At 44.5% G+C, this 144,179-nt stretch overlaps 2 protein-coding genes across 34 annotated transcripts in view; both read left to right on the top strand.

Moving 5' to 3' along the window:
- The first annotated feature begins 12,931 nt into the window (after positions 1 to 12,931).
- On the top strand, positions 12,932 to 79,020 carry XG (Xg glycoprotein (Xg blood group)). 13 transcript variants are annotated; one of them, XM_001086077.5, is made up of 11 exons: positions 12,932 to 13,606; positions 34,189 to 34,230; positions 37,859 to 37,882; positions 45,980 to 46,042; positions 53,520 to 53,582; positions 58,315 to 58,377; positions 61,117 to 61,167; positions 69,980 to 70,024; positions 71,456 to 71,491; positions 74,604 to 74,720; positions 77,601 to 79,020. In XM_001086077.5, exons 1-11 carry the CDS (start codon positions 13,546 to 13,548, stop codon positions 77,615 to 77,617), a joined length of 582 nt encoding a protein of 193 aa, XP_001086077.1. In that variant the 5' UTR covers positions 12,932 to 13,545; the 3' UTR covers positions 77,618 to 79,020. The 13 variants fall into 13 exon arrangements, with proteins under 13 accessions (XP_001086077.1, XP_077844304.1, XP_028698213.1 ...); XM_077988178.1 differs by lacking the exon at positions 77,601 to 79,020 and adding an exon at positions 74,889 to 77,261 and having other exon boundaries at positions 12,933 to 13,606; XM_028842380.2 differs by having other exon boundaries at positions 12,935 to 13,606; positions 53,520 to 53,585.
- Positions 79,021 to 96,303: 17,283 nt separating this feature from the next.
- Positions 96,304 to 144,179, top strand: part of GYG2 (glycogenin 2) — a 53,796-nt gene continuing 5,920 nt past the window's right edge. Inside the window, exons 1-12 of one of the 21 annotated variants that reach the window (XR_013412689.1) lie at positions 96,304 to 96,612; positions 97,698 to 97,836; positions 111,414 to 111,506; positions 111,630 to 111,771; positions 120,819 to 120,993; positions 121,832 to 121,994; positions 123,603 to 123,729; positions 127,043 to 127,265; positions 128,706 to 128,906; positions 142,761 to 142,865; positions 143,450 to 143,526; positions 144,142 to 144,179. The exon at positions 144,142 to 144,179 is cut by the window's right edge and continues 70 nt beyond it. Coding sequence is in view for 18 of the 21 variants with exons in the window: in XM_077988192.1 (XP_077844318.1) it covers positions 96,325 to 96,612; positions 97,698 to 97,836; positions 111,414 to 111,506; positions 111,630 to 111,771; positions 120,819 to 120,993; positions 121,832 to 121,994; positions 123,603 to 123,729; positions 127,043 to 127,265; positions 128,706 to 128,906; positions 142,761 to 142,865; positions 144,142 to 144,179 (1,694 nt within the window). In the remaining 3 variants the exon portion in view is untranslated. The other 20 variants (XR_013412688.1, XR_003726041.2, XM_077988192.1 and 17 more) reach the window with 20 other exon arrangements.

Raw genomic sequence — 144,179 nt, forward strand, 5'->3', positions numbered from 1 at the left:
CCTGCATCCAGATACTCCCTGCATTTTGGTACCCCCACTGAGTTCACATACTCCCTGCATCCAGTTGTTCCCCTGAATCCAGATACTCTATGAATCTAGGTACTTACTGCATCCAGATACTCCTCACATCCAGGTACTCTCCTCCATTGAGATACTCCCTATATCTGGATACTCCCTGCATCCAGATGTTCCCTTTCATCCAAATACTGTCTTCCATCCAGATACTCCCTTTCATCCAATTACTCCCTTCCATCTAGATACTCTCCTTCATCCAAATACTCCCATCCACTCTTCTCTATCCACATACTCCCTTCCAGATACTCTCCTTCATCCAGATACTCCCTTGTATCCAGATACTCCCTGCATCCAGATGCCCCCTGCATCCAGATACTCCATCCAGGTACTCCCTTCCATTCAGTTACTCTCCTGTACCCACATACTCCCTTCCTTCTAGATACTCTCCTCCATCCAGATACTCCCTTTCATCTAGATACTTTCTTCCATCCAGTTACTCTCTTCTATTCATGTATGCTTTTCCTTCCACACACCCCCTTCCAGATATTTTCCTCCATCTGGATACTCCCTTCTATCCAGATACTCCCTCCCATCCAGTTACTCTCCTCCGTCCAGATACTCCCTTGTATCCAGGAACTCCGTGCATCCAGATGTTCCATGCATCCAGATATTCTCTGTATCCAGCTACCCCCTGTATCCAGGTACCCTCTGAGTCCAGATACTCCCTGCTTCCAGATACTTCCCTGCATCCAGGTACTTCCTGCATCCTGATACTCACCTGCACCTAGATACTTCCCCGTGTTCTCTTGAGTTTCATATGGGTTGAATATCACAAATTTACGAACAGTCTGTCCAGTGTTTACACAGTGTGGAACTACTTCGATGTGAAAGCTGGGTTTAATGTGGGGGTAACATAGCCTTGTGGCTGAGAAAACCTTCGTACCCTTTCTAACAAGTTGGGATTAACCGAAAGCCTCTTCTCTTCTCTACAATACATGACAACTTTTCCACATTAAGAATTGTTTCCCCATTAAGGCTTTCAAAATACATGTCTCTATGAAAGCTTGGAGAGGGCTCCACTTGCATTTTGTGCTAATCTCATAGAGATCTAAAGTCCTGATATTCGGAATGGGATTGACTTCATAAACTTTCCTCCACCGGAAAATGAGGATATCATCAGTATGTCCTCTGTCGCACAGGCAGGCTAACGTGAAGTTGTTAAAATAGTCATGCAGAGAAAGGCAATTGCAAGGGAATGTTCATTTTGCCACTGATGATGGTGTTAAAAACTGCTGCACGTCACAAAAGCTAGGTTTCCCATGAATCTGTCTACGCAAAGGTATGGTGTTACCATACCCGTGTCAAAAATCGTCTGATTTGGGGGAAGAGGTTGGATGAAGGAGTCAGTCATAAATGCTGGGTCTTTCCCATTTCTAAGCTCAGAAACTCTGCCTTCAATTTCAGTTCTGGTTGGGGGTCATCCAAGCAGTCTCCCTGCTGTTGAGGATTCAGCACCTTTTCACCTCCCATCATTCTCAGGATATTGATGGGCACAGCCAGCTGGCTTTTTCTGGCATTGGAGTTATTTCTTCTGATTTTGATACTAGTGGTAACTTGGAGTGTGTGAAATCGGGTGAATACAGTGGCAGGAACCCCTTGGTTATTTATCTTACCCTTTCATTGCTTCCTTGAGCAAATACCTATAGGATGCCACCTGTGGTGCAGGTGTGTGGAGATGACCTTCTAGATTCTCCAGGATGTATTGACACATCACAAATGCCTCATCCTGTCCACCCTTGAGGGGGCCGACCACGGATGTGAATGTTTAATTTTTTAAGGATACTGTCAGTCCATTCCCCATAGAAGTTTCGCAAGTGCCTGGGACTTGAATGATGTCTCAGATCTGTTTCCTAAGAGCCCTACAAACTCTCTGATTATTGCCAATCTCTTAGTTGAAAAATGATATCAAATGGACTATCTTCATAAAATCATCTGCGTTCCATTTCTGGAAAACATTTAAATTGCCCTTTGTTTTTATACAGGTGTTGGGTCCTTTTCTTATTGATCTATAGGGGACTGTTTACATATGAAACGTAGTGCCCTTAGTGAAGTAGGTGGTACATATTATTTTTCACTTAATCCTTAGTCTGGTGAATCTTCAAGGGCTGAAAGCTGGATTAACGAGCATGCCTGGCCGCTTTGCAGAGTGACCATCACTTGTTATAAAGTTAGAGGGTGGTGTTTCTAGTCTTCCCCAATGAATCATCAAGAATTGTCTTCGAAGTCAGATTCTTCACACCAACTAACTTTAGAATAATAAAAAGAAAAAATACATTAAATCTGTTGTCATTCTATGAATAACATTGACATTTTTGTAAGTATTATAATCATACTATCCACAGAAATGGCTCATTAAACAAGAAGCAGAATAATAAGAATAGTAAAAAAAAAAAAAAAAAAAAAAAAAAAAAAAAAAGGTTTTTTTTTTTTTTTAAGATATGTCAAATTAGGGCTTATTTACAAATAAATCTATACTTCCAAGAAATGTGTCAACAAGACTTATTTTTTTGTGGAGGGTGGATGTCCATCTTTGTAGATGATTCATTTTAATTTCTCATGGACATAAAAATAAACATGATTTTATTGAGAGTGGGTTATTTGAAAACTAAAGTTTAAATTATATGGCTTGTTGGATCATTAAATACCTGGGTAAAACAACTCTTTGTTTCATTATTTTGGAACTTCTATGTAAAGAAAGTCCAATGATTTTGGGAATGATGATTAAAAAGTTATTTAAGGGCTAGACATGGCAGCTCACATCTGTAATCCCAGCACTTTTGGAGGCCTTGGCAGGCAGATCACTTGAGGTCAGGAGTTTGAGACCAGCCTGGCCAACATGGTGAAATCCCGACTCTACTAAAAATAGAAAAATTAGCCAGGTGTGGTGATGCACACCTGTAGTCCCAGCTACTTGGGAGGCTGAGGCAGGAGAATCACTTGAACCCAGGAGGCGGAGGTTGCAGTGAGCCAAGATCGCCCCACTGTACTCCAGCCTGGGTGAAAGAGCAAGACTCTGTCTCAAAAAAAAAAAAAAAAAGAAATGATATTTAAGGACTAATAGAACATAGAATAAAATACTTTATAAATTTTTGAAATAATAGTGTTTGGAATAGTATGGTAGTTGTTGGTATGAGAGCCAATCTCTAACTTCTTAAGGAGAGAGGCTTTTCTGTGATTTATTCTGCAACTGTTTACTGAGCTTCAGTACATGCTGGGCAGTGTCAGTAAACAAAAAGACCCTTGAGACATTCATTCTTTTTAACAAGGCAGAAGATCCATTGCAACCTGGGCCATCATGTATTCAACCAAACCACTTAAGCTGTGGTCAAGTCTTCAGTGTCGGGAAAATGTGGTCCATCTTGTACATCTTAGGAAGTACATGATTGTGAACTCATGTAAGTGAATTTGTTGTAATGTCAAAGGTAGCTTTCTTAGGTTAAAAAAAAATGCATGTTTAATTGTTTATGGACACTGTCAAATCACTCCCCCAGACATTGTGCAAATTCACAGGACTCGAAGGATGCTTCAGATCTGTTTCCTAGGAGCCCTGCAAACTTTCTGGTCACTGCCAATCTCTCAGTTGAAAAATGATATCAAATCAACTCTGTTAACATTGCATTTCTCTTACCTTGACTGAGGTTGAGGGTCTGTGTGTTGAGAAGCCATTTCCAGAAACCACTTGAACTGCACTTTGTTCATTTTTATGTGTTATCAGTCCATTTCTTATTGATCTATAGGAACTCTTTACATATGAAAGATAGTGCCCTTAGTGAAGTAGACAGCAAGTATGCCTTTTCACTTTATCCTTAGCCTTTTGAATCTTTAAGTGGCATTTTATTTTTCATTCTAGTATTTACTATTTTTATGTGGTTAAATGAATGGTTTCTGGTCTTCCTGTAATATTTAGAACAGCTTTGCCCATACTCAACATTACTGAAAAAAAAAAAAAAAAAAAGAACACTCATATTCTTCTAAAACTTTTGTGGGAATTTTTTTCTCTGTTACATTAAAATATTTGGGCTCCCAGGGATGCACTTTTTGTATAGGAAAGAGGAAGAGATTCATCTCTATCTAGTATTTCCCCCACCATGGGGTAATCTCATTATTCTCAAACCATTTACTGAATAATCCATGTTTTTCCCACTGATTTGAAATGCAGTTTACATCACGCACTAACTCCCTGTATGTCCCAGGGGTTGGTGGGGAGACTTTCTGTCCTCTCCTGTCTCTCACTGATCACTCTGCAAATGAGGTAATGCCACATGATTTTAATGACGGTAGCTTGAAATGATAGTTTTTCATGTATGACAAGGCTCACTGCCTTTCCCATTCATCTTTTCAGGATGTTCTTGGCCGTCTTTTGCTGTTTAATTTTTCATTTGTATTTTAGGATCAGCTTGCCCATTTTCTAAGAAAAACCCTGTTAATATTTTTATAAGAATTACATTAAATTTAGATTAATTTAGGAATGTTTGTAGTCTAGAGTATAAGAATAAAATACATCTTTCTCTCTCTTTTTCTTTTTTTTTTTTGAAATGGAGTCTCACTCAGTCGCCAGGCTGGAGTGTAGTGGTGTGATCTCAGCTCACTTGCAACCTCCACCTCCCGGGTTCAAGCGATTCTCCTGCCTCAGCCTCCCAAGTAGCTGGACTACAGGTGCAGCACCATGCCCAGCAAATTGGTGTATTTTTAGTAGAAACGGGGTTTCACCATGTTGGCCAGGATGGTCTCAATCTGTTGACCTCATGATCTCCCTGCCTCAACCTCCCAAAGTGCTGGGATTACAGGCATGAGCCACTGTGCCCGGTCCGATACAGCTCTTTTTTTAGTTGACTTCTTTTGTATCTCTTCACAGCGTTTTCACATTTTTATATTGATTTGTACCTTTCATATTTTATATATTTAAACTACCTACTTATGTTAATTCTGTGCCATGCTAACTTCCTTCATTCATGATTCATACGGGCATACATACAGTCATGGATACAACAGGCTTTCATCTATAAAATTATGAAAAAATGTGTCTATTCTCTTAACATTTTGTGGGGATACAACAGATTTTCATATATAAATCATGAAAAAAATGCATCTACGAACACTTTGTGGAGGTACAACAAGTTTTCATACATAAAGTCATGAAAAAATGTATTTATTCTTCTAACGCTTTGTGGGGATACAACAGGTTTTCATATATAAAATTATGAAAAAAATTCTTCTAACAATTTTGTGGGGATACAAAAGGCTCTCATATATAAAATCATGAAAAAGGCCGGGTGCGGTGGCTCACACTTGTAATCCCAGCACTTTGGGAGGCCGAGGTGGGTGGATGAAGAGGTCAGGAGATTGAGACCATCCTGGCCAACATGATGAAACCCCGTCTCTACTAAAAATACAAAAATTAGCTGGGCATGGTGGCATGCACCTGTAATCCCAGCTACTCGGGAGACTGAGGCAGGAGAATCGCTTGAACTCGGGAGGCGGAGGTTGCAGTGAGCCGAGATCGCGCCACTACACTCCAGCCTGGCGACAGAGCAAGAGTCCATCTTAAAAAAAAAAAAATCATGAAAAAAAAATTCTTCTAACACTTTTGTGAAGGTTACAACAGGTTTTCATCTATAAAATAATGAAAAAATGTATCTATTCCTTTCTTAAGAACATTTGTCAGGAATGGGTATGAAATTCAGTCAAGTGCTTTTTTGGGATGCAACATGATGACTGCATGGTTTTCTACTTTGACCTATTAATCTGGTGAATTAAATATAATGACATAAAATCGATCATCCTTCAATCCAATCTTATTTGGTGTTACACTTTAGTTTTGTTATTTTCTTTAGGATTATTGTGTCAACATTCAAAAGTCAAATTCATGTGTGTTATATGTTTGCACGTAATATATTTCAATATTGTACTTTCTTCATACATAGATTTTGGTGGATTTTCTTCTTTCTGTTGTGGAAAATCTGATTGGCTAAAGTTTTCTGGGCATGGGGTGTGTGTGTGTGTGTGTGTGTGTGTGTGTGTGTGTGTGTCTGTGTGTGTTTTAGAGGGGGCAAAGGGTTTTTGTTTCTGTCTAATGGAGAGACATTTGTATTTATTTATTTAGAGATGGAGTCTCACTGTGTCGCCCAGGCTGGAGTGCAGTGGCATGATCTTGGCTCACTGCAACCTCCACCTCCCAAGTTCAAGCGATTCTCCTGCCTCAGCCTCCCAAGTAGCTGGAATTACAGGCATACACCACCATCCCTGGCTAATTTTTGTATATTTAGTAGAGGTGGGGTTTCACCATGTTGATCAGGCAGGTCTTGAACTCCTGACTTCAAGTGATCTGCATGCCTTGGCCTCCCAAAGTGCTGGGATTACAGGCATAAGTCTCTGTACCTGGCCAGGAAATGAATTAAAAAAAAAAAAAAAAAACTGTCTGTATTTCTACTTCTTCATTGGAAAGTCATTCATACTTACTTAAGTTTTCAAATATCACAGTGCAGATTAGAGCAAAGTAATTGTTTATAATCCTTCCACATCCTCCAAGTGTATGGAGAAGCTCGCATTCTTCTTGTTTTGTGCTGTCATTATTTTAGTTGGTTATCTTCGTCAATTTTAGTTTTCTCAAATAATGTTTAAATTATGTGACAAATCATTTCTCAAGTTTTAGTGCATTAATTTCCTCCACCTGCTTTTCTGGGGTTTCATGTGATATCCACTCTCCCCACAGGATGACTTCTTGAGTTGAATGTTCATTCCATGTATTTTCATTCTTTCTTGCTTAATGTTGTAAGCACGTGAGATTCTAACTTTTCATCTGCGTGCTGCAAGCTCTCAGGTTCTTTCATGGAGAGCTTGTATCACGGTCATTTTCTAGTATTTAGCATTTTTGGCTTTTGTTTCCTGTCAACCCAACATTAAAAGTTTTTTTTTTTTTTTTTTGAGACGGAGTCTCGCTCTGTCGCCCAGGCTGGAGTGCAGTGGCGCGATCTCGGCTCACTGCAAGCTCCGCCTCCCGGGTTCACGCCATTCTCCTGCCTCAGCCTCCCGAGTAGCTGGGACTACAGGCGCCCACAACCGCGCCCGGCTAATTTTTTGTATTTTTAGTAGAGACGGGGTTTCACCGTGGTCTCGATCTCCTGACCTTGTGATCCGCCCGCCTCGGCCTCCCAAAGTGCTGGGATTACAGGCGTGAGCCACCGCGCCCGGCCCATTAAAAGTTTTTTAAAATATCTGGGTGATCTTGTTGCTTTGTTTGCTTTCCTGGTTTCATTATCCATTTTCAATGTTACTGCTGTGAATTTGCACAGTCTCCTTGGGGAGTGATTTGGCTGTATATTAGTCAGCGTTCTCTAGAGGTACAGAACTAATGAAATATATATATATACACAAAGGGGAGTTTATTAAGTATTAACTCAGATGATCACAAGGTCCCACAATAGGCCGTCTGCAGGCTGAGGAGCAAGGAGAGCCAGTCCCAGTCCCGAAACTGAAAAGCTTGCAGTCGGATGTTTGGGGGCAGGAAGCATCCAGCACGGGACAGAGATGTAGGCTGGGAGGTTGGGCCAGTGTCTCTTTTCACACTTTTTTGCCTGCTTTATATTCTAGCCTCGATGGCAGCTGACTAGATTATGTCCACCCAGATTAGGGTCGGGGGGGCCTGCCTTTCCCAGCAGACTCAAACATTCATCTCCTTTGCAACGCCCTCACAGACACACCCAGGAGCAATACTTTGTGTCAATCAATCCAATCAGGTTGACAGTCAGTAAGAACCATCACAGGCAGTGTCTACAAACAATGAAACATTTACACACCTTTCTACCTAATTCCTGCCCATTCCTGACAAACGTTCCTAAGAAAGGAATAGATTGATTTTTTCTTGATTTTATATTAGACCTGTTGTATCCATGTCTGTATGTGTGCCAGGGTGACTCACAAAGTCAGGAAGTTAGTGTGACACAGAATAAGAATATGTTTATTCTTTTATTTTTTATTACTTTTTGTTTTTGAGACAGAGTCTCACTCTGTCCCGCAGGCTGGAGTGCAGTGGCCTGATCTCAGCTCACTGCAACCTTCACCTTTCCGGTTCAAGTGATTCTCCTGCCTCAGCCTCCCAAGTAGCTGGGATTACAGGCACACGCCACCACACCCGGCTAATTTTTGTATTTTTAGTAGAAATGTGGTTTCACCATGTTGGCCAGGCTGGTCTCAAACTCCTGACCTCAGGTGATCCATCTGCCTCGGCCTCCTAAAGTGCTGGGATTGCAGGTGTGAGCCATCACGTATGGCCTAGAATATTCTTAGTCTTATTTCCAATTTTACAGCAACAGCATCTCTTCTGTCTTGTTTCTACTTAAAAAAAACAGTTTGCTAAAGCTTTCTTTGTAGTGCAATTGTGAATTTTCAGGAGCATCCCATGAACATTGAAAAGGAGGCGCATTTGCACTTTTTAACGTATCGAGGATGTGAAAATTAAAATCAGCTTTGTAAATTCTGCCGTGTCTGTGAGCTCCCGGCATTTGATCAGTTGAGGCTTCGAGCGGGGAAGTAGAGTGCTTTTCCCCTAACGTGCTCTGATCTGGAGCCTGCGTGTGTTACTGCTGGGCACACAGCCTGCCCCGACCAGCCATCTGGCTGCAGATGAGCTATGTGGCCACGTGGTCCTTGTGGTTACTTTAGTGAAGCAGAGGCGATAAAACTGTGTTTCATAGGACTCGCGCGACACACAGCTTTGATGTTGGCAAACTAGAACCCCGGCGCCAAATCTGCCCACAGTGAGTTTTTGTACAGCTTTCAAGGTAAGAATTTTATTATTATTATTGTCGTTATTGTTGTTTTGAGATGGAGTCCCACTCTGTCACCCAGGCTGGAGTCCAGTGGTGTGATCTTGGCTCACTGCAACCTCCACCCCCTGGGTTCAAGTGATTCTCCTGCCTCAGTCACGAGCAGCTGGAACTATAGGCATGCGCCACCACGCCCGGCTACTTTTTGTATTTTTAGTAGAGACAGGGTTCACCATGTTGGCCAGGGTGGTTTCGAACTCCTGGCCTCAACGATCCGCCTGCCTCTGGCTCTCAAAGTCCTGGAATTACAGACATGAGTCACGGTGCCCAGCCAAGAATGGTTTTTACATGTCTGAATAATTTTTAAAATTCCAAAGAACAATAATATTTTGTAATGCATGAAACTTATGTGACACTCAAATTTTTATGTCCATAAAGTCCACTTGGCACACAGACATTGGTTACATATTGCGGCAGAATCGATATGGTTTGCAAAGATAAATGCCTTTACTATCTGACCTACAGAAAAGCTTATCTACTCTTGCCTTAAGAAGCATGTAAAATACAACACTGTCTGGCACATGGTAGGCATGGTGGAAATCATAGCAATTATTTTGCAATCTGAGAGGATTTCCTGAATTTAACCATTTAACCTAATTCCTCACTACCTTTTCGGAAACATTTTTTTTTTTTTTAATTAAGGTGAAATTCACAAATCATAGAATTAACTGGTTTGTTTTTGTTTTTGTTTTTTGACACGGAGTCTCTGTTGCCCAGGCTGGCGTGATCTTGTCTCATTGCAACCTCTACTTCCCAGGTTCAGGCGATTCTCGTGCCTCAACCTGCCAAGTAGTTGGGATTACAGGCAGTCACCACCACATCTGGCTAATTTTTGTATTTTTAGTAGAAATGGGTTTGATCATGTTGGCCAGGCTGGTCTCTAACTCCTGACTTCAGGTGGTCTACCAGCCTCAGCCTCCGAAAGTGCTGGGATGACAGGAGAATTCACCATTTTAAAGTGAACAATTCAGGGCGCTTGCTGCTTTCACAGTGTTGTGTGGCCACCACTTCTACCTAGTTCCAAGATAATTTCACTGCCCCCAAAAGAAATCCCATTAGCAGCTGTTTTTTATATTGGCTTCCTGGGGACTGTCATAAAAACATGCTTCAAACTGGGGAGGGGGCTTGAAAAACAGACAGTTAAGCTGTCACCGTTCTGGAGCATAGAGGTCTGAAATCAAGGCGCAAACAGGTTGGGTCCCTCCCTCCCTCCCTTCCTTCCTTTCTCTTTCTTCCTTTCCTTTCCTTCCCTTTCCCCTTCCTCTTTCTTTCTTTCTTTCCTTCTTTCCTTCTTTCCTTCCTTCTTTCTTTCTTTCTTTCTTTCTTTCTTTCTTTCTTTCTTTCTTTCTTTTTCTTTCTTTCTTTCTTTTCTTTCTTTCTTTCTTTTTCTCCTTCCTTCCTTCCTTCCTTCCTTCCTTCCTTCCTTCCTTCCTTCCTTCCTTCCTTCCTTCCTTCCTTCCTTCTTTCCTTCTTTCTTCTCTCTCTCTCTTGCTCTCTCTTTCTTTCTGACAGAGTCTCACTCTGTTTCTATTGCCTAGCCTGGAGTGCAGTGGCACAATCTCAGCTCACTGCAACCTCTGCCTCCTGGTTTCAAGCGATTCTCCTGCCTCAGCTTCCCAAGTAGCTGGGATTACAGGCTCACACCACCATGCCTAGCTAATTTTTGTATTTTTAGTAGAAATGGTGTTTCACCATGTTGGCCAGGCTGGTCTCGAACTTCTAGTCTCTACTGATCCGCCCACCTCAGCCTCCCAAAGTGCTGGCATTACAGACCTGAGCCACTGAGCCCAGCCAGCAGGGCTGATTTCTTCTGACGCTGTGAGGTAGAATGGATTCCATGCCCCTCCTGTTGCGTCCAGTGGTTTGCTGCCAATATCCCTTGGCTTATAGGTGCATCACCCCAATCTCCCACTTCATGTTCTCAAGGCCTTCTCCCTGTGTGCATGTCGGTGTCCAGATTTCTCTCTTCTTTTAAAATACCAATCATATTGCATTGGGGCCCATCCTGTTCCAGTATGACCTCATCTTAACTAATGATTAGGTTAGTGCAAAAGTAATTGCGGTTTTCGCCTTTAAAAGTAATGGCGAGGGGCTGGGCACGCTAGCTCCTGCCTGTAATCTCAGCACTTTGAGAGGCCAAGGTGGGTGGATTATGAGGTCAGAAGTTTGAGACCAGCCTGGCCAACATGGTGAAACCTCATCTTTACTAAAGATGCAAAAATTAACAGGCTGTGGTGGTGCATGCCTGTAATTCCAGCTAGTCAGGAGGCTGAGGCAGGAGAATCACTTGAACTCAGGAGGCAGAAGTTGCAGTGAGCAGAGATCGAGCCACTGCACTCCAGCCTGGGTGACAGAGTGAGCCTCTGTCTCAAAAAAACAAACAAAAGTCATGGTGAAAATTGCAATTGCTTTTGCACCAAAGTAATACATCTGCAAAGATCTTATTTCCAAAGAAAGTCACATTCTGAAGTACTGAAGGGTAGGGTTTCAATATATGAAGTTTGGGGGGGGACAAAATGCAACTCATAATATACCCATTCCCATGTCTTTGCAGCCCCTGGCAACCGGCAATGCGCTTTCACTCTCTGCAGATTTGCCTGTTCTGGACATTTCAGAGAAATGGAATCCTACACAATGCGTTCTTCTGTGTCTGTTTTCTGTAACTTAGCATCCGGTTTTTGACTTCCATCCACTTTGTAGCAGGTGTCACAGTGTCAGTCCTCTTTAGGGTCAGGGGACTTTGAAGGAAGTATCTTTCTAAATGCATCAACTGCTTCCTGGACTCTACCATTCAGAGTTTAGAGATTGCACAAGCTAACTGCCTTAGAGCATTTCCCCCATATGCGTACACACACATGCACACACATGCGCACACATACGCACACACACGCACATGTGCACACACACATGCACACACATGCACACGCTCACAGACACACTCTCACATACATGCACACGTGCACCTGCATGCACGTGCACACGCATGCACACACTCACATGCACACATGCACACGCACGCACATACACAAATATGCATACCCACACACATGCACACGCACGTGCACACACACGCACACACAAATGCACATACACACATACCCCTGTTTGCACAGGAACTTAATCCATCCAAGTGGCTTACCTTTATAAAGACGCTGCAGTCCAGGCACGGTGGCTGTAATCCCAGCACTTTGGGAAGCCGAGGCAGGTGGATCACTTGAGGTCAGGAGTTCAAGACCAGCCTGGGCAATGCAGGTGAAACCCTGTCTGTACTAAAAATACAGAACTTAGCCGGGCGTGGTGTCAGGTGCCCGTAATCCCAGCTACTTGGGCGGCTGAGGCAGGAGAATTGCTTGAACCTGAGAGGCGGAGTTTGTAGTGAGCCGAAATCACATCACTGCACTCCAGCCTGGGCAACAGAGTGAGACTCTGTCAAAAAAAAAAAAAAAAAAAAAAAGAAAAGAAAAGAAAGGAAGGAAGGAAGGAAGTAAAGAAAGAAGATATTACATAGAAGACAAATCCCAAACACCAGATCAACAACATGAACAGATGTAGCACTTCCAAGTGCTCACATCTGCAGAGAGAAAAGTCCAAGGTTTATTTCTCCTTTTGGGTCTGTTTGCCATGAATCCTGCTTCTCCAGGAATTCAGAAGCTGCCCTCATAACTAAGACTGACTTTCCCCTTTCTCCTGCAGCTAATCTAGTTACCAGAGGACTTCAAAGCTGTTTGCAAATGCTAACTTTGTAAGTTCTTGCCTACTGCTTCGGGGTAGGTAGAGTGTAAGGGTTAACCTACGAGTTGTATATGGATAAATTAGACACAGTCACAGATCTGCAGGGAAAAATATAATAATAACCATTGTGAAAGCAGGATTAATCATCAAACTGAGCTATCCAGTCATATTTCTTCTCCAGGGAGATTTCAAATAGAAGATGTAAATTTTGGTAGTTAGATAAAATGTCTCAGATTTAAGTGAAAGCCACAAAAGTCACGTGTCATCTGCTTTTCCTGAACAACAGTCTCTGCTGAAATATTAGTTCTGCCACCTACAAGACAACTGAAGGCTGAGGATGATAAATCTGTCTCGGAAGTCGCTGAGTTTGTTAGGTATAAAAGCCAAGACTTCAACTGAGGTCTTTGCACTGACATGTGCGTTAGCCCCACACTGGGTATCGCTGGACGATCACGTACTGCAGGAGGAAGATACAGGCGGCCAGTGTCTTCTCTGCTTTCTGGGTTGGTGACTTTGAACTTGCTACAGCTCCCACGCCCGCAGCGAGCAGAGTTGCCAAGCAAGTGTGCCGGCTTCCAGAAGCCTGAGCTGCCCGTTGGCGCTGGGGAACCACCCCGGTGTCCCCATCCTCTGCGCTGCTGCAGATTGGTGGGGCAGCCCGGGGAGGCTGGCTCCCAGACGTGACTGAGCGTGCCTACACTGGTCCCACAGGTTTTCAGCTGTGGAGTTTGGGATCTGAGCTTGGAGCCCATTTGTTTCTGGCAGTTCGGTTCATATTTTCCACTTGAAGACATCACTTCCCTTCCTTCCAAGCTGGGAGACCAGAAGTCAACAACAGGAGGGTGGAGAGGCCAGATCTCACAATCCGCTTGGCTGGGGAGTCCGCTGAGGTTCTTGCATCCTGAAGCAAACTATGGAGAGCTGGTGGGGACTTCCTTGTCTTGCGTTCCTGTGTTTTCTAATGCACGCCCGAGGTAAGAGGCATTTTGCTTTGAGGGAGATCTGCCTGGGCGTGGATTTTTCTCTTCTTGCTTTAAGAAACTCCTTCCAAAGGAGTTGCTATGAAGTGAATGGGGATAATTTGCCCAATGGGATTAGAAAGGAGACTAAGAGGGATGGGTGGCTGGGAGGGGAGGGAGAGGACGGGCTGCTCCAATTTGGAAACTGGGAATTAGATCCAGAAGGGCAGGATGTTAGCTGATAGAATTTAGATATTCACCATATTTTCCTGTTTTGATCCGTGTGTCCCAAGCGTTTAAAACATGACCTATTTAACTCCATGATTCAAGCATGACTGGGCATGTGGGGAATGTCAATCATTTCTTTCTGATTTTAAAAATTAGTTCTGACCATTTCCATATGGTAAAAATAGAGCTGAAACTACTTCATCCCATGGGGCAGATTATTAGAGATTCATTTGCCAGAAGGGTTGCATTTGTTCAGATTTTTAAGCCTTTTCCTAAACACTGTCATTCATTCTTGCAAATTAAAACCACCTGAATAGTTTTACATCAAAAACTTCAACATGAACTTGCAGGCTGGCTGTCCCAGACTCCAAGATTAGAGTTTTTAGTTCCGTGTGAGGACCTCTTGGAGAAACTCCAATGAATTCATAAAGAATAGGATTTGAACAACAATTGAGTAAGTTTCTTTGGTCATTTTAATGTGGCGATTCCAGAGAAGGGAATACCCAGGCGAATCTTAACAGGGAGAAGTATTTCTGTTAGGAATGAAAACACATCATTCAGATGTTCCTGTGGCAGCACTTCCTGTTTATCCTGTTTAAAGACTTGGATGTCATTAAGATTGGAGTTGGCTGTTTACGGGCAGAGGCAATGCTGGGATGGATAGATCCTGGTGGACATAGTCTGGGATCTGCAGTGAGGATTTTTTATTATTCCGTGCTGTCTTCAGATCTCACCTAGTGAGTGGATGATGCGGCAATGCATTCATTAGTTTCTGTTTACAGGGAGATGTTCAACAGTAAACCCACCTCCCCAGAAAAGTACTTCCAGGAGTTTATATCATTCACAGTAAGAGCCAAAGGTTAAACATATCCCCCTGGGCGAATCAACTTCTACAAAGTGCAGTATACAGACAGTTCCCAACTTACGATGGTTTGACATGATGGTTCAATTTAAGATTTTTCAACTTTACAATGGTGCAAAATTGGTATGCATTCAGTGCAAACTAAAACTGTACTTTGAGTACCCATAAAACTGTTCTTTTTTTTTTTTTTTTTTTTTTTTTTTTTTTTTTTTTTGAGATGTAGTGTTGTTCTGTTGTCCAGGCTGGAGTGCAATGGCACAATCTCAGCTCATTGCAACCTCCACCTCCTGGATTCAAGCAATTCTCCTGCCTCAGCATCTCAAGTAGCTGGGATTATAGGAGCCTGCCCACCACACCCAGCTAATTTTTGTATTTGTAGTAGAGACTAGGTTTCACCATGTTGGCCAGGCTGGTCTCGAACTCCTGACCTCAGGTGATCCACCTGCCTCGGCCTCCCAAAGCGCTGGAATTAAAAGTGTGTGCCACCGTGCCCGGCCCCATACAGCCATTCTGTTTTTCACTTTCAGTGCAATATTCAATAAATTATGTGAGGTGTGCAAAACCTCATTACAAAGTCGACTTTGTGCTAGATGATTTGCCCATCCATTGGCTGATGGAAGTGTTCTGAGCACTTTCAAGGCAGGTAAGGCTAAGCTATGGCGTTTGGTAGGGTAGTTGTATTAAACGCACTTATGACATAAAATGTTTTCTTTTTTTAATGTGTTTTAACTTTTTTTGAGGGAGGGGCCCACTGTGTCACCTAGACTGGAGTGCAGTGGTTCCATCATAGCTCACTGCAGCCTTCACCCCAGGGGTTCAAACAAACCTCCCACCTCAGCCTCCACAGTAGCTGGGACTACAGGCATTTGCCGCCATGCCTGACTAGTTTTTAAAACTTTCTGTAGAAATGGGATCTCACTATGTTGTCCAGGCTGGACTTGAACTTCTAAGCTCAAATGATCCTCCTGCCTTGGCCTCCCCAAATCATGAGATTACAGGCATCAGCCACCACACCGTGTCCTGTGCTAAATTCTTTGAATGACACCAGCACTTCCTATGCACTAGGCATGGATTAACTTAGTTGATTGTCCCTCAGCCCTATGACGGGAGTGTCGTGCCTGATGTCATTTTACAGATGGTGTATTAGTCAGGGTTCTCTAGAGGGACAGAGCTGATGCAATAGAAATAGATATAGAGAGAGGAGTTTATTAAGTATGAACTCACATGATCACAAGGTCCCACAACAGGCCGTCTGCAGGCTGAGGAGCAAGGAGAGCCAGTCCAGATTCCAAAACCGAAGAACTTGGAGTCTGATGTTCCAGCATCCAGCACGGGAGAAAGATGTAGGCCGGAACACTAGGCCAGGGTCTCTTTTCACATTTTTCTGCCTGCTTATGTTCTAGCCACAGTGGCAGCTGATTAGATGGTGCCTGCCCAGATTGAGGGTGGGTCCGCCCCTTCCAGTCCACTGACTCAAATGTTAATCTCCTTTGGCAACATCCTCACAGACCCACCCAGGATCGATACTTTGTATCCTTCAATCCGATCAAGTTGACATTCAGTATTAACCCTCGCAGATATGGGTAAACTGAGGCACTGAGGATTTGGACGGGGGCAGCTGGCAGCAGAATTTGAGCTGTCTTGCAGCTCTCTCTGGGAAGACTCCAATGAGCATCCTGCTCTATCCCAAGCCTTGTCTTCTGAAAATCAGAATCATCCCTTCTCGGAGTGTTACAGGAAAAAGGTCCGGATCCAGAGCCCAAGACAGGGTTCTTGGATCTCACTCAATAAAGAATTCAGGGCAAGTCTGTAAAGTGAAAACAAGTTTATTAGGAAAGTAAAGGAAGAAAGGAATGGCTACTCCACAGACAGAGCAGCCCTGAGATCTGCTGGTTGCCCATTTTTATGGTTATTTCTTGATATGCTAAAGAAGGGGTGGATTATTCCTGCCTCCCCTTTTCAGACCATGCAGAGTTCCTGACATTGCCATGGCATTTGTAACTGTCATGGTGCTGGTGGAAGTGTAACAGTGAGGACAACCAGAGGTCACTCTCGTCACCATCTGGGTTTTGGTAGGTTTTGGCCAGCTTCTTTACTACAACCTGTTTTATCAGCAAGGTCTTTATGACCTGTATCTTGTGCAGACCTTCAATCTCATCCTGTGACTCAGAATGCCTTAATCATCAGGGAATGCAGCCCAGTAGGTCTCAGCCTTCTATTGCCCAGCCCCTTTTCAAGATGGAGTCGCTCTGGTTCCAGTGCCTCTGACACAAGTAGCACCCCATAGGGACGTTACAGGAGGGACTGGAAAGAAAGTGAGGTCTGGATCAGGGCCCTTCTGTGTAAATACGATGATGTGAACTCAACAGCTGGGTATGTCCTGGGTAATTCATTAAATGCACAGATGACCCTGTTACATCCTCAGCCATCACCAGCTGGAAATGGAGCACATTCCCAAGATCCCAGAAACATTCTGCAAGGCTGGTGGGATGATTGCTATGAAGTACTTAAGAAAACAGATTATTGATCAGAATAAATAGCTAATGCATGTGGGGCTTAATGCTTACGTGACGGGTTGATAGGTGCAGCAAACCACCATGGCACATGGTTACCTATGTAACAAACCTGCACATCCTGCATCTGTATCACGGAACTTAAAATTAAATAAAGAAAACAGAGGGCCGGGCGCGGTGGCTCAAGCCTGTAATCCCAGCACTTTGGGAGGCCGAGACGGGCGGATCACGAGGTCAGGAGATCGAGACCATCCTGGCTAACATGGTGAAACCCCGTCTCTACTAAAAAATACAAAAAACTAGCCGGGCGAGGTGGCGGGCGCCTATAGTCCCAGCTACTCGGGAGGCTGAGGCAGGAGAATGGCGTGAACCCGGGAGGCGGAGCTTGCAGTGAGCTGAGATCCGGCCACTGCACTCCAGCCTGGGTGACAGAGCGAGACTCCGTCTCAAAAAAAAAAAAAAAAAAAAAAAAAAAAAAAAAAGAAAACAGAGTATTGTTAATGGTTAATATACTATAAATCATTATTATTATTACTAAATTATCAACACAAAACAAGATAATAATAAGAATATGGTCATATTCCTAACAGAGGTTCACATTTTAGCAGCCCCACATTTCCACTGTATTTAATTAGTATTCGCCATCCAATCCAGAGGGACATGAAGGAACATGAGACACAATCAGGTCTTCTAACAGCTGAGAACCAGAAGTGGAAACATCAAAGGGCAGTGTATGAAATGTCATTTATTGAGGGAAAAAAAGAAAATTATAGGGTTTGATAGAAGAAATAAGCACTAGTGTTAGATAATCAGTAGCGTGACTTTAGTTTACAATAATCTATTGTAGATTTCAAAATAGAAGAGTTGGAATGGTTCTAACATGAAGAAAAGACAAATATTTAAGGTGGATGGATATCCCAAGTACACTGATTTGATCTTTACAAATTATATAAATGTATTAAATTATTATATGTACCCTGAAGCTATGTACATCTGTTATGAATCAATTAAAAATAAATTAAAAGAAAAGAAAAGGATACATGTCCAGGATATACACCAGCTAAGACAGTCTCTTCCAAGTCTATTGTACATTGTTCCCTTATCAGATTTGAAACCTGAGAGTTCCCTGACCCCCCTCACAGGATGTGCGACAGGGATGTGGTTCATCTGTTTGACCACCACACACTGAAACCTCTTATGGGAGGCAGAGCTTGCAGATAGGCAGATACAGCAGCTAGCATGAGTGTTTTTGAGCTCTGGGCTCCATGGCAGCATCTAGGGGTGGGTGCCTGTGACCCCTGAAGCCCCAGTGGGTATGTTACGGTGCTCTTTTAGCTCTGCCATCTGCAGGTGGCTTAAGTGTTAACTATTAAGTGTTAACTAGCTCAGTGCCCTCTTGGTGCCCGGGTTCATTTTTTTTTTTTTTTTTTTGAGACGGAATCTCTCTCTGTCACCCAGGCTGGAGTGCAGTGGCGCGATCTCGACTCACTGCAAGCTCCACCTCCCGGGTTCACGCCATTCTCCTGCCTCAGCCTCCCAAGTAGCTGGGACTACAGGCGCCCGCCACCACGCCCGGCTAGTTTTTTGTATTTTTTTAGTAGAGACGGGGTTTCACCGTGTTAGCCAGGATGGTCTCAATCTCCTGACCTTGTGATCCGCCCATCTCGGCCTCCCAAAGCGCTGAGATTACAGGCTTGAGCCACTGCGCCCGGCCAGTACCCGGGTTCTTGTCCAGCGTCCAGGAAGAATCAGGTCACACGAACAAACTGAAGGATGGTAAATGCAGAAATGTTTATTGCCAGATGGAGGTGACTCTCAGTGGGATGTTTGGGGAGCTGGAAAGGGGATGGAGTGGGAAGATGATCTTCCCCTGGAGTTTGGTTGTCCTGCGGCTGATCTCTTCTCCAGCCATCCCCAGCTGAACACCTCTCAGTGTCCTTCTCTTCTCTCCTTCTCTGCTGTGCTGCTCTTCAGTTCCTCTGCTTTTCTGCTCATCAGTCTGTCTGCACGTGGGGTCTGGGGTTTGGGGTTTGGTGTTTATATGGGTACAGGACAGGGGTGCATGGTGGATCAAAAGGCAACATTTGGGCACAAAAATAGCAATGCCTGTTTCCATTTAGGACGACAGGTTTCCAGGCTTGAGGGTGGGGCCTTTGCTGGGGAACTGCCCTCTTCTATCTAGTATCTTCCTGCCTCCTGTCCGTATCAACATGACTTAAAATGTGTGTGCATTTGTACAGAGCTGTGTTTCTATGTAGAGACTAAAAAAACTTATGAAAAAAACCACTCAGAGCTCTGAACAGTAGCACATCATATTTCTGAGTACTTCCTGTTGAGTAAAGATAAGTCAGGTGTTGTGACAAGTACTTTTCATTACTTGCTGCATTAGGTTGTCACAGGCTGTTTAGTTGACTTCTAAAAACTGGGATATGGGGAAGTTGTGGGCCGGGCACAGTGGCTCATGTTTGTAATCCCAGCAGTTTAGGAGGCCGAGCTGGGTGGATCACTTGAGGTCAGGAGTTTGAGAACAGCCTGGCCAACATGGCAGAATGCTGTTTCTACTAAAAACACAAAAATTAGCCAGGAATGGTGGGGGGGTGTCTGTAATCCCAGCTATTCAGGAGGCTCAGGCAGGAGAATCGCTTGAACCTGGGAGGAAGAGGTTGCAATAAGCTGAGATTGTACCACTGCACTCCAGCTTGGGTGACAGAGTAAGACTCCATCTAAAAAAAAAAAAAAAAAAAAAAAAAAGTTATGATGATTGCCTAAGGTAAGAAGCCATACCATGCCAGGGTACAGAACCCCAAACCACGCCAGCCTCATCCTATGTCTCAGTTATATTTTTCTTGACTTGCTTCCATTCTGGTGCCCCCTCTCTCCCTGCCCCCTCCTTCTCTGCAAGCATCCTTTGATCTAGCAAATTTGTAGCTTGGAAAGGGAACCACAAATGGGTCATTTCCCTGCCATTGTTACCTTGGGCATTGCAGCCATTTAGTGCGGTGATTCTCTGTCTTTGATGTGCAGGTCATCACCTTGAAGGGAGGAGGTATTAAAAGCACCACCCCGGTCCCCACCCACTGAGATCTTTATTCAGTAGGCGTGGGTCGGGCATTTGGGAGCTGGGAGACCTGCATCTTAAGAAGCACCCCAGGTGATGCCCAAGCGGAGCTATGTGCTTCTTTTAAGAGATGATGACTCTGTGTGAAACCATCTGGTTACCTTTGGGTGGAGTCTCATGGATCCCTGCCACAGTGGGGAGGCAGCTCTGTGGTCTCCAATTCAGTCATGTGTCATTCAATCTATGCAGGCCCAAGGTGACACCCCCAGGTACAGATGCTGCCATCCAGCCATTCTCAACCAGTGATCATGTTTATCCACAGGGACACTTGTCAATATCTCCAGGCAGGGATGCTCCTGGCAACTAGTGGGTGGAGCCCAGGGATGCTGCTCAACACCCTGCAGTGCACAGGACGCCCCACAGAAAATAATGATCCAACCTCATATGTCAGTAGGACTGAGGTTGAGGAATCTTGCCTTAGCATGAGAGATACTGTCTGTCTGTCTGCCTATCTATAGATCTATCTATCATCTACCATTATCCATCGACCTATCTGTCTCTACTATATCCACCTATTATCTATCTGTCATTTATTGATTATCTATGTCAATGATTTTTCTACCTGTCGTTTATTATCTATCTCTGTCAATGATTTTTCTGTCATCTATCTATCTATCTATCTATCTATCTATCTATCTATCTATCATCTATCTATCTATCTATCTATCTATCTATCTATCTATCTATCATTATCCATTGATCTATCTGTCTCTATTATATCCACTTATTATCTATCTAATCTATGTGTTGATCTATCTGTCAAAAATTTTCTCATTTATTGATTCTCTATCATCTATCATTCTGCCTACTTATCTAACTATCCAACTCTCATCTCTATTATCTATCTGTCTGTCTATCTACTTCCCTAACCAACTCTCATGTCTATCATCTATCATCTATCTGTCTATCATCTATCTACCTATCTATCTTTCTACCTACTTCTCCAACTATCCAACTCTCATCTCTATTATCTATGTATCTATCTATCTATCTTTCTACCTACTTCTCCAACTATTCAACTCTCATATCTATCTATCTATCTATCTATCTATCTATCTATCTATCTGATATCTATCTATCTATCTATCTATCTACTATCTATCTATCCATCCATCTATCAACCTATTTATCTAGCTGTCCATCATCTATCTATGACATTCTTCTGCTCCCCAGGGATAACTGTGTTCCTCAAGTAACACTTGGCAATGTCTGGAAACAGTTTTGGTAGTTGCACGGGGATGGGTGTTCTGGCGTCTGGTGGGTGGAGACAAGGCATGTTGTTCAACACCTTACAGTGCACAGGACAGCACCCATGACAGAGAGTTCTGCAGCTCCAAGTGTCATTAGTGCTGTAGTGGAGAACCTGCTGTTAGTCATAACTTCTAACCCTGGGAAAGGGGACAGGTTGGAAATGTCATGCTCCTGTACACTATAGGAGGTATAGTTGTCTGGAGGTATAGTTGTCTGGAGGTATAGTTGTCTGGAGGTATAGTTGTCTGGAGGTATAGTTGTCTGGAGGTATAGTTGTCTGGAGGTGTATAGTTGTCTGGAGGTATAGTTGTCTGGAGGTATAGTTGTCTGGAGGTATAGTTGTCTGGAGGTGTATAGTTGTCTGGAGGTGTATAGTTGTCTGGAGGTATAGTTGTCTGGAGGTATAGTTGTCTGGAGGTATAGTTGTCTGGAGGTGTATAGTTGTCTGGAGGTATAGTTGTCTGGAGGTATAGTTGTCTGGAGGTATAGTTGTCTGGAGGTGTATAGTTGTCTGGAGGTATAGTTGTCTGGAGGTATAGTTGTCTGGAGGTATAGTTGTCTGGAGGTGTATAGTTGTCTGGAGGTATAGTTGTCTGGAGGTATAGTTGTCTGGAGGTATAGTTGTCTGGAGGTATAGTTGTCTGGAGGTGTATAGTTGTCTGGAGGTGTAGTTGTCTGGAGGTATAGTTGTCTGGAGGTATAGTTGTCTGGAGGTATAGTTGTCTGGAGGTATAGTTGTCTGGAGGTATAGTTGTCTGGAGGTATAGTTGTCTGGAGGTGTATAGTTGTCTGGAGGTATAGTTGTCTGGAGGTATAGTTGTCTGGAGGTGTATAGTTGTCTGGAGGTGTATAGTTGTCTGGAGGTATAGTTGTCTGGAGGTATAGTTGTCTGGAGGTATAGTTGTCTGGAGGTGTATAGTTGTCTGGAGGTATAGTTGTCTGGAGGTATAGTTGTCTGGAGGTATAGTTGTCTGGAGGTGTATAGTTGTCTGGAGGTATAGTTGTCTGGAGGTGTATAGTTGTCTGGAGGTATAGTTGTCTGGAGGTATAGTTGTCTGGAGGTATAGTTGTTTGGAGGTGTATAGTTGTCTGGAGGTATAGTTGTCTGGAGGTATAGTTGTCTGGAGGTGTATAGTTGTCTGGAGGTATAGTTGTCTGGAGGTATAGTTGTCTGGAGGTATAGTTGTCTGGAGGTATAGTTGTCTGGAGGTATAGTTGTACCGTACAGTATAGGAGGAACGGTATAGTTGTCTGGGGCATTTTTAAATGGATCTGACTGTCAGAATGCACTTGTAGGATCTTTCCCTCATACGGCATAGAGCCGTTGCACATATAACCCAGAAGCTAAGCATTCCATAGTTTCCTCGTTGGAGTAGGAAGGGGCTGTGCAGAACCAGTCTATGGCTATTTGGCACCTGAGTGTGAAGACATCTGGCAAATATTGGAGCACATAGTCCAAGAAATGTCTCCCCTTCCTTGGATAACAACTGACCCTTCCTTTGAGGTCCCCCCATTCCAGTCATTTTCTTCACTCTTATTGGCACACAGGGGATAGAAAAGTGGGGTTCTGCCTCCAGATGGAGCTCTCCCAGACACTGCTAAGCTTCTGGGAATTCCCCCGATGGATCAGGGGCCAGAGGCACTTAAACCTGTCAGCGATGTGTCCAGCCACAGTGCTGAGGCTGGGAAACTCTGCTGTGGCCTGTGAATCCCAGCCTCTGGGAGGCTTCAGATGTTTAAAAACCCAAGAGGAGTCATCACATCCACAAAAATCTTCACATTTTTATGTGGCAAAATTAGATTTTATAAAAGCTTTAAAAACGTTTGCAAATCTATCTGTCTCCCAAAAAACAGCACATGCTGGGATTGGGGTGATTTTTAAAATTTTCTTCTTCTTGATCTTTGTTAATATGTATATGAGTTAAGTTTCTCCAAAGAAATAGAACCAATAAGATATGTTTATATCTAACTCTATATATACCTATATCTCTATCTGCCTTTCATCTGTCTCAAAAGTCTACCTATCTATTTATCATCTCTTTATCTCTCTATTATCTATCTGTTCATCTATCTCCAATATCTATCTTCAATATCTATCTATCTATCTATCTATCTATCTATCTATCTATCTATCTATCATATATCCCATCTACCTATCTATTGACCTATCTATCTAAAATACATTTGTTTTCCTTACTTGGGAGGCTGAGGCAGACAGATCCCTTGAGCTCAGGAGTTCAGGGCTGCAGTGAACTATGATTGCACCACTGCACTGCGGCCAGGGCAACAAAGCTAGACCTTGTCAGAAGAAGGAAGAGGAGGAGGAGGAGGAGAAGGAGAGGAAGGGGAAGAGGAAGAGGAAGAGGAAGAAGAAGAAAGAAGAAGAAGAAGAGGAAGAAGAGGAAGAGGAAAGGAGGAAGGGGAAGGGGAGGAGGAAGAAGAGGAAGACAAAGAGGAACAAGCAGAAGCAGAACAAAAAGAGAAAGAAAGAAGAAAGAAAGAAAAGAAGAGAAAAGAAAACAAAACAAAACAAAACAAAGAAAAAGAAAGAAGTGCATTTCAACCTAAGAACATTTCCTTAAACCCGAATGAATGCCTCCTGAGGTTTTTCTAAAAAATATTTTCTTATTGTATTATAATCACAATAAAACGCAATTATAGCCCCACACAGACCTGCTGATCCAGAATCTGCATGTGGCTGGATTCTGGGCTGATCTGGGCATGGAGGCATGTGTCTGTAATCCCAGCTACTCAGGAGGCTGAGGTGAGAGAATTGCTTGAACCCGGGAGGCAGAGGTGAGCTGAGATTGCGCCATTGCACTGCAGTGAGCCGAGATTGCACCGATGCACTCCAGCCTGGGTAAAGAGCAAGACTGTCTCACAAAAAAAAAAAAAAAAAAAATTAAGGAAGAGTGTTATTCAGGGCATGGGCCAGGCACGTGATGTTGCTGAGATGAAACTGTCTCTCCAGATTGCCAAAGCCTGGTTGTCTCCACTGAACCAGGCTGTCCAATGGCATCCCCATTGTTGTTGACCATGTCCCATGGTTTAACTCTGTTGTGAGCCAAATTGTACCCTCCTCAATTTTACAAATGGAAGTTCTAACCTGTAGGACCTCCAATTGTGACTGTGTTTGGAGATGGGGTCTTTAAAGAGGTGGTTCAGGTGGGGTGCGGTGGCTCAGGCCTGTAATCCCAGCACTTTGGGAGGCTGAGGCAGGCAGATCATGAGGTCAGGAGGTAGAGACCATCCTGGCTAACATGGTGAAACCCCATCTCTACTAAAAATACAAAAAGCACACACACACACACAAAATTAGCTGGGCGTGCCTGTAGTCCCAGTTACTTGGAAGCATGAGGCAGGAGAATTGCTTGAACCTGGGGGGCAGAGGTTGCAGTGAGCCGATATCATGCTACTGCATGCCAGCCTGGGTGACAGAGCTAGACTCTGTCTCAAAAAAAAAAAAAAAAGAAGTGATTCAGGCAAAATGAGGTCACTAGGTTGGGCCCTGATCCAACAGGACTGCAGACCTTATAAAAAGAAGAGATGAGGACACAGACATGCACAGAGGGATGACCCTCTGCCCATGCCTGGGTCTCAGACGTCCAGCCTCCAGGACTCTGGGAGAATCAATGTCTGTGGTTTACAATCCACCCAGTCTATGGTAGTCCATGATAGCAGCCTGCAATGGACTAAGACATCTCATAAGAAGAGCAGATGAGGACACAGACACACACAGAGGGAGGATCACATGGGGACACAGGGAGAAGATGGCATCTACAAGCCCAGGAGAGAGGCCTCAGGAGGAACCAGCCCTGCTCATACCCTGATCTCAGACGTCCAGCTTCCAGGACTGTGGGAGAATCAATGTCTTTTGTGTATCAGCCACCCAGTCTATGGTATTCTGTGATAGCAGCCTGAAATGGACTAAGACACCTCATAAGAAGAGGAGATGAGGACACAGACACACACAGACGGACCACCCTGTGAGGACACAGGGAGAAGATGGCATCTACAGCCCAAGGAGAGAGGCCTCAGGAGGAACCAGCCCCACCCACACCTTGATCTCAGACCTCTGGCCTCCAGCCTCCAGGACTGTGGGAGAATCAATGTCTGTTGCTTATAAGCCACCCAGTCTATGGTATGCTGTGACAGCAGCCTGAAATGGACTAGGATACCTCATAAGAAAAGGAGATGAGGACACGGACATACACAGAGGGACGACCACATGGGGACTCATGGAGAAGATGGCATCTACAAGCCCAGGAGAGAGGCCTCAGGAGGAACCGGCCCTGCCCACACCTTGATCTCAGACTTCCAGCTTCCAGGACTGTGGGGGAATCGAGGTTGTTATTTAAGCTGCCCAGTCTTTGGGATTTTATTGTAGCAACTCTGGGAAGCCATTACCAAGTCTCTGTCCTGCAAAGTGAGATCCATGGATCTGTAGCCTTGACATCCCCCGGGAGCTGATAAGAAACACTGCGCCTTGGGCCCAGCCAGACCTGCTGAAGCATAGTCTGTGTGTCACCCATGTCCTGAGGGATCCGCGTGCACGCCACTCTGGGAAGACTGGTTTACCACACACCGTTGACCAGTGCCCCATTGCATGGTCTGTGGTATTTTCCTCAAGTTTTCCTTGCTCCAAAGATGTCTTGCCTTTTGTGATGAATGATGATTCCTTCCTCTTTGAAACAAAATACTTCAACCTCTGGAGACACTGTCTGTTGTGCTACAGACATACACTGAGGCCTGAATTCTCATTGCCAATGGTTGCTCCAATAGAGCTTCAATCTGCAACTGCATAATACGGTCACTGGGAAGTCAAGAGCGGGGCCAATTGGTTGAGCTTCTGGGGAGAGGCTGGGCTGCTCGGATGCTGAGACCGTGGAGGACTCATGGGTTCTGAGGAGCAGATCATGCACCAGGGTGGCCTGCTCAGCTCCGGCGTCTACAGCCACGGTGAGCTGGAGTGTTAGGGAGTCCCTGGATATTCACGTTGAGGTGTGCAGGAGGAGACTCCAGCTGTGTTTGATTTCCTGCCCTGCTGCAAACAAAAACTTCATAACCAATTAGAAAACAGAATGGATTTCATCTTATCCATGGGGATAAAGTGGAACTCATCCCTTGGCAAACAAGGCCCACTGGGAATAAGATTCCCCATTGGGGCAGCAGCCTTCCTTGTCACTTTCTGTTGTAACCTACAGTCCTAACCTAATCATATTATTTAATGTTTTCCATTCTGTGAATCATGCCGTCCTGGGAGACAGTGAGATGGAGCAAAGACACGCCTCTTCGGGGCCTGCCAGGCACTCTCCCTAGCATGGAAATAAAGGAAAACCTTGAGTTCCTTCAAGGGAAATGTCAAGGGAAATTCCAGGCACCTCACTGGCCTTGAGAAGTACATGGAGCAGCTTAATAAGCAAGAAGGTGATTGTAGTGTAGAACAATAGCCAAGGAAGAAAGGACCTCAAGATGTTTAGTTTCCTGTAAAGACTAAAGATAACATCCTTTTTTGAGAGGAGTCTTGCTCTGTCACCCAGATTGCAGTGCAGTGGTTCAGTCGGCTCACTGCAACCTCTGGCACCTCCTGGGTTCAAACGATTCTCATGCATCAGCCTCCCAAATAGCTGGGACTACAGGTACGCGCCACTACGCCCTAATTTTTGTATTTTTAGTAGAGACAGGGTTTCAGCATATTGGCCAGTCTGGTCTCGAACTCCTGACCTCAGGTAATCTGCCCGCCCCGGCCTCCCAAAGTGCTGGGATTCCCAGTGTGAGCCACCATGCCCAGCCAAGGTAACATCTTACTATATGGCCCTGAGTTGATCTTCAGGAACCCAGACCCCCGCCAAATAAAAAATGCCATCTGCTGGCTCGTAGTCGAGTAAGAGAAACTGAGGCCTGAATTCTTATTGCCAATGTTTGTTCTAAATTCCTTCCCTGGAGCGTCTGGTGGCGGGAGGGGTGTGGAGGGGGGTGCAGGGAGGTGCTGGAGGAAGTCACACCCATGGGCCAAAACTAGCATTCATTTTTGCTGACCCCAAATGTTCACACAAAGCTTTACCTCCTTAACCGATGACAAATCAGAGAAGCTTTGAATCCTCATTAGGCCCCTGCTTCCAGGTACCCCACCTTTTTAGGTCAAAGCAATGTATAGCCTGCATGTATTATGGCTTTGCCTGTAACCTCTGCCTCCTTGCCGTTGAAAACCCTCACCTACTGGCCACCCAGGGGGTTGAGTCTTAAGGCATCAAGGAAGTTGCCTGATGCCCTCTAAATAGCTTGGAATAAATGCCTCACTTCCTTACACTGCAATCCCGATGGCAGTGTTCGGCTTTACTGCACTGGGCTGGTGGACCTGAGTTGAGTTTGTTGGAGGTGTTCGAACCAGGGCAACCCCAGCTTGAGTAGGGGCTGGGTAAAATGAGGCCGAGAGCTGCTGGGCTACATTCCCTGATGGTCAAGGCATTCTAAAGGTACAGGATGAGATGAGAAGTTGGCACAAGATTCAGGTCATAAAGACCTTGCTGATGAAACAGCTTGCTGTAGAGAAGTTGGCCACATTTTACCAAATCCAAGATGGCGACGAGAGTGACCTCTGGTGGTCCTCACTACTGCCTTCCCACCGGCGCCATGACAGTTTACAAATGCCATGGCAGTGTCAGGAAGTTACCTTCTACGGTCTAAAAAGAGGAGCCATGAATACTCTACTCCTTGTTTAGCATATCATCAAGAAATAACCATATAAATGGGCCGCCAGCGGCCCTGGGGCTGCTCTATGGAGTAGCCATTCTTTATTCCCCTACTTTCCTAATAAACTTGCTTTCACTTTATGGACTCACCACACATTCTTTCTTGTGCAAGACCCAAGAACCCTCTGCTGGGGTCTGATTTCAGACCCTTTCCAGTAACAAGTTCAGTCACAAGAGCCATTATCATATGCTTTCTATATATTCACATATATAGTTTTTAATTGCTGAGCTGGAGTCAAAGATAAACCTTAGGATTTGCCTGAAGGAAGTTAAGATTTGTTCTTCTCGGGGTCCCTGTGCCAGGTTTGTAGAACCTCAGAACTTTTCCCTCTGTGGGCTTCCTCAAGCTGAGAAGGGTTCTATGGGTTTAAGACCCACTAAGTGGCTTCGACCGCAGCAGCTGACCCCAGAAAGATTGGTTTAAATGAACCCACACTTCAGAGAAAGCCAGTACAATCCTATGTAAAGAAAGAAAAAACAGGCGGGGGGCAGTGGCTCATGCCTGTAATTACAGCACTTTGGGAGGCCGAGGCAGGTGGACCACTTGAGGCCAGGAGTTCAAGACCATCCTGGCCAATATGGTGAAACCCCGTCTCTACTAAAAATACAAAAATTACCTGGGCGTAGTGGCACGCACCTGTAATCCCAGCTACTCGCGAGACTGAGGCAGGAGAATCGCTCGAACCAGGGAGGTAAGGGTTGTAGTGACCCAAGATTGCGCCATTGCACTGCAGCAGCCTGGGCAACATAGTGAGATTCGATATCAAAAAAAAAAAAAAAAAAAAAAAGGATAGGCGCGGTGGTTTATGCCTGTAATCCCAGCACTTTGGGAGGCCAAGGTGGGCGAATCACGAGGTCAGGAGTTCGAGACCAGCCTGGTCAACATGGTGAAACCCCATCTCTACTAAAAATAAAAAAAAAAATAGCTGAGCATAGTGGGAGGCGCCTGTAATCCCAGTTACTCTGGAGGCTGAGGCAGGAGAATCGCTTGAACCTGTGAGGTGGAGGTTGCAGTGAGCTGAGACTGCGCCATTGTACTCCAGCCTGGGCAACATAGTGAGGTTCTATATAAAAGAAGAAAAAGAAAGAAGGAGAAAGAGAGAAAGAGAGAGGGAGGGAAGGAGGGAGGGAAGGAAGGAAGGAAGGAAGGAAGGAAGGAAGGGAGGGAGGGAGGAAGGAAGGAAGGAAGGGAGGAAAGAAGAGAACAATTGCTTTAAAGAGCTTTGTTTCTCCAGGGCACGCAGATCAAAGGATATTGGATTGAATAGTGAAACAGAAGAGCCTGTCTGAATTTACTAATGTGGTTGCACGTCCTGTGATGACTCTAATTCAATTCCGTGGTGTACAGATTCTGCTGGCAATAGCGGTAATTGGGGTCAGGGATTTAGACAGTCTCTGTGTGTTCCTTTTTATTTTCTGCTCAGAGCCTGCCGGGAGCTGATTTTCTTCTTTAGATTGAGGTAAATAATTCAGTGGGAAGCAGAGGTTTTGCTGTGGGTCGATTGCTCTCCTGTGCTGCGTGGCAGCTGTGCTGGTGGCAGCTAATGTTCAGTGGGCATTGGCCTTGACATTGCATTATTATTATTTGAGCAACGGTACGTTCTTTGCTTGGCAAAATTGCTGTTTGTTATATTGACTTTCTGGGGTCGTGGCCCCTGATGTGTTACTGAAAATCATGGACACAAAGCAGATGGATTAATTGGAGAAAAGACATACAAATGTATTTAACGTGTATACAGGGGAGCATTCAGAATGAAGACCCCAAGTTACAAGGGGAGATTGTCTATTTTTATGCTTTGGTTCAACCAAGTCTGGATAGCTGTGTAGAAATAGGGTTGGACAAAAAGGGCCTGATCCAATGCTGAAGGTCTGAGCAGGGAAACCCAGCCAGGCCTGTGTATCTAGATTCTTCTGGGCCTCTCTCTCTCTCTCTCTCTTTTTTTTTTTTTGAGACGGAGTCTCACTCTGTTGCCAGGCTGGAGTGCAGTGGCGTGAAATCGGCTCACTGCAAGCTCCGCCTCCCGGGTTCACGCCTTTCTCCTGCCTCAGCCTCCCGAGTAGCTGGGACTACAGGCGCCGCCACCTCACCCGGCTAAATTTTTTGTATTTTTAGTAGAGACAGGGTTTCACGGTGTTAGCCAGGATGGTCTGGATCTCCTGACCTTGTGATCCGCCCGCCTCAGCCTCCCAAGTGCTGGGATTACAGGCGTGAGCCACCGCGCCCGGCCTGTGCCACTCTTTATACAGATAGGATAGAGGGACAGTTAGAGTCCTGTTTTTAGGTTTTATGGCTGGCTTTGAGGGAGAGGTGTTCTTGTTTCTGGGACCCGTCTTGGGAAGAGGGATTCTAGTTCCTTCGGTGCCTCAGGGGAGAATGGGACTCAGAGACCGAGGGGCTGGAGAAGTTCCGAGAGAAACGGCTGCTTCTGAGGCTGCTGCTGAGGCCTGCCCTTGGCGGTATTGTTTCCTAAGCCTGAACCACGTGTAGGTCTGAATCAACGTAAGGAATTTGGGTGGGGGGCAGGGGAACTCCAATAAGAAGCATCTTTGACTCTGGCAGAGGTGGAATTTGGGCCCAAGAGGGGTTTGGTGACTGCGGGCTACAGAAGAATGCTTCAAAGCGCTGTGTCACATGGCTGGGGTCCTGAGCACAGCTTTACCGGGGGCTCATGTGTAACGCTCGGCCCTCCCATCCACCAACAGGAGCCACTTAATCGACATCTCCAGGATGCCAGCAACCGAGGACCATTGTCACAGTCCCAGCACAAAATGAGGCTGCTTTCTTCTTGGGGGTTTAGGGATCCCAGAACACAAGGATTTGATTAAAAGCTGCTGAGTTCACTAAGTATAAGCAAAGCAAATCGGAAACAGATCTCCTGTTCCTGCCCCGTCTTATGTTCCCGGTGGAAAATAAACCCCGTGAAAGCAATAGCGTCATGTGCAACCCCGACCTTGGAGACAGTCTACCTGGGACATCTCCCAGCCCAGGGTTCTTACTCCAGGCCCATGAGGACCCCAGCCGTGACTTTGCTGTAACTTCCCTGGAGAGGAGAGAGGACAGGGGGCCCTGCCTGGGAGATAGATTTCCTGCCTGGCGTGCAGGACTGGAGACTGTCTCAGTGCCCAGGCCGCCTGATGCTGGCCAGAGTCCGCCTTGTTTATGTAACGAGGTCTGGGTGTGACCGACAACAGCCTCGTGTGTATGAGTCACGAATGCAGCAACTTCTGGCTGCAGTGCAACCCCTGAAACCAAGCAAAGCCTAAAACCCCCAGGCTCCACTTCCTCTGCGACACTCCCCACCCTCAATTCCTGTCATCCCCCAGGGTCATCCAGAGCATCTCAAAGCTGAAGGAACCTCCGCTGCAACCTGGCCTCCTGCTGCAGGATGAGACGAGCTGTCTGCAGCCCTCCCATGCCGCCTGCCTGTTTTATGCAACAGCATTTCAGAGCGGAGGGACTGGGAGGGGAGAGATAACACTGAGGCCTTTGGTTATTTAGGGCAACAGCAGGGAGTGGCCGGGTACACGGATTGGGAGGAGATTGTTAAGTAGTTGCTGAGGGGATGCCTGGAATTGCTGGGATGGGCCGAGATACAACGCAGTGAAAGATATTGGTCAACGGTGAACACGGATTGGAATGTAAATTCTCAGGGTGTGTGCATAGCCAAGACGCTTAACTCTGGGGTCCTGGACAGGTGTCTTGACTGGAACTGCTGGCAGCCTTGGAGGGGAGACGTCGCACGGATCCAAGAGGCTGAGGCGGCTCCTGTCCCTGAGCCCAGTCTGAGCAGCTTGGACCATGATGACCAAGAGAGCTGGAGGAGGCCAGGTGCAGTGGCTCACGCCTGTAATCCCAGCATTTTGGGAGGCCAAGGCAGGCGGATCACTTGAGGTCAGGAGTTCGAGACCAGTCTGGCCCAACATGGTGAAACCCTGTCTCTACTAAAAATACAAAAGTTAGCTGGGCGTGATGGCATGCACCTGTAATCCCACTTACTTAGGGGGCTGAGGCAAGAGAATCGTTTGAACCCAGGAGGTGGGGGTTGCAGTGGGCTGAGATTGTGCCACTGCACTCCAGCCTAGGCGACAGAGCGAGACTCCATCTAAAAACAAAACAAACAAAAAGAAAACAACAACAAATAGGGAGAATGCTGGAGGGAGCAAAGAAGGGCTGGGTTGTTCTTCAAGGCGAGCCTGCAGTGATCACTGGCAGCAGAGAACATCATCTGAGAGGGACGTGGGGCACCCAGAGTTTGAGAGAAATGGCTGTGTGGGATTTGACCTGCGATGGCACCACCAGCTCCCAGCCTCCAGTCTGGGCCCAGGGGCAGCTGCTGTGTGCGCCCTGGGCTCAGAGTCCCCCTTCCCTCCAAGGTTTGTGACTCTGTCCTGACTTAGGGGCTCCTGTCTGGGGATGCACCTTCTGCTCTGGAGAGGCCCTGATTACCTCCACGAGGAGCCGCAAACCTGCCTGGGTGGCATCTGGCTGGAGCCATGCCACAGGCTGTACGAATCTATGTTGGAGCCCTTGAACCTTCCCACAGAGCAAGCATCACCCAGGCAGACAGATTTTTGGGAGGGAGACAGACATCAGAGTTGGGGAGAGCCAGCACCGAGGGCTCACCTGGTTGCCCCAGGCTTAGTCTCCTCCATGGCTTAGTGTTTGAGTGAGAGGTTGTCCCCCCTGGACAATTCTGCAGGTTCTGACTCTGCTCCTGCCTTGCCCTGAACGTCCCGGAACCTCAGGTTCTTCCTTTGGGAAATATGCATGCTGGTCATACCAACATCCTCGGGTGGGCGGATGAGATGCTTGGGTGCCTGGTATTATTGCAACAGAACTCAATGCATAGTAACTGCTGATTCAATGTGCTCCTGGCTGCATCCTCTACTTCCTGATAAATTCTCTGGTGGTGTTTTCTCTACAAGGTTAGTACTGGCAGGGGGCAAGGGAGGAATAAGAGCAAGGTGTGCATATGTGTCAGCAAGAGGGACTCTTCATTCTCACAAATTCTGCAGTGTGTTTTTAATGATGAGTCACAAAGATGTGAATGTTCTCTTCTCTCTGCTGCAGACACATTCATTAGGTTAACTGCTTTTGGATCAGGTAGGAACCTCAGCTTGTCCACAGAGGTTGCTTCCTGACCCTGTATTTGTCAGCGTAGGCTAGCTGCTGTAACAAACATCCCCCAAAGAATGAAAAGTTTGTGTCTTTTTTGTGTTGCAGCCAGGTGAGGTGGCAAAGGTGTCCTATGCTCCATATAGTCTCTCAGGGATCCAGGATCCTCACATTGTTATGCTTCACCTTCTTCTAGGGCAGCCCCTCTCAACGTAGACTCTGTGTGGGGTGGGGGGCGGGGGGCAGGAAATGCCAGTTCTAAGCTGTGAGTGGTACAGTCCAGAGTCCAGGAGAGAAGTCTATGTGCTTGGAGAGAGGCTTCCTTCAAAGTTTCCTGGCCTTGAGCAGGAATGAAGCTCTGACACAAGTTGCAACGTGAATGCAACTCAAGAGCATCATGCTCAGTGAAAGAAGCAAGGCACAAAATACCACATATTGTAGGATTCTATTTATACGAAATTCACAGAACAGACAATTCATGGAGACAGAAAGTGGATTAGTGGTTGTCAGGGGCTGGGGAGGCGGAAGGGGAAGTGACTGCTGAATGGGGACACAGGTCTTCTTTTGGGTAATGAGTATGTTCTGGGACTAGGTGGAGGTGGTGGTTGCATCTCCCACGTAGCTCATAGTCAGGTTAGTTTTAGTGCTCTGGGTGACCCTAGGCTTGCAGGAGGAGGGGAGCAGCATGAGGTGAGGAACAAGGGGGATTCTGGCTTTTCTATCATGGGGTGACTTATGCCCTGTTTGCTCCCAATAGGTCAAAGAGACTTTGACTTGGCGGACGCCCTTGATGACCCCGGTAAGTGCCGATATTTCAAGGGGAGCCTTCTCTTTTCAGCTTGGATCTAACAGCATCAGCTGTATAGTTACTTTGGGGTTGGATTGGGCCAGTGTTGCGAATTTCTTGGTGTTGAGAGCTCTGTTCTTCGTGGGAGATTACAAATGCCTCGAGACAAACATTTACACACTCTCTAAATGTCTCAGACTCATTTCTTGGTAGGTCTGTGCTTCTAAACCTGTGGTTTAGGAATATGCTAGTATTTTATTATTTTATTTTATTTTATCTTACTTTATTTTACTGAGATGGGAGTCTCGTTCTGTTGCCCAGGCTGGAGTGCAGTGTTGCAATCATAGCTTACCACATAGCCTCAACTTCCCGGCTCAAGTGATCCTCCCACCTCAGCCTCCCAAGTAGCTGGAACAACAGGTGTGTGCCCCCATGCCAAGCTTTTTCTTTTCTTTTCTTTTCTTTTGTAGAGACGGATTCTCACTACGTTGCCGAGGTTGGTCTTGAACCCCTGGGCTCAAGCAATCCTCTCAAAATGCTGGGATTACAGACGTGCACCAGCATTACCGGCCCAGTTTCTGCTTTTCTTACACTTCATTTCATGTCCCTCATTGTCCTACACCCTGGTCCCAATCCATGGCCTCCAATCTCTCCTCCCAGAGCACACTTCATTCTGTTCTCCCATCAGCTTGTCTGGTTACCTTCAATCATGGGGCTGTGAGTTTTTCTTCTCCAGGGTACTGAGGACCTGGAATCTTCCCATTCGGTGTTTTATCAGTTCAAGGTCAGCTGGAATGTTTCTGACTGACCAGAATGCTGAAAATATGCATCCTGGGCCCTGCAGAAAGTCCTGCTCGAGGCAGACAGTCTAATTGAGATTCAAACATTTATTGTGAAAGAAAAATAATCTTTTATGTACACAGAGGAAGACTCCATTGGGCTTTAGCATTGGGAACAACTGGTCGACCAGGGCAGTTACATAATGGTGTTTGCTGGAGGAAGAGAGAATGATAACCAGATCTGATCCTAAAAAGCCGACAACAAGACAATAGGAACTCATCTCTCTCCCAGTTTTCTGCGCACAGTGATGTTTTTGCTAATAATGATCCCTACAAAGCAGATACAAAATTGTTGTCAGTGCAACAGGAAAATGTAATGACCCACCCCAACATGAAGTTGCCATTTCTCCCATCAAGTTAGAAAAGATGAAGATTGAATCTTACCCTGTCAAGGCAGACTGAGGGGTGGGAGTTGGAGGCAGGTGTGTGGTTGCAACCACTTTGGAAGCATTGGGGGATTTTCTCCAAAATTCAGACCGAGTGTGTAGCACCAGCATTTGGTTTGGACAAAGAATGAGGCATAGCTGCAAGAGAACCCTGTGCAATAGTGAAGGACGGGCTGGCTGGTAGGCTCAGATACAGAACAACACATGTTACTGATCTGGAAGATCACTGACATGTGACCCAGGAGTTCCACTCCTAGACAGGTACCCAAGAGAATTGGGAGCAGGGACTCAAACAGATATTTGTGTACCCATGTTTACAGCAGCAATCTTCACAATAAGCCAAAGGTGGAAACAACACAACTGTCCATCAGGAGATGAATGAATGAACGCAATGTGGTCCCTCCATGCAACAGAATATTATTTGGCTGTAAAAAGGAAGAGGGGTTCTGATACATGCTTCACGAGCCTTGAAAATGTGCTCCGTGAAAGAAGCCAGGCACAAAAGGCCACAGGGTGTAGGATCCCATTAATATGAAATATCCAGAACAGGCAAATTCAGAGAGACAGAAAGTGGCTTAGCGATGGTTGGGCTGGAAGAGGGGAGAAAAGGGAGGGACTGCTCGTGGTTATGGGGTCTCCTTTTGGGGGGATGAAACTGTTCTGGAACAGATAGAGGTGGTGATTGTACAGTATTGTGAAAATATGAAACACCATTGAATTGTACACCTTAAAATGTCAAATTTTATGATATGTGAGTTTCATGTTGATTTTTTAAAAATCACAGAAATAAACTTCCTTACCACTCACCTGTTACTACCTTTTCATTGCTCACCTAGAAGACTGCCAGTGCCTGCAAACACATCTTTGAATGCATCATTTTGCTGCCAAGAGCCCCCCATGAATGGGCAGGCATGTGCCTGCTCATCCACAGCCCTTCCATGTGGGAAGGAAGCCCCAGTGCACAGGAACCACAGTCACCTGTATGGCGACTGTGGGGTATTCGCTTTTCACTGTCTATACTGCTTGGGCTTTAAGAAACTCTGTGAGTGTATCACTATTTTAAAAAATCTTTATAATTTTACATTTTAAAAAGAAGATGGAGAAAGGAAGGATGGGAGAGAGGGAGGGAGGGTGGGAGGAGAAAGGAAGGGAAAAGGAAGAGAAGCAAGAAAAGAGAAGGAAACAATGAAAGGAGGGAGGAAAAGAGGGAGGGAGGGAGGAAAAAAGGATGGAAAGAAGGAGGGAAGAAAAGGGAGGAGAGAGGGAACGATGGAGGGAAGGAAGGAAGAAGAAAGGAGATGAGATAGGAAAATAATGAGGGAAGGAAGGAAGGAGGAAGGGAAGAAAGGAAGAAAGGAGCGGGGGAAGGAAAGAAAGACAGATGGGGGAAGAAAGGAAGAAGAAGGAAAAGAAAGAAGGAAGGATGGAGGGAAGGAAGGAGAGAGGGGGAGGGGAGGAAGGAAGAAAGGAGGGTGGGGAAGAAGAAAAGAAGAAGGGGGAAAAGGAGAGAGGGAAGGAAGAAAGGAGAGAAGGAAGGAAGGAGAGGAAGAAGGAAGAAGTGAGGGCAGGAAGGGAGAGGGAGGTGGCAGGAAGGAGAAAAGGTGATGGGAAACCTTCAATTAAAATACAGGACATGCGAAATCGTATGTCCCCTTTGGAGCTTCAGACTCTCCTTTTTGCAGTCGCTGCACCCCCAGTGAATGCCCCCACCACACGTATACCCCTGTGTTCCAGCTTCCTCCTACCAAGGCAATGCGAGGCTGTTATGTGAACCATGCTTTCAAATACACTGTTTCCTCTGTTTGGAAGAAGTCTGGCCATTGCACAGCCCTGAAGCTCCAATTTTCCCAGCCATGGCCGACTCCACCTCCTTTGACTTATCTTCCTCAAACCTCCTCCTGCCTCTGTCTGCCCACCCTCACTGCACACCCAGGTTCACTGAGCAGGGTGGTCACAGGCTGCACCCTGAGCACTCCTGACCTGATAGCCACATCCATGCAATACATATTTGCTGAATGAATAAATGAGTGAATGAAAGAAAGTGAGAAAAGCCATCATTTTAGAAGCTGAAAGTCTTTATCTTTTCTTTTGCCTCCCCCTGCCCCGCTCTCCACCGTCCAGCTCTATGGTGGCTCTACGGGCAGGTAGCTCACTTACTTGTCTTGGATGTTCTCAGCTACTTTGGCCATCCTGTGGGCATCCTCACAGCCTCAAGGGTGGATTGTTTTTGAATGGATTTTAAGGGTGTTTTCTTGCTTTTCTTCTGAATACAACATGGAATTTGTGTCCATATCATTTACTTTGTATTGCTTTGTCACTCCCTTTTCATCTTTCATCAGGGCGTTCATGGCCTTTCTTTGTGCTTCTGATGAATCTTCAATGCATATTGAATTTATTTTCTCTCTTTGTTCACAGAACCCACCAAGAAGCCAAACTCAGGTGAGTGACTCTTTGGCTGGGAAAAACTGAGGCAATGTCCTTGAACTGATGCTTATGGAGGGATGGTTGAGGATGTTTTACAGAACTGTGGGGTGTGTGAAGAAGATGCAAAAACTATACCAGATAGTAGATATTGAAAGCAAAATGTGGTGATTAGGGAAATGCAGATCACAACCACAGTGAAGCACCACTTCATACTCCCTGAGATGGCTAAAATCTAAAATGGAAAATAACAAGTGTTGACAAGGATGTGACAAAACTGCAATGTTTGTACATTGCCGGTGGGAGTCTAAAATGGTACAGCCACTGTGAACAAATTCTTTGGTGGATTCTCAAAAAGTTAAATATAGAATTACTCTGTGAACCAGCAATTCCACTCCAAGGTATGTACTCAAAATAATTGAAAACAAGGGTTCTAAGAAAAATATGTACACAAATGTTCACAGCAGCACTATTCATTATAGCTAAAAGGCAGAAATACTCATATGTTCATCAGTGGAAGGAATGGATAAACAAAATGTGGTCCATCCACACAATGGAATATTATTTAGCCTTGAAGAGGAATGAAGCACTGAAAATTGATACAAAGTGGTTGAGCCTCAAAAACATTTTACAAAGAGAAAGAAGCCAGACACAAATAGTCACATAGTGTATATTTTTATGAAAATGAAATTTCAAGAATAGGCGAATCTCTAGAACCAGAAGCAGTGTCGTGACTGCCAGGGGCTGGCGGGGAAAGGGACAGTGACTGCTTGATAAAATCCAGGTTTCTTTTTGGGGGGACAAAAGTGTTCTGGAAGTACACAGAGGTGATGGCTGCACAACACGGTGAATGTTCTAAATGCCCCTGAATTGTTCATTTTTAAATGGCGAATTATATGTAAATTTTGCTTCAATTTATTTATTTATTTATTTTCAATTAAAAAGGTAACCTTTGGCCAGGGGTGGTGGCTCACACTTGTAATCCCAGTGCTTTGAAAGGCTGACGTGGGCAGATCACCTGAGGTCAGGGGTTCGAGACCAACCTGGCCAACATGGTGAAACCCGGTCTCTACTAAATATAAAAAAATTAGCTGGGCATGATGGCACATGCCTGTAATCCCAGCTACTTGGGAGGCTGAGGCAGGAGAATCACTTGAACCTGGGAGGCGGAGGTTGCAGTGAGCCGAGATCACACCACTGCACTCCAACCTGGGTGACAGAGCAAGATTCCGTCTCAAAAAAAAAAAAAAAAGAAAAAAGAAAAAGAAATAACTCCCAGACTTCTAGCAGACGGCCTTCCTGACATGAGAGATGTCAGGAAGTCAATGGACAGGCATTTATAGGTTGTTCAGGAAATGTTCACTATCAAGCAAGAATAGAAAATGCAGCTAAATTGCTGTTGGAGAGTGATGATAGCGTAAATATTTCCAACAAGGAGCTCTGCAATTCTTGCTGAAAAATCTTCCAAATGATGCTCTGCCTTAAGAAGAAATTCACACCCTGAATAGCACAGCAGGATGCGAACAGCAATGCCAGCCAAAGACATTGGAAACAAGCCGGTAAAACTAAGTGATTGTTAGCTGTTTAACAAAATAATAACTGGTGTTAACAACAAAGTGAAACTTAATTTCTAAAGATTAGGCTACCTTCACAGAGAGGATAAGAAAGGGAAGAAGTGAGTAAAAGTAGTTAGATGTTGCTGGATTTTGACATTTTAAGGTTAAGTGTTCCTGTTAAAAATAGAAATTGAACATATAACTCCTGAACTAGTGGAGGAAAATGAAGAATGAAGAATAAAATTAAATACAAAAAAATGAAGAATAAAATTAAATACCAAAATTAGCCAAGTGTCGTGGTGAGCGCCTGTAGTCCCAGCTACTCAGGAAGCTGAGGTGGGGGGATCACTTGAGTCCTGGAGGTAGAGGTTGCAGTGAGCTGAGATTGCGCCACTGCCCTTCAGCCTGGGTGGCAGAGCCAGGCTTTGTCTCAAAAATAAAAAATAATAATAATAAATTTAAAAACTGAATACTAAATGGAAGTTAGGAAGGAAGGAGTTAAAAAAGAAGAAAAGTAAAATAAAATAGTAGGAATAGCGTATCCTTAGTTTTGTTCGATGTTCAATGATTTAATAAATCTGTAAAAAGACAGAGATTAGATTATGCAATTTAAAATGTTTCATGCTATTTACAAGAGAAGCGTTTGCAACAAAATGCCAAAGGGAAGGTGAAAATAGCTAGGAAAAAAAAATGCGCAAAGCAAATACCAATAGAAAGAAAGCCAAGTTGGGCTAGCAAAATCAGACAAAATAACCCTCGAGGTGCAAACAACTTTGAGGCCCAAATAGAGGTTCTTCACACTAAAAGAATGATTCTTTGAATGATAATGGAATCTTGACCCAGCCTGCACCTCAGGTTAAGTCAAAAGTGGAAATTTAAAGATCTAAGTGTGAGATATTAAAAAGCATTTCCCCAGAAATACCAGGATCTGTAGATGGAAATGTTATTAAGAAATAAGATGTGGAGCTGGGCGTGGTGACTCACACCTGTAATCCCAGCGCTTTGGGAGGCCGAGACTGGCGGATTTCTTGAGCCCAGGAGTTTGAGACTAGCCTGGGCAACATAGTGAGACCCCATCTTTAAAAAAAATTTAAAAAAACATTAGCTGGACATGGTGGCATGCACCTGTGGTCCCAGTTACTCCGGAGGCTGAGGTGGGAGGATCACCTGTGCCCAAGAGAGGTTGAGGCTGCAGTGAGCCATGATCACGCCACTGCACTGCAGCCTGGATGACAGAGCGAGACCCTGTCTCAAAAGAAAAAAAAAAAGAAATGAAAACCGTAGCTCAGAGACAGAGAAACTGAGCAATGCATAGGTTCAGAAGGGTTTGAAACAGACTGACTAAATTGTGTCTTGGCATATGAGACAGGTCGCAGTTATAAAACAATGAGAGAAGAAACCAAATTCCACATAGGCAGGACTAAGACAATTGGCTGTTCTTGTGGATGATATGTGATCAAATCTCAACTTCATGCAAAACTTTTTTTTTTTGGAGACGGAGTCTCGCTCTGTCACCCAGGCTACAGTGCAGTGGTGTGATCTCACCTCCCTGCAAACTTCTCCTCCAGGGTTCAAGTAATTCTTGTGCCTCAACTGGGACTACAGGCATGTGCCACCACGCCTGGCTAATTTTTGCATTTTTAGTAGAGATGCGGTTTCACCAAGTTGGCCAGGCTGGTCTCGAACTCCTGACCTCAGGTGATCTGCCCATCTCGGTCTCCCAAAGTGCTGGGATTACAAGTGTGAACCACAGCGCCCGGCCTCATGTAATACTTAAAAATGAACTACAGGTGGATTACAAACCTGAATGTAAAAGAAAAAAAAAATTTTTTTTTTGAGAAATAGAGGGAAATATCTTATAACCTCAGGTTTAGGAGTTTTTCTTAGATAAAATACAAAAAGCATAACCATGCCTGTAGTCCCAGCTACTCAGGAGGCTGAGGCATAAGAATCACTTGAGCTTGAGAGGCGGAGGTTGCAGTGAGCCGAGATCCTGCCATTGCACTCTAGCTGAGGCTACAGAGTGAGACTCCGTCTCAAAAAAAAAAAAAAAAAAAAAAAGCATAACCTTTAAAAATGGGTTAGACTATGCCTACATTTTAAAAATAATAACCATAATAATAATAATGTTCTGACTTCAGGCTCTAAAAATGTCAAAAGATGAGCTGTCAACTGGAAGAGGCTCCTTCCTGCCCGTATCACCAGGGAAAGTTTAATATGCAAAATGCAGTCATCCTTCAGAATTCATGGGGTATTAGTTTTAAGACCCCTTCTTCCCCGCAGACACCAAAATCCACAGCTGCTGAAGTTCCTGATATAAAATGGTGCAGTATTTGCAGTTCCTGTATATTTTTATTTATTTATTTATTTATTTATTTGGAGACAGAATCTCACTCTGTTGCCCAGGCTGGAGTGCAGTGGCGTGATCTTGGCTCACTGTAACCTCCACCTCCCGGGTTCAAGAGATTCTCCTGACTCAGCCTCCCAAGTAGCTGGGATTACAGGTATGCGCCACCATTCCCAGCGAATTTTTGTATTTTTAGTAGAGACGGGTTTTAACCACGTTGTCCAGGCTGGTTTCGAACTCCTGCCCTCACGTAATCTGTCCACCTTGGCCTCCCAAAGTGCTGAGATTACAGGGGTGAGCCACAGGGTCCAGCCTCTGGTATACTTTAAATTATCTCTAGGTTACTCATAACTCCTGATACGGTGTAAATGCTATGCAAATAGTTGTTATACTATATTATTATTATTATTATTATTTTTGAGACGGAGTCTCGCTCTGTCACCCAGGCTGGAGTGCAGTGGCCGGATCTCAGCTCACTGCAAGCTCTGCCTCCCTGGTTCCCGCCATTCTCCTGCCTCAGCCTCCAGAGTAGCTGGACTACAGGCGCCCACCACCACGCCCAGCTAATTTTTTGTATTTTTTTTTTTAGTAGAGACGGGGTTTCACCGTGTTAGCCAGGATAGTCTCTATCTCCTGACCTCATGATCTGCCCGCCTCGGCCTCCCAAAGTGCTGGGATTACAGGCTTGAGCCACGGCGCCTGGCTATTATTTTTTATTTGTATTACTTTTTATTGGATTGCTATATTTTATTTTTTGAAATATTTTCTTTTTTTTTTTTCTTTTTTTCTTTTTTTTGAGACGGAGTCTTGCTCTGTCGCCCAGGCTGGGTGCAGTGGCGCGATTTCGGCTCACTGCAACCTCCGCCTCCTGGGTTCATGCCATTCCCCTGGCTCAGACTCCCAAGTAACTGGGACTACAGGCGCCCGCCACCACGCCCGGCTAATTTTTTTTTTGTAGTTTTAGTAGAGACAGGTTTTCACCATGTTAGCCAGGATGGTCTGGATCTCCTGACCTCCTGATCCGCCCGCCTCGGCCTCCCAAAGTGCTGGGATTACAGGCGTGAGCCACCGTGCCCGGTCGAAATATTTTCAATACAAGACTAGTTGGATCTATAGATGCAGAAACTCTGGTTACAGAGCACAAACTGTGTATAGATAGCTCCTACCAAAACAGACGGATAGCAAAAAAAAAAAAAAAAAGAAAAAGAAAAAGAAAAGAAAAGAAAAAGAAAATGGAGGAGAGAGACTATAAGGCGACTAAAAGAAGAGGGATATGATCATTGCATTTGCTGAAAAGAAAAATTCAAAGAAGAGGGAATTACACAGTTGACCAGCTGATGTGTGTAAGAAATGCTCAGGGTCACACATAGTCATTGAAAGTCAATTTAAGCCACTGTTTAAATTTAAATCAATTTAAACAATTGGGCTTTTATTTTCTAAAAAAAAAAAAAAAAGTCAATTAGGCTAGGCAAGGTGGCTCACGCATGTAATCTCAGCACTCTGAGAGGCCGAGGTGGGTGGATCACAAGGTCAGGAGTTTGAGACCAGACTGGCCAATATGGTGAAACCGCGTCTCTACCAAAAATACAAAAGTTAGCTGGGTGTGGTGGCAGGGGCTTGTAGTCCCAGCTGCTCAGGAGGCTGAGGCAGGAGAATCGCTTGGACCCAGGAGGCGGAGGTTGCAGTGAGCCGAGATCATGTCATTGCACTCCAGCCTGAGCAACAGAGCAAAACTCCATTTCAAAAAAAAAAAAAGGTCAATTAAAGGTGTGGCAATGGCGATTTGAGACAGCCCAAGAGCTGACCAATCGCTGGTGGGATTATAACCCTGTCAAAGTCCTGAAGAGACCTTCAGGGACATCCGAATATGAGCATATCTCCCTTCTGATTCTGCTTGCGGTGCACACACAGCAACAGCACAACCACGTGGGCATGGGGGAAAGCTGGGAAGCTGGTGGCCCCATTGTTCATAAGAGAAGAAAGAACATGAAATGCTCACCAGTGACATCATTGTGGGACAGGGGCGATGGTGCTGCTGATACGAATGAAGTGGGTCTCTAGCACCAGTAGGAATACCTCTCAAAAATATCACAAGCAGTTTAAAAGACAGGCAGAGGAAAGGTAACCAAAGGAAGACAACACTGATGTCCATTTTAACATGCACCAAAGAAAACTATAGCTTGATTATGAACGCACACACACACGCACTTGTGTAATAAAGTTTTTTTCCTTTTAGAGGTGGGATCTTGCTCTGTTGCGCAGGCTGGAGTACAGTGACATGATCGTGACTCACTGCAGCCTCGAATTCCTTGGCTCAAGTGATCCTCCCACCTCAGCCTCCCAAGTAGCTTGGATGATAAGCATGCATCGTCATACCCAGTTATTGCTTATTTATTTATATTTTTTGTAGAGATAAGTTCTCGCTATGTTGTGCAGGCTGGTCTCAAATTCCTGGCCTCAAGTGATCCTCATGCCTCAGCCTCCCAAAGTGCTGGGATTATAGGCATGAGCCATTATGCCCAGCCTGTAGTAAAAGTGGTTTAAAAAAATCACCTAGAGGCAGGGCGCGGTGGCCCATGCCTGTAATCCTAGCACTTTGGGAGGCTGAGGCGGGAGGATCACGAGGTCAGGAGATCAAGACCATCCTGGCTAACACGGTGAAATCCCGTCACTACTAAAAATACAAAAAAAAAATTAGCCGGGCATGGTGGCAGGCACCTGTAGTCCCAGGCACTCAGGAGGCTGAGGCAGGAGAAAGGCATGAACCCGGGTGACAGAGGTTGCAGTGAGCCAAGATAACGCCACTGCACTCCAGCCTGGGCGACAGAGCGAGACTCCGTCTCAAAAAAAAAAAAAAAAAGAAAAAAGAAAAAAAAAGAAGTATATTGGTTCAGTCTGGAAAGATGGAACAACTTGAAGCAAAGGCAGGAAGACTGGAATCAGGGAGGGGGTTTCCAGGTCACGAACAGGTGAGAGACAAACAGTTGCCTTCGAGTTTCTGATGAGCCTTTCCAAAGGAGGCTATCAGATACGCAGTGGCCTCAGTGAGCAGAGGGGTGACTTTGAATAGAATGGGAGGCAGGTCGGCCCTAAGCAGTTCCCAGCTAGACTTTTCCCTTTAGCTTAGTGACTCGGGGGCCCCAAGATTTATGTTCCTTTCACAGTGTGTGAGTGAAAGCACTTGGAAACTGAGAAGTGGAAATGTGGCAGGCCAGGTCTCACTAACACAGGCCCCCACAACACCTGTTTCAGTATTGACTGACTGGTTAAATATTAAAAGCCAGCGCCCTTATACAAAGGCTGGAAGGTAACAAAAGCCCACCAAGAGTTTTTCCCAGGCCTTCCCTGGGCCTTAAAGGATGACAAAATAATGAAGAAATTCTTAACAGGACCCATTTAGGATTAAACAAGTTTTACTGGGGGTCTGCAGAAACTCCCCAGACCTCCACAAACAAGCTTATTGGGGCTTTGAAGGAACGCCCCAAACCTCCGTGACTTAGCAGGAGACAAGATAAGGGTAATCACCGCAGCACCTGGACCCACTTCGATGAAGTCAATTTACTGAGGCTCCAGAGGAAGGTCCTCAGGACTCACACCTTAGTGATAGATGAGAAGAAGTTAATCACTTATATCTTTAGATAAATGCACACACGTATATCCACATAGCTTGGAAGGTATAGAAGCTCCGGAAAACTGTAATTTTGAGTTAGTCTGGTGATGCTTGCCAGGGCTTCTCCCTGTAACAGGTTGCAGAAATAAAAACTCGCTTCCTGCCCAGCTCACTTGTGTTTCATTATTGGGCCGTGAGAAATAGCAGCCCAGTTTGGTCCGGGAACAGAAGGTTTGGTGTTACCTTCATCACAGGCGCTGGACTGTCAGTAATGTATTCCATGACAATTCTTAGATTTCTTTTTTGTATGGCTTGCTCCGTCATGGCAGACAGCTACACTGGCTTCTTGCCATGGAAACGAACTTCTAGTAACAAAACGGACACCTCTTTTTTTTTTTTTTTTTTTTTAAGTTTCAGGATTCAAGGCTTTCTATCTACAAAGTGATTTTTAAGCAGACAATGGCAATCTATAAACACACCGTGGGCAGCAAATGAGAACAAACTGCAAGGTGGACAGTCACGCTGAGGTGCTTGTTTCCGCAGGCTGCTCCCAAGGGAGGACAATTTTCTCTTCTAACAGTGCAATGTTGTTTTCTCCACAGATATCTACCCAAAGCCGAAACCACCTTCCTACCCACAGCCCGAGAATCCCAACAGCGGTGGAAGTAAGAATCCGCAGGCCTGAAACTCTTCCTCAGTCTGGTTTGATGATGTTTGCCGTTTTATTTACTAGCAGGTTTAGCCTGGTTGCATTTGAAATATGTGTGTAATAGTTCCCTTACTGGGAATGTACTTTCCTTCCTCACTGGGGGGAGCAAGAAAGTCCAATGGACAGAAACAATCTCATTTTCCCTTTGCTTTGACATCTGGAAACCACTAAGATGTACTTGTAACCACCCAATTGGTTCACTTTGTTGGCTGCCTAGACAGAGCTGATTTATCAAGATAGGGGAATTGCAATGGAGAAAGAGTCATTCATGCAGAGCAGGCTCTAAGGGAGACCAGAGTTTTATTACGACTCAATTCAGTCTCCGGAACATCTGGGGAGCAGAGTTGTTAAGGATAAGTTGGCGGCTAGGGGCTTGGGAAGCGGGGAGGGCTGATTGGTCAGGTTGGAGAGGGAACCAAAGGGGGTTGAAGTGAGGTTTTCTTGCTGTTTTCTGTTCCTGGGTGGATGGCAGACCTGGTTGAGCCACATTATGGGGCTGGATGGGACCAGCTGATCCATCCAGTGCGGGGGCTGCAAAAATATCTCAAGCACTGACCTTAGGTTTAACATCACAATAGTGATGTTACCCCCGGGAGAAACTTGGGGAGGTTCAGACTCTCGCAGCCAGAGGCTGCATGAGCCCTAAACTGTAATTTCTAATCTTGTAGCTAATTTGTTAGTCCTGCAAAGGCAGACTGGTTCCCAGGCAAGCAGGGGGCCTTTTTGGGAAAGGGGTATTATCAATTTTGTTTCAGAGTGAAACCATGAACTAAATTCCTTCCAAAGGCTAGTTTGGCCTACACCCAGGAAAGAGCAAGGGCAGCTTAAAGGTTAGAAGCAAGATGGAGCTGGTTAGGTCTGACCTCTTTCACTGTCCTCATTTCCTCAGTCATAATTTTCGCAAAGGCGGTTTTATACTCAAAGAACACTTTGCATTATCATCACAGAAAGCATATCAGGCTGCGAGACAAGTCCTTTTTCTCACTTGTGTTCAGTGCTCCAAATACCTTTGGCTTAACCATTCACAAAACCCCACGTGAGCCGTGCACTTTATGTATTTTAGAGTTGGTTTCTCCGTTTTTTCTAACATTTGGCAGACAGTTTTTTCCACAGATTTATTACACTCACTGAAAAATATGCAATTCAAAAAAAGAAAGAGAGTGAACGAGAGACAGAAGAGTGGGTGGTAGGGAGAGAGAAAGAGAAAGAGAAAAGAAAGGGAAACGAAGAAAGGAAAAGATAGATTCTGGCCATTAAAGTTATCAGCAGTTCAACAACCTTAAAAACCTAAATGTTTGCCAGGCAGAGCAGCGTGAGGCTGGCTAAATCAAGAGGGGTTCTGGAAGCTTCCTGGTAGCTTGTTCTGGCTTTATACTTTCCCAGCTTAACAGCGTGTCCATTCATTGCAGGCACAGCACATTCAGATGGACAGAAATTATCTCCTCTTACAAGGAGTCATTAAAAATAGAGACCAAGACCCAAGGGAGATGATACCCACTTGAAAAACAACACCTCAGGCCGGGCGCGGTGGCTCACGCCTGGATTCCCAGCACTTTGGGAGGCTGAGGAGGGTGGATCACCTGAAGTCAGGAGTTCGAGAACAGCCTTGCCCACATGACAAAACCCTGTCTCTACCAAAAATACAAAAATTAGCTGGGCATGGTAGCATGCGCCTATAATCCCAGCTACTTGGGAGGCTAAGGCACGAGAATCGCTTGAACCCAGGAGAGGGAGGTTACAGTGAGCCAAGACTGCACCACTGCACTCCGGCCTGGGCAACAGAATGAGACTCTGTCTCAGAAACAAAAAATACCACCTCACCCTTAACTGCATTAGCCAGCTATCTTTCTTTTTTCCCCCTTTCATGATGAAAATCCCAAACACCACCCACCTTTTTCTCCCACTATTTCCTCCTAGTCTTTGGAAAACATTGTCCCACAGATCATGGCAATGTTGCAAGGTACTCATGGGAATTCCACAGGGAACGTGTTTCTTGCTGAAACATACTTGGGAAACACCCGGTTAAACAGACTGCTGTGGGCTTCCCTCCCAGAGAATTCATCAGGACTTAAAATGCGCCGCTGGGCATGATGGGCCACGTCTGTAATCCCAGTACTTTGGTAGACTGAGGTTGGTGGATCACCTGAGGTCAGGAGTTCAAAACCAGCCTGGCCAACATGGTGAAACCCCATCTCTACTAAAAATACAAAAATTAGTCGTGGCCTGTAGTTCCAGCAACTCGGGAGGCTGAGGCATGAGAATCACTTGAATCTGGGAAGCAGAGGTTGTAGCAAGCCGAGATGGCGCCACTGCACTCCAGACTGGGTAACTAAGTGAGACTCCGTCTCAAAAAGAAAAAGAAAGAAAGAAAGAAAGAAAAAACTTAAAATGCGAGATCCTTTAAGACGGGCCATCTTCAGAGTGTGAACACTCAGCCCCTCCCACAGCAAAGTGACTCATGAACCCCAACAGGAGGGGAAGAGAGGCTCAGGCTGGGGAGGTGACCCCCCATGACTCAAGCCTCAATCTCCTGATGCTTGCCCGACAAAGAGGAGGCTTTCTTTCCAACTTTGGTTTTTCATGTTGTGCTTAAACCCAGCCATGTTGATGCCTTTAACATGGCAGTCCTGAATTATTAATTAATACTGTGTGGATCCAAAATATCTGAGACAGGTCTCAATCAATTTACAAAGTTTATTTTGCCAAGGTTAAGGACATGCCCGTGACACAGCCTCAGGAGGTCCTGATGACAAGTGCTCAAAGTCATCAGGACACAGTTTGGTTTTACACGTTTTAGGGAGACATGAGATATCAATATGTGTAAGAAGTACATTGGTTTGATCTGGAAATGCGGGACAACTGGAAGCAGGGGCTTCCAGGTCAGAGGAAGATAAGAGACAACTAGTTGCATTCTTCTAAGTCCTTGATGGGCCTTTCACTGAAAACTCAATTTACATGTGAGACGGGGCAAAGGGACAGTTCACTGGGCCTCAATCTGGCCCAGTGAATCTGCATTTTTACACCAACAATAGGGCAGAGGAAGCAATCAGACATGCATGTGTCTCCGGGGAGCAGAGGGATGACTTTCTGTCCCACACCCGGGAAGACGGGCTATCAGTGTACATTGCCAGGCTGAAATTCCTCAGAACTGTTGTAGGGTAAACAAAACAGTTTACTTTCCTCAGATTGTGAGGACAGTATGTAGCTTTTAAAAAACTTAAAAAAAATTTTTTATAGCTATCTTATTTAGAAAGAAAATGGGAGGCAGGTCTGACTTTTTTTTTCCAGCTTGACTTTTCCCTTGGCTTAATGATTTTGGGGTCCCAAGATTTATTTTCCTTTCACAATTGAACATGAGAACATGGAGTATTTGACACAGGAAATGAGCAAATTTAACGTACGCACCAAAGGAAGAGGAAAAATGAAGCTGGTTGGAACTTAATTATGGATACTGTGGTTCATGAGCAGAAATTCCCCTTAACCAGTGTTCTTGCCCAGGCTAGCCCAAATGAGCCCAGGCTAGCCTAGATTCCCCAATGTGTATCTTGAGAAAGAAGAAGAGCCCTAGAAAACAATGTGTAACATCCCTCCAAGATGGGGTGTTCTGGAACAGTCTCTCAGACAACGAAGGCAATTGTTGATGGGCAACATTGGGAAGACCCCAGAGATGGAATGTCCTAGGCCTTTCCAAGTTCTCTTTCTCATTCTCCCTCCATTGACTTGATAGGTGGCTGAGGATTTATAAGTATTTACCACACATCAGCCAGCTTTCTCAGGATGACTCCAGTCATGCTTGGAGCTCAGTGGTCTCTTTCCCTTAGTATTTGATCTAGAGGAACCCAAGATTCTCTCTGTGCCCTTTGAAATGCAGCACATTTTTCTTGGCTTCCATGAGCTCCTGTGGCATTTCTCAGGCCAACTGTTGACTCTGCTTCTCATGTCTGTGCTTGTCCCTTTGAGAGATGTCAGCGTCACTTCACCAATTCTTTTCTCTGACCCCAGCAGCTCCTATCCATGTTTTTTTTTTTTTTTTTTTTTTTTTTTTTCTCAGACAGAGTCTCACTCTATTGCTCAGGCTGGAGTGCAATAGCAGGATGGCACGATCTCGGCTCACTGCAACCTCCGCCTCCTAGGTTCAAGCAATTTTCCTGCCTCAGCCTCCCAAGTAACTGGGATTACAGGTGTGCAACACCACGCCCAGCTAATTTTTGTATTTTTAGTAGAGACGGGGTTTTACCATGTTGGCCAGGCTGGTCTCAAACTCCTGACCTCAGGTGATCTGCCCGCCTTGGCCTCCCAAATTGCTGGGATTCCAGGCGTGAGTCACCACGCTCGGCCCCATGTTGTCTTGAAAGTAACAAGACAGGCACGGATTCTGTCTGAGGCAAGCTGTTATGGGATGGATTATGTCTCCCTGCAAATTCATAGGATGAAGTCCTAACCCCAAGTTTCCTCAGAATGTGACTGCCTTTGGAGATGGGGCCTTTAAGAAGGAGATTAAGGTAAAATGAGGTCACTAAGGTGGGTCCTGATCCAATAGGACTAGTATCCTAATAAGAGGAGATGAGGACATAGACACACACAGAGGAAAGATTATATGAGGACACAGGGAGAAGACGGCGTCTACAAGCCCAGGAGAGAGGCCTCAGGAGGAACCAGCCCAGCCCACACCTTGATCTCAGACGTCCAGCCTCCAGGACTGTGGGAGAATCAATGTCTGTTGTTCATAAGCCGCCCAGTCTATAGTATTCTGTGATAGCAGCCTGAAATGGACTAAGACACCTCATAAGAAGAGGAGATGAGGACGCACACACACAGAGGAAAGATTATATGAGGACACAGGGAGAAGATGGCATCTACAAGCCCAGGAGAAAGGCCTTAGGAGGAACCAGCCTAGCCCACACCTGGATCTCAGACTCCCAGTCTCCAGGACTGTGGGAGAATCAATGTCTGTTGTTTATAAGCCACCCAGTCTATGGTATTCTGTGATAGCAGCCCGAGATGGACTAAGACACCTCCTAAGAAGAGGAGATAAGGACACACACACACACAGGGGGATGACCCTGTGGGGACACAGGGAGAAGACGGTGTCTCCAAGCCCAGGAGAGAGGCCTCAGGAGTACGCCCAGGAATCCATGCAGTTGGAGGTTGTGTGTGTGAACGAGGGGGGGAAGCTCACAGAGGATGGCGTTCTGAGGGAGGACTGACCTCACAGGGAGGCACCCAGAGACTTCCTGAACCAAGCCACCGATATGCAGCTTGTGAGCTCCAGGCAGTGCCTTCCGTGCTCTCTTGTGTCCAGTCCCCACTCCTCTGGCCCCCAAGTTTCCATAATCCCCCACAGTTGTGTCATTTTAGAGACCTCAAAAGAGAGTCTAGGTCGGGTGTGGTAGCTCATGCCTGTAATCCCAGCCCTTTCAGAGGCCGATGTGGGTGGATCACCTGAAGTCAGGATTTCAAGACGAGCCTGGCCAACATGGTGAAACCCTGTCTCTACTAAAAATACAAAAACTAGCTGGGCATGGTGGTGCATACTCGTAATCCCAGCTATTTGAGAGGCTGAGGCCAGAGAATCGCTTGAACCCAGGAGGCGGAGGTTGCAGGGAGCTGAGGTCGCAGGGAGCCGAGGTCACGCAGTTTCACTCCAGCCTGGGCAACAGAGCAAGATTCTGTCTCCAAAAAAAAAAAAAAAAAAAAAAAAGAGAGAGAGTCTAGGCAGGGCATGGTGGTCCATACCTGTAGTCCTAGCTATACTCAGGAGGCTGAGGCAGGAGGATCACTTGAGCCCAGGAGGTGGAGGCTGCAGTGAGCTATGATTGACCACTGCACTCCAGCCTGAGCAGCAGAGCAGCACCCCGTCTCGAGAGAGAGAGAGAGGGAACGAGAGAGAGACTATTCTGAAAAGTGAAAAACTAGTCATTCTCAGCCCAGATTTCCAGTGTTCTGAGATGCCTGTTCTGAAGGACTTTGAGAACAACATCCTTGTCTTTTTTGTGAATTAAAGTAGTTTCACTCTTGAGCCAATGTGGATAAGCACTTGCCAGGTACTGGCAGTGCCAGGTACCAGGAATATAAAATGGGTACAGAAAATAAAGTTTCCAGCCAAGTGACAAAAAGGTGTTGGAGATACAGACTCATGTTGTGCAAAGAGCTTGCACTGATGATTTCATTTCAGCTGCTTGAATAGGATCAAAGGACACTTAAGCTGAGACAGGAGGGATGAGCTAATGCTTTTCCAGGTGACAAATGGATTCTTCCAATATTTAGGGAGTGTGTAAAGTGATGGACAGGAAACAGGAGGGGCCATGACAGAAGGAATGTCACCTGCAAAAGTCCTGGGGCAAAGCTGGGAGTGGGGGCTCATGCCTGTAATCCCAGCACTTTGGGAGTCCGAGGTGGGCAGATCACCTGAGGTCAGAAGTTCAAGACCAGCCTGGCCAACATAGTGAAATTCCATCTCTACTAAAAATACAAAAATTGGCCAGGCGTGGTGGCACACACCTGTAATCCTAGCTACTCGGGAGGCTGAGGCAGGAGAATCATTTGAACCCAGGAGGCAGAGGTTGCAGTAAGCTGAGATCGCGCCAGTGCACTCCAGTCTGGGCGATAAGAGTGAAACTTCGTCTTAAAAAAAAAAAAAAAAAAGGTCCTAGGGCAGAAAACTCATGGTAAACTTCAGGAACATGCAAAAGTCACTGCAAAAAGTTTTAAGAAATTCAAATGTAGCCAGGCTCAGTGTGGCTCATGCCTATGATGATTCCAGCTCTTTGGGAAGGCAAGACAGGACGATGGCTCGAGGCCAGGAGCTTGAGACCAACCTGGGCAACATAGCAAGCCCCTGTCTCTACACAGATTTTAAAAATTAGCCAACTGTGGTGGTGTGCACCTGTCGTCTGAGCTACATGGGCAGCTGAGATGGGAGGATTGTCTGAGCCCAGGAAGCCGAGGCTGCAGGGCGCTGTGATTGTACCACTGCACTCCAGCCTGGGCAACAGACCAAGACCCTGTCTCAAAACAACAACAAAACAAATTCAAATGAAAGGGTGTAACTCAAGCAAGATGGAAATACAATACACTATCAAAAGGTCAGATGTTTTATCCTAATATTGGTGACTGACTTCTGTAAATGGTGCTGGCATTTGTAGTAGCCCTAAACAGGGAAAGGTCACTTTCTGCCCTGTTCATTTCAGAGAGCCCTGGACTTCTTGCGAAAGCACCAGTGGTGTAAGTTTAGGGCACAAAAATAAAAGTTTTTTTTTTTTTAAATTGTAAGCTCTGAGGTGGTATTATGAATATTGTCTACATGATGAATAAGCTCCATAAAAGCAATGGGCAGTTACATCTTTTCTGTATTTTGGCATTCTTATTTATAGATGGTATCTACCTGAAAGATGTCATTATTTTTCTGAAATCATCCTGTTGTTTTTCAACAGATATCTACCCAAGGCCAAAGCCACATCCTCAACCCCAGCCTGGCAATCCTGGCAACAGTGGAGGTAATGAGTATTTTTAAATTTATTTTTTAAATTTATTTTTATTTTATTATTTTGTTTGATTCTATGTTATTTTACCATTTTATTTGATTCTATGTTATTTTACTTTATTTTACTATTTTATTTTATTATTTATTTTGGAGACAGTGTCTCGCTCTGTTGTTGCCCTGGCCAGAGTGAAGTGATGTAATCACAGCCTCGAACTCCTGGGCTCAAGTGATCTTCCTCCCTCAGACTTTCAAGTAGCTAGGACAACAGATGTGCACCATCATGTGTGGCTATTTTTCAAATTTTTTGCAGAGACAGGATCTTGCTGTGTTGTTCAGGCTATTCTTGAACTCCTGGCCTCAAGCAATCCTCTGCCTCAGCCTCTCAAAATGCTGGGATTACAGGCACCAGCTATTGTGGCCCAGCCTGGTAATCAGTATTAAAATCCACTTTAGAAGTGTCTGGGGCCAGGCACAGTGGCTCATGCCTGTAATCCCAGCACTTTGGGAAGCCGAGGTGGGCGGATCACTTGAGGTCAGGAGTTTGACACCAGCCTGAGCAATATGATGAAACCCTGTCTCTACTAAAAATACAAAAATTAACCGGGCGTGGTGGCACATGCCTGTAATCCCAGCTACTCAGGAGGATGAAGCAGGAGAATTGCTTGAACCCGCAAGACACAAGACACTTGTGTCTCCAAGTGTCACTGTGGAGACACAGTGAGACTCCGTCTCAAAAGGAAAAAAAAAAAAAAAAAAAAGAAGTGCTTCACACCTGTAATCTCAGCACTTTGGGAGGCCGAGGTCTCCTCAGGCAGATCACCTGAGGTCAGGAGTTCGAGACCAGCGGCCAACATGGTGAACCCGTTTCTACTAAAAATACAAAATTATCTGGGCAGAGTGATGCGTGCCTGTAATTCCAGCCACTGGGGAGGCTGAGGCAGGAGAATCGCTTTAACCCAGGAGGCGGAGGTTGCTGTGAGCCAAGATTGTGCCAATGCACTACAGCCTAGGTGATAGAGTGAGACTCTGTCTCAAAAAAAAGGGGGGGGGGTGGTTGGATACAAGTATTATTTAATGACTTAAAAATTCTCATCTCCATGGTGAAAGACCAGTCGCTTTTGAAATGCACAGACATTGTTTTGCGAGGAGTTCAGTTCTTCTATATCCACCAGCACCTGGGGATTACATTTAGTTGACAGTAAATAAATGTAAATTTTTTTGATGACATTGACTGAAAAAACCATGCACACTAAGACGTTTCAAGTTATGATGGAGGAAGGCAATTTTTTTCTTGTTTTTTTTTTTTGTTGTTGTTGATGTTGTTGGTGTGTGTTCTACTCACTTATTCTTCCCTCTGCAAGAGTTATCTGTGGCCACTTTGCCTGTGTTCCTACAGCGCTTCCCATCTCCACCTTGGCAATTGTGTCTCGTGAACGTGAGATACTCAGGAAGGAGATGCTGGTCTGTAAAGTTGGAAGAGTCTCAGCGATTCCATTGTTGGGGCAAATGTGTGCAGATCAGGGAAGCTAAGATACACTGGGTGTCCTCTTCTCTCTACCTGCTTTAACCGTTGGGAGTTCCCCTGATTCTGATTGTTTCAGGACGTTGCTTGGATGTTGTCATATTCCTAGGGTTCAAGGCGCTCTTCATGAAATCCAAGGAAACAAGCTTTGGGTATGTCCCAGTGCCATTTCCCTTGGGTCTTGCAACTGAAGAATTGTGTTTCTTCCCTAGAAAAACTAACACACTTTTGCCCACTCACTCACCTCCTGCAAGTCTCCAAAACCACAGCATTTTATCCTAGACTGTGTTCCCTCAGGAGGTGGTTCCTTCCTCTGCATTCCTGTACTCCATACTACTTGATATGTTCTTACATGCAACGCCATGCAATTGTGTTTAGTTGATTCCTTTGAATTCGAATGAGAACTCTACATGGGCATGGATTTTTGCCTTTCATTCACTGCTGCATTCCCCAGTCCGGAAAGCTATGCCTGGCACACAATGAGTCCTGGATGAAGGTCAGTTAAGTCATTAATGCTTGAGTCCCAACAGGCAAACAGCTGGATTCATGAATGAAAGACTTACCTCTACATCCCTTCATCAGGGTGTAGAGCTTCAACTCCATTTCCTGGAAAGCTCTACAATAGCTCTTCCTCCTCAAAAGGCTCTGGTCTTGTGATTCATAGCATTCGTCCACCAAGACATGAATAAAGGATCTTTATGTCAGAGGTTCCCTGTTCAAAGCTGTTTTAGAGACCAGGCGTGGTGGCTCATTCGGGTAATCCCAGCACTTTGGGAGGCCGAAGTGGGAAGACTACTTGAGGTCAGGAGTTCAAAACCAGCCTGGCCAACATGGTGAAACCCCATCTCCATTAAAATACAAAAATGAGCCAGGAGTGGTGGCGGGAACCTGTAACCACAACTCCTTGGGAGCTCGAGGCAGGAGAGTCACTTGAACCCAGGAGACGGAGTTCAGTTGGAGTTGCAGTGAGCCGGGACCATGCCATTGCACTTCAGCCTGGGTGACAGAACGAGACTCCATCTCAAAAACAGTAAAAATAAAAAAGCTGTTTTAGGAAACATCCCATTTTTATTATTTTTTGAGACAGGGACTTGCTTGGTTGCCCAGGCTGAAATGCAGTGTCGGGATCACGGCTCACTGCAGCCTCCACCTCCTGGGCTCAAGCAATCCTCTGACTTCAGCCTCCTGAACAGCTGGGACTACAGGCACACAGCACCCCACCTGGCTGATTTTTTCTTTTTCTTTCTTTTCTTTTCTTTTTTTTTGTGTGTGTAGGGACAGGGTTTCCCTCTGTTGCCCAGGCTGGTCACAAACTCCTGGCCTTAAGTGACCCTCCTGCCTTGACCTCTCAAAGTGCTGGGATTACAGATGTGAGCCACTGAGCCCAGCCTAGGAAACAGCCTTTTAAGTCAGGTGCAATGTCTCCTGAACTCCCCAGAGCCTCTGTGCATGCGACTCACTTCAGCTTCACAGACCTATGCGACTGCAGGATCAGATTAGGGCACTCACTTACCGGCAGTCCCACATTTCTGGAACGTCTGTGCTGAGGGAACGGTCCATGCTACAGCAAAGCAGAACAACCACTCTGCCTTTCGTATTTTATACTTTTTTTCTTTTTTGAAACAGGGTCTCTCTGTGTCACTCAGGCTGGAATGCAGTGGTGTGATCGTAGCTCACTGCAGCCTCCAATTCCTGGACTCAAGTGATACTCCTGGCAGATGGGACTACAGGCGCACACCACCAAGCCCAGATAACTTTTTGTATTTTTTGTAGAGATGGGGGGTCTCACTATGTTGCCCAGGCTGGTCTCCAACTCCTGGCCTCAAGCAGTCCTCCCGCCTCCACCTCCCAAAGTGCTGGGTTGCACCCAGCTTGCATTTCACATGCTTAATAAACCCAATCAGCATGTTTCCCACTCGCAGAGTGGCAATAGTGCACGTTAGCAAGGATTTCTTATAGACCAAGACCAAAGACCTAATTACTTATCTGTTGACCAATCTTGGAGAGGAAAGGCAGAGTCCAAGGCTTAATTCGGGGTCCAGGAACCATAAGAGGAAGGTCTCCTTGGATCTCATTTGAGCCTGAAGTAGTTCAGTCTATGACAGACACCGTCAGAGGGCAGAAGCGCAGGTGAACGCGGCAGTGGGAACTTTGTCAGGGTAGCAAAGGACGTCTTAGGCAAGGAGGCTTGCAAAGCAGCCTTGGGTTATTGAGAAAGCTCTCTCAGGGTGGATTCTCAGGGCTCTGGGATCTTCTCCGTCTTGCAGGTGCCTCTGTTTTTTGGGAGGAAGCAGGTAGATCTCATGTGTCAGGGCAATAAGGAGCAGGAACGAATGGATGAAACAAATCTATTGGGGTGGGTAGTGGCTGTGCCCTGGGGAGCCGAGAGAGAGACAGGGGGATGGTGCTGGTTTCAGACAAGATAGTTGAGCAGAAACTTGAAAGAGAAAAGGAGAGTGGATTGTGGGGACCTGAGGAACTGGAATTCAGCCTGGGAAATCGGTCACTGCTAACGTGAGGGGTGGGGTTAGGAGCGTGCCTATGGTGATGGAGAAGCCTGGGGGAGGTGCCTGGTTGATGGGACGAGAGGAGCCGTCAGCAGAGAAGGAAAAGCCCAGAGTCTCCTTCCAGGCTTGCTTAAGGGCTAGGGAGGGGCAGGATATGAGATGATGTTGGAGGATTCTGAGCAGGGGATGGGCCTAGGTGGGAGGCGGGGCAGAAGGAGAGCTGGACGAGGACATGGTGAGAGGCGATGTTGGCTCATCCAGGAAGGACGGCCAGGAGGGAGCAGAGGGAAAGGGGCGCGCAGAGGTCCCAGAGGCAGGGGCAGCGGAGAACGTCCAGGGAAGGAGGGAAGGGCAGGGGATTTGGAGACGGGGCACCCTGAGAGAGAGAGGGATCCAGGCAGCAGGCAGACACCACAGCCTGAGCTTCACCCCAGCTCAAGGTTGGCTCTGGGAGGGCTTTGAGCGGAAGGTGGGCAAACACCTGCAATAGGAGACCACACTGCAAACGTTCTGGGCCCTGCACACGCCTCCTTGCAGGCCAGGCGGCCAGCCCACAAGGTAATTTAATTCCTGGTGCCTGTGGGCGTCCTGGAAAGAGCCAGTTGGCATCGGAACGCTCTTCTCCAAAACCTGTCCCAGTGCCCCCAACGCGGACCTGGTGTGAAGGGGACCTTTAGAGAGGTCGCGTTAGCAATGCCATGTGCTCTGCCCCACAGGTTACTTCAATGATGTGGACCGTGATGATGGACGCTACCCGCCCAGGCCCAGGCCGCCTGCAGGTAGGTGCCGAGCCTCTCCAGACGGGACACATTGTATTTGCGCAGAGAGGGTGGGATGAGAGGCCTGAGATTGGGGATGAGAGGCCTGAGGTTGGGGCAGAGTTGGTCACAGGTGGACGATAGGCTGGTGCAGGGGATGACAGAGAAGGCCCCATGGCCGCATCAGTGGGGTTTGCGGTCTGGGCATCTGTCCACCTCTCCAGGCTGGTGGGCTGGATGGAAACAAAATGAACTGGTAGAACTGGAGGGTCCACTGAAACACCTGTGGTCATTTCTGTTTTGACTTGTATAGTGTAAGTGTGGCTGTATATGTCCAGACACACCTTTATATAGCTGCATGCTTCTCAATCTTCATTTGTGTGTATATGAAGGTTTATATATCTTTATATTTGTGTGTATGTATACTTTTAAATATATACAAATACATTTACATATGTAGGTATACGGGTTTTTTCATGTGTGTATATACATGCTTTTGTATATATACACTACGTAGATACCTTTCTATGCTTTTATATATGTATATTCCTGACTTTATATATATCCTTATATGTATCTTTACATAGGTACATGTTTTATATGTGTATATATATCTTTATATTTATATGCAGATATATGCTTTTTATATATATTTATGTATTTATATGTATATCTTTTAATATATCTTTTAAAAATGTATCTTCATGTATATCTTTAAAAACATATACATTTTATATATATTTTTATATTTTATGTGTATGTTACATAAATATATATCTTAACATATATAATTACATATATGCCTTTATATATATCTTTATATATGTACATATATACCTTTGTGTGTATGTGCTTTTATTTATGTATGTATATATTTATATATACACTTTTATATATACATATGTGTATCTCTTTATATGTGTGTATAAATACCTTTATATATGTACACATATACCTTTATGTGTATATACTTTTATATATGTTATATATACACACACACTTTATATATACATGTGTATATATGTTTATATAGGTATATGTCTTTATATATGTATATACATATTTTTTTTTTTTTTTGACTCGGAGTCTCGCTCTGTCACCCAGGCTGGAGTCTGGAGTGTAGTGGTGCAATATCGGCTCACTGCAACCTCTGCCTCCTGGGTTCAAGCGACTCTCTGCCTCATCCTCCCGAATGGCTGGGATTACAGGCGCCTGCTAGCACACCCGGCTAACTTTTGTTATTTTTAGTAGAGACGAGGTTTCACCATTTTGGCTAGGCTGGTCCTGAGCTCCTGACCTCGTGATTCAACCGCCTCGGCCTCCCAAAGTGCTGGGATTACAGGCATGAGCCACTGCACCTGGTCTATATGTATATCTTTTAATGTATCTTTATATGTCTTTAATATATCTTTACATACATAAACATTTTATATACATTTTTATGTTTTATGTCTATGTTATATAAATAAATATTTTTATACATATATAATTATATACCTTTATTTATATATATCTCTATATATACATATATACCTTTATGTATATATGCTTTTATATATGTATGTGTACATTTATATGTACACTTTTATGTATGCATATGTATATGTCTTTATGTGTATAAATATCTTCATAAATATATTTATATATCTATATACAACCTTTATATAGGTATAAATATCTTATATAAGTATATATTTTATGTGTCTATATGCATTCTTTGTATATACACACATTTGTAAATGTCTTTCCATATATGTATGCATATGTAGCTTACATATGTTTCTATACTGTTATATATACATGTTATATATACATGTATACCTTTACTGTTACCTTTACTCTATACTGTTATATATACATGTATACCTTTATATATATGCATACTGTTTTATATATGTGTATATAGGTCCCTTCATGTATATGTATATATACATTTAGGGGTGTGTGTATATATACCTTTGTATATGTACATATATCTTTATACACACAGACATATATAAACACTTCTAATATGAAGTTTTCTCTATAATTGGAGGTGAATGTCTACCAAGAATCTTTCATATAGAAATACAAGTACAGACAATAGGAGATGGAGATGCATACAACATTGGGCTGAAGAGTGTGATCTTTGAGGCTTTATTTTCAAGCATGTGAGGTTTCTGGTCTGTTTAGTTTTGCAATTTTATTTTAGAAGACATAAAGGACTTGTCCCACATATTTTGCAAAGCTGGATCTGCATCCTTCGGACAACCAGATTGCATCCAGTCATCTTTTCTGCCGTGTTTACTTGCAATAAATAAAGAGCACTGTCTTAGAATTTATTACAATAACAATCAGGAATACACTAAAATTACTAGTTATTTTTGAAAGGAGAAACTAAGAATATTTGTGATTGAGACCATCTGCTGCAAGGTCCTCCTAATCCGGAGTAGGGGTGGCTGGTCTCTTATCAGTTTCTCGGCAGGAAGCGGGTGCGCCTGCGTGAATTTGGAGTCCCCGGGGTAACTGTTTGTCCTGTGATGGCAAAGTGTTTTTATAGCTACAGCTCAGTGTTGGCATGAGTTTTCCCACGGGGAAGAGGACGCTTTGGTGGGGCCACCCTTCACTCTCCCCTACTGGTCACTCTTTGGAGCTCTCTTGGCAGTGACACGTTCACACGACTTGTTGCCATTCCCAATGAGCTGGACAGACCAACACCTCCAGGAAACGCCACGCTAGGACACCTGAACATCCCTCAACTCTACCTTCTCTGTCTAACAGGAGGTGGCGGCGGTGGCTACTCCAGTTATGACAACTCCGGCAACACACATGGTACCCCCACATCTGGGCACGCGGTGGTGGGTGGAGGGTGGGAGGGGTCGTCTTTCCAGGGCTTCCGGTTGCATTCTGCCCTGGGCCTTCTACCTGGAGTCTTTGGTGAGTGGGGTGCTGTGTGCCGGTGCCTGGTCTTCTGAGAACCTGTCTGTGCTGGACTGTTTTGCTTCTGTTCCCCAGGAGGGTGGGTGCAGCCACACGTACACACACACACACCTTTGTTTAGGTAAAAGTAAACAGAGCAAAGAACTATACAACTAATTAGAGAGAGACAGCATCCAACAAACTGGAAATTCTTTAGGGGCGCAGCTCACTTCAAACAGAATAGAAAACACTTTCAATGGCCGGGCGCGGTGGCTCACGCCTGTAATCCCAGCACTTTGGGAGGCCGAGACGGGAGGATTGCTTGAGCCCAGGAGTTTGAGACCAGCCTGAGCAACATGGCAAAACCCTGTCTCTACAAAAAATACATATATACAAAAAGTAGCCAGGCGTGGTGGCATGTGCCTGCAGTTCCAGCTACTCAGGAGGCGGAGATAGGAGGATCGCTTGAGCCCAGGAGGTCGCGACTTCAGCGAGCAGAGAGAGATAAGATGGCGCCACTGCACTTCAGCTTGCGTGACAGACTGAGATCCTGTCTCAAAAAAAAAAAAAAAAAAAAAAAAAAAGATAACTCTTTTGGTCGGTGATTATGCCCAGAATGAAAGCAGTGTTCTACAGGAGCCATAAACAGCCTCTTGGCTTGGTTGAGTTTTTCTCATGGAGATCAGGGGACCTTGAAACCCTCAGATCCTCTCCGGATTTGGAAAAGGAGGACTGAAGCAAAATGTCATCCCTGAGAAAGAAAACAAGAACAAAACACTCTGGAGGCTGATTTTAAACCGTTGTCTCCATTTTAACATTTTCCCTTTGTTAAGAGTTTTGCACACCTTCAATGAATTGAGTAACCATCTTTTCTTTTCTTTTTTTCTTTTCTTTTCCTTTTTTTTTTTGAGACAGAGTTTTGCTTGTTGCCCAGGCTGGAGTGCAGTGGTATGATCTCTGCTCACTGCAACCTTGGCTTCCTGGGTTCAAGTGATTCTCCTGCCTCAGCCTCCCAAAGTGCTGGGATTACAGGCATAAGCCACTGCGCCTGGCTAATTTTTGTATCTTTAGTAGAGATGGAGTTTCACCATTTTGGTCAGGCTGGTCTTGAACTCCTGACCTCAGGTGATCTGCCCTCTTCAGCCTCCCATAGTGCTGGGATTACAGACGTGAGCCACCGCGCCTGGCCTTGAGTAGCCATTGGTTAAAACTAATATGTGCCAAGAGCTCTGGCAAGGTGGGAAGTACTTTTTTTCTTTTTTTTTTTTTTTTCAGATATGGTCTCATTAGGCTTTGTGAGAGCCAAGGCTCTTGGCTCCCTAAGTTTTCTCTGAATCTCTGACATGAGGCAGCTTAATCAATAGGAGAAAAAGCATACAAATGTATTGAGTGGATATACACGCAATACATTTGGTTCCTTCAGAACCAAGACTCAACCACCAATGGGATGCAAAAGCTTATAGAGCATCTTTTTTAACTTTGATGTTAGGTTCAGGGGTCCTTGTGTAGGGTTGTTATATAGGTAAATTGTTTGTCACAGGGGTTTGGTGTACACATTATGTCATCACCCAGGTAATAAGCATAGGTAGTTTTTCCATCCTCACTCTCCTCCCATCCTCTGCCCTCAAGTAGGCCCTGGTGTCTGGTGTTCCCTTCTTTGTGTCCACGTTGTCAATCGAGAAAAATGACGAGACGAGTCTAAAAGATTTATTTGCCAAAGTTAAGGTTAAGGACGCGCACCCAGGAGACTGGTCTGTGCCCTTCTTCGAAGATGATTTTGAAGGCTCCAAATTTAAAGGGGAAAGGGTGGGAAATTGAGAAGTACATAATTTTCATGGAAGTGGGAGGTAGGGAAAATAGTTATTCATGCTTTTGTCTGGCTCAGTGCATCTGTGTTTTTTACATAAGATGACATAGACAAATGGGGCAGAGGGAAAATGCAGGGAATCTGCATGTTGCATAAGATAATCTGGACAAAATGGGGCAGGGGAGCAATCACATATGATTTGTGTCTGGTGGGCGGGGGTGACTGCACCTGTAAAGATAAGCTATCAATTTGCATTGTCATGGTGAAATCTTCACAGCTCACTAGGAATTTCCTTGTGGGCAAAATATGGGGGAGACGTGTAGCTTTTCATCTTGTAGCCATTTTATTTAGGCACCAAAATGGGGAGGCAGATTTATGTGACCCAATTCCCAGCTTGACTTTTCCCTTTGACTAAGTGAATTCAGGATCACAAAATTTAATTTCCTTTCACAGTGCATACTGTGTGTTTAGCTCCCACTTGTAAATGAGAACACATGGTATTTGGTTTTCTGTTCCTGCATTAGTTTGCTTAGGAGAATGGCCACCAGCTCGATCCGTGTTGCTGCAAAGGACATGATCTTGTTCTTTTTATGGCTGTGTAATGTTCCACAATGTACGTGGGCCACATTTTCCTTATCCAGTCTACCATTGATGGGAACCTAGGTTGATTCCACGTCTTTGCTATTTGAGTTTGCTATTTGCTGTTCTTTGCAGGAAGAATGTGGGCTCAGAGCATGGCCCAAAATAGGTGATGTTGGTAAAGCAGGTTTAACAGGTGGCAAGCCAGGTGATGAGAGGCAGACAGGAAAAGGCCTGGCTGCAAGGGGGTCCTTGTTATGCAGATAAAGGTTCCCAGGTACCAGCACTCAGAGACAACCATGGTAAATGTTTCTTTTCAGACCTGTAAAGGTGTCAGAGTCTCAGTTTCTCTCTCCTACATCCAGGAAAAGCTTAGAAAGGGAGGGCCTGGCTGCAACAGCAAAGATCCTCTACAGACGCCAATTTCCCCACCTCAGTCTGCTGGCCCTGGAGCGGCAATTTCAAAATAAGGCAAAGCGATATATTTTGGAGTAAAATATTTTGATGTCTGTCATCTTCATTACCTCTGAAGCGAGTGTTGTCATCAGATCCGTTCAACAAAATGAAAGCAATGCATGACGCTCGACTGTCCACTTCAAAGGAGCAATAGCTGTGGCCCTATAGGTAGCTCATCCTCAGAACTCACTCCCTGTGACACAGACAAGCTTCAGGGTGGGAGGGGGCTCATGACAAGGTACTCATTACTTGGGGTCAAGAACTGTCCACTTTTGGCTGGGCATGGTGGCCCACGCCTGTAATCCCAGCACTTTAGGAGGCCAAGGTGGGTGGATCACTTGAGTTCAGGAGTTCAAGACCAGCCTGGGCAAAATAGTGAAACCCTGTCTCTCAAAAAAAATACAAAAATTAGCTGGGCATGGAAGTGTGTGCCTGTGGTCCCAGCTACTTGGGAGGTTGAAGTTTGAGGCTGCGGTGAGCCATGATAGCACCACTGCCTTCCAGCCTGGGCCATGGATTGAGACCTTGTCTCAAAAAAAAAAAAAAAAAACCAAAAAGAATTGACCACCTTCAACTCAACGTACTATGAGTTCCTTCCACCATCTTTCTGTAACTACCTAAGGGGTTCCCCTTACCTACTACCTAGATAGACCTGGTTTATTAAGATGGGAATTGCAATAGAGAAAGAGTTTAATTCACACAGAGCTGACTGAACGGGAGCCTGTGAAACGGTTATGCTGTCTGGGGTACATACCCTGGGGTTTGTTGTTGCACGCTGAGAAAGAATTCAGGACACAGACACATGTGGGTGGGTTAAGGAATTGAAAGTGTAATAGAAGAAAGGGGGGGGGGGAGAGAGAGAGAGAGAGAGAGAGAAAGAGAGAGAGAGAGAGAGAGAGAGAGAGAAACATCTGAAAAAGTTGAGAGGTTGTAGACCACAGCAGCTTTTATAGGCAGGCTGGAGGAGGTGGTGTCTGATTTACATAGGGCTCACAGATTGGTTCCATCACGTATGACTTCTACATAGTGTGTGGGGAAGGCTGGTGGCCCCACCCTAATCTTATTATGCAAATAGGCTTTCCAGTTGGTCAGTGCCATCTTGTCTGCTTCTTCTTGTACATGGGGCTGACAAAGAGGAGGGAAGATGAAGCCGCCATCTTGAACGTGTCTAGGCCCTAGTTCCTGCCGGCATTCACCCATGCAAGCTCCTAGCTGGCTTGTCTATGTCTGCGGCTCAACTTTACAGGCTGCTCTTTGTTAGAAAATTATTTGGGGCTGCTTTTCATTAAAAAGAAAAGCCTTACTGAGGACTCCCATACCCTTGCTATGTGCCTAAGTAATTAAGTAATTCCTTCTTAACTCCTATACCAACTGCAGTTTTTGCTTTTTTTTTCTTTAAACAGGGTTTCATTTTGTTACCCAGGCTAGACTGCAGTGGTGAAATCATAGCTCACTACAGCCTCAACCTCCTGGGCTCAAGCAATCCTCCTGCCTCAGCTTCCTGTGTAGCTAGGACCACAGGTGTGTGCCACCACACCTGGCTAATTTTTAAAATTTTTTTGTAGAGATGGGGTCTTACTATGTTGCCCAGGCTGGTCTTCAACTCCTGGCCTCAAGTGCTTCTCCCACCTCAGCCTCCCAAAGAGCTGGGGTTACGGGCATGAGTCACTGCACCTAGCCAAGACTGGAGTTTTATGACTCAAATCAGCTTCTCCCAAAATTTGGACACTGGGATTTTTAAAGTATAATTTGGCCGGCAGGAGACCTGGGAGTGGGGAGTGCTGAGTGGTTGGTTGGAGGTGGAATGACAGAGGATGGACATGGGTTCTTCTAGCTGTCTTCTGTTCCTGTGTGGGACAGCAGAGCTGGCTGAGCCACATCACCAGTCTGGGTGGCGCCGGCTGGTGCATCTCAATGCAGGGTTTAAAAAATATCTCAACTTCAACCTTAGGTTTTACAATAGTGATGCCATCCCTAGGAGCACCTGAAGAGGTTTGGAATCTTGTGGCCTCCGGCTGCATGGCTCCTAACCTATTAATATAATTTCTAATCTTGTGACTACTTTGTTAGTCTTTCAAAGACAGTCTGATCCCCAGGGAAGAAGGGAGTTTGTTTCGGAAAAGGGCTGTTATCTTTGTTTGATTGTTAAGCTGTAAATTCCTCCTATGGTTATCTGAGTCTGAACAAGGGCTGTTTGAAGGCTGCAGGCACGATGCAGTCGGTTAGGTCAGATCTCTTTCACTGTCGTAATTTTCTCACTGTTATAATTTTTGCAAAGGCGGTTTCAACTTTACTGAAAATGTGAGGCAAAGACCAAATTTAATATTTTTACAGAAAGCCACTGGGAGTAGTTTTTTATTATTTTATTATTTATTTATTTAGAGACAGAGTCTCAACTCTATTGCCCAGGCTGGAGTGCAGGGGTGCAGTCATAGCTCACTGCAGCCTCAAACTCCTGGGCTCAAGAGATCCTCCCACCTCAGCCTCCCGAGGAGCTGGGGCTGCAGGCACACACCATCATACCCAGCTAAATTGAAAGAACTTTTTTTAGAGATAGGGTCTCACTGTTGTAACTGCCCAGTGGGTTTACCTTGCCCCCTGCCTAGACAGAGCTGATTTATCAAGACAGAGGAATTGCAATGGAGAAAGAGTAATTCATGCAGAGCCAGCTGTGCCAGAGACCAGAGTTTTATTAGTACTCAAATCAGTCTCCCCAGGCATTCAGGGGCGAGTTGTTAAGGATAAGTTGGCGGCTAGGCGCTTGGGAAGCGGGGAGGGCTGATTGGTCAGGTTGGAGAGGGAGCCATAGGGGGTTGAAGTGAGGTTTTCTTGCTGTTTTCTGTTCCTGGGTGGATGGCAGACCTGGTTGAGCCAGATTACCAGTCTGGGTGGTGTCAGCTCATCCATCCAGTTCAGGGTCTGCAAAATATCTCAAACACTGGGCTTACGTTTTACAGTAGTGATGTTACCCTCAGGAGCAATTTGCAGAGGTTCAGACTCTTGAGCCAGACGCTGCACGACCCCTAAACCATAATTTTTCTTTTCTTTTCTTTTCTTTTCTTCGAGACAGAGTGTTGCTCTGTTGCCCAGGCTTGAGTGCAGTGGCGTGATCTCGGCGCACTGCATCCTCCGTCTCCCTGGTTCAAGCAATTCTCCTGCCTCAGCCTCCCCAGTAGCTGGGACTACAGGCACATGCCACCATGCCCGGCTAATTTTTGTATTTTCACTAGAGACGGGGTTTCACCATATTGTTCAGGCTGGTCTTGAACTCCTGATCTCAGGCGATCCACCCTCCTGGGCCTCCTAAAGTGCTGGGATTATAGGTGTGAGCCACCGCACCCTGCCCTAAACCATAATTTCTAATCTTGTAGCTAATTTGTTAGTCCTACAAAGGCCGACTGGTCCCCAGGCAAGAAGGAGGTGTTTTCAGGGAAAGGCTATGATCAGTTTTGTTTCAGAGTCAAACCATGAACTGAATTCCTTCCCAACGTTAGTTCGGCCTATGCCCGGGAATGAACAAGGACAGCTTAAGGGTTAGAAGCAAGATGGAATCAGTTAGGTCTGGCCTCTTTCACTGTCGTCATTTCCTCAGGTACAATTTTTGCAAAGACGGTTTCACCATGTTGCCCAGGCTGGTCTTGAACTGGGCTCAAGCGATCCTCCTACCTTGGCCTCCCTAAGTGCTGGGATTACAGGCCTGCACCAGCATACCCGGCCCACCTTGGAGTGTGTTATGTAAAGTGAGCTGTCCCCACACCCCTACAGCCTATGAATGAGCCTTTTCACCCCATGCACGATTCTCTAAAAATTCTCTCTACAGAGAGAGAGCTGTTCAGGACGTTTCTTTTGTTCTCTGGCATACTCATCAGTTAGAAAGAAATGATTCAGCAAGTGGCTCTCCGGAGAGCCCTGATCGTTTCCCGTTTTCCTGTGAAGTTAGTCTCAGTAGGTCTGCACTGTGCCATTTTTGGGGGACCATTATCTGGCTCCCGAATGGATCAAAGCTTACTGGTCAGGGTGCTGCTGTATCCCTGGGGCAAAACTGCCGGAAAATAGCAGATAGCCCTGTGGTCCTTGGCAGGGCCAGCTGGGCCAAGCGCATCAAGCGTGCATGAGGCATAGCCCAGTTTTGGGAGCATGACGCTTGTTTTCGAGGATGCCTCTGCTTCCCTTCCTGCCTGGACCCCTGCTCTCCAGCCCCAGCAGAGCGAGGCTGTGAGTCAGTGCTCGGATTAACAGTAGCATGGAGGTGCTGGCTGGGATGCAAGCCGCCGCCATGGGATGAGTTACGCGGCTTCTCGCTGCATCCCTGAAGGAGGCGAAGAGTGTTAGGCCTGTCCTAACTTCATGCAGAGCACTGAGGGGTGGGGGTTGACCTTGGCTGGCCGCGGAGGGAAGCCCAAAGTCTGGCCTCCCTGCGGAGAGTGGGGAGAAAATGTTGCACTTGTGGTTTTTAAATACTAGTGGACAAGTTTCTGTAACACCCAGTGTTTTCGTCTGCTAAGGCTGCCATAGTAAATTCCTACAGTCAGGAGGGCTGAAGCAAAAGGGATTTCTTCTCCCACAGTCCTGGAGACTGGAAGTCTGAGATCAAGGTGTGAGCAGGGCTGGTTCCTCCTGAGGCCTCTCTCCTGGGCTTGTCGACATCATCATCTCCCTGTGTCCTCACAGGGTCGTCCCTCAGTGTGTGTCTGTGTTCCAGTCTCCTCTTCTTATGAGATGTCTTAGTCCATTTCAGGCTGCTACCACAGAATACCATAGACTGGGTGGATTGTAAACAACAGACATTGATTCTCCTGCAGTCCTAGAGGCCGGAGGCCCAAGATCAAGGTGTGGGCAGGGCTGGTTCCTCCTGAGGCCTCTCTCCTTGGCTTGTAGACACCATCTTCTCCTTGTGTCCTCACAGGGTCATCCCTCTGTGTGTGTCTCTGTCCCCATCTCTTCTTATAGGGTCTGTAGTCCTATTGGATTAGAGCCCACCCTAGTGATCTCGTTTTATTTTAATCACCTCTCTAAAGACTTTGTGTTCAAATACAGCCACAGTCTGATGCCCTCGGGATTAGTACTGTGACCTGTGAATTTGGACGGGAATATAGTTCAGCCCATAGAACCCATTATCCACATAAGTCATTTCACTTCAAAATCAGCGCAAAGCATTAGTTTAAAAATCTCAAATCTGTATTTTTAAAAATTGCTCTTAACACGTTAGAAAAATGTAGAAAAACTTTTTTGTTGTTGTTTTTCTGAGACAAAGTCTCACTCTGTAGCCCAGCCTGGAGTGCAGGGACGTGATCATAGCTCATTGCAGCCTCCACCTCCTGGGCTCAAGCATTCTTTTGCCTCAGTCTCCCAAGTAGCTGAGACTACAGGTGCACATCACCACACCCGGCTAATTTTTTTTTTTTCAGTAGAAATGGAGTCTCACTGTGTTTCTCAGGCTCCAACTGAGCTCACGTGGTCTTACCGCCTTGGCCTCCCAAAGTGGTAGGATTACAGGTGTGCGCCACCACACCCAACCTGGAGGAATTTTTTTTTTAATGGGTTATGATTACTATTTGTGGCCTGCATTTTCTTCCTATTCTCTTTTTTTAACCAACATTTGCTGGCATTTTTTTTTACGCCCAAGGAAACACATTTGCCCATCTATGTCAGGCCTCGAGACCCTCAGGGATGTACATCTAATGCACCTTCAGCCACCAGTGTAAACAGTAAACAGGGCCAGACGACACCTGTGCACCTTCCCTGGCCTTGGGAGAGCCACTGGAATCTCTGCAGCCTTTAAGAGCATCTTGCTTCAGGTTTGCTGACCTGCTTGCTTCTGTGAGAGCATGTGGATTTCCTGAGCAATATCTAGCATTTCATGGTCTCTTTTCTACCCTTCAGGAAGACGGGGCTATAGACCCAACTCTCGTTATGGAAATACTTATGGTAAAGGAATTATGTCTTACAGAATATGTGAGGCAAAGCTGTCCATTTGCAAATAACTAACACACTGTCTGTACTGATGGGAAGCTGATGCTTTTATCCAATGCACAACAACTAACTGGCGATTCGGGTCTCTAATTTGCATTTTCCTTGGTCATCCATGCTGGGGGGAGATGTCGTGCATGCCCTGAGGACTTAATTTCTTGAAAGGAACTCTGGCCCACTTACAGGTGGTACTGGGTGCATGTGTGTGCACATGTGTGTGTATGCATGTGTTCACACACAGGTATGCTTGTGTGTATTGTGTGCGCATGCATGTGCACATGTGCATGTGGATTTTGTAATCATGCTCATAAGTGCATGTGGATTTCATGTGCACATGTGCAAGTGTCGGTGTGCACACATGTGGATTGTTTGAGCGCATGCATGTTTGTGTATGTGCACAGATGTGTTGGCATGTGCTTGTGCATTTTGCATGTGTGCATGTTTGTGCTTGGGTTGCATATGCATTGCATGTTTCCCGTGTGTATCCATTCACATGCATACATTTAGGGTGTGCAAGCGCATGTGTGCACGTGGATAGATGCAGGAGTGTGCATCTGGGTGTGCTCGTGTGGTGCATGTGCATACTGCACAAATATATCATGTGTATCTGTGCATGTGGATTGTGCATATACATGCGTGTGTACAGGCATGCACATACACACATGAATGTGTTTGTGCATATTTGTGTGTACATGCACGTGTTTATGCATACATGTGTTAACATGTGCACACATGTGTACATGTGTATGTTTAGGCGAATTGTGCTTTATATGTGCTTTTGTTGCCTGTATGTGTGGTATGTGCATGTGTGTGTATGTGGGGATGTGTAGGATGTGCACGTGTGCTTTGTGTTGCGTTTGTATTTACGTGTTGCACATGTGTGTAAATGCGTGTGTGCATGCACATGTGTATGCGTGCTTTTCTGCCTGTGTGTTGCACGTTTGTTGCATGCTGCATGTGTGTATGCATGTGCACACACATTTGTGCATGTCAGTGTGTGTATGAATGGCACGTGTGTATGAATGGCACGTGTGTATGAATGGCACGTGTGTATGAATGGCGTGTGTCTCCATGGAGTTGTCAGCCTGTGTGTGTTTTGCATGCGCACATATGTAGACTCCCCAATGCCGAAATTAAGGCTGCATCTCCCTCTCCCTGGTATTATCCCCATTCCACTAATGACCATTAGACACGGCATACACATTCACATTCCTCCTCCTTATGCTCCTTATGCTGCTTGGCTGTCCCCCTCCCCCGTCAAGAATGTAAATTCCCTGAAAACAGGGATCTGTGTGCTGTGTTCACAGTCGCATCCTCGACAGTGCCCAGCAATAGAAGGCACTCCGTAAGCTCTGCTGAATAAACACGAACGTCCTTTTCCGCTTACAGGTGGAGATCACCATTCAACGTATGGCAATCCAGAAGGTAACTGATTGACTCACCTTGTCCCAACCTTTAATAAGAGCACACTCTCCTAAATCAGTGCTGGGAGGAGCTGTTTGGGCTTCTGTTTCCCAACCTCACGACTTTCATGGAGCACTCAAACTTTTTTTGTATATAAAGTAGCTTCTGAACAAAAATATCTGACCTTCAGCACAGGACCAATCAGAGTTGAGAGAAAGGAGAGGCAAGCATTGGTTTTCGCTGCAGAAGATGCCCCTTAGCTCTCAGAGTAAGGCTGTGAATGAGTGCTGAGACCATTGCACTTCTCCCAGTACCGCCATTACTCCCCTTTCTTTGACCGGCACTAACTTGAAACCCAAGAAGGACAGAAGAAAGGAAGCTATGAACACTCTGCCCAAAGAAGCCATCAGAGTGCACTGTCAATCCCATCTCAGGTCAAAGGAGGGAGAACTTGAAGCCCAGAAGGCTGACTTTGTGTCCTGTGTTGCTGGGAGAACAGGTTCCCCATTCCCTAAGAGTCATACTCTTGGAGATTTGGGCTGACGCCTGCTTGAGTTTAAGTTGAGAGTAAACGTGCTCAACCCCAAGGCTCTTGTGAGTTTTCAATGATGGGGGAGGAGAAAGTGATTGAAGCTGACCTCTGCCTTTCAGTGAACATGCAGAGTACTAGTATCAATATTTTTGGGGTATGTTGGCATCCTTAGAAAAATTTATTGATTCTCCTTTTTCCCTCTATGGTGTAAAGTGAGGTCCAGAGATGGAAAAGGCAAGGCAAATAAACAAGTAATTGCAGTCAGATCTGATGAATAATTTGCTGGAACATATGGGATCCTGTAGCAAGGCAGAAGGGATACTCCTAGACTGGGTTAGGTGAGGGAGGTAGGGCTTCCTGGAGAGAACAATATCCAAGCCAGTCCCCCAAAATATGGGTGAGAGGTGCCCAGGAGAAGAGTGAGGTGTCAGGGAAGATAGTGTACTAGGTAGAGCTGGATACACACGTGGGGACACCAGAAATTGTGTAGCCAGGGTGTGGAATGCAACAGGAACCAGGGAAGGATGCAATGGTGACCAGGAAAGACCGCCAGGTTAGCAGAGGTGGAGTCTGCACTTCATAGAACCTTCATGGGAAAGAGCCTGCCCCTGTTGATGTGTGGGTGAAGAATGGACCTGAGGGGGCTCACTAAGGCCCAGGGAGACCCCCTTTCAGACCAGTTCAGTACCCCTTGGAAATGATGGCAGGCTGAATTAAAGCCTTGGCAAGGGAGGCAAAGAGAAGCAGTCAGCTTGGATGACCACTTTTTAAGAACAATTGATTGTACTTGATTGATTTGTAAGAGATGGGAGAGAGGAAAAGGTACGTATCAGTCAGCTATGCTGTGTCACAAAAGACCCCAAAACTTAGTGGCTGGAAATAACAAGCATGTATTATGTTCATGATTATGTGAGTCAGCAATTTGGGCTGAAACCATTCTAGTGGTCCTCCTGGTCTCTTCTGAACTCCCTCTCTTGTGTGCAGTCAGCTGTAGGTGTGGCCAGCGCTTTGACCATGTTTCCTGCGTCTTCTTATATATCTGGGGCCTTAGGTGGAATGGCTCATCTCAGCTTCATGTGGGCTGTCACATCCCTCCAGGAAGCCAGGCCAGGCTTCATCACATGGTGACCAGGCAGGGTACCAAGAGCATGAAGAGAAGCGTGCCTGGGCTTACAGCCACCACCTCTTCACTTGTGTGGCATTCTGTTGGCTAAGCCTGGATTCTCAGAATGAAGATGCAGCTCCACCTCTGGATGGGGAACACTGTGAAATCGTGCTGTGGAGTGTGTGCACATAGGGAGGGGAGGAATAGAGAGCCGTCTCTCCCAGGGGGCAGGGGGCAGCGGGCGGCAGCATCAGCCCTGGAGCAGGTTCGTGCGTTCAGTGACAGCACTCTTCCCCCCAACATGGCAGCCTCATTCATGGAGCAGCCTTGTGTCCCTCACCTATGCCATGCCACGTATTGGCCCAGCTGTTCAACCCAGTCTGAAGAAAGGCATGCATGGAAAGGGTGGCTATTTCAAATGGAAATGGTGATGTCTTCCTTTTTCCCTTTGGAAGTGTTGATTTTTGCCACATCAAGCTCCTTCTTCTTGTTCTTTGTGCAGGAGTACCAAAGCTCTGGGGTAATTTGCCATCGAGGCACTGAAGATGCGTATGTGTAGTGTGTGCTTGGGTCTAGAGTTCCAGCATGCCTTTGAAAGCAGGCCTATCTGGCAATTTTTCGTTGAACAATATTTTTGCATGAGTGAGCGTTCTACATCTAAAAAGGCACAAAATAGTTTTGACATGTGCCTGTCATCCCAACTACTCAGGAGGCTGAGGCAGGAGGATCGCTTGAGCCCAGGAGTTCAAGACCAGCTTAGGCAACATAGTGACACCCCATCTCTAAAAAAATAAATCAGGCCAGGCGCGGTGGCTCGCCTCTGTAATCCACACACTTTGGGAGGCCGAGGCAAGTGGATCACCTGAGGTCAGGAGTTCGAGACCAGCCTGGCCAGCATGGTGAAACCCCGTCTCTACTAAAAATATAAAAAGTAGCTGGGCGTGATGGCATGGCCTGTAGTCCCAGCTACTTTGGAGGCTGAGGCAGGAGAATCACTTGAACCCAGGAGGAGGAGGTTGCAGTGAGCCGAGATCACACCACTGTATTCCAGACTGGGCGGCAGAGCAAGATTCCATCTCAAAAATAATAAGAAAAAATATTAATAAAATTAATTAAAAGGCATACACGAATTGACTTCAACAAACAAACAAAAATGCCAAGGGCCTCGTCTGTGCAAATCCTGGCCTTGGATGTCTCCAGTGGTAAAATGTGGTTGACAAGCTTGGCTCTTTGTGAAAACAGAATTACTTCCTAAGGTGTTTTTTTTTTTCGTTTTTGTTTTTTAATTAACTTTCTCTTTTTTTTTTTCTGTGAGTACAAGGATGGGAAGGGATGTGATGGAGAAGTTACTAGATAGGTGCAAAAGTTATTGCAGTTTTTGTCATTACTTTCAATGGCAAAAATGGCAATAACTTTTGGACCAACCTAATATTTAAGCAGTTTTCCTGCAGCCGTGTTTTTCTCAGACGCGCTTTGCTTTTTCTCCACTCCTGCAGGCAATATGGTAGCAAAAATCGTGTCTCCCATCGTATCTGTGGTGGTGGTGACACTGCTGGGAGCAGCAGCCAGTTATTTCAAACTAAACAACGGGAGAAATTGTTTCAGGACCCGTGGTAAGTTTGGCTCTGAACATTATTTTCCTCGTTACTAAGCCTGATTTTTTTAAAAAAATTACTTTCAGATGTCTGTCACTAGCAAGGTTATTTCTGGTTAAGTTCAATATACATAACTTGCCTAATCATGTGATTTTTTAACATTTATTTTTATTTTTTTTGAGACAGAGCTTCACTCTGTTGCCGCGGCTGGAGTGCAGTGGCACGATCTCGGCTCATTGCAACCTCCGCCTCCCGGGTTCAAGAGATTCTCTTGCCTCAACCTCCTGAAGAGCTGGGACTACAGGCGGGCACCACCACGTCTGGCTACTTTTTGTATTTTTAGTAGAGATGGGGTTTCATCATGTTGGCCAGGCTGTTCTTGAACTCCTGACCTCAAGTGATCTGCCCGCCTTGGCCTCCCAAAGTTCTGGGATTACAGGCGTGAGCCACCGCACCTGGCCACCGATTGGGTTTTCCTGGTCAGGTGTAAGCTGTACCTTCCCCTAAACCTGGTTACAATGACACTGGCACATTATCTGCCTGATGTAAAAGAGGGGGAGAAAGAAAGGAAAGAAAAAGAAACAAACAAAAAAAATTACTAAGCTACATTGCAAGACTATAAGCATGGCGGTTGATTTAACTAGCCAAATACAGTTCTGTTCTGTTCTGTATTCAGTGACATTTTCGTCACAGGTGAGTCAGGAAAAATATCTGGGTTGAATGTGAATGTTTTCCACAGAACCCGACCCGCAAAGAAAACTACCGAATCACTAAATTTTAAGCCTCTTGATGGAATTCCAAAGCTGTGCTCAGACCATAGGGGAAAAGAAAGATCTGCTGTGGCTTCTTGGGTTTGAAGAATCACTGGGGATTTGAGAGCAGAGGATGCCCTAAAGAAATCTCTGAAACAACAGTCAGGGATTGTTTTGTAGACAAAAGAGTGACACAGATCTTTAACTGGGGGTCTCTGGAGGTTTGGTTTAAACCTCAGGCCACCCACATCAGAATCTGTCTGAAGTTTGCCCAGGGCCCTCTAAATCATACCTTCTTTGTGTCCCTAAAGGAAACCAGAAAGGGATGCCCATTCCTACGGTGTTTGCTTTAGGATTTGCATTTGGCCTCAAAAATCCTAAAACCTTCCCCTGCGCTCCCTCTGCTGGTAAATGGGCAGTATCAACCATTAGCTAATGAACCTCGGGGGTCAGCCTCCATCTACATTACACCCCGTCCTGAAATTTTGGGAGGAAACTGAGTTTCTGAAAAACAGTCTTATTTCCCTGGCAACCTGACAGCAGATTCTTGGGTTCAGTGACAACACTCTTTCACCAACATGGCAGCCATCATTAATGAGACACCACGTGTTAATTTCAGTAGTATTTGTGGCAGTGATTTGTAAGCCTTTGTTAACCAAGGGCTGAAACTGAGTGAGCAGAGAGAGGCACCCGTCTCCACAAGCACAAAATGTAAAGGCAGGGAACAGGGGACATCCACAAACTCAATAATCAAGGCAAATATATTTTAGTGCAATATTTTTAAAGGAAAACCATTGGACTGGGGGCCAGCTGAGTTTCTGAAATAGGTGTAGTTTTAAAAACGTGGATGATGCCTGCCCCATTTATCTGAGGTGGAAGCATGTTTTTGCTAAAGGGGTGTAATGTCTTGAAGCTCTTTCATGCCTTTTGGCTACCTGGTAAGTCTTTTGTCTACTTTCTCCATTGTACTTCAGTGATACCCTCACCAAGTATTCCCAAGCACCAAGTTTATCTTCCCTTCCCTTAAAGTTCCTGAGATCAGAAAGGAGGATGTAGACAGAGTGAGATGATGTTAGGGAGATCTCTTCAAGGTGAGCAGTGACATTTATGTGGATCCTGGGCCCATATCATCTTGCTGGCTGTAAAACCTTTATACTATCTAGGAAATATGTGTATGACAGCACTACGTAGGGGTTTGGTATCAAATGGGGCTCAGACCTCTGTGAACTTGACTCTAAGGTTCCAGGCTGCTGCTAATGGTACCCAGCTGTCCACCTATCCTTAGTTGGGCCAATAATTTTCTCTCTCTCCTAAAGGATGATGTGCATGGTATACTAACCATATCCATGGTGATGTGGTGCAGTGCACAACCTGTGGAACTGTATACATGCTGAGGCCATACACTGAAGCTTGCATACTTTGTAGAGAAAGAGTTGTAGTAACGGAGCTACATAGATAGCAGCAGATGTCTGTCACTTGATGTGGACTTTTAAGAATCGTACTTTGCTTTTATTTTGTAAAGTGGAGCAAATGACAACACCACTTCAGAAGTTATAAAGACCAAGAAGGCCATATTAAAAAAAAGAAATTCCTACAAATATTAGTTTTAACCAAAAAGAAAGTTACTCAATTCATTTAAGATCATCAAAATCCTTAACAAATGGCAAAATGTAAAAAACAATGTTTAGAAAACTAATATTTGTTTCCAGATATGATTTTAACAGTTTTTAAATATTTTCTATTTTTAATTTTTCCAGCTTTATTAAGGTACAGTTGACAAATAAACGTTGTATATATTTAAGATGTACAATTTCATTGCTGCATCATTTATTTGTTCTAATCTATTTCCTTCTGCTGAATGTAAAGCAAGTGTCATGTAGACAGCACATAGTTGGATCTTGGTTTTCTTTTTTTGAAGTAGATTTTTCATTCTTCTAGCTTTATTAAAGTATAATAGACAAATATTGTATATATTTAAGATGTGCAACTTCATTTCTGCTTCATTTTTTTTCTGTTCTAATCTTCCTTCTGCTGAATCTAGAGCAAGAGTCTCTGTAACAGCATAGAATTGGATCTTGGTTTTCTTTTTCTTTAATAGACTTTTTTTCCCCCCCACAATGACATTTGTTTCCAATCTGCCTTTCAGAACCAGAAAATGTCTGAAGACGTTGAGATCCCCTGATTACTTTGAGAAAAACAACTAAAACAAGAACCCTGTTTATCACTGTTGTGGAAATTTCCTTTTATTCTTGACACAATTTGATGACCTAAAGTGTGTTTTCTTCTGTGTGAAGTACGTGAGCTGCCTCACTAAGCATTCCCAACTCATTGGATGTGATGTGGTTATAGAGATAAATTAGGCAGCTAGACCCTGCATTCTAAAAAAGGATTGCTTGATCTGTTGGTTTGGCCATTCATTTGCACAAAGAGACTGTGGCTCTCTGTTCTGAGATCTTCAGCTACCTCGTGGTGCAATAACACACACATGCTTAACCATGTTGATGGCACAAAGCAGTGAGCAGTAGGGAGGCAGAGTATCTTGGTGGGGAGGGGATGCTATCAGCTTCTGGGAGATGGAGAATATCGTTGAGTTTCCAAAGATGCTGGGCCTGTGCTAAATTCTTCAGTGTTATAAAAAATCATTGAGCATTCATTATTGCGAATGAAGTGGGGATGCATTATTTCTGACACCCACAAGCAGGGTTTGAGCATCCTTTCAGCTTTGATGTATCTGCACATAAAATTATTATTACCTGAAGAAAATAAGGCTGCATTTTGAAATGCTAAGTGCAAAGCGACTGATGTTAAAACCATCTGGGGGAAATCTTGGGATACTTTTTCCTAGAAAATCACATGGTTTTGATATGTTTTGGCGGATAGGAGACAGAAATGGTGATTGTCAGGTGTTGAGTCCTTTTGTAGTATTTGTAGTCTTTGATACTCTGTAAGTACTGGTTCCTAAGGCAACAACATTGCATTCCTTGGTTTATACTTTTTCTATTCACCAGAGTAGGAAATCTTAAATCCTTAGGCATCCAAGAAGTATACTAGCTTTTTGCTTCTCTTTTAGAAATACTTGTGGGGAGAGAAAAAAGGATAGTTTGGGCATATTGGTATAGTTTGAGGAAACTAAGGTTAATGTTCATGTAACATTTAGACTTTGCCATAAATATCAGAACCAAAGATTGAGACATTCATGTAGAGTCTGGAATGTATATACGGGACCCGTAAAAATTCCCAGTATACATGTTTTATGCTCACCAATATGAACTGGGGTCTTCAAAGAAAGAAGGTTGAAAGTGGAAAGCCCTTGAAAGAGCTCCCCAATTTGTAAAATATCTTTAATCATTCACGTTAGGGATCTCAGAGCTGTGGGTCTCAGATTGTGGATTCATGCATCCTTTGTGCAATTTGAAGATAGTCCGTATTTCCTATTTCAGTATTAGGTCCTGCAACACTTTTCAATTCTTGTAGAAGGTGTTTTCAGGAGTGGTGATGTCTGATGCTCAATTACTATTTTCTCTATAAGAGTTTCAGCGTAAGCTTAATTAAATTCTTGTGAAAAAGCCTCTGTGTTTTTAGTTGTATATACACACACATACCTACTTAAATGGAATCTAAACATTTTTAGCCTTTAATCCATTCCATTTTCTAAAACTGTCATAAACCATTTTTGATCATTTTAAATAAATGTAAAAGAAAAAATAACTGGATTTGATTATTGCATAGTTTTTTCTATATTTCACAAATGAATTTTATGAAATGGCTGCAGAAGTGGCCCCAAAATTATGAACCTTCATAGCTGTGAATAATATACAACAAATCTCTTTTAAAGCTCAAGATAGATTATGAACATATGAAATACATAGAGTTACCTAATAATGAGATAAAATTCACCTGGGGGACAAGGATAATGTTCAACCTACTTAAAATGAAAATATTTGAATAATGACTGCTTGGGGGAACCTCTCTGAGGGGTCATGAGGATCACCTGTTGGGTATTCTGTTTTCATGCTGAGAAGGTGAGAACTGAACAGATGAGAAAAGCCTTGATAAAATGTCATCTCCATGTATTTTAGAGAAGGATAACCTTGATTGTACAGTTGACCCTTGAACAACACAGGGTGAACTGCATAGGTCCACCTATATGTGAATTTGCTTCTGGCTCCGCCATTACTGAGACAGCAGGACCAACCCTCTGTCTACTCAATGTGAAGCTGATAAGGGTGAAGACCTTTATGGTGATCCACTTCCACTTAATAAATAGGAAACTCATTAATTTTAACTTCCTTATGATTTTCTTCATAACATTTTCTTTCCTCTAGCTTACTTTATTGTAATAATATGGTATGTAATACATATACAAAATATGTGTTCAACTGTTATCAGTAAGGCTTTCAGTCAACCAGTATGCTATGAGTAGTTAATTTTTTGGAGAGTCATAAGTTATACATGGGTTTTCAACTGTGCGGAGGGTCAGTTCCTCTCACTACCCCACCTGGTTCAAGGGTCAATTATATGGTGTTAAAAGCCACACTTGCCTCCTCTTTGTGGGGACTTGAATGCGTTTGGTGGTCAACGGATAAATATCTTTGTGTTGGAATGAAGAGAAGCCATGACTAATTTAGTAGGGTGAAGAGGAAAATCACAAACACGTGAGCTATACTTTTGTTTATTTTTTTCTACACAGGCTAAAAAATAACAACTTTTTTACCCACTGTATGAAATTGTTCTAGTTGTATGGGAGAGGAAAGTATGATTCTGCTGATTTGCGTTTGACTACTGGAATTGGAATATCGAGTTACACACACACACACACACACACACACACACACACACACAAGCACAGTATTAACACACTGATACGTGTTGAATTATGTCCCCTCAAATTCGTATGTTGAAGTCCTAACCCCTGGCACCTCAGAATGTGGCCTTATTGAAAATAAGGCTCTTGCAGAGGTAACTAGTTTATTGAAATGAGGTCATACTGGAGTGAGGTGGGTCCCTAATCCTATATGCCTGGTGTCTTTATAAGAACGTGGGATCTGGACACAGGTAGTTACATAAGGAGAATGCTATGGAGTGATGTTACCACAAGCCAGAGAACTACCCAAAGCAAGGAGAGGACCCTGGAACAGATCCTTCCCTAGAGACTTCAGAGGGAGCATAGCCCTGCAGACACCCTGGTTTTGGACTTCTGGCCCCTAGAACTGTGCACGAAGAAACAAATGTCCATTGTTTAGGCCAATCAGTTTGCAATACGTTGCTATAGCCGCCCCGTGGAATGAATACATACATTAACACATGCTGTGTACATGTTTTTTCCCCCTAATTAAAAAAAAAAAAAAAGAGATGGGGAATTCATTTAGCTTGCCTATAGAGGTAGTACGCAAGATTAGTCAGGGTTAAATTCCAGACTCTGACACTCAATTTATAGATTCACATCCTGGCTTCTCCATTTCAAGCTGTGCAAACTTAGGCAAGTTATACCACCTCTCTGGGCCATGGTTATCCCATGTCAGGGGAAAAAAGGGAGGTGTCCTAAGAAGATCTTCCTCTCCAAGATGTGTTGAGGATATAAGACTCAATGTGTGAAGGCTGGGCGCGGTGGCTCATGCCTGTAATCCCAGCACTTTGGGAGACCAAGGCAGGTGGATCACCTGAGGTCAGGAGTTTGAGACCAGCCTGGCCAGCATGGTGAAACCCCGTCTGTACCAAAAATACAAAGAATTAGCTGGACATGGTGGTGCACGCCTGTAATTCCAGCTACTCGGGAGGCTGGGGCACAAGAATCACTTGAACCCGGGAGGTTGAGTCTTCAGTAAGTGGAGATCACACCACTGCACTCCAGTCTGGGCGACAGAGTGAGACCCTGTCTCAAAGAAAACAAAAACAAACACAAAAACAAAACAAAACAAAACAAAGATAATTGTGAAAAGCATTCTAAGTGGTGCCTGGGAGGCAGTAAGGGCTGCCCAGGGGTTGGGGGAAAAAAAACAAGCTTTTCTTAGTGTAAATAAAATCAATCTCATTGAAATATATATGGCACTTCTTAGAATTGGCTCAGAAGCAACAAACATGAAAAAAAGCTCAACATAACATCACTGATCATTAGAGAAGTGCAAATCAAAACCACAATGAGATACCATCTCACACCAGTCAGAATGGTGATTATTAAAAAGTCAAGAAACAACAGATGCTGGTGAGATTGTGGAGAAATAGAAACACTTTTACACTGTTGGTGGGAATGTAAACTAGTTCAACCATTGTGGAAGACGGTGTGGCAATTCCTCAAAGATCTAGAACCAGAAATACTATTTGACCCAGCAACCCCATTGCTGGGTATATACCCAAAGGAATATAAGCCATTCTATTACAAAGATACATGCACGTGTATGTTCATTGCAGCACTATTCACAATAGCAAAGATATAAAATCAACCTAACTGCCCATCAATAATATACTGGATAAATAATATGTGGTACAAACACACACACACGCACGCAGCTATATACTATGCACCTATATAAAGGAATGAGATCATGTCCTTTGGAGGGACATGGATGGAGCTGGAAGCCATTATCCTCAGCAAACTAATGCAAGAAGAGAAAACCAAACACTGCATGTTCTCACTTATAAGTGGGAGCTGAACAATGAGAACACACTGACACAGGGAGGGGAACAACACACACTGGGGCCTGTTGGCAGATGGAGTGTGGGGAGGGAGAGCATCAGGAAAAATAGCTAATGCATGCTGGGCTTAATACCTAGGTGGTGGGTTGATAGATGCAGCAAACCACCATGACACACGTTTACCTATGTAACAAACTGCACTTCCTGCACACGTACCCTGGAACTTAAAATAAAAATAAAAGAATTGGTTCAGAAGTCAAGACCATGAAGTCAAGACTGTTCAACCTAACTAAAAACACAGTCTTAGAGAATGCACATGTTGTCCACCCAAATCCCTTCTTTCTGTCTTAATAGTTTCAATAGTGCTATATTTCTGGTGTATGGAGCTGTGGTCATGGTTCCTCAGCCGAACTACATTTCCCAGCATTCCTTGTGGGTAGGTGAAGTCACATGACTGCACTCTGGCAAATGGTGAGTCACTTCTATTTCTGAAGATGAAAGATACTTTCATTATTTAACCAAAAATCATCTTCCAGCATGAGGAACATCACGGTGAGTCAGTCTTGCATTTGGAGAGAAATTACTGTCAGGACCCAGTAGGTCTAATGGAAGAACCCTTTCCCCGTGTTTTTTGCATGCAAAAAGTATCTGAGGGAATAATTTAAATTTAAATTTTTCTTGGGGATCCAGTTATCTATCCAGAGAATTCCTGGGAGCCCTGTGAGAACCTTTACACATCCCCCCAAACCTTGCTTTACTTGAACACCAAGAACATAAAGATATTTTTTGAAAACTTTAATTTCCCCCTCAATTTTTTTTTTTTCTGATACATACATTTTCTTAAGTTAACCAAGCCCCCAAGTTTTCTCATTAAGTCTTCAAACAACATGAGCTTTGTCCTCTCAGGATAATTGCTAAGAATCAGTAGTTCTTTCTGATATTTTTTGCTGGAAGAATTTTTGCTTGAATTCCACAGGCATTCAGCTCCCTGAATGCATAGATGATGTTTTGAGCTGCCTGGGGAAGATTCTCCTCCTTCTTTCCAGGATAAATTCACCTTAAATATTTGCTGATCATTCATTATATTGATGGGGGGAGTACAATTTACTAAGACTTTATGTTTCTGCAGACATTTTGGAATTTAACTTTCAAATTGTGTGTGTGTTTTCTGACATGCTCATTTTGGAGACTTTTCATATAATCTGTATGTGCAACTGTTATTTTATCCACTTTCAGATAATTATATGTGGATTTCGTTGCTTTTTCTTCCAGAGATTTTAAAGACTAATTTACCTTAACACATAAATCAGTTTCATCAACATTCCTTCTGATTTCTAGCACGTCTCCACCTTCTAATGCATTTATCTTCAATGACAAGGGCTCACCATCCACCGCATCATCTCCAAGAACAGCAGTCTGATCTGTCTTCAGCAAGTATTTTCTAATATTGTTTGTGTTTGTTCATTAAATTCACTCACTCTTTCTTTGCATCCATTGGCTTCTTGGGAAATCAGGTTTATGCATCTATGAAAATGGAAATTTTCATTCACACCATCTTTTATCGCCATCTTAAGTGAGACTCTTAAGTCTCATAGGTCTTTCCATGTCACTCATTGACGTATGTCATGTTGAAGTGTATTGTGATGGGGCCAGTGGATTTCAAATACCATCAAACTTTTTCCTCTCTAGTATTTCCAAACAATGACATTTCTTTTCACGCATGGACAGATATGGTCCTCCTCATTTTAACAGTTCTTCTTTAGGATTCAAATTCTAAAACCACCAGCAGCAAACGATGTAATTCTTTTCACCAAAAGCAAATTCTTGCTCTGAACCCATCAAAGTTTTCAGTACACACTATTTTCATACAGCCCTTGATTTTTTTTTTTCAGTTAAGTTCATTTAGATGGTCAGAAATGTCAGTTAAGCGTCATTTGAAGGTAATAACTAACCTTGAAAAACTAGTGGCTTGGGTATAGATTTCCAAAAAATTAGACTGGGCGTAGTGGCTCACACCTGTAATCCCAGCACTTTGGGAGGCCTAGGTGAGAGGATTGCTTGAGTCTAGGAGTTCAAGACCAGCCTGGGCAACATAGTGAGACCCCATCTCTAGTAAAGATTAAAAAATTAGCTGGGCGTTGTAGTGCACACCTGTAGTCCCAGCTATGTGGGAGGATCACTTGAACTCAGAAATTCAAGACCATAGTGAACTGTGATAGCATCACTGTACTCCCGCTTGGGCAACAGAGTGAGACTGTCAAAAGAAGGAAGGAAGGAAGGAAGGAAGGAACGAAGAGAGGGAGGGAGGGAGGGAGGGACAGAGAGGGAGGGAGGGAGGGAGGAAGGAAGGAAGGAAGGAAGGAAGGAAGGAAGGAAGGAAGGAAGGAAGGAAGGAAGGAAATAAATTTGATTCTTTCCGCCCATAAACTTGTGATGAAGCACCAGTTTTGGAAAGCTGCCCTGCTTTGGTGGAAATAGCAGATGGCAAGATTCTGATACCTTCTACTATGAAGTTCAAAACAGTCAGAAGTGGGCAACTTGGTTTTTCTGAAATGTATCATTCTGATATCAGACTCAGGCCTAGAGGAAATTTTTTAATGCCTCTGACAGATCTAAAGCACATGTTCTGAGAGCACCATGCGAAAGCGGCCGCTGTCCTGTTCGCTTGGCTTCATTGATCCAAATCACAGGGTTGACGATTTTCCTTCAAATGGATACAGTGAGGGATCCTTCAAATGGATGCAGCTATATGAGGCATTTGAGTGAAGGTGATACTTGCTTCTTGACTGCACAGATGCCACTTTTTGCCTTTGAGGACTTGCTAAAGAGTTCAGACTTTTCCTCCTGTATGTTTTCTGTATGTTTTCTGTGCACAAGTCATGTTTTGTGGTGAGGACCATGGATTTTATTTCATTTTTTTCATAACCTTTCTACGCATATGAGACCTTGAGGCTGCAGAGAAAGAAATTATTGGGATAAACAAATCCAAATGGAAATAGGCTCATTAGTTTAGCTAAGGAGAACACTTCTGTTGTTTTAATGACGTTCAAGCTTTAATCACAGAATTTTCGTGCAAAAGAAAAACTACATATATTATATACGTGCGTGTGTGTGTATCTCCTGTAAAAATAGAAACAATATATTGTATTAAGGAGGCCTTATAGCTTCAGAAATTTTTTTCTTCAAATATTATTCTTAGGTCTGTAGTATGAAAGTTCTTTTAAAATAAACTGTACAACAATTTCACAAAATATTCAAAATAAAAAAGAGGGAGTGTAGGATATTAATTGCCACTAAATTTAATAATTAAAATACTAAACATTTTACGAAGGGGTGACCACACTAAAATTCATATATACCCAAAGATCTTTTAAAAATTAGATTTTTCAGGCTGGGTACAGTGGCTCATGTCTATAATCCCAGCACTTTGGGAGGACAAGATGGGAGGATCACTTGAGGCCAGAGGTTGGAGACCAGCGTGGGCAACAGAGCAAGACCCCATCTCTACAAAAATTTTGTAAAAATTAGCTGGATGCAGTGGTGTGTGCCTATAGTCCTAACTACTTAGGAGGCTGAGGCAGGAAGATCACTTGAGCCCAGGAGTTCAAGACTGCAGTGAGCTGGGATTGTGCCACTGCATTCCAGCCTGAGGAACAGAGTGAGACCTTGTCTCTAAGAAAGAAAAAAAATTTTGAACATTACAAAAGCCTACAATCTTTTTGAAATTGATTACTTTAGTTAAATTCTTCTCCATTCAGTGTGATTTTAGAAGTAATCCTTTTACATCTGGAAAATGAAGAATAATTTATTATTTCGCCCAGAGAATGATAAATCGATCTATCAAAATACAGCAATCTAGAAAGCTAATAAATAATGTTCTAATTAGAAAGACCTACTGCCAGTAGGAGTAATAGATAATAACAATACTATTTGCTTATTCCTTTTATTTTAGTAGAAAAATAAGCTTTTAAAATAATTTATGTACTTATTTATTTATTTTTGAGATGGAGGCTCACTCTGTCACCCAGGCTGGAGTGCAGTGGCATGACCTTGGCTCACTGCAACCTCTGCCTCCGGGTTCAAGCGATTCTCCCTGCCTCAGCCTCCTGAGTAGCTGGGATTACAGGCACCCACCATCATGCCCAGGTAATTTTTGTATTTTTAGTAAAGATAGGGTTTTGCCATGTTGGCCAGGCTGGTCTTGAACTCCTGACCTCAGGTGATCCGCTCGCCTCAGCCTCCCAAAGTGCTGGGATTATAGGCGTGAGCCACTGTTCCCGGCCTTTTAAAATAATGTAAATACTTTACACATGTACATATAAAAATGGATGTTGGTTGGGTGTGGTGGTTCATACCTGTAATCCCAGCACTTTGGGAGGTCAAGGTGGGTGGGTCACTTGAGCCCTTGAGCTTTGGAGTTTGAGACCAAGCTTGGTGATACATGGAGACTCTGTCTCTACAAAAAATTTAAACATTAGCTGGGCATGGTAGTACATGCCTGTGGTCCTAGCTACTTGGGAGGCTGAGGCAGGAGAATCGCTCGAGCCTGGGATGTTGAAGCAGTAGTGAGCTCTGATTGCACCATTGCACTGAAGCCCAGGTGACAGAGCAAGACCCTGTCAAAAAAAAGGATGTCAGTGATAATGAGTTATTTATAAAGATAGAATTAGAGTTCCAGGGATGACTGGGGAGGTCTAGTGTATTATAACCCCTACCATGTGCCCGTCAGGGACTGGTACTTAAAAGTCAAAACAGTAACTGCAGAATTTGAGAGGTGTATAAAGAGAGTCTCTCGGCCGGGCGCGGTGGCTCAAGCCTGTAATCCCAGCACTTTGGGAGGCCGAGGCGGGCGGATCACAAGGTCAGGAGATCGAGACCATCCTGGCTAACACGGTGAAACCCCGTCTCTACTAAAAAATACAAAAAACTAGCCGGGCGAGGTGGCGGGCGCCTGTAGTCTCAGCTACTCGGGAGGCTGAGGCAGGAGAATGGCGTGAACCCGGGAGGCGGAGGCTGCAGTGAGCTGAGATCCGGCCACTGCACTCCAGCCTGGGTGACAGAGCAAGACTCCGTCTCAAAAAAAAAAAAAAAAAAAAGAGAGTCTCTCAAATAGTGCTTAGTCATTAGTTCAGCGATGGTCAGTTTGAGCATAGCTATAAAATTAGCTTATCACGGTGAAAAGTGTGTAAGCATCACTATCTTGTAGCATGTAGTTTCCCAGCAGGGCCATGCGACACCCAGTGGACATTTCTGAATTGTACATTCAAAAAAATGTTACCACTGGCTAAACGTTTTTTTCATTTAACATAAAAGTTAGTCTTGGGGGTGTCATTCAATGCCTTTTCTGCTTCCTTCAGAATTATAAAGGCTTCCGCCACAACTTTGATCTGAGCCCAGTTATGAACTTCATACAAAGCTGCAGAGAGGAGCCTGTGTCTGTTGAAGAAAGGCTCACGAGGTCCCATGGTAAGGGGAGAGGAGCTGGGGTAATGAGGAAGAAAGGCAGCTTTCCAGGGGCCGAGTCCAGAAGACCAGACTTGTCAGAGAATGGAACTAGCTTGCCCATCTCAGCCCACGAGAGAGTTTCACACCACGTGCTATTCTGGTTCCACACATTGAAGCACTTGGGTGACTTGGAATGGCCTCCATCTAAGCTGCATCTTCCCTCACAGTTCCAAATATAAATGCAATGCATTCCCTGGGTTCCTGCCAGCCGTTGTCATGTTTTTGCTTCACAGCTGTCTCCTCCCCGCCCCCCGTCCTGTTCATCTGCCCCTTGCTAAACAGGTATTCATGAAACGTGACTGCTTGTTTATGAATAGCTGGGATGTAGACATGACATATGGAAAGAGAAGCTGCCAATTTTTCCCCAACCAAAAGTGAAAACAGTGCTTGGACCTAACAAGCATAGAACGTTTGATCCCATAGCAGAGCTGGTGGGAAGGCTGGGGGCAAAATCTCACACTGTCCACCATTGGCTGTAGACCAAAGGGAGGCTGCAGGGAGGTGGGGCCATTTCAATCGCAGGTCCCCACCCACTATGAGCACTTCCTCACCCACATCCTCTGTTTTAATCTTTTCTCTCTATCTCTTATCAACTTCCAACATATGATAAAGTATCACCTTTTATTGTTTCTCTCCCGGCTCCATCACCCGCTAGAATGCAACTGCTACAAAGGCATGGATTTGTCCCCAGTTTCCAGAAACATGACTGGCATGTAGTAGATGCTCATTAAAGACTTATTTATTTATTCATTGAGACAATGTCTTGCTCTGTTGTCCAGGCTGGAGTGCTGCGGTGTGATCATGGTTCACTGCAGCCTCAAACTCCTGGGCTCCAAAGATCTTGTCACCTTAGCTTTCTGAGTGGCTGGGATGACAGGCATGTCCTACCATCCCTGGCTAATTTATTTGTTGTTTTTGTAGAGATGGGGTATCACTGTGCTTCCCAGGCTGGTTTCGAACTCCTAGGCTCTAGTGATTTTCCCACCTTGGCCTCCCAAATTGCTGGGATTACAGACTTGAGCCACCACGCCTGGCCCTGAAGACTTATTAAACACACGGGAAAATGAATGAGTGAAGCCCTCGTTCAGGCCACAACTTTAATAATATTAAAGAGGAGATATTTTCTTTTGGTATTCTAGGTAAAGACTTTTCGGATGAGATGGATAAGGATATTAACAAATGTGTTTTTAAAAAAATATATATATACATATTACGAAATAAAACATCCGGAAGACCTCCATAACTCAAGGAACCAATATTCTACAAATGACCCCTGTGTGAAGTGGCAGAATCATGAATGGATAAAAGGTTTGTCTGAAGCTTAAGATAAACCTGTGGGTTTTAAATTTATAGACTTTAAAAATTCAGTGATAGGATTTCAGATTCCACACTACCTTATCTTTGAGAAGCTAATGATGATCAAGTTTTGTCATCGAAGGAGAACATTCACAGTGATTTGAAAAGATGACTAAAATACTTTTTCTAACTATATATCTTCATGAGGTTATATTTTCTTCATCTACTTTAACCTACTTTAACCTGAACAACGTAAGGAATGTTGATCTGAGAAACTGGTCATCTCCTCATAAGTCAGATATTAACACGATTTGTAAACATGTGAAACAGTACTCTTCCCCTATGAAAATTTTTCCGTTTGAAAAAATACATCCCATTTTTCATAAAATTACATTATTTAAAATGTACTGGATTTATCTTTAAAATTATTAATTAGTCAAAAACTTCATTTTAATTTCAGAAAATATAGAAATGTTAATTTTAATTTATTACAGCATTAAATTTAATGCAATGTAATTTAATTACAGAACATATAGACATTTACAATGCACAAAAACAAAAGGCCCTTAATCATTGTTAAGAGGGCAAAAGAGGCAGGGCACGATGGCTCATGCCTGTAATCCCAGCGCTTTGGGAGGCTGAGGCAGGTGGGTCACCTGAGGTCAGGAGTTTGAGACCAGCCTGGCCAACATGGTGAAACCCTGTCTCTACTAAAAATACAAAAATTAGCCATGTGTGGTGGCACATGCCTGTAGTCCCAGCTACTCGGGAGGCTAAGATAGGAGAATTGCTTGAACCTGGGAGGTGGAGGCTGCAGTGAGCTGAGATCGTGCCACTACACTCTAGTCTGGGCAAGACAGAGTGAGACTCTGTCTCAAAACAAAACAAAAAAAGAGGGCAAAGGAATCCTGTGACCAACACGTTTCACAATTTCTGCTTGATTTTATAAGTGATGGCACTTTTCCCCTGAAATCTCTGCAGTTTTATAAATCTCCCTCCCTATCTGACTGCCTCAATCCTTTTCTCTCTGCCAACTCAAAATGGTTGAGGCAATAGAGACAGCATCCGTAACAAGATGTACTTAGATTCAGGACCTCTGGGCTGGGTCAATTTGAGGGCTTAACAATGTCCTCCAGTAGCCAGGTTCTCTGTGTCGTGCAGTCCTGTGTTTCATGAGTCATCAGCCCATTTCACTCATGGCAGAAGATGGCTGCTGTACCTCCAGCCATCACAGCCTTATCCACTAATATATGTAAGCCCAATTAAGATCATTTCCTCCCAGATTTTCTCTTTTAAGAGCAAAGACATCCTTTCAGGGCTCACCCCCAATTCCTCATCCCTGATTTACACACAGCCCCTAACTAAAAGTAATCAGGTGTAGCCAGGCATGGCGGCTCACACCTGTAATTCCAACACTTTGGGAGGCTGACTCAGGAGGACCACCTAAGGTCAGGAGTTCAAGACCAACCTGGCCAACATGGTGAAACCCTGTCTCTACTAAAAATACAAAATTAGCCAGGCATGGTGGTGGGCACCTGTAATCCCAGCTACTTGGGAGGCTGAGGCAGGAGAATCGCTTGAACCCAGGAAGTGGAGGTTGCAGTGAGCCAAGATCATGCCATTTCACTCCAGCCTGGTCGACAGAGTGAGACTCCCTCTCAAAAAAAAAAAATAATAATAAAATAAAAAAAGAAAAGAAAAATAAAAAAGCATGAGAAAGCATGAAGGAACCCTGGGAAAAAATACAGGCTCTGCCAACAATAAGGAAAAATGATGGTTGACTGGGAAGCCAGTAGCACGTGCTGCCCATCATTTGCTTATTTTGTGTCAAGTTGTTTGCCAATGTAGTTCTTTATATATTATATATTATTATGTTAATCTTTACCAAAATATAAAATATTGAGATGTAATTGCAATTGTGACCCACACACATACATGTAGATGCATGTTCTGTGTATCGCAAATGTGTTCTCTCATTCTGTACTTGTCTTCAGTTCTTAGAAACTTTGTTACAATCATGTTGTGCAATCAAATAGCTTGGCACAAACATCTGTTTTGTTCCTTCTGAGTTTGATTTTTGTTGTTGTTGTTTGAGACAGAGTCTTGCTCTGTCACCCAGGCAGGAGTGCCGATCATGGCTTACTGCAGCCTTGAACTCACAGGCTCAAGCAATCCTCCCATCTTAGTCTTCTGAGTAGCTGGGACTACAGGCGTGTACCAACACTCTCGGCTAATTTTTTTAAAAATTTTTTGTAAAGTCGGAGGGATCTCACTGTATTGGCCAGGCTGTTCTTGAACTCCTGAGCTCACGTAATCCTCCTGCCTTTACCTCCCAAAGTGCTGGGATGGCAGGCATGAGCCACCATGCCCAGCTGCCTGCTGGGTTTCAATCCTTCCTTTCCCAGCACGCATGTAACTTTAAGAAGGTCTTGTAACTAACTCTCCAATAAAATTGTCCTGGGCATATAAATGTCTTGACGTTTTCTTCTAATGCCTCCCTAGGAAAACTGGCACACACCTGTTCCCAGCAACAGGGAGGAGAGAAAGGTTTACTCCGAATGCACCCACGACAAAACTCCCCTGCTGCCAAGCTCTCCGTGGCTTCCTGGAGACCAACACACACAGGAACAGAAGCCCGGCAACCCCCAGGGGAAGATGCCTCCTCCGGGTTTAAAAACGGAGCTACCCTTTTGCCCGGGGATCATGAGCGTTGCCTTGTGACTTAGTGCCTTATACTCTGCTTTCAGAGCACCAGTTCTCAGTGGAACGGGAGAAACAGGCGGGTGACGAGGGTGGGGTGATTTATGGGACAGAGAATGGTGCAACACCTACGCTTGTTTGTGTTGGGAGACAGAGGCCTCCTGCATGCCCGAAACATGTAGTTTAAACATCCCTGCAGTTGCGCCAATGTCTTTTTCTCTCTGGCTGTTTCAGCCCTTTTCTATCTCTACCAAATCCATGCTCCCCCCTCTCCAGCCCTCCTGTCTCCAGCTACCCTCCCCAGCGCCCTCAAATCTCGGAACTGCAAGCAGTGCGTCTCAAGCCTGGCTGTGCGTCTCAAGCCTGGCTGTGCGTTAGGAACTCCTGGAGGCCTGGTTCACATAGCTGGGTCGGGGGAAGCCCTGGGACGCAGGGTTCTGATTTCAGAGTTCAGATGCCTAAGAATGTGCATGACACAGTTTCCCAGGTGATGCTGATGCTGCCGGACCAGGACTGAGCCTGCACATCTCACCCCGAATTCAAAATCAAAAGATGGGGTGAGGGTTCTCAGCAAAACGCAGCCTGAGATTCTATTTTGGGGACCGCTGTTCCAGAGAGAAGCGCAGTGCGCCTGACACTTGGTGGGTGGGGCCCAGGGACGCTGCTCAACACCCTGCAGGGCACAGGACGCCCCCAACAGACAGTCATTCAACTTAAATATTAATAGTGATAAAGTTGAGAAAGACTCTATCTATTGTCTATCTATGTATCCATCTATCCACCCATTCATCTATCATCATCATTTATCTATTACCTATGTATCATTTCTCTATTACCTGTCTATACATCTAGCCGTCCATCATCCATCTATCATCATTATTTATCTATTATCCGTCATTTGTCTAATATCTGTCTTCCTATCTATGTATCTATCTTCATCATCATCATCATCAATCTCTTATCTATCTGTTTATCATCTATCTCCATCTATGTGTCTATGTATCTGTATATCTATCATCTATTTATCACCTATTTCTCCATCCTATCTATCATCTATCTGTCCATCCATCCTATCTCATCTATCATCTACCTATGTATCATCTATCATGTGTCTACTGATCTATTTATCTATCCATTATCTATCTATCTATTTCTCATTTATCTAAACAGTGACTCACAGTCGCAGACTGATTCTGCCCCTGCCCCCACCAGGGGACACCGTGCAATGTTTGAGGTCAGTTTTAATTGTCATTACTGGAAAGTGTGCTAATGGCATCTGGCAGATGGAGCCCAGGGACACTGCTCAATACCCCACAGTGCACAGGACGGGCCCACCACCGAGAATCCCGCCCTGAATGCCACAAACGCCTTGGTGAAAAACTCCAGGAGTAACTTCCATCCAACGTTGGGAAAGGGATCAGGTTGACAATCACATCATTCTGAACAGTCCAGGAGGCAGGAGCTGTCTGAGTCATTTGTAAATGCACCTCTCATTAGAACACTCGTAAGACCCTTTCCCGTAGGAGGATCCTCCCTTACCCAGAGCAAGATCACAGCACTCCACGGTTTCCCTGCTGGAGCAATGAGAAGCCAACACAGGCCCCATGGAACGAGTTGGCAGCACGAGGCTGTGCAGACATCTGGCAACTATTGGAGCCAACAAGGAGAAAGCATAGAAGCTGGGAAAGTCTCCCCTTCCTTGCACAAGAACTGAGACTTCCTTGGAGGAGCCAGCTTCATCCTGGCATTTCTCTTCTTCGGGGCTGGCATCCAGAGGATAGAAAACTGAGGTCGTACTGGCAAAGGGGGCTCCGCCGGGGCACTTCTCGGCTCCTAAGGATTTCCCCAATGACTCAGAGGCTGGACAGGTTTAAAAGTGGAGCCCCTATGGAAAATGGTACAGAGATTTCTCAAAGAACTAACATTTTATCTACCAGTTGATCTAACAGTTCCACTACTGGGTATTCACCCAAAGGAAAACAAGTCATTATGTCAAAAAGACACACCATGCACAATAGCAAAGATATGGAGTCAACCCAGGTGCTCATCAACAGGTGATTGGATACAGAAAATGTGATTTATGTGTACAATGGAACCGTATTCAGCCATGCAAAAGAATGAAATTCGATCTTTTGCAGCAACATGGATGAAACTGGAGGCCATTATCTTAAGTCATTATCATACTGAGAAAAAGAACGTCAATTACCACATGTTCTCACTCTAAGTGGGAGCTAAATAATATGTCCACATGGACATAGCGAGTGGATTAATAGACGTTGGAGATACAGAAGGGTGAGAGAGTGGGAGGATGGTGGAGAATGAGAAATTACTTAATAGGTACCATGTACACTATTCAGGTGATGCTTACCCTGGAAACCCAGACTTCACCACAACTCAGTCTATCTATGTAACAAAATTGCACTTTACCCCATACATTTACACAAATAAAATAAATCAGTAAAATTTGATATGTAAACCTGTTTAATACAAACGAATGCAGAAAAAAATGTTGTAATAACATAAAAAATAAATAAAGGTGCCCTCTTGATGCTTACTATGCCTGCAGATATCTCACAAAGCCCCAGTAGCCGCGAGGAAAATCCTTGCATGCAGCCTGCTGGATGGAGGTCGGAGACAGCCTCCACTGTTTATTTACAGCTCTGGGTCCATCTATGAAGTAGAGCTAAAAACACCACCGATACCTGTCCCCAAGGCTGAGCTGATGCAGGAACAGCCCTCAGCACAGTGCCTGGTATCCACAGACCATCAATCATCCTAGGTATTAATCTAGATCAGGAAGTCCTGACTGTAGCTTGCATTGATCGCCATTGACAGTTTCGGCAAGAATCTGGGTTCCTTTGCCGTCGCTTTCTGATGGTCACGTGAAGGCTTTTCTTCTCCAAGTAAGTTCACTCATTCAACTCATGCACTCATACATGCATGCATTCACACATTCATTCACTCATTCAACTCATACATGCATGCATTCACACACTTATGCATTCAACTCATGCACTCATCCATGCATGCATTCACGCATTCATTCACTCATTCAACTCATCCATGCATGCACTCACGCATTCATTCACTCATTCAACTCATCCATGCATGCATTCACGCATTCATTCACTCATTCAACTCATCCATGCATGCATTCACGCATTCATTCACTCATTCAACTCATCCATGCATGCATTCACGCATTCATTCACTCATTCAACTCATACATGCATGCATTCACACACTTATTCATTCAACTCATGCACTCATACATGCATGCACTCACACAATCATCCCTCATTCAACTCATGTATTCATACATGCATGCATTCACGCATTCATTCACTCACTCAACTCATACATGCATGCATTCACGCATTCATTCACTCATTCAACTCATACATGCATGCATTCACGCATTCATTCACTCATTCAACTCATACATGCATGCATTCACACACTTATTCATTCAACTCATGCACTCATACATGCATGCACTCACACAATCATCCCTCATTCAACTCATGTATTCATACATGCATGCATTCACACATTCATTGATTCATTCACTGAATTCACTCATACATGCATGCACACTTTCACTTATTCATTCATTCATCTCTTAACTTGTCCATGCATTCAATTCATTCGTTCACTCATACGTAATACATTAATTCATGAAGTGTTTGCAATCTTCACTCATGTGCGTGCATTAACACACATGCTAGTTTGTTCAGCTCATTCGTGTACTCATACATATTTATTCACTCATTCATTCATCCACATATTCACACTTGTCATGTATTCTGTTCATTCACTCACACACACACATTCATTCCTGTATAAATGCATGCCTTCATGTGCTCATTCAATCCTGCATGCATGAATTCACTCACTCACTCATGCAGGCATGAACTCACCTGCTCACTCATTCATGCACTAATGCATACACGAATTCACTTGTTTACTCACTCATACATGCACTTATACATGCATGAATTCACTTCTTAAGTCATTCATGCGCTCAATCACGTATGAATTCACTTGTTCACTCATTCATGCACTCACTCATGCAGGCATGAATTCACCTTCAACTCATTCATGCACTATGCATGCATGAATTCACTTGTTCACTCAATCATTCATGCATTCAACTCATTCATTCACTCATTCATAGATTCATGCCTTCATTCATGCATGCATGCATTCACCTGGTTTTTCCACACAGTCACACCTCCATTCATGCATATATCTCTAAATTCATTCACACATGCATTGGCTCATTCATGCCTTCAACTCGTGCATTCACGTGTGAATGCATTCATTCCCTCCTTGGCACAAACATTGATTCACTGGTTCATCCATTTCCTGGCTCGCTCATTCATGAGTAGTTGTTTGTTCATTCACGCCTCACATGTACTCACGCATACATGCACTCACGCATACATGCACTCACGACATGCGTACAGCCAGTCACTCGCTCGCTATGCATTCAACAGCTGAGATCTGAAACACTCATTTATTCTCTCTTTCGTGCACTCATTCATTCATTCATTTATGCGTGCAAGTATGCGCACGTGCATTTTTTATGCATTCAACAAGATCGCGTATGAGCCCTGCCTTCTCCCTCTGGGAGGCTTCCAGAGCGGCCTCCACTCTGGCTGCGCGCTGGCCTTGGGCCCGGGGCCTTAAGTCATCGTAAACATTTACTTTGGGGCCGGCTGATTAAAGGTTAAATGTCCAAACCTAGAAACCGCCGACTGCCGAGGGGGCCGCGGCGGGCGAGAGGCGGGGCGCGGGCGTGGATCACAGCCCCTGGCAGTTCCCGGGTCTCTCTCCCCGGCAGCCGGGGCTGGGCACCAGGCGGCGCGCGGGCTTGCCGGCAGGGGCTGCAGGGCGGAGGAGAGGACCCGCGCCCGCGGGGGCTGGGCGGAGGCGGGGCCGGGCTTCCGGACAGAGGCCAATCGCTGCCCTCGGGGCCTCCAGCGCCGGCCCTGGGCCGAGGCAGGCAGAGCGCGGAAGAGGTGCGACGGGCTGTAGTGGGGTGAAGGGGACCGTGGGCAGTGGAGGAGGCCCGGGCGCGGCGGGGGGCCGGGGAGCGCAGAGACTGCCCGAACGCCTAGGAGGTCTGGCGGGTGGGTGGTGTACAGTGGGGCGGGGGCGGAACCCAGAGGCCGGGGCTGGGGGCTGGGGGAGGGGCGCCGGCCTGGAGTGCAGAGGAGGGGCGAGGGGCGCGGGGGGCTGGAGGTCAGAGGTTGGCCAAGCGCGAAGGAGGGGAGGGGTGCGGGGCGCGGGGGTAGGCCAGGGGCGCTTAGGGGTGAGTGCGCCGAGCCGGGGCACCGAGTACTGGGGAATACAGGCCGTCCAGGGCGCGGCGGGGCGTGGGGAGACGGAGGCTGCCCCAGTATGGAGGACAGACGGGGGAGGGGGCTTAGGGCTGGGAGGCTTGGGGTGGGGGACGCGGACCCAAGGCAGAGGCTGCGGGAGCGCGCGGTAAGGGAGAGGTGCAGGGCGTGGAGGGGCCTCGGGGGCGCTTGGGGAGGATGGGCTGCAGGCCGGGACGGGGAGGAGCGGCGGCGAGAGGCGCAGGGGTGGGCGGGGGCGGCACTGGGGTGACGGGTGAGGGGGCACCTGGCCAGGGTGCGCGGGCAGAGGCAGCCCAAGCTCGGAAGAGGTGCAGATACTAGGGTCCGGGAGCGCAGGGGTGGGCCGGGGAGTGGAGAGGGGTGACCAGGGGGCGCCAGCTGGAGTGGGGGATGAGGGTGCCCAGAACTCCAAGCAGGTGCGTGGGGCGGCGGGCAGCTGCTGACACCGCTGAGGTCGGGTGGTGTCCCAGGGACGGTGTCGTTGCTGGGCGCATTGGGTGTTAAGGGGCAGCGGGGTCGCAGGTGACTGCGAGGAGGACAGGGGGTCAAGGGGCCCTTGACCAGAGGGCAGGAAGCTCACCTGGAGCGCCAAGGAGGAAGTGCGGGGCGTGGGGGTCGCGGGGGCATCGTGGGAGGCCGGGGCCCCGTGGGGCGCAGGTGACATGGAGTGGGTAGGAGGCCGGGGGTGACACCGGCGGGGCCTGCAGCTGAGGGTGTCGAGACTGCCACGCTGTCGCCCCCAGGCCTGGAAATCGACGCGGATTCCTGGAGACGGCGCCTCTGCTCCGAGAGTTCGTTCGTGGCGAGGAAGTCCACCCACTGCTCCCGGGCGCAGTTCTGCCGGTCCGCGCCCTCTGCGCGCTGCGCCGCGGACCATGTCGGGTGAGTAGCTCAGGCTCCTTCAGTTCAGCCTGCCTATTCTTACTGGCTTGGGAGAGAGATTGGTCTGCACTGGGGAGAACCCCACGTTGACCGCAGGATTGCCCCAAACTCCGAGTCTCCCCCTCACTGCCTCGCCCAGGTCTCTCTCTGGGGCTGGAGGGAATGGCCAGTCCGAGGCTGCTGGAGACATCAGCCTCAGCTGCTGGGAGGGGGTGATTTACAGTAAGTGAAGGGGGCCTTGGGATTTCACCAGTTTCCTTTTGTAAAATGCAGTCCTGAAAGTTTCAATGGGCTTGTTGCTTGGGAATAGCATTGAACTGCCTGAGACTGTCACTGCCTGGAAGGCCGATGGGAAGAAGTCTGTTCTCCTGAAACGGCCCTAAAGCTCTGGGAAGAGGCTGCCTTGAGTTCTGAGAGTTCAGACCACCGGTTTAATTTCTGTTTCCAGTACAGATACAGGGATGGCCCAGCTTGGTGGCTCAGGCCTGTAATCGCAGCACTTTGGGAAGCTGAGGCAGGAGGACTGCTTGAGGCCAGGAGTTGGAGACCATCCTGGGCAACATAGGGAGACCACATCTCTAGGAAAAAAAATTTAAAATTTAGCTGGGCGTTGAGGCAACTGCCTGTAGTCCCAGCTACTAGGGAAGCTGAGGTGGGAGGGTCCTGAGCCCAGGAGTTCCAGGTGGCAGTGAGCTATGATTGCACCACTGCACTCCAGCCTGGGTGACAGAGTGGGACCCCGTGTCTAAAAAACAACAACAACAACAAAATAAGAATCCAGGTTAATCCTCCTGCAGGCAAAGGGCTGGCTGGCAGGAATGGCAGGAAAGGCCTGCCCCCCAAGGACCGGTGAGCCCCATCTCCCAGCCCTTGGGTTTTGTGGACATCAGATAGACCAGTTGACTTAAGAGGCCTAGATATGTGAACATAAGGTGTAACCTCATCCCATAAGAAAGATACTGCTTCTATTTTTTATCATTAAATCATCAAGACACCTCCTTCTTGTACCAGATCACACTGGATCATTCATGAGTGCATTTTATGTATTTATTTTAAAATGTATACTTTTTAAAATTTTGTAGAGACAGGGTCTTGCTATGTTGCCCAGGCTGGTCTTGAACTTCTAGGCTCAAGCAGTCCTCCTCCTTTAGCCTCTCAAAGTGCTGGGTTTACAGGCACGAGCCACTGCGCCTGGCCATGAGTGCAATTTAAAACACACAAACAAAACAGATTACTTTTTTATTCAGAGGAGAGATTTGGTAAATCACAGAGATGCTTTTATCCTGTTTTTTCCCACTCTGGACTTAGAGAGGAAAATTGTCGGGGCAGGAATCTTAAGGATGTTTTCACGAGGTGTACTGGAAGCGTCTGTTCCAAGGAATGGTAGAAAAGATTCTCTGTTCTCGGGACGCGTTTGGGGCTCTCTGAAGTGAAAGCCACACGTTTCCCCAAGCCTGCTAGGGTCTGTAGAATAGCAGCATTCAAGACAGACATTCGCATACATCTTGGTCAGCCTCGTGCCAGAAGAGAAGACTCGACTCTTTGCAGAAAACAAAAACCACCTTTGAGTAGAAAAGGGCTGAGAAGGAAGCTGCTAAGGTTATTTTGAGGGGTGATCAGAAGATTCCTTGAGTGGAGGGGGGCAAGCAAGGGGTAGAAAGAAACTGTTGTCACAGATTCATAAAATTCTCAGCCACTACAATCTCCAGGCTGGACCTGATTTTGTGACAGTGTCTCCTTTTTGTGGGCTGTAGTGCAGTGACAGGTTTTCTTGCTGTTTTTCCCCTCCGTGCCGTTGCTGAAAGTGTCCGCCGCAGAGGCACGTGGAGTGGAAACTCCCTCTTTGAAAGCAGTAGCGTTGGATAATTGTGGATGTTCTCTGGCGCCGCACCAGGACTTGATCACCAGTTGTTTCTTCAAGGCAAGGCGATGTGGAAGCTAAGCACCTGTCAATCAATGTTTCATCTTCTGTTCTATTTCAATCCGCTGGTCTGTCTTTGCACTTTCGATGGGTTTTACAGTGTCCTGAATGGGAAGCGGCTAACCTTCAGGAGGTGCACATTTTTGCTCCAAAGCAAAAGTCTGAGTCTCGGATTCCTTGTTGCTGGAGAGAGCTCTTGTGCCAACTGGTGTTGTCTTGTCACTGTGTGACTGTGGTCAGAATTCCCACCACTCTAAACCAAAGAGAGAAACAGGGTATCCAGTAGTTCCATAAGACTCTCACTCTAAATGTGGCCCTGTCTGCATTCTCTTTTGGGTTTGAGATCAAGGTAGGTGTGGGCAGGGCTGGTTCCTCCTGAGGCCTCTCTCCTGGGCTTGGTCCTCACAGGATCTTCCCTCTGTATGTGTCTGTGTCCTAATCTCTTTTTTTTTTGAGATGGAGTTTTGCTCTTGTTGCCCAGGCTGGAGTGCAATGGTACAATCTTGGCTCACTGCAATTTCTGCCTCTTGGGTTCAAGCGATTCTCCTGCCTTAGCCTCCCAAGTAGCTGGGATTACAGGCACCCACCACCATGCCCGGTTCATTTTTGTATTTTTAGTACAGATGGGTTTTCTCCATGTTGGTCAGGCTGGTTTCGAACTCCTACCTCAGGTGATCCACCTACTTTGGCCTCCCAAAGTGCTTGGATTACAGGCGTGAGCCACTGTGCTTGGCCTAATCTCCTCTTCTTATAAGGACACCAATCCTATTGGATCAGCGCCCACCCTAGCGACCTAATTTTATCTTAATCTCTTCTTTGAAGACCCCATCACCAAATACAGTCACATTCCGAGGTCCTGGAGGTTATGACATTCATATATGAATTTTGGAGGTGCACAATTCAGCCCATAATAGGATAACTCATATATTTGAATAATACTGTGTTTTTCTGCTGGGGTTGCCATAACAAAGTCCCACAGACTGGGCGGCTTAAACAACAGACATTTACTCTCCCACCGTCCTGGAGGCTGGAAATCTGGGATCAGGGCGTGGGCAGGGCTGGTTCCTCCTGGCGCCTCTCTCCTTGGCTTGTAGATGTTGTCTTTCTCTATATCCTCACAAGGTCATCCCTCTGTGTGTGTCTGTATCCTCATCTCCTCTTGTTATGAGGCCAGCAGTGCTACTGGATCAGGGCCCACCCTAGTGACCTCATTTTACCGTAATCACCTCTTTAAAGACCCCATCTTCAAATACAGACACATTCAGAGGTCCTGTGGGTTAGGGTTTCATCCTAGGCGTTTCAGGATGGGTTATCATCTGTCTATAATACTCATTAATCGTAATGTTTTCCCTGAGGTCCCCATGAAGAGCTATAAAGCCAGCGCACGTGGTTATCAATCAATGATCACTCTGCCATTTCTCTTAGTTGTCGCTGAGATCCTCATGAAGAGATAAAAAACCAGCGCACATGGTTCTCAATCATTGATTACTTTGCCAGTTCGCTTAGTTGTCACTCACGTCCTGATGAACAGATAAAAAGGCAGCGCACACGGTTATCAATCATTGATCACTCTGTCATTTCTTTTAGTTGTCACTGAGATCCTCATGAAGGGGTAAAAACCAGTGCATGTGGTTATCAGTCATTGATCACTTTGCCAGTTCTCTTAGTCGTCACTGATGCCCTCATGAAGAACTATAAAACCAGCACAGGTGGCGATCAATCACTGGTCACTTCGCCATTTCTCTGTGTTGTCTTCGGCACCTTGCTTTGGGCCAATTCACTTGCATCATCCTTTTCTCTAGACAGCCAGAGGGCCCTCCCTGGCCATGGAGAGGAGACCTTCTTACAGGTCTTGGAACCCTCAGATAGCTCCTCATAAGCCTCAGGATAATAGAAGAGGCTGCATATGACCTTGTGATCTGGGCCCTCTGACCTCTTCTCTTTCTGTGGGTCCTTGTTCTCCAGCTGCTGTTGCTATGCTGTGAGGATTCGTACTCCAGGAATGCAGCAGGCAACCTATCATCTCCACCTCTGGCCTTGGCTCATGGACTTTTTCTGCCGTTTCCTTCTTCGCCTTATTATTTTTAATTCAGTCTCCTATTGGAGGCAGGAGACAGTAGCTATTTTGAGGGCTTTTGTGGGTGTTGGAGTCAGAGGTGATCTCAGACATTTAATTGATTGATGAAGCCCAGGTTTACTTGTTTTGGAAGCACATTTCTGTGTTGGAAAGGGAATTAATGACAGTGCATAGGCACGCCCCATCTAGACACTCCTGGATGGATGGGAGCCATATACATTCTTGTTTATTGATCCATTGATTTCTTGATGGATAAGTTCTTCCTGGTCATTTATCCCTGAGCTTAGATGGTGCCCTTTGAAAAACTGCTGCCAGCCATAGGGCTTCCCTTGTGGTATTGAAACACCCATTTCTTAGGGCTGATGTGTCTCATGGAGCCGTGGGTGTCTGAAGACAGAGCTTGTACCTTGTCAGCTGCTGGGCCCAGCATCCAACAGATTCTCATGCATAGGAATTGCCTGGGAAGTGAATCCACAATGAACGTGTAATGCACTGAGAGCAGGTCATTAGGTCCACATAGACATCTTCTGCCCCTTCACCTTCTTTGTCTTCTGCCTCCAGCTTCAATCCTTCACTCTTTCTCTAAGCAGTTGCCCTTGTGTGGGCAGCTTATGGCACAGTACTGTGGACTGGGGTAAGCAATGTCCCCCATAAAACTCATGTCCCCCCAGAAGCTGTGAATGGGACCTGTGAACCCAAAAGTATCTGAGACAGGTCTCGATCAATTAAGAAAGTTTATTTTGCCAAGGTTAAGGACATGCCCATGACACAGCCGCAGGAGGTCCTGACAACATGGGCCAAAGGTGGTCGGGGTACAGCTTGCTTTCACACATTTCAGAGAGACATGAGACATCAGTCAATACATGTAAGATATACATTGCTTTGATCTGAAAGGGTGGGACTACTTGAAGCAAGGGGATTGCAGGGGGTGGTGCCAGGTCATAGGTAGATTTTTAAATGTTCTGATTAGTCGAGAGAGTTATTATCAGTAGAAGAGAATGTCTGGGTTATGATAAGAGGTTGTGGAGACCAAGGTTTTATCACGCAGATGAAGCTCCAGGTAGCAGGCTTCAGAGAGAATAGATTGTAAACGTTTCTTATCAGACTTGAGGTCTGTGTTGATGTTTATGGTTGTCAGCTTTTCCTGAACTCCAAAGTGGAGGAGGGTATGATGAGGCACGTCTGACTCTTTCCTCGTTATGGCCTGAACTCGTTTTTCAGGTTAACTTTGGAATGCCCTTGGCCATTTAGGTAGTTGTGAGGCCTAGAATTTTAGTTTAGATTTACAGACCTTATTTGGAAATAGGGTCTTTGTGGATGTAATTAGTTAAGCATCTCAAGATAAGATTCTCCTGGAATATTTGGGTGGGCCCTAAATTCCATGACAGGTGTCCTTCTGAGAGATAGAAGAGTCACGGACACAGAGGAGGTCATGTGGAGATGGAGGCAGAGGTTGGAGTGATGTGGCCACAAGCCCAGGCACATCTGGAGCCACCAGGAGCTAGAAGAGGCAGGAAGGAGCCTTCTCTGGAGTTTGATTTTAGAATCCTGGCCTCCAGAGCTGTAAGAGAGGAAATATATGTTCTTCAAGTCTCCCAGTGTGTGGTACTTTCTCACAGCAGCCCCAGGAAACTCATTCGTGGGTTTGCTAGGGAAAGGAGTCAGCGATGAGCCCACCAGTAAGCAAAATGAGCACAGCAGGTCAGATGGCACAAGAGACGAAGGGTCCTGTGTCATGGGACGTGAGGGACTGTGATGAGAAGGGTCATCTTGGGGAGCAGAGTTTGCAGGAAGATCTCCGAGGGATGAGTGGTCTTTCCCACGGCCACCGTGCGCCTGGAAGGAAAGCGAGTTCCAGGCGAGTTAAGGGAGTGGTAGTAGCCCCATGGTAGTAGCACATATCATAGAATGTGCTTGAAGACCCAGAGGGGTTGAGCTGGATGTGGGGACTGAGTGTGGGGGATGCGATGACCAGCAGTCTGGGCCTGGCTTACATTTGCAGACAATGAGAAAACCGTTGGTGTTGGGTTGGCTTCCAGGGCAGCTGATGACTTTCACTGTGTGTTGGGGGTAGAAAATGTGGTTTTTAAGGGCTGAGGAGACAGATAACAGGGACCAGAATGTACAGGGTGGAGCAGAGAATGCAAAGGAGGGAAGTTGTGGCTCAGGGTGGTTGATATAGAGACCCATTTTAAATGTTTTCTAGTCTGGTGTGGTGGCTGGCTCACACCTGTAATCCTGGCACTTTGGGAGGCCAGGACAGGAGGATTGCTTGAGGCCAGGAGTTTGAGACCAGCCTGGGTGACAGAGCAAGAGACCCCATCTCTACAGAAAAATTAAAAATAAATTAACCAGGTGTGGTGGTGAGCATCTGTAGTCCCAGCTACTCAGGAGGCCGAGGTAGGAGGATTGCTTGAGCCCAGGAGTTCCAGGCTTTAGTGAGCTGTGATGCTGCTGCTGCACTCCAGCCTGGGTGACAGATAGAGCAAGATCCTGTCAAAAAAAAAAAAAAAAAAAAAAAAAAAAAAGAAAAGGCCAAGCACAGAGGCACACCCAGCACTTTGGGAGGCTGAGGTGGTTAGATCGCCTGAGCCCAGGAGTTCGAGACCAGCCTGGGCAACATAACCTGTCTCTACAAAAAATATAAAAAATAGCTGGATGTAGTGGTGTGCACTTGTGGTCCCAGCTACTCAGGAGGCTGAGGTGGGAGGATTGCTTGCTCCCAGGAAGTCGAGGCTGCAGTGAGCTGAAATCATACCACTGCACTCCAGCCTGGGCAACAGAGGGAGATCTTGTCTCAAAAACCACCACCAGCACAACATAACCAAGAATCCCAACACTTTCTGTTGTGCCTCTCTGTTAAGATCTCAGGTTAATTATGCAAGAGTAGAATGTGGGATTGGAGGCAAGTGGACTTCTCCTTACCACAGAATTCATGTCATAAATGCCCTGCACAGACGAGGCTTCTGGGGCTCTTGGGGAGACCTAGGACGTGGGCAATAGGGATCTGAATCTACCTGGTGGAGCTCATGACCCAGGTCAGACGATGCCAAGTTTCATTTTATACATTCTCTGTTCTTCCTCTCCACTCCTTAGGAGCACAGGTCAGTACGTGGGATTGGAGACACTGGACTCTTCCTTACTGGGGTATGGGAGTTGGCACGGCAAATACTCTGCAAAGCTCGTTCTTGCAGGACCAAGCATCTAAATAGCAAGGTCTAACCTCAGTCATCTGTTTCTGGAGGAAAATCCCAAAGCCTGGCCTTTGGAGTGTAATTTAGCCCTCATTCTCAGATTCGGTGGTGAAGTTCAGAGGGGAACCAATCCCTCTAAGCATCTCGAAGATGGACAGAACAGTCAGCTCAGGAGGAAATCTCAAAACAACAGCCCCTCTCGGGAGTTCTCTTACCTTTGTCATTGTAGTTCCTAATGATGCACTCCTTTTCCTTTCTGTTCTTTAATTCACATGGTCCTTAAACATGGTTCCTCGGATTTCAATAATCTATACATTGAAGATTACAAAGAAATCTTAATATCGCCAATGAAAGGCCAAAAATTGTAAATGGCACTTTGTTTTCAGTTTGACATTATTTTGCTGATGATTCTTTTCATAATATATATGATTTGATTTATCTTATTTTTTACTTTACCATCTGCTTTGCAATTAAATACACACCCACCCACACATACCCACACACACATACACACACATTTTATTTTCAAAGACAGGGCTCTGCTCTGTCACCCAAGCTGGAGTGCAGTGGCACAATTATATCTCACTGCAGCCTCCAACTTCTGGGTCAAACAATCCTGCCGTCTCAGCTTCCCAAGTAGCTGGGACTACAGGCATGTGCAAAAAATATATTTTTAAATTAAATGAATACAAATCCATTCTTAGTATGAAACGCATACTCAGATACCTGCCTGAGAAATGGTACATGGTAGATAACTGTGCAGCAGATGTGCTAATTGGCCTGGGTATAGAAATTTAGCTATTTGGTCTGGGTATACAATTTTAGGTTGAGGACCATTGTACTCAGAGGTTAGATATGGTGCTTTGTTTTAGTGTCCACTATTCACGATAAGAAGTCTCAGCCTCATCCTTCATAGGATTGACCTATATTTTTATTTTACTTTCATTTTCTTGGCATTTTCATGATGCTCTCCTTATCCTTGCTGCTTTTAAATTTTAGAAACATATTGTCAGGATAAGGACTGCTGATTTTCTTTCTTTCTCACTCTCTCTCCCTCTCCCCTCCTTCCCTCCCTCCCTCCCTTCCTCCCTTCCTTCCTTCCTTCCTTCCTTCCTTCCTTCCTCCCTCCCTCCCTCCCTCCCTCCCTCCCTTCCTCTCTCTCTTTCTTTCTTTTTTCTTTTTCTTTCTCTTTTGCCGCGTACTCTCTGGGCTTTTTAAATCTGAAGACTTTCTGCTATTGAGAACATTTCCTGTTTAATTTCTTTGAAATCTTTTCTTCTCTCTATTTTTTTTCTCTTCTCTTAATCTGAAATTCATGTTGGTGAACCTTTTGAATCAGTCCTGTAGGCTTCTAGCTTTCTGAAATTTTCCATTTGTCTCTTTATTCTACTTTCTGAGATTTCCTCAATGACATTTTCCAAACCTTCTGTTATTCTGTTTTCATTTCAGCAGATCACATTTTTTTTTTTTTTTTTTTTTTTTTTGAGACGGAGTCTCGCTCTGTCGCCGGGGCTGGAGCGCAGTGGCCGGATCTCAGCTCACTGCAAGCTCCGCCTCCCGGGTTTACGCCATTCTCCTGCCTCAGCCTCCTGTGTAGCTGGGACTACAGGCGCCCGCCACCTCACCCGGCTAGTTTTTTGTATTTTTTTAGTAGAGACGGGGTTTCACCGTGTTCGCCAGGATGGTCTCGATCTCCTGACCTCGTGATCCGCCCGTCTCGGCCTCCCAAAGTGCTGGGATTACAGGCTTGAGCCACCACGCCCGGCCGCAGATCACATTTTTAACTTCTAATAACTATTTCTTATCCTTGAAGTGATCTTTTTTTTTTGAGACAGAGTCTTGCTCTGTCTCCCAGGCTGGAGTGCAGTGGCATGATCTCGGCTCACTGCAACCTCCGCCTCCTGGGTTCAAGAGATTCTCCTGCCTCAGCCTCCTGAGTACAGGGATTACAGGTGCCCACCACCATGCCTGGCTAATTTTTGTGTTTTTAGTAGAGACAGGATTTCACCATGTTGGTCAGGCTGGTCTCAAACTCCTGACCTTGTGATCCACCCGCCTCAGCCTCCCAAAGTGCTAGGATTACAGGCATGAGCCACCATGCCCGGCCGCAGTGATCTTTTCTATAGCATTTGATTCTTGGTTTATAGATGTATCCCTCTCCCCCTAATCTTTTGAAAGATTAATTAGCACAGTCAGAATTTTTATGTCTGCCTGTCTGTTCCTTGAATTTCTATTCCATGAACTGTCTGGTATTTCTGGGGTTCTTCCCACTCTACCCCATAACTTTTCAGTTCTGTCTTTTGTGGTGAAGGTGTTTTTCAAACACCTGGTAATTATATCTACATGTATAAAAATGAGGAATGTCAGTTGAGCTGTGCCCACTTGCAAGGGTTGCCAACTTGTCTGAATTTGTCAAGGTTATGTGAGAGGTTAGGAATTCCGCTTCTGTGTGGTGGTACTTATTTTTTTCTTGGGCTTCTTGTTTCCTTTAGAGTAGATCCTATTATCTGATTTTGCCCCTGGTGATGGGTATATTTGGCTTCTGAGAATTCTGCAGAATTTCAGTGACTTCTCCAGTTTCTCTTATTGGCTGACAGTTTTCTCCTGTCTGCTTGTTGGTTTGGGGTTCATACTTGCCTTCCTTAGCACACTTTTTAGTTTGTTCTCCTTTTATCTCAGAAGGAAGGAAAGAGAAACTAGGAGCTCCCCATCCACCGTCTTTGCTTGGAAGATTCCCCGTTTACACTTTTAATTATGTGGTTGAATTGATGAAAACGGATGGACCTTGAAAACATCATGCTGATGGAAAGAAGTCAGACACAAAAGGCCATATGGGGCTTGATTCCGTTTACATGAAATATGCAGAACAGGCAAATCTACAGAGATAAAAAGTGAATTGGTGGTTGTCAAGAGCTAGGGAAGGGAGAATGGGGAGATACTCCTTAATGAGTGCGGGGTCTCTTTTGAGATTAGATAGAGGTGGTGGGTGTACAACATTGTGATGAATTGTGTTCTTTACAACCGCGAATTTTATGTCATGTGAAATTTACTGTGATAAATAAAAAGGAAATATAAAATTATTCCATTTTCAAAAGGTTACATAGTGTTTGATTCCATTTATAGGAAATATCCCAAATAGGAAGATAGAGATAGAAAGCAGACTCATGGTTGCCAGGGCTGGGAAGAGGGAATGGGGAGTGACTGTGTAATGGGTACAGGGCCTCCTTTTGGAGTGATGAAAATGTCCTCGGATTGCCTGGAGGTAGTGGTTGCACAACATTGCGCATGGACTAAATGCGAGTCGCTTGTGCGCTTTAAAATGGTTTGTTTTATGTTATGTTAATTTCCCATTAATTTTTTGAGAGTTTGCATGGAAAGGTGAAGCTCTAAACAGGTTGTATGTTTAGGTGTGGGGATACTCATTATGCTGCTTAGAAATTATGTTCACACTTAGGGCTCAACACTGGGGGTTCTACTTGGTAATTCTTTCTGCCTCCACACTCTTTCAAGATATGGATCAGAGAAACCCCATATCTTGGGGTGAGGACGGGGTAGGGGATTGGATCTCTGGCTCTGTTTTGGGCATTGTATGATTTTCGAGGTCTGTGGGTGAAGCTCACACAGTCCCCTTTACCTTGGCCAGCTCTGGGCTTTGCAGATGCCAGTCCAGAATGCCTGCTTCCTCCCCCATCTCTCTCCTCTGCTTAGACACAAAAGAGCCTTACAGACAGCTGAGCAGGTCCGTGACCGCTACGCCTGTTCCTGGGAAGTAATTTTGATCAGAGCTCAGGCCTTTGGAAATGTCTAAAGGAGTAGTAATCACCATTATTATTTTAAAGCTAGTAACTAAGAAAACTATAGATTATAGATAATGTGGTAGAGATAATTTATAATCTATAGACTGTAGCTAGACAGGTAGATGATTGAAAGATTGATAGATATAAATAAGTAGATACAGAGAGGACACATACATGATAGGTAGATGATAGGTATGGATAGACGGATGGATAATAGAAAGATGATAGGTAGAGAGATGATGGAGACAGATAGATGGATGATAGACAGATGATAGATATATAGATGATAGATAAATAGATATAGATGATATATGACAAATAGATGATAGAGATAGATGACTTAGCTAGATAGATAATAGAGATACATGGTAGTAAGATAGATAATAAATAATAGATGTGAAGAGGATTGGTAGATAGGTGGATGGATGGATGGATAGATGATAGGTAGATGGATAGAGAGATGATAGATGGATGGATGGAAGGATAGATAGATAGATGAATAGATGATAGAGATAGATAGATGGAAGGGTGGATAGATAGATTATAGTAAGATAGATAATAAATAGATGTACAGAGAAATGGTAGATGATGGATGGATGGATGGATGGATGGATGGATAGATGGATAGATAGATTATAGATGGATGGATATATAGATGATAGATACATAAGGATAGATAGATAGACACATAGATAATGGATGGATATATGACAGATAGATGGATGGATGGGTAGCTAGAAATAGATTATAGTAAGATAGATAATAAATAATAGATGTGCAGATAATTGGTAGATGATAGGTAGATGGATAGATGAATGGATGGATAGATAGATGATAGATAGGTAGATAGATAATATAGATATTATCCAATGATAGATAGATGATGGATGGATGGATAGACAGATGATAGATAAATAGATGAATGGATGGATGGACAGATGGGTGGATGGATGGATGGATGGATGATGGATAGATGGATAGACATGGACTGATGACAGGTATCTTTTGTTATACAGAATTAAGTTGTAAAGTTTGCTGTCTGTAATTCTCACTCCCAGTGGAGATGCCAGGAATTCTCGCTCTTTCTTCGTGCAAGGGTGGGGAGGAGGAGTCAACAGAAGCAGCTGTAACAGGCGCATTTTGGAATTTACCCCATTGGAATGTAAAGGTCAAGGAGGCAGCCCTGGGCCACACGTCTGGGACACTTGTGTTTGTTATATTTAGTGCGAATTGTGGGTTGACTTTGCTTGGAGTGCTGCTTCTGGGGAAGGCGCCATGGTTGCCTACGTGCTGAGCATTTTAATTTCCATAGACAGTACACTGGGCTGCACACTGCATGGGACTTCTCGGCGTTGCTGGCTGCCCTCCTGACTGTTGTCTTTCCCCTGGCAACAGGGGCCTGCGTGCCCAAGAATCAAGTGGTTTAAAAGTCGTTACCAAAGTTCACATCAGTCTTGCCCACAGAGACTTAAAACTGTCATAAATTATACCTGCTGTGAGAGTTCTGTCCTCTCATATTGAGGCATTAGGAAACTGAGCACATTCTGCCAAGTGAACAACATACTTTTCCTTTTGTTGTCTCTACCGCCTCATACATCCCTGAGTTGAACTTGAAGTCTTTGTAAGAAATGGTCTGTCCAGAATTTAAATAACATGTTTGGGTGCTGCTTTATGAAGCACGATCCTATCCTTTCCTTTCCTTTCCTTTCCTTCCTCTTTCCTTCCTCTTTCCTTTCTCTTTCCTTTCTCTTTCCTCTTTCCTTTCTCTTTCCTTTCTCTTTCCTTCTTTCTTTCTTTCTTTTTTTCTTTTTTTTTTTGACAGGGACTCACTCTGTTGTCCAGGTTGGAGTTCAGTGGTGTGATCATGGCTCTTTGCAGCCTTGACCTCCTGTACTCAAGCGATCCTCCTGCCTCAGCCTCCCAAGTAGCTAGGACTACAGGCGTGCACCACCTCGCCTGGCTAATTTTTTTTTTTTTCAGTAGAGATGAGGTCTTGCTGTGTTTCCCAGGCTGGTTTCAAACTCCCGGGCTCAAATGATCCCCCTTCTTTGGCCCTAGCACTGGGATTACAGGCATGAGCCACTGCACCTAGCCTAGAGCACAGTTCTTTTGAGTGAGTTGGATTTTACATCTTTGCTGTAACTCAGGTCATCAAACCATCACTTCCACTTTTTACCTTTTGTTTTCACCTAAGATCTAAACACTTTGGGTGAGTTTTCAAGAGTCAAACACAACATAAAATAAGGGATAGTAGCTATGAGTTTCCATGGCATTGCAGCGTCAGGAAATGGGCATAGCAGTTGGGTTGACTTTGTCCTTCCTACTCCTCCTGTGGTTTGTTTTGTTTAGAATGAAAGGAAGCATGTATGTGAATTAGAATACTGAATATTCACTGCAAATCCTGATTTTCTTTTTTTTTTTTTTGAGACAGGGTCTCACTCTGTCACCCAGGCTGGAGTACAGTGGTGCAATCATGGCTCACTGCAGCGTCAAACTCCCAGGCTCAAGTATCCTCCCACCTCAGCCTCCCGAGTAGCTGTAACTACAGGAATGCCACCACGTCCAGCTAATTTTTGTATTTTTCACAGAGACAGAGTTTCACCATGTTGCCCAGGCTGGTCTCGAACTCCTGAGGTCGAGCAATTCACCTGCCTCAGCCTCCCAAACTGCCGGGATGACAGGTGTGAGCCATCACGTCTGGCTCAAGCCATGATTCGTGGGAGAGGAGAGGAGGTGACTATGGCCCCATCACCCCTGCTGTCCCTCAGGAGTGTAACTCTGGTGTTTTTTGTTGATTTTCACAGTGACTGATCAGGCTTTTGTCACACTGGCCACCAATGACATCTACTGCCAGGGCGCCCTGGTCCTGGGGCAGTCACTGAGGAGACACAGGCTGACGAGGAAGCTGGTGGTGTTGATCACTCCTCAGGTGTCCAGCCTGCTCAGGTAAGGCTCAGAGATGCGGCTTGTGCCCAGCTGGGTCCTATAGAAGGAGGGTCACCTCTCCCCCCAGAGGTCCTAGGAGTTATTCTGATGACTAACCGCCCTTCTTCACAGGCCTGGATGGCCGGCAATCATGATGGGCATCTGACATTTGTAACGAACCTTTGAATCATGTGAAAATAGGTGTGTGATCGGCTTCACAATACTTTAAAAAACAATGCTGGGTTTGGTTACAGTTCATTCTCCCAATCATGGAAATTGAAAACTCAATTTGTTTATTTGTTTTTGAGACAGGGTCTCGCTCTGTCACCCAGGCTGGAGTGCAGTGGTACCATCTCAGCTCACCGCAACCTCTCCCTCCCGGGCTCAAGCGATCTTCCCTCCTCAGCCTTCTAAGTAGCTGGGACCACAAGTATGTGCCCCCATGCTCGGCTATTTTTATTTTTATTTTTTGTATTTTTGGTAGAGACACAGTTTTTCCACGTTGCCTCGCTGATCTTGAACTCGTGGACTCACTCAGTCCACCTGGCTTGGCCTCCCAAAGTGCTGGGATTACAGGCATGAGCCACGGCACCTGGCCAAGGAGTCTTTTTTTATAATTTCCTTTTATAATTCCCTTTGTCTTTAATTCTCAAATAAAGAAAATACGTAAATAAATGCCTCTAATGAATAAAGCATAAGGCTTCTCTTAAATGTCATACATTATGTAAGCAATAATCTTTTTCTTTCATCAGCCATGGACCACTTAGAAAAACTGATTTTATATGAATGGGACGAGGAGGCATTTAATATGGCAGATGTAGCAGGAATTGAATGTCATATTCTTTGACAATGAAATAATAAATCCAGACATTAATAGCTAAACTAAAAAGAGAACAAACAAAGAAAAAACCAACCAATGTGTCCTCAGACGTTTTAAACTAGGAGTACTCTCCTAAATAACTCAATCCAGGTACAAATGAAAGCTTGAATTATGTACTATTTCAGAAAATCACTGCAATGTGAGTGCTTCCTATACAAAGCAAAGAGAGCAACTACAGTGGTACAAGAAAGAAAATTCAAATCAGTGAAGACATTAGCCACTTCAAATAGATATATGTTTATATACATACGTGTGTGTATATATGTTTATATGCATACATGTGTATATGCATATACATACACGTGTATGTATGTATATATACATGTATCTATTTATACGTGCATGCATATACATGTATGTATACATGTTCAAATATATATGTATATACATATAAATATATTTGAACTGGATAATCTCATCGCTGATTTAAATTTAAAATATATATATACATATATATTTGAACTGGATAATTTCAAATATATATATTTCATATATACATATGAACTGGATAATTTCACTGATTTAAATGTAAAATATATACATACATATGTGTGTGTGTGTATATATATATAAATTTATTTATTTATTTATTTATTTATTTAAATTTTTTGAGACAGAGTCTCACTCTGTCGTCCAGGTGGGAGTGCAATGGTGCGATCTTGGCTCAGTGCAACCTCCACCTCCCAGGTTCCAGTGATTCTCCAACCTCAGTGTTCTGAGTAGCTGGGATTACAGGCATCCAACATCACGCCTGGCTAATTTTTGTATTTTTAGTAGACACAAGGTTTCACCACATTGACCAGGCTGGTCTCAAACTCCTGACCTCAAGTGATCCACCCGCCTCGGCCTCCCAAAGTGCTGGGATTACAGATGTGACTCACCGTGCCCAGCCCCAAATATTTTTAAAATAATAATTAAAAAAAGCAAACAGCATTAAAAAATTCATAAAGATAAAACGATAAAACTAATCATTGGGAACAAGAAACAAATTCAGGGATTAGATTAACAAATCTTCAGGGAGGCCAAGGTGGAAGGATTGCCTGAGGCCAGGAGTTTGAGACAGTCTGGGCAACATAGCAAGACTCTATCTCTACAGAAAATAAAAAGAGTTAGCCAGGTGTGGTGGTGCGCACCTGTAGTCCCAGCTACTCAGGAAGCTGAGGTGGGAGGATTGTTTGAGCCTAGAGGTTCGAGGCTGTAGTGAGCCGTGATTGCACCACTGCACTCCAGACTGGGCAACAGAGTGAGCTCTTCTCTCTAAAAATAAAAATAACAAATAAAAATGAATCTTTTATTTGAGAAAACATAAATGTGCAAAATTGAAATTAGAAAGAAGTCATTTGGAGGCAGTTTTAATATCGAATACAATATAGAACCCTTATGGTAATAACGTTGGGAGTATTGAAGAAGGGCTTGATCCTTCTCAGGGAATCAGTGAGATGTTGGTTGTTGTCATCAGGAGGAATAGAAACCTTCTGTTTGACAATAACTATGAGAAAAACTGAAAATGTTACCAAAGGCTTATCTTGTAGAAAGGCCCTGGTTTGGGCAATATTAAGGGAAGTTCTGTTAAATTGCTCATGATGAATTAATTTCCCTGCTACATAAGCTATCACCGAACCTAGCAAAAGATGAATATGTTCACTTATTTTAAGAAACTGTTATAATCTTGACACCCAAACTTGATTTATAGGCTTGATTGTGTTTACATATGAATTGAGAAAGCCCTCAAATACAGGATGTTAATAAGGCAACTCTAGCCCTGTAGTAAAGAAATAAATAGTGCTTGCCCTAAGAAAGCAAAGATAGGTTATTATTTTAAAATCTGTTAATGTCATTCATCACATTAATATGTTAGAGAAAATCAATGATAAGATCCTTTTAAAATAAAAGCTAAGCATATAACAAAATGAATTCCAGGCTGGCCACGGTGGCTCATGCCTGTCATCCCAACCCTTTGGGAGGCTGAAGCAGGTGGATCACTTGAGGTCAGGAGTTCGAGACCAGCCTGGTCAACATGGTGAAGCCCCATCTCTACTAAAAATACCAAAAAAAAAAAAAAAAAAAGGAAAAAATTAGCTGGGTGTGGTGACAGGCATCTGTAATCCCAGCTACTTGGGAGGCTGAGACAGGAGAATCATGTGAGTCCGGGAGGTTAAGGTTGCAATAAGCCGAGATGGCGCCACTGTGTTCCAGCCTGGGTGACAGAGCAAGACTCTGTCAAAAAAAAAAAAAAAAAAATCCACATAGATTATAAATATAGAGGTAAACATTTAAAACATAGAGAAATCTTATAATAAAATAGATGGAAGTTTCTCAGTACTGCTGCTATCTGGGACTGGAGGGTTCCATGTGGTGGGGCGTCCTGTGCACTGTAGGGTGTTGAGCAGTGCCCCTGGGCTCCGCCCACCAGATGCCGACAGAAGTTGGCAGTTGTGACAACTAAAAATATCTCCACATATTGATGCAGGTGGATGTCTCATTCATCTGAAAGCTGGAAATGCTGTTGTAAATTACACAAGATGGAAGAGGACACCAGAGTTGCTGTGTCAGAGATACTATGTGTTAAAGTGGAAGATAAAACAACCTGAGGGACACATTGACAATATTATAACGGAGGGGTTCTTATTGTCCATCACATACGAAGAACTCTTAAAACACTTGAGGGGTTTGCACTGGCTCATCTCTAGCACGCCAGAAGCAAAGATAGACAGACAAATACAAAAATAGGTATTATCATGAACAACCGGCTGGGTGTGGTGCCTCACACCTCAAATCCCAGCACTTTGGGAGGCCGAGGTGGGCAGATCACTTGAGGTCAGGAGTTCGAGACCAGCCTGACCAATATGGTGAAACCCTGTCTTTACTAAAAATACAAAAAACATTAGCTGGGCGTGGTGGTGCCTGTAATTCCAGCTACTCGGAAGGCTGAGGCAGGAGAATTGCTTGAACCTGGGAGGCGGAGGTTGCAGTGAGCCCAGATCGTGCCACTGCACTCCAGCCTGGTGGCAGCGAGACTCTGTCAAAAAAGAAGGAAAGAAAAAAAAGCCTGACTATATTAAGGTCCAAAAATGAATGCACCAGTGAGTGGAAAGGTATATAGCACATCCAGTGGGTTCCCTGTTTTATTTTAAAAGCCGGCGGGGGCAGGGGGATAGAAAAATGCTGTTAAAGAGTATAATTGAATTGCTTGTAACACAAAGTATACATGCTTGAGGGGATGGATACTACATCTTCCATCATGTCATTATTACTTGTTGCCTACCTGTATCAAGGTAGACTTAAGGTCTACTCAAGAGGAACTTTAAAATATTCAGAAGCAACATGGCAGAAATCGTGGGAAGGTTCAGTGCTGCAGGTTGGGTTGAGGTTTTGTAGGCCCTTTTATTATATATTTCATAGTCATGGGGAGAACTGAGGGATGGCGCTCGGCGGTGCTCAGGGCACTAGAAGATGAGCAGTGAGCAATGACCATAAATGACCAGGAGTGTGGGTGGTGGGAGATCGTCCCTCACCCAGGCTGTGTGGTACAAGCGTGTTGTGGAGTGATCTTGTAGGGAAATCATGCCAGGAGCCTGCGTTTATAGCTTTAAACTAATGGTATTCATGAAACATAATTCGGCTTCCAGGAGTTTATTTTAGGAAAATGAACAGAGCTGAACAAAAGGATGTAAGGACATAAATGGCAGTGCCATTTGTAGCGAGGTGGAGTGCTGTTTCTCTTGCCCTCCCCATGGCCCGGATCTTTATGCAACTGCGGCGAAGATGCCATAAATTCCATAAATAACCGGGTCAAAAGCAGAGGGAGATTTGCTGAAGGAAGGGTACTTTTTCAGAGAAATAGTTACCTTGAATACAGAGCAGTGAAATCTTACAAATAAATGTCGAGTCCAAGAGAAATGCTAAACGATAGAAAAGGTCCGAGAGCTTCAATATCTGTCAAATAGGAGAGGAAAGAAAGAAAGAGAGAAAGAGAGAGAGAGAGAAAGAAAGAAAGAGAAAGGAAGGAAGGAAAGAAAGGAAGGAAGGAAAGAAGGAAGGAAGGAAGGAAGGGAGGGAGGAAGGGAGAGAAGTAACTCCTATTATATTTCAGCTCTGAGAAAAAGTTTAGATTGAGAGTGTTCCGGTTATTGAGCAGAGTGGATGAAGAAAGCTCAAATGTAGACACAAAGTGGTAAAATTTCAGAACAGCAAAAATGAAGAAAAATCCTAAATGCCTTTCTGTATCAATTTGGTTGAGATAATTGATGGCTCAAAATTCTGGTGCAAGATAACTTTGAAATGAAAGTTCTGTATTCAGCTTTAGTACTGTAATTTGAAAGCAAAACAAAGACTTTTCAAATTTGCAAACGTTAAAAATGTTATCCCTCAAAGACCTTTGAGGAAAACGTTAGTTGATTGACTCCAGCAAAATGGAATGTAATCCAAGAAAGGCGAGAGTAGCCAAGCACAGTGGCTCATGCCTGTAACCACAGCATTTTGAGAGGCTGAGGTGGGAGGATCGCTTGAGTCCAAGAGTTCAAGACCAACCTGGACAACATAGTGAGGTCTCATCTCTACTGAAAAATTATTTTAAATTGCTGAGTGCAGTGGCACATGCCTAAAGTCCCAGCTACTCAGGAGGCTGAGGTGGGAGGATCACTTGAGCCCAGGAGACTGAAGCTGCAGTGAGCTGTGATTACACTACTGCACTCCAGTCTGGGTGACAGAGCAAGACCCTATCTCAAAATAATAATAATAATAATAATAATAATAATAATAATAAAAATAAAATAGAAGAGAGCACACAGGAAGCAGTGCTGAATAAATAAATGTATAAAACAGAGTTAAGTCTGAATGTGTTAGTGCATAGTTACGAAAATAATCTGAAATTAACATTTCACATGGGAGGTAATTGAAAGAGCAGAGCAGAAAGAGAGAATGAGCATATGTTCATATTTTTGTTTCTTCTGGGAAGAAGACATAGGTAATGACTACCTTTATATGTCATAGAAAATATAAGCTTAAATATGTGTGCTGACAGTTGAAGGGTGGTTACCACCAGAAAACTAGAAAAGATTTGTACAAGTTTCAGAGCCTTAATGGGAAATGCATGGATTGAAGAAAACCTGATTCATGCAATCAGAGGTGGGTGGGAAAGAATTACACTGAAGAAGTAGAAAAGTCTGATATATGTAAAAAAGGGAAAATAATATGAAACGAAACTGCAGGACTCAATCCAAATATAACAGTGATCATAATAAACATGAATGGATTAAAGTTCCTTTTAAAAAAGGTAGACTTTCTGAATGGGAAAATAAACATAAAATCCAGACATATAGTAGTGCAGGAGGCAGCTTAATTAAAAACAAACAAAATGTTGAAAATAAATGGATGCATTTGATATCATTCTGTTCCACTATCCAATCTAAGTAATGGTCAATTGTTTTATAGATTGCTCTTCGGTTTTTTTTTTTTTTTTTTTTTTGAGACAGAGTCTCACTCTATCCCCCAGGCTGGAATGCAGTGGCGCGATCTCAGCTCACTGCAACCTCTGCTTCCCAGGTTCAAGTAATTCTCATGCCTCAGCCTCCAGAGTAGCTGGGATTACAGGTGCCCACCACCGCACCTGGCTAGTTTTTGTATTTTTAGTAGAGATGGGGTTTCACCTTGTTGGCCAGGCTGGTCTCGAACTCCTGACGTCAGGTGATCCACCCGCCTCGGCCTCCCAAAGTGCTGGGATTACAAGCGTGAGTCACTGTACCCAGCCTTCAGTTTGGTTTTGTCCAGTGTTTTCTCAAGATTAGATTGAGGTTATGCATTTTTGGCAAAAAAATCATCAGAATTGATGTAAGTTTTCAGTGTGTCATGTTACAGAGTGCATGATGTCTTTATGTCCTGTCCTGGTGATGTTAAATTTGATCACCTGGATTAAGTGGTGTCTGTTGGAGTTCTCCACTGTAAAATTATTATTTTTTTCTTTTAGTAATGGATAAATATCTTGGGATAGACATTACACAAACAGCCTGTTTCTTCTCTAAAAATCAGTGAGTCTTGTCTGCGATAGTTGTTACTATAGTGTTTGCCTAATCGTGATTTTCTATTTTCTACTTCCCTCATTCCTTCTATTTCAATTACTTGGAATTATGTTGTAAATTCAACCTGCCCCTTCTTTCTCACGTATTTGTTTATTCAATAGTTATATTAGGTCAGGCGTGGTGGCTCATGCCTGTACTCCCAGCACTTTGGGAGACTGAGGCAGGCAGATTGCTTGAGCCCAGAAGTTTGAGACAAGCTTCGTAAACATTGTGAAACCCCATTTCTACCAAAAAATACAAAAAATTAGCCGGGCATGGTGGCGTGCACATGTAGTCCCGGTTACTTGGGAGGCTGAGGTGGGAGGACCACTTGAGCCCAGGAGTTGGAGGCTGCAGTGAGCTATGATTGCACCACTGAACTCTAGCCTGGGTGACAGAGTGAGACCCTGTATCAAAAGAAAGCTTATATTAGTGTAGGCTCATGAATATTTATTTCGTATTTTGGGCTTGTTGTTTTTTGTTATTGATTACATTATTTCAGCTTTGGTAATTGGGTGCTTCTCCTAGCTGGCCCCCTGTATTCTTTCAACATGCCCCCATCCTTTTTCTAGCACTTGCTTAATTTTTCTGTCATCCCAATATGTTCTAGACTATGATGAAGTGGGATTTAAGCAAAAATAAATAAATAAATGGAACAGAGCAAATTTCACTTTGATAAAATGTACAGTCTTTCAAGCTTCAAGTCTCAAACTTGTGTGCAACTAACAATGTAAGTTTTGAATATAGAAAGTAAAAATTGATAGAGATAGTTATGGACCTCTGTTAGTTTCTACCAGCTCAGCATTTACATTTCTCTGCCTCTGCAGTTTACAGGGGGAAGCTGTCTTCCTAAGAGATGGCCCAAGTGCGTGCATCTTAAGACAGTTATGTTCAATTTGTCACATTTTTCAAGTATGCATGCATTTCTTTTTCATAACATTAACATTTATTGCTTTATATGAACACCATATTGAAAGCCCAAGCATTCAGTTTACACACAGAAATTATGCAATTATATATCGCTTCACAAAGGCAGTGAACACATTACATTCTACAAAATCTACTTCACAGAAATTTAGAAATTCTACACACCAAAAGGTACAGCTGAAAAAACAGGTATAAATTTGGCAGCTGGTAATTTTGACAGGTAAGTTGCGCTTGCATGACTTTATTTTTTTGTTTGTGTTTTGAGACAGAGTCTCACTCTGTCGCCCAGGTTGGAGTGCAGTGGTGCCATCTCAGCCTCCTGCAACCTCTGCCCCCTGGGTTCAAGCGATTCTCCTGCCTCAGCATCCTGAGTAGCAGGAATTACAGGTGTCCACCACCACGCCTGGCTAATTTAAGTTTTTTGTTTGTTTGTTTTTGTTTTTTGTTTTTTTTTGAGATAGAGTCTTGCTCTGTCACCCAGGCTGGAGTGCAGTGGCGCGATCTCAGCTCACTGCAACCTCTGCCTCCTGGGGTCAAGCGATTCTCCTGCCTCAGCCTCCCGAGTAGCTGGGACTACAGGCGCCACCACACCTGGCTAATTTTTGTATTTTTAGTAGAGAAGGGGTTTCACCATGCTGGCCAGGCTGATCTCAAACTCCTGACCTCAAGTGATTCGGCCACCTCAGCCTCCCAAAGTGCTGGGATTACAGGCGTGAGCCACCGCGCCAGGCCTTGCATGACTTTAAATATATGAATATGAAAATATTGAACTTAGAGTAATCATTGTGCTTTGTGTTGATTGAAAAATATAACACTGGCTATCGAAGAAGCATGTTCAAAGATACTGAATTCACTTCAAAATGTCATACAAATTGTGGTGGTTTCTATGCATCCCTAAAGCTTCAGTCATTTAGCTCAGGTACATTACTAAAGTAATATATTAATTCTTCCGGTACGGTGGGGTTTGCTACCATTGACGTTTGCATTCAAGCATGCGTAGGCTTTTGGGCACAAATGGATGGTGTGCACAGCTCTAAGGCATCCGTGGAAATGTGCTCTGAACATGGAGACTGCAGTGAGGGCCGTGGGGATTCTCTCTGCGTTCCATGTTTGTGAGCAGCAAAACAGCACCTTTTTGAAGGAGGAGGTGGTTCTATGCTAAATATTAACCTACTGTCCTACTATTTGGCACATGTCTGTTCCAGGGTCATCCTGTCGAAGGTGTTCGATGAAGTCATTGAAGTGAATCTAATCGATAGTGCAGACTACATCCACCTGGCCTTTCTGAAGAGACCTGAGCTCGGGCTCACCCTCACCAAGCTTCACTGTTGGACTCTCACTCACTACAGCAAGTGTGTCTTCCTGGATGCAGACACTCTGGTGAGTGAAGACTCTCTGCTTGATAGGAAACCCTCCAACACCACATCTCTGTCCTTAAGCAGGCTGGCAACTTTTTTTTTTTTTGCAACACATTCACTCTGTCACCCAAGCTGGAGTGCAAATGGCACGATCTCGGCTCACTGCAACCTCTGCCTCCTGGGTTCAAGTGATTCTCCCACCTCAGCCTCCCAAGTGGCTGCGATTACAGGCACCCGCCATCATGCCCAGTTAATTTTTGTATTTTTGTGCAGCCTGGGTTTCACCATGCTGGCCAGGCTGTCAGCTCTTACTGGTAGATTCCTGTGAGGTCATGTGCATTTCTGTTTCTAACACAGATGTTCAGTCTATTATAATCAGACGTAACATACCCCTGAGCACTGTGCTAGACCCTGCTGAAGAGAACGGGGGATTGGAAGACATGTTCCTACCCCAGGAATGAATTATAACTACAGTATTTTACACACACAAAATAGAATCATTAGGGAAAAAACTTGCGGCTGGGCACAGTGACTCACGCCTGTAATCTCAGCACTTTGGGAGGTTGAGATGGGTGGATCACTTGAGGCCAGGAGTTCTAGACCAGCCTGGCCAAAGTGGTGAAACCCCGTTTTTACTAAAATTACAAAAATTAGCCAGGCATGGTAGCAGGTGCCTGTAATCCCAGCTACTCAGGAGGCTGAGGTGGGGGAATCGCTTGAACCTGGGAGGCGGAGGCCACAGTGAGCTGAGACTGTACCACTGCACTCCAGCCTGGGCAACAGAGCAAGACTCTGTCTCAAAAACAGAAGCATTGGTAAAAGAAGCGTTGCGGCAGGTTCTGCGTGTTTTGCTTCACCAGGTGCTGTCCAATGTCGATGAGCTGTTCGACAGGGGAGAGTTTTCTGCGGCCCCAGACCCCGGATGGCCGGATTGCTTCAATAGCGGGGTGTTTGTCTTCCAGCCTTCTCTCCACACGCATAAACTCCTGCTGCAGCACGCCATGGAACACGGCAGCTTTGACGGTAAGTCAGGGCAGCCTGGATGCTTGGGGAAGAGAATGGGACTGCTGCCTAGACCCGCATCGCAGCCTCACCCCATTTCCCCATATCTGGGAATGGCCACTTGAAGACTGAGGTGGGAATTGAAGAATATGGCCAGTCAGGGGTGTAGGAAGAGATCAGGACGCTCATAAGGAACTATGCAGTTGAGAGAACCATTGGAAATATCCTTGCTGAGTAGAAAGAACGGTTCGACAATCCAGTCATATAAAATAGGTGAGCAAATCCTTCTCTAAAGGGCCGGATAGTAACTATTTTCAGAGTTGCACGCCTTATGGTCTCTGTTGCACACACTCAGCTCTGCAGATGTGACCTGAAGTCAGCCGTGGACCATACAGTCACGCCTCATTTAACGACAGGGATGCGTTCTGAGAAACGTGTTGTTAGGTGATTTTGTCATTGTGTGAACATCCTAGATTGTATCTACACACGCCTGGATGATATAGCCTACTGTATACCTAGGCTGGAGGGTAGAGCCTGTTCCTCCTAAGCTACAAACCCATATAAGCATGTGACTGCACTGAATGTTGTAGGCAGTTGTAACCTAATGGGAAGTATCTGTGGTTCTAAACATATCTAAACATCACAAAGGTCCAGTGAAAATACAGTATAAAATCTTGTGGGACCACCGTCATATGTATGGTCTGTCTTTGACCGAAGCACTTTTATGTGTTGCATGACTGTACTTGGCATTGAACATGGGCTGGCCGTGGTGGCTCATGCCTGTAATCCCAGCACTTTGGGAGGCCAGGGCGGACAGATTGCTTGAGTCCAGGAGTTCAAGGTGGCTTGAGACCAGGAGTTCAAGACCAGCCTAGGCAACATGGCATCTCTACAAAAAATACAAAAATAAGCTGGATGTGATGCTAGCACCTGTAGTCCCCACTCCCTGGGAGGCTGAGTTGGGAGCAGCACCTGAGCTCAAGAGTTCAAGGCTGCAGTGAGCTGTGATTGCACCACTGCACTCCAGTCAGGGTGACAGAGTGAGACCCTGTCTCAAAGAAAAAGAAAAGAGCATGGCTGTGTTCCAATAAAACTTTATTTACAAAAACATGCACAGAGTGTAGTTGGCTGAGCCCTGGTAGAATATAGGGAGAATTAAAATGAGGCAACCCGAAGCAGGTGTTTGTTCAAATGGGCGTCAGTAGAGAGGAAATGTGCTGGAAGTTTTGTAAAGTAAAAGAAAATACTGGACCAGTGAAGAATTGCCTCTAGGTAAAGGGGAAGAGTTAATAAAACCGGCAAAAATGGTGGGAAAAGCATTGTCACTACCAGGGAGAATTCATTAGGGGACCAGTGGAGTGCTTTGGACTCCATATGCAATTTTAGCATTCATTCTGGGGGCTCCTGGTGGAGAATTTTGGAGGGAATATGCACTTATTTTTATCAATGGCTTGGGTTATCAGTCCTTTCTGAGAACCAAGAGAATGTGTTCAGTTGACAGACGGAAGAAATGGAATTAGTAACCCCGAAGGCAAGTGTTTACGTTGAGAGCTTCAGGCACATCTGGCATTCTTGGAGTGGACCAAGCCATACTTTGCTAACCTGCTTTTATGTTTGCTCATTATGTAGGGGCGGACCAAGGCTTACTGAATAGTTTCTTCAGGAACTGGTCAACAGCAGACATCCACAAGCACCTGCCGTTCATCTATAACTTGAGTAGTAACACGATGTACACTTACAGCCCTGCCTTCAAGCAGTAAGTTCTCCACCCTGGTGAATCCTGCCAGATCTGCCGATACCAATCCACCTTCCCTCCTGGAAGATATACCAGCTGTTGGCGTATTTAAAAACTCATCTATCTATCTATCTATCTATCTATCTATCTATCTATCTATCCATCCATCCATCCATCCATCCATCCATCTATCTATCTATCCATCCATCCATCCATCTATCTATCTATCTATCTATCTCTAGGTAGATCTAAATATCTATTTATCTGTATAGATAGATACCTATGTCTATGTGTCTATCTATCTAGATGTCTATGTCTATATAGATATGTATCTGTCTATATAGTTATCTATATAGGCCTAGACATCTATCTATTATCTATCTATCTATCTATCTATCTATCTATCTATCTATCTATCCATATCTATCTAGATCTGGATATGTATCTGTATATATAGATCTATCTATCTATATCTATATATGTACCTATATCTAGATCTAGATATCTATCTATATATATTGATCTATCTAATCTGTATATCTATGTAGATATTTATCTATCTATATAGACCTAGATATCTATCTATCTATCTATCTATCTAATCTATCATCGATCATATGTATCTATCCAGATCTGAATATCTATCTATAAACATCTATCTATCTATCTATCTATCTATCTATCTATCTATCTATCTGTCTATCTATCTAGATCTAGATATCTATCTAGATCTACATCACTATATAGATACCTATTTCTATCTATCTAGAACTAGATATCTGTGTATCTAGATATCTATCTAGATTTAGATCTTCATCCATATAGGTATCTATCTATATCTATCGATCTAGATCCAGATATCTATCTATATACGTAGATCTATATATCTATATCTGTATATCTGTCTAGATCTAGCTAGGTATCTATGTATATACATGGATCTATATATCTCTCTATATGTATCTAGATCTAGATCTCTCTATATATAGATCTATCTATCTAGATCTAGACCTCTATCTAGGCGTCTATCCGTCTATCTAGATCTAGACATCTCTCTGTATATTAATACATAGATCTATCTATCTCTGTACATCGTTATATATGTATACACACACACAGAAACACGCACACCCGTATCTCGTCTCCTGCTTGCTGATTGCTGTAAATGATAGGTAGTCAAGGCTCTACGACAGTGATTCCCAAAGTGTAGCCCGAGGAACCCTGACCCCACAACTCTTTCAAGTGTCTTCAAAGTCATAACTACTTTAGAAAAAGAATTTGAAGATGTGATTTTTTTCCCTTTTTGCTGCCATTTTCTCATGCATCTATGCTGAGATTTTACAGACACTACATGGCATGCAATGAGGTAATACCCTGAACACAGATGGAGCTAGGAGGAACCAGCTGTCGCCTCTTGGGAAAATAGGTGCACTCTTCTCACAATGATTTTTTTTAATATAGAGATTTTTTTAATGAAAAATCATGAAATTTATGTTACTGCATAATGGTTTGATTTTTTTAAAGGGATTGATAAATATGCTTTCTAATTTCTCAGTTTTAATCTCGATTATTGTAAATATGGAGAAAGAGAATCCACAGGGACATGACTGGGGACAGTGGCTCACGCCTGTCATTTCAGCCCTTTGGGAGGCCGAGGCAGGCAGATGACTTGAGCTCAGGAGTTTGAGACCAGCCTGTGCAACATGACGAAACCCTGTCTCTACGAAAAAATAAAACAAGACATTAGCTGAACGTGGTGTCGCACACCGCTAGTCTCTGCTACTCGGGAGGCTGCGGAGGGAGGCTCACTTGAGCCTGGAAACTGGAGTTTGCAGTGAGCCGAGATCATGCCACTGCACTCCAGCCTGAGTGACAGAGCAAGCCTCAGCTCAGGAGAAAAAAAAAGAAAGAATCCACATGGACAAAGCTCTTTGAGTTCCTAAGAGGTTCAAGGGTGAGAGGACCAGAAACTGTGAAATTCACTGCTCCAGAAGATGTGGCTATAAATGAAAATAGAGAATCTGAGAATCACATTGGGAATCAATAATTGTAGAGTCTGCATTCTCTACACAGGACACGGTGTCCCTAAGGAAGAGAAATTGATTCTTGGGAGTGAAATCTTGTTATATTTTAATGTATAATCACAGATGTAATGTACAGAACATAGATATGTCATGTGACTTTTGTGTTCATATTTCATGAGGAGGTGATCCAAGAAAAAAAATGTTTAAAAAGGCTCCTGGAGGATGGTGATGATGAACAACAAAAAAGTTGGCAAGGGGAAAATTTTAAATCCTGTAAAAGAGAAAAAAAGCAAATTGCCTTGCTGCTTGCATTATCCACTGTAACAGCTATTTTTTTTTGCCCCTGTCATTTTAAGGATACGATGATTTGGGCTGCTGTACTTCGCGTTTTTAAAAAACTGATTTATTTTTCCTGTTTTGGGAAAAAATCTCAATGGATTACGATTATGTTTCTTGATATATAGAAAATAAAATAACTGCAAAAACTGTGATTTTAAAAGTATATCTTTATGCAAAATAACTGCAAATGAAACTACTACTACTATGCTGATAGTAGTGGAGTAGTATTATTGATGATATATTGATTACTATCTTGATAGTAGTGGTATGCTATTATTGCTCATATATTGATTACTGCATTGATAGTACTACTATATTATTATTGATTATATATTGATTACTATCGTGATAGTATTTTGTTATTGATCACATATTGATTACTGAATTGATAGTAGTAGATGTTACTATTGATTATATATTGATTACTATGCTAATAGTAGTATATTATTGACTATATATTGATTACTACATTGATAGTGGTAATTATTATTGATTATATATTGAGTACTATTATATGTTGATAATAATAACATATTATTATTGATTACATGATTACTACATTGATAGTAAGAATATATTGTTATTGATCATATATTGATTACATGCATTGTAATCATATGATCATGATCATATTGTAATCATATGATCATGATCATATTGATTACATGCATTGATAGTAGTAGTGTATTATTATTGATCATATATTGATGACTATGTTGATAGTAGTAGTCTATTATTATTGATCATATATTGATTACTACATTGGAAGTAGTAGTGTATTATTATTCATTATATACTGATTACTATGCTGATAGTAGTAGTATCATCAATAATAATAATCAATAATGGAAACCCATTGGGGCAAGTCCTTCAGAGGCTGTCTTTGAGGAGCCCCACGGTAGTTGGATGCTTTCTGGGTGTCTTTTATCACATTAGAGTGGAAATCAGAATCCCTTCTGTTTTCTTCTCAGATTTGGTTCCAGTGCAAAGGTCGTACATTTTTTGGGGTCCACGAAACCTTGGAACTACAAGTACAATCCACAGAGTGGCTCAGTGTTGGAGCGGGGCTCAGCGTCCAGTAGCCAGCACCAGGCGGTGTTCCTTCATCTCTGGTGGACGATCTACCAGAACAACGTGTTGCCCCTTTATAAAAGTGCCCAAGCGGGGGAAGCACACGCATCTCCTGGTCACACAGTAAGTGGAGAATTCCCTTAAAACCCATAGCTGAGGACAAGGAGAACATCCTTGTCACCAAGGTCCGGTGTGGTTTTTTTTGAAATGCCCCTTTTTTGTCTAAGCACTGTATTTCATGTAAAAGAATACTGAGAAGCAAGTACCTTTTAAAAAAATTTTTATGTTTTAGCTCAAAATAGAGAATGCCTAATGAGTAGATATCTTGTTTTGATTTATAGGCCTGGTGCAGAAATAGGTTATTGAAATTAGCCATCCTCATCAGAGTAAGAGACCCTCATGGACAGGTGGTTCACAATGACTGATTACAATGTCATTTGGGCCAACGCTTTCCACTTGAAAGCATCATTTGAGATAGCAATTGGAGGACGTGTCTGAAGAGGATTTTGTAAATTTTTGATTGACACCAATTTGATTTCAGAAAATATAATGATAGCCCCTAGATGTGCTAAATCGTGGAGTATCTGCAGTGTGTTGAATGTGGACTGCATCTGCCTCGCAGAAGACCTTTTGCAATTAGGACTCAGGAAACTTTTTATTCCTAATGGCTTTTTTCACTAAAGTAAAAAAAATCTTGAGCTTTTTTTTTTTTTTAAATTTTACTAATGCATTTGTACTAGAGTACCAGAGTATTTTTTTTTTTTTTACTAGCGTAAAGAAAACTAGAGTTTTGTTTGTTTGTTTTTTGAGACAGAGTCTTGCTCTGTTACCCAGGCAGTAGTGCAGTGACGTGATCTCAGTTCACTGCAACCTTCGCCTCCCGGGTTCAAGCGATTCTCCTGCCTCAGCCTCCGGAGTAGCTGGGATTACAGGTGCCCGCCACCACGCCCGGCTAATTTTTGTACTTTTAGTGGAGACGGGGTTTTGCCATGTTGGCCAGGCTGGTCTTGAAGCCCTGACCTCAAGTGATCCACCTGCCTCAGCCTCCCAAAGTGCTGGGATTACAGGCGTGAACCACCCATCCCGGCCTTTTTTTTTTTTTTTTTTTTTTTTAACTAGAGTATTTGCTAATACAACAGAGTCTGCTGTCGGCACATGCGTTGCCTGGGAAATGGAAAAGCATCCTATTGTAATTTTTAGTATGCTTTGTTATTTGGGTGGAGCTAGGGGCTACTTTTTAAGGACTGCTGAAAATACCTCTCAGCGAGTGACAGCAGCAAGTGGGCGTTTATGTGTATTCACTTCACAAACATTGACTTGCCACATGTTTCCTGCTGGGCGCTTTGCTGAGTACTGGATTACTAAGTACTGGAGTGCATAGGAGGGAACTTTAAGGCTTAGTGTCAAATGGTTCTGAGAAAGAAAACATTTAGGACAATTATTTAGTGATTGGGATGGGAGCTGGGAGCCCTGGCTACACAGGGCCCCACCCCACCCCCCAGGACAGCGGGTGAATTGAGGAGACATTGGGAAGACTCGCTCCATGTGTCTATTTTTGTGCAGCTTTGCCTCAGTGATGTGGGGGCGCTGTGTACAGATTCAGTGTCTGGTGTTGGAGAGCCGTGTGCAAATTCAACACCCAGTGCCGGCGTGCTGTGTGCAAATTCGCCACTGGGTTCTAACCAGCCTGCTCAGGGCCTTCCGGAGCCGACCCAGATGGTGGATGAGACCCTGTCCCTACCTGAAGGACGCCGTTCAGAAGATGTAAGTACCTGCATTCCTCACAGGTGTGATGGAGAGTCAGACACTGGCAAGCAGTGAGAGCGGAGAGAGCCGGCTTCCCTGGCTCTCTGGGGAGGGGAGATGGAGGGGAAAGGCTGGTCTTTAGTTTGCTGTGGCATTCAAGGCTCCTGCATTTATTTGCATTATGGCACGCCGAATCAAGCTCACCTGCAGAAAGATGTCTATGCCCCAGTCCCCAGGATCTGTGAATGTCACCTTGTGTGGCAAAAGGGAGTTTGCAGTTGTGATTAAAGAGGGACCTTGCGATGGGGAGGTATGGTCTTGGATTATGGGAGTGGGCTCTTAGTCATCACAAACCTCCCTTCAAAGAAGAAGGCAGATGTGTGAAGGTCAGAGAAGGAGTGTGAAGCTGGAAGCAGAGGCCAGAGAGAGAGGGGACTGGAAGAGGCTGGGCTGCTGGCTTTGAAGATGGAAGAGGAGGCCACGAGCCAGGGAATATGGTGGCTTCCAGAAGCCAGAGAAGGCAGGAAATGGATTCTCCTCCAGGTCTCCAAGAAGGAACCAACCCTGCCGACACCTTGATTTTAATCCACTGGACTTCTGGCCCCCAGAACTATCAGATGGTCAGTCTGCCTTGGTATAAACCACCCAGTTTGTGGCCATTTCTTATGTAGCAGCTTCAAAAAACTGATGCCACATGGAGACAGATGCTCACTCTCATGCAGTTTACAGATCCTGGGGGAGCCAGAGCTCGTTCAGGTTCAAAAAGTGAGGCTTCCATCAGTGCCCCTTCAACCCAACTGCCTGGCCGTGCATCCTGAGCGGTTTCAGCCGAACCCCTGACTTGAACAGTGGTTCAAATGAAGATGGATTCCTGCTGGGGTTCAGTGTTCAAATGAATGTTGACCTGCACAGTGGTGTCTATTGAGGCTGAGTCTGCAGCACTTTGTCCCCATCAAAGAAAGATGAAAATACACCTTGCAAAACAAATAATGGAGGCCGTCATTTCTCCAGCTCCAATTTCTAGGCGAATACTTTGGAATAATATCTTGTGTTTAAAGATTTCTTGGGGCCAGGCATGGTGACTCACACCTGTAATCCTAACACTTTGGAAGGCTGAGGTGGGAGGACTGCTTGAGCCCAGGAGTATGAGACCAGCTGGCAACACACTGAGACCTCATCTCTACAAAAAAAGTAAAACAATTAGCTGGGCGTGGATGTGTGCACCTGTAGTCCCAGCTACTTGGGGGGCTGAGGCAGGAGGAACACTTGAGCCTTGGAGGTTGAGGCTGTAGTGAGCTATAATCTCACCGGTTCACTCCAGCCTGGGTGACAGAGTAGACACTGTCTCAAATTAAAAAAAAAAAAAAAAAAAATTCTTGTTTTAAATCTTTACCTCTCATCCTAACAAGTTTCTCAACAGAATTATTTTGAGATCATACTTAGGGAAGGGTCTGGGGACTGGGCTGAAGGAAAGCGATTCTTGTCTGTGGATTTCAGATAGCTCCGGGAGAGCTGTTTCTTGTTGCTTATAAACCAGTGACCTTTGCGTTTTGCACACATTGCTGCGGAAGACACCACACGCTTCACTGTACTATGGCGTAAATGATGCTCTGGCAACTTTATGCATTAATAATGTCGGAGTGGTGATTTCACATTGACCCAAACACGTTGAAAAGATGTTTAGGTTCAGATGGTGAAGGCTGAGGAGGTGTAAAATTCGCTTTTCTGGTTTTTCATTCCTTGCGGTGTGCCCTGAGCACGCCATAGCCTGGGTCTGGCCGCAGGACGTCCCTCATGTGAGTAAAGTCAAGGGCCTCTGCTTGTTCCTGCTGGAATGTGAAGAATTCCATCGGTTGAGCTCTTACATGATGTGCAAAACGGCTGCAATCGTGCTGAGCCGTGCTCGTATCAGGATGTCTAAGGAAAAATCGCATTTACATTAAATGTTTAGTAGGCAACCAAGTTTAGACTAAACCAAAGAGTATCCGAGAATGCTGTGGCATTCAAGGCTCTTGCTTTTATGTGCATTACAGCACCTTAATGCCAATAAAGGGGAACTCTGATCCCCTGTTGATGTGTGTTGAAAACAATTGAATGCTCAAACTCCTCGCCTAAAAAAGAAATATTATTGAATGCTTCGTAAAAAAAGATTTAGGAAGTGTATTTTGCCAAGGTTAAGGACACACCCGTGACACAGCCTCAGGAGGTCCTGACGACATGTGCCCAAGGTGCTCGGGGCACAGCTTGCTTTTATACCTTTTAGAGAGTCATGAGATATGTTTAAGAAGTACATTGGTTCAGTCCGGAAAGGTGGGACAACTCAAAGTGGGGAGGGGGCTTCCAGGTCATAAGATAGAGGCAAATGGTTGCTTTTTTTTTTTTTTTTTAGTTTCCTTTTGGCCTTTCCAAAGGAGGCAATCAGATATGCATTCATCTCTGTGAGCAGAGGGGTGACTGAAAGGAATGGGAGGCAGAGGCCCTAAGCAGCTCCCCGCTGGACTTTTCCCTGGTTAGTGATATTGGGGTTCCAAGATTTATTTTCTTCACAAGACTCTATTGAGTCCTCAGAAAACGGTTGTCAAACCATCTTTCTGATTTCCGGTTATGTAATTTTAATCTTATTCTGTCACTGAATCTTGTACATTAGTGGTTTTGCAAACTGTGGCCTGAGGTTTCTCTGAATAAGGATCATTTTAAAGGACTGTGTTTTTGCAAATGATCTTAAAAGCATTCTTCTTTTTTTCTTTTTTCTTTTTGTTTGTTTTGAGACGGAGTCTCACTCCATCGCCCAGGCTGAAGTGCAATGGCGCGATCTCAGCAGCTCACTGCAACCTCCACCTCCCGAGTCCAAGCAATTCTTCTGCCTCAGCTTCCTTAGTAGATGGATAAGCATGGGCCACCACATCCAGCTAGTTTTTGTATTTTTAGTAAAGACCAGGTTTCACCATGTTGGCCAGGCTGTTCTTGAACTCCTGGCTTCAAGTGATCCACCTGCCTCAGCCTCCCAAAGTTCTGGGATTACAGGGGTGAGCTACCACACCTGGCCATTACAAGCATTCTTAAAAGTTTATTCTGAACCACGGTGGGCACTGCCTCATTCGTAAGGGCAGCCACCCTCTTTCAGAAGCAAGTGTGTATTCTCTACCCCTCAGCCCCTTGAGGGATTTCCATGGATTGTCACAGCCCCTGAAAACAAGCTTCCCAGGGCAAACAGTGGTTTTCCAGAGACTCCAAAAGTGAAAACAGTCAGGACGCTCCAGTCCCAGCTCCAGCCCAAGTTGTAGCCATGCCAGTCTCTGCAAAAACAGGACCATTTCCAGAGTGAGAGCACTTAGCACTTTGCTTTCTCTAAAACAGTGCCCATCATGCTCAATTCATATTAATCTCAATGGAATTGTTGCCGTGGATTTTTCTTGACATAAGTCACTTCTACTTTTGCTAGGGATTCGTAATTGTCAATGAGGTGGCAACTTAAAGAATAGATATGTAGCTTCATGTTTGTCCATCCGTGAGCCACATTTCAATCAGAGCCAGTCAAGCCAAACCAAGGAGAGCCTTTCCCGTGGAGGGATTGGGGCTTCTGAGGAGGGATTGGGGCTTCATGATGACAGAATTGAGGATTATCCTGCCGTGATGTCCAAGGAGATGAGCAAAGACACAAAAGCACATTCATTTCACCCCAGTTAGGTGGTGTCTATTATCAAAAAGACAAAAAATAACCAATGCTGGTGAAGATGTGGAGAAAGGGAAACTCTTCTCCACTGTAGATGGGGATTAAAAATAAGCACAGCCAGGATGGACAAGAGTATGAAGGTTCCTCAGAAAACTACAAATAGAACTACCACATGATCCGGCCATCACACTACTGGGCATTTATCTAAAGGAAAGGAAATTAGTATATGAAGGGACATCTGCCCCCCGTCCATGTTTTTGCAGTTTATTCACAACAGGCAAGATACAGATTGAACCCAATTGTTTGTCAAAGGATGAATGGATAAAGAAAATGCTGTGTATGGATATACCATGGAATACTATTCAGCCATAAAAAAGAAGGAAATTCATCATTTGCGGCAACATGGATGGAAATAGAGGACATTATGATAGGTGAAATAAGCCAGAAACAGAGAGTTAAACACCACATGTTCTCACTCATCTGTGGAAGCTAAAAACATTTAATCTCACAGAAGTAAAAAGTAAGACCAGGCATAGTGGCTCACTCCTGTAATCCCTGCACTTTGGGAGGCTGAGGCAGGATGATTGCTTGAGATCAGGAGTTTGAGACCAGCCTGAGCAACATAGCAAAACCCTGTCTCTACAAAAAAATACAAAAATTAGCTGAGTGTGTGGTACTTGCCGGTGGTCCCAGCTACTCGCAAGGCTGAGGTGGGAGGATCGCTTGAACCTGGGAGGTTGAGGCTGCAGTGAGCCGAGATCATGCCGCTGCACTCCAGCCTGGGCAGCAGAACGAGACTCTGTCTCAAAAAAAAAAAATAGAAGTAAAAAGTAGAATAGAATGTACTAGAGACTAGGAAAGGTGGGGGAAGGAGAAGATAGGGAGAGATTTGTTAAAGGATACAAAATTACAGCTAGACAAGAGGAATATGTTGTCATATTCTATAGCCCTGTAGGATGACTGTAGCCAACAGTTTCAAATAGCTGGAAGGAGGATGTCGTATGTTCCCAAAAGAAAGAAATGATACATATTTGACATGGTGGATATGCTAATTACCCTGACAGGATCACTGAACCTTGTAGGTATTGAACCATCCCTGTGTACCCCATAAATATGTACAATCATTATGTGTCAATTTTTAAAAAGTAATTATAAAAAAAAAAAGTATGTTCAACAGCCAGCAGCCACGAGAAGACCATCAGCTGGTCTCATCCGCAGCAAGAGATTGCAGTGCCCGTTGGACGTTTTTGGCATGGCTCCCAATCCCCACCCCATCCTCAAGGGGCAATACTGCAGAAAGGAGGAGGGCGGGAAAACACTTCTCAAGAATTGGAGAATCGCCAGTTTCCAGGGCCCAGAACAAGACCCAGGAGGAGATGAAGATCACCCTTGCAGGTGGAAGCTGTCCCTGTCCGGGTAGTGCTGGGGACAGTAGGTGGCCCTTCTGCTGTCTGTCTGAGCATGAGCTCAAGGCCAAGGGTAAGGTGAGCGGAGATGACCCTCAGCTGGGCTGAGCGTACTTTGTTTAGGGTATTTAAGCAGTTCTCAAAAGTGATTGCAGAGCCTGTATCTCCCATCTCAGAGGCTATGCCCAGCCTCACCCTCCCTCCAGCCCACCGTCATGCCCACCCTTGGGCTTCAAAAGCATCAATGGAAGATGATAGTGCAGTACCCAACTACAGGCCCTTAAATGAATAAACTGCACTTGCACATCGCAGAGGGGGCAGCAAGGGAGACGGAAACAGACAGATCCAGCTCAGATGGAATTTGATCCGTAGGAAAGTGATGAAGTGAAGGAGGGATCTGTCCGCCCTGCAAGCGGCCCCAGGCACGGCGTGAAGGGGAGGCAGGGAGAGGTCACACTGGCCTCAGACTTGGACACTGAAATGTTTAGTTACAGCAGGAGCAGGGACGCCTGCGTAGGTCCTAGGGAAAGGAGGGGACACCCAGGCATTGGAGACCCAGTGTGTAGAAGACTGCGAGACCCGCTCAAATGTTTAGCAGAAAGGAAGAGAAATTCAAATAGATTCAGGAGTGGGAGGAAAAGGTGGAGGTGAAACCAAAGCTGTTTAAATACACATGATCTTCGATTTACAGTTGGTTTACATCCCAACAAACCCATCGTAAACTGAAAATATCTTAAGTCAAAAATGCATTTAGACCAGGTGCAGTGGCTCACGTCTGTAATCCCAACACTTTGGGAGGCCAAGGCGGGCAGATCACTTGAGCTCAGGAGTTCAAGACCAGCCTGGCCAACACGGTGAAACTCCGTCTCTACTAAAAATACAAAAATTAGCCGGGTGTGATGGCGTGTACCTGTAATCCCAGCTACTTGGGAGGCCGAAGCAGGAAAATGGCTTCAACTTGGGAGGCGGAGGTTGCAGTGAGCTGAGATCACACCACTGCACTCCAGCCTGGGCAACAGAGCAAAACTCAGTCTCAAAAAAAGAAAAAGAAATATAAGCATAACCTTAAATAACTGGGGAGTGTTATGTTGGCTGACTGCAACACAGATACAAAAAACCCTGACAGAATAAAAAGAATACTAACAAAAAAGGTATTTTGGGCAGGGCACGGTGGCTCACACCTGTAATCCTAGCATGTTGGTAGGCTGACGCAGGCAGTTCACTTGAGCTCAGGAGTTTGAGACCAGCCTGGCTGATACGGTGAAACCCCGTCTCTATTAAAAATACAAAAATTAGCCGGAAATTGCTTGAACCCGAGAGGTGGAGGTTGCAGTGAGCTGAGATCGTGCCAGTGCGCTCCAGCCTGGGCAACAGAGTGAGACTCTGTCTCAAAAAAAAAAAAAAAAAAAAAAAAGGTATTTTGGAGTTCCTGTGTCCACATAATTTCATCCTTCGATCTCATTCCCCATTCTCCCCACCTCTCCATCCTAATGTAGGTGAATAGTGGGTTGGGGAAATTGACCTAAAAACATTTGTTATGGTCTATATATTTTCTGATGAGGGTATTTTTCTAAAAACAATGAAGTCTTCAGGCTTTTAAAGGGAAGGGACTGGGGAGAGAGGGGAGGGAGAGAGTCCGGACAAATAGCTAATGCATGCGGGGCTTGAAAGCTAGATGACGGGTTGACGGGTGCAGCAAACCACCATGGCACACGTACACCTGTGTAACACACCTGCACGTCCTGCACATGTATCCCGGAACCTAAAGTAAAAACAAAACAAAACAAAACTCTATTTAACAAAAGGTATGTTGATTGATTGGAGATTATTATATTACTGTCACATTTTCCAAGATAATATTTAATAACACTGAACAAGGAGTTGAAAATTTGAGCTGTTTTGTATACTAGTTTTGTGACTTTGGATAAATCAATAAATATTTCTGAACATCTTAAAAAAAAAAGGGAGGGATGCTGTCTATACGGTATCTGATATATAGCTCACCCTCCGCATCTATGGGTTCCGTATCTGTGGATTCAACCAAGCTTGGATCGAAAATATTGGGGAAAACAAAATTGCATCTGCGCTGAACATGCACAGACTTTTTTCTCTTGTTATTATTCCCTAAACAATACGACATAGCAAGTATTAACACAGCATGTGCATTGTAATAGGTATGGCAATTAACCTAGAGATGATTTAAAGTCTGTGGGAGGATGTGCATTGGTTATGTGCAAACACAATTCCATCTTGTATCAGACACTTCAGCATCCGTGGATTTTGGTATCCCCAGGAGGTCCTGGAACCAATCCTCCGTGGATATCAGGAGAAATTCCATTTCATTAATTCGCACCCCAGGTGGTCTTTGAAATGAGTTGTGCAACATCACTGTCACCTGCTGTCCGTTTACTGAGTTACTCTGGGTATTTTATTTAGGGGAGCTGAAACACAGATTTAAAAATAAAAGGTGATTTTCATAAATCGCAGTAACGTCATAAAAGCTGAGTGTACGTCTGGAGCTCTTTAGTCCAGTAGCTCCTTTGGTATATATAATGATGGCAAGGTTGACGTGTTTTGGTTTTGTTGTTGTTGTTGTTTTTGAGACAGGGTCTCGCTCTGTTGCCCAGGCTGGAGTGCAGCGGCACGATCTGGGCTCACTGCAGCCTTGACCTCCTGGACTCAACTGATCCTCCCACCTCCTCCCAGGTAGCCGGGACTACAAGAGGTGCCACCACGCCTGGCTGATAGTTTGTATTTTTTGTAGAGATGGGTTTCACCATGTTGCCCAGGCTAGTCTTAAACTCCTGGGCTCTAGTGATCCGCTCATCTCGGCCTCCCAAAGTGTTGAAATTACAGGCGTCAGCCACCGTGCCTGCCCCAGATCTGTGTTTTTAAAAGTAAAGCTGAATATTAATTTTTTCCACATACATTAATGTATTAAGGAAAAAGTTGCAATTAGTATCTTCTCCAGTGTTTTGTCTTCCAGTATTTGGGGTAGGGAAATGTAGTCAATTAAAAGATCACAGATGTCCTTCAGTTTTTTTTTAAGCTATCAAGTTTTTTTACTCTTGTTTGTAGCACATCTTATTTTATTTATAATATACTTTTTTGTTGAAGTATGCCCTACTTTTTTTTTTAAATTAATTTATTTTTTGAGACAGAGACTCGCTCTGTCATCCAGGCTAGAGTGCACTGGTGCGATCTCGGCTCACTGAAGCCTCCACCTCCTGGGTTCAAGCAATTCTCCTGCCTCAGCCTCCCAAGTAGCTGGGACTACAGGCACCCGCCAGTACACCTGGGTAATTTTTTGTATTTATAATAGAGCCGGGTTTTCAGCATGTTGGCCAGGCTGGTCTCGAACTCCTGACCTCAGGTGATCCACCTGCCTCAGCCTCCCAAAGTCCTGGCATTACAGGCATGAGCCACCACGCCCTGCCTCTACTGGCATGTGTAGAACTGTTGACTGTGTCCCATATATCTATGACACAGTTATCTGCATTTTCTGTCAATCTTTCTCCCCATACTTCAGTCTACTGACTTATTTTCTAGTTAACTGATCTCTTTGGCTATGTCTAATCTGTTGTTAAACCCACATTCTAGTTTCAGTTATTATGTTTTTAGTTCAAATTAACATCAGATTTTTAGTTCAAATTAACATCAAATTAACATCAACGTAGTTTCAATACTACCTTGAACATTTTTATCTTTTTCCCCACTTTATTTAAGGTATTTCTCACATTTAATTATAGTCCATGTCTGATAAATTACATATCTGGGTGGTTTCAGGTGGGTTTGGTTTTGTTGTTTACTTTTGTTTGCTCTTGATTTTCACTCATTTGGTCTTTTCTTGTTGTGTGATAGTTAATTTTTTAATTGACAACCAGACAGGGTAAATGAAAAAAAATTGCAAGGACAATGTGTAGCTCTGAATCATATTATCATAACCCAAAGAGGATTTGTTTTAATTCATGTGATTTGATGTGATTTGTTCATACCCTCACGTAGTTTGCCCAGACCCTATCTGGGGCTGAGCTGGAGGGAAATCGGGCTTCAGTGTTTGTGAGGACCAGTCTATTTCTGGTTCTCCTCTCAACGACGCCACAAATAAAAGCTTGTGGTGTGTACCGGGGTCCCTCGTCTGTCCTGATTATTGATAGTTATGGGCCCCTCAGCCTCCTAGCACTGCTGGCAACTCTGCTTAGTTTCTCAGCTTCCCAGCCTCTTATTTGCCCTGAGTGGAAGTAAGGTACCAAATGTAATGTTTACCTCTTCTGTTTGTCTCTGACATCTTCACTCTTAATTTTGTGCTGCTTTAGTAGCTCTCTGATGTACTTAAAAAACAAAATTCTAGACCAGGTGTGGTGGCTCACACCTGTAATGCCAGCAATTTGTGAGGCCAAGGCAGGCAGATCACCTGAGGTCAGGAGTTCGAGACCAGCCTGGCCAACATGGTGAGACCCCATCTCTACTAAAAATACGAAAACTGGCCAGGCGTGGTGGCATGTGCCTGTAATCCCAGCTACTCGGGAAGCCGAGGCAGGAGAATCGCTTGAACCCAGGAGGGACATGTGGCAGTGAGCCGAGGTGGCGCCACTGCACTCCAGCCTGGGCAACAGAACAAGACTATGTCTCAAAAAAAAAAAAAAAAAAAAAAAAAATTCTATATACATTATTTGTGCAGCCTTTTTAGGTATTTTTGGCAGAAGACTTACTGTGAAACAACAGCTTCACCAATTGCTGAAAGTGGAAACAATCTCATTTCAGTTCCTGAACTGATGCATATATATTTGTATTTTTAGCATTTACCACCTCCGGCAGTAATAACCTTCACAAATGTATAGCCCATAATGCAAAGGAGTGCTTCATTTTTTGCTGTGAATATTATCTCCTTGGATCGTGTACTGGAACGTTGTGTATCTGTTGTCTATCTATTCCCTGCCTCCTCTGCCTTTACGATGTCCTCTCTCAGCTTTCATCTTCCCAGACAGAGCATTTTGTTTTAAGCATCTCTGCATATCTCAGCCTCTCTCTCCAATGAGCTGAGAATTCTTCTCTGGCCTGCCTCCAGTTTCAGAGTCTCTTCTTTCAAGGTGACCCCATCTTCAGTCAGGCTTTTAGGGGATTAAATCAGTAGAACAGTTATTACCTAAGGATAAAAAGAAATGCAGTTTGTAAAAGTCACATTTTATATTCATGCGTTCACAAGCTTGCCAAAAATGTTCTTAAGAGCAGACTTTGAGATTGCTGCATTCTCATCTTAAAATTTCTCTCTGCATGATACGCAAGGAGGAAGTTTCTACTTTTTACTAGTAAAAATAATGGCCATATTTATTCATAAATGTTGGTTTATGTTTCAGTCGTTAATATTAATTGTTAAGTAAGCCCGTGGGTCTTGATTAGAAACATTAGCAAGGGCTGGCTGAGCTGCTTCTCTTCCTCGTTTGAATTCATAAGATTAACACATCTGCAGAAGGCAAGCTGAGAACGTCCATCATTATTTCATCCTTTGTAATCAAACATATAACCCGGAGTTAAATCCCTTCCAAGGAAGGATTATACTTCATGATCGGCCCCGTGGAATTTATTTATATGTTTATTGTTGGGAGAAATTAGATTACAGAAACAGATTGACATTTTCCCTAATCCAATTTAAGGAGTTGTGTTTTGAGCACTTCTTCTTTGCCTGTCTGGCTGCTTCATTTATCCATCACAATAAGTGTCTGTGCGACATCTCACTGAAAGCCCCATGACTCAGCGAGTCATTTCTCCAGGTCCTTTTCCTTGATGTGTCAGTATTCAAATCCAGGACATCCCTCTACCAGCCCTGGTTGAAGAAAGAAATTATTCATTTTTATGGGATTCATATGGTTTATGATAATGCAGTTATTGCATTCATCATTTTTTCCCAAGACCCATTTTGGTGTTTTGCAGACCCTGGAAAATCATGTACATTGCATACAGCCGAAGGGCAAGGCTTGGCAGACACAGAGGCACATACCCAAATCCCGCTCTCTCACTTGCTAGCTCTCGTGTGTTCTCGTGTGCTCTCGTATGTTGGACAGTATCTCTGTCTACAGATTAAACTTTGCAGCAGTAAGAGGGAAGGCTCAACCTGTCTGCCTCATAGGGCTGTGGGGATTAAAAGGAATCATGGCTGAGAAGCTTATGAGTGTCATTCAGCACCCAGCCATGAGCATCTACTAAAAAAGGAGTCCTTTTATCATGGTTTTCTGATGTCTTTGACAACTTAGAATTTTGTGTTACACCATAATTCTTAGAACTTAATTTTATGTTTGGATTTTACATACGTAGCTGAGATCTGAAAGAAGAAGCCCATATTTTATTTAATGTCAATTTTTAAAAATTTCTCTCCAGCTGTATTGAGGTACCACTGACAAATGAAAATTGGTATGTATTTAAGGAGTAGAATTTGATGCTTTGTTGTATGTGTACATTGTGAAACAATCACTGCATCAAGCTAATTAACATTTTCATCACCTCACATAAATGCTGTTTTCTCCTCCTCCGCCTCCTCCCCCTCCTCCTCCTCCTCCTCCTCCCCCTCCTCCCCCTCCTCTCCCTGCTGCCGTTCTTGGTAATGAGAACATGTAAGATCTACTCTCATAGCAAATTTTAAGTATACAATCCTATATTGTGATCTGTGGTCACCATGCTGTACGTTAGATCCCCAAAACTTACTTATCTTGTATAACTAAAACTTCATATTCATTCCTTCACTAACTTATCTTCATTCTAAGCTCCCCACACCGGCCCCTGGCAACTACTGTTCCACTCTATTCCTCTGTGAGTTATTTAAATTGCGCTTTCATAGGTTGGGCATGGTGACTCTCACTTGTAATCCCAGTACTTTGGGAGGCCGAGGCAGGCAGATCACTTGAGGTCAGGAGTTCAAGACCAGACTGGCCAACATGGTGAAACCCCGTCTCTATGAAAAATACACAAAAAAATTAGCTGGGTTTGGTGATGCGTGCCTGTAATCTCAGCTACTCGGGAGGCTGAGGCAGGATAATCACTTGAACCCGGGAGGCAGAGGTTGCAGTGAGCCGAGATTGCACCACTGCACTCCAGCCTGGGTGACTCTGTCTCAAAAGTAAATAAATAAATAAATAAATAAATAAATAAATAAATAAATAAAATAAATTGCACTTTCGTGATTATGAGTTAAAATGGTCAAATTTTTTAAAACGTTCATGATTACAGTGTTCTCTTTTACATCTTAAAGTTTCACTAAATCCCACTAATAATGACTTTGGGGGGTGTCCAGTTTTTATACCTTTTTTCTATTTCTGTGCTTCTGTTCCTTTGCCTTAGGGCATTGCACATGCTGATCTGCTTTCACATGCATTTTTCAGCATGTTCTTCTTCTTACTGCATTTCCAGTCATTCTACATCATTGGCTTCTACTCGTCCTTCAGGCTTCATTTTAGGTATTACTCCTCCAGGAGTGTCTCCCCCTTTAGACCAGGTGAGGTTTCTTGATAACATTTTCTTTCCTAGAATTGATAACCATTTTCTTTCCTAGAATTTCTCATGGCTTACCATTTTGTATTTGTTATTTGTTGATTTTCTGTCTTCTTTGACAGTAAGCTTCATGAAGGTGCAGATCGTATCTGTATAGGCCACTGTTTAATCTTCACTACCTACCGCTCCATAAACACCTGTGAAATGCATACATTCATGCCTCAATTAGGAGAATGAACTGGACATTCTCCTAAAAGGGAATGCTAGGATCAGAAATTTGGGAGCTGAGTATCCAAGTGACTGATCTCCACCCCAGCTGACATCACTCAAAATCTCTGGGACCATGGCCTGGGAGTCTGCATTTGAAGGATTACAATTCTCTTAAGTTGGCCTGGTGCAGCCAACAGGGGCTCATGTTGAGGCTCAACCCTATCCACCCCCAAGAATTCCACAGTGTGTTTTCAATGAGGATGTCAGTATTCTGTGATCTCTGTTGCTCACACTCATTAAGCTAACTGCTTTGTGACCTGACCTGATGGAGGCCCCAGTGTTTGGACACAGGTTTGCTTCTTGACCCTGTATTTGTCAAGGTAGGCTAGCTGCTATAACAAACAGCCCCCAAATATGTAAAAGTTTATTTCTCATTTGTATCACAGCCAGTTGGGGTGGCCAAGGTATCCTCTACTCCATGCAGTCTTTCAGGGATCCAGGATGCTCCTATTGTGCACCACCTTCTAGGGCAGCTCTTCTCAAGTGAGACTCCTTGGGAGGATTAGGCACTGTTGCTGATGGCAGCCATTGTACATAATGCATTAAGTTATCTCCTCCACATCTAGAATGGTGTTAGATATGGACCATCCTTGGGAGAGTTGAGAGAAGAGTCACCTGATTTGTTCTGTGTTTGGTTTTATTTTCTTATGGAGGCCCAGTTCAGAGAGGGTGGAGGGATCTTGTTTTTCACCTGACTGGTGGAAGAAGAGAGGATAGGGATATCTTATTCCTGTCATTGCCCAGCCCAGAGGTGACTCACATCACCTCCTCGCATTCACTCAATCTGCTTGTGAGAATCACTTCCATGGTCCTGTCCAGGTGCAAGGAGATCACAAAATGCACTTGGACATTAGCCCGAGAAGAAGAAGAAGAAACGAAGACAGGTATTGGTGAGCGTGTCACCTTGCCCCAGACCTATCCCGTATCAAGTTGTATTTGCACCATGGAGGCAGAAAAAAATAGAGTGGGTGTTTTCAATTAAGTTGCATTTATTTGCACGAAGGTTTGACTTAACTTGCCTTTGCTCTTTCTTTATAACAGATGATAGATTGTCCTGAAATTGAGACTCCTGCCGTGATAACCTGTGACCCACTGTCCCAGCCTTCCCCTCAGCTTGCAGACTTCACAGAGACTGAAACCACCTTGGTATTCCTCATCTATATGACCTACACATGGCCAGCTCTCTTGTTGCTTGTTATTTTCTCACAGTGTCTATCACCATTACATACCAGTGGGGGCCATATGCTTTTAAAAATTCCTCCCATTTTCTTTTTTGAATGGGTTCTCCCACCTGGAATAAGTTGTGTTGTAATTAGTCTATTTCTCTATTATGCAGCTGGATAAGGAATCTGGCTGTCTTTTCGAACTTACTGTGGGCGTTTCTTTTTGGTCATTTTGTTATTCTCTTCCACTTTGCTTAAAAAAAATTAGTAAGAAAAAGATATAGCATCAAGATGTCATCTATGTCTCCATTAATTTTTTTAAACTTTTGATAGGACTTGCACCATGTCTAAAACCAGTATTCCGTGACTATGGATTTTATTTTAATTCTTTTTGTCCCTAAATTTACCCTTATGAATCTGGGCTTTTATTGCCATATATCATCAGAAAAGTGGCTTTATGGACACCCCCCTTTTTTTAAAACTCTCAGAGAGACTATCTTAGTAAAATGCTTCTGTAGGCATTTGGTATAAACAAGTCAAATCTCTCTCTGAAAATTTAACTTTCAGGAATTGCATAAGAACTTGTAGCATCTCCTCTTGTCTGAGACGTAGTGGATGGCTCAGAAAAAGTGAGGGGAGAGAAGGTGAGCTATTTTTAGCATTCCCAGAAAAAAAGATCGAGCGCAGCCCATTAATTTTTTTAAAAAAGTTAATTATAGGGCCGGGTGCGGTGGCTCACGCCTGTAATTCCGGCACTTTGGGAGGCCGAGGTGGGTGGATCATAAGGTCAGGAGATCGAGACCATCCTGGCTAACACAGTGAAACCCCGTCTTTACTAAAAATATAAAAAATTAGCTGAGCGTGGTGGCAGGCGCCTGTAGTCCCAGCTACTCGGGAGGCCGAGGCAGGAGAATGGCATGAACTCGGGAGGCGGAGCTTGCAGTGAGCTGAGATCACGCCACTGTACTCCAGCCTGGGCAACAGAGCGAGACTCCGTATCCAAAAAAAAAAAAGTTAATTATAATAAAGATGGGTTCTTGCTATTTTGCTGAGGCTGGTCTTGAACTCCTGGGCTCAGGCAATCCTCCTGCCTTGGCCTTCTAAAATGCTGGGATTACAGGCATGAGCCACCACGCCTGGCCTCAACCCAATAATTTGATTTTATTTTACCCCAGGATAAAGAGTTCTTCGTCATTTAGATTAGAGCTACAGTTCCCTGCAGCCCACCGCAGACTAATGATTGAATGGTTATGTTTTAGCAGCCAGCAAATAAAGTCGAAAGTCTCCCATCCGAGGA

The sequence above is a fragment of the Macaca mulatta genome, chromosome X (assembly GCF_049350105.2).
Source record: "Macaca mulatta isolate MMU2019108-1 chromosome X, T2T-MMU8v2.0, whole genome shotgun sequence".
NCBI lineage: Eukaryota > Metazoa > Chordata > Mammalia > Primates > Cercopithecidae > Macaca > Macaca mulatta.

What these genes read in the sequence shown, in the direction of transcription:
- XG (XM_077988178.1), top strand. Translation starts at nt 13,546, where the DNA reads ATGGAGAGCTGGTGGGGACTTCCTTGTCTTGCGTTCCTGTGTTTTCTA. An exon ending in CACCAAGAAGCCAAACTCAG is followed by an intron (nt 37,883 to 45,979) that starts GTGAGTGACTCT and finishes TTTTCTCCACAG; the next exon opens with ATATCTACCCAAAGCCGAAA. An exon ending in AAATTGTTTCAGGACCCGTG is followed by an intron (nt 74,721 to 74,888) that starts GTAAGTTTGGCT and finishes TTTTTGAGACAG; the next exon opens with AGCTTCACTCTGTTGCCGCG.